The sequence below is a fragment of the Polypterus senegalus genome, chromosome 8 (genome assembly GCF_016835505.1).
Source record: "Polypterus senegalus isolate Bchr_013 chromosome 8, ASM1683550v1, whole genome shotgun sequence".
Lineage (NCBI taxonomy): Eukaryota > Metazoa > Chordata > Cladistia > Polypteriformes > Polypteridae > Polypterus > Polypterus senegalus.
In genome coordinates this window covers 151,630,221-151,766,736 of record NC_053161.1, presented here as the reverse complement: position 1 = coordinate 151,766,736, position 136,516 = coordinate 151,630,221, and the positions used below count along the sequence as shown (strand labels likewise).

The following is a 136,516-nucleotide window of genomic DNA, read 5'->3' as shown; positions in this document are numbered from 1 at the left end:
TATTTGCATTCATTCCCAATGTGAACACTCATAAAATTGTAAGGGCTGGGGACTTTAATTGTGTTTTAAATACAGACTTTGATAGGTCTCCTGCCACAAGGGTGATGACATCTAAAATTGCAAAAAATTTGTTTGTTAACTGATCACAACTTATCAGACCCCTGCAGATTTCTAAACCCAAACTCAAGAGCATATTCCTTCTACTCACCAGTGCATCATTGCTACTCAAGAACTGATTATTTCTTTGTATAGAACAATTTCTTGCCCAAGATTGAATCTTGTAAGTATGACACTATCTTTTTCTCTGACCACGCCCCTTTGATCATGGAGCTCAAATCATTATGCCCCACATACTCACCTTGCAGCTGGCATCTTAACCCACTTTTATTAGCAGTCAAGAACTGTACAGAATTTATATCCAAGCAACTGTTATTTTTTATTTATTTATTTTTTTTTTTTAGAGACAAATTGTCTTTGCAGGAATACTTTTGAAAACTCTGAACGCCGTCTTAAGAGGACAGATCATCTCGTATCTTTCCCACAAAAATAAATTGGAAACCAAGAAGGTATCAGAGCTAATCAGTGAAATTACCAAAATAGATCAAGAACATGCCAGGTGTCCAATTGAGGCACTTTATAGTAAAAGAAAGGGTTTGCATTCAGAACTCAACCTCTTGACAACTAAAGAAACGGAACAACTCGCTTTTAAATCATGAAATCATTACTATGAACACGGACAGAAAGCTAATAAGATCTTGACTCAATAAATCAACAAACAGGAAGTTTGCAATGCAATACCAGTAACTACCAACACAAACAAAGGACAAGATCATTAACCATAAAAATATGCACACATTAAAAGAATACTATAAGTTCTTATATTCTACTCAGTTTAAAGACAAGACAGAACCTAATGCATTTTTGGATGCATAACAGATACCACAACTAAATACTTTCAGGGCAGAGTACTTGAATAAATCTCTGGCACTATCAAAATTACTAGATGCTATAAATTCACGTCAGAGTGGGAAAGCAGCAGGCCCTAATGGCTACTGTGCCAAATTTTATAAAAAATTCTCAATTATGTTAGTACTCCAGATGAGGCCTCAGCAGTGCTTTATAAAGCTTGAGCAGAACCTCCTTGGACTTGCACTCCACACATCAGGGTGCTATATAACCTGACATTGGTAGCCTAACACTAGAATTACCAGAGCCTACGAAAAAACTCGTAAATCCGTCTCACCTTATATCGCATCTTAAATCCCTTCACACCTCTCCGCCAGCGTCCTTTGTCCTCTAAATGTGCTGATAAAGAGAAGGTAGAAGCAGCCGGCTATTCCATCCCCCCACCAATTTAGAACGTGCACGAACTTCTCTCAGCTCATGCCTTGATTGAGTATCTGGGAGTGAAGTGAAGTTTTAGAGTGGAAATAATAGATCGTTATTTGGAACACACGCATTTCATGTCTGTTCCGTTTCTACAGTAATCTGTGTAAACACATTGTTAAAACAGAAACGTTTTTTTATATTCTAGTAGTAGATGACAAAATGTAGGCATAATCTATATAATGTATGAAGCCTGAAGTCCAGATATCAAAGAAACATTTTCACAAAAGGTACAAATATAACACAACAGTTGCGCTTTTATTCAAAAATAAAACTGCAGAAACCAAAAGCCACCTTAACATGCAACATTGACACCCGTTTGTTATGATTGCCTCCGTGGCGCAATAGATTCAGCTGCCGACTGGGAACCAAAGGGTCGCTAGTTCGAACCTGCACTACTCCCTTTTGAGAAGTAAACTGCTCTTGGTCTTACTATTTTAGAATAAAAGCATACATTTGATTTCAGTCTGTAACAGCCGGTGTAATTTATGATCCTTATAAAGGTTAGCTTTGTTTTTTTTTTTTAATTCACTTTTCATTCTGTCAGTCGCGTTCAGAATCAATCCATACAACCCCATCTGACACAGCTGCTTTCACATAAAGACGCGCTATAGCTCTGCAGTGTACTTGTGACTGCATTCTCGTACCGATGTTTGCGAAATGAAGTGTCTGCGTGCACTTTTCGTGGCATTACACGCGTATTTCTTGAGCATGCTCAATCACAGGAACATATGTTGGTGTAAAAGTATAACAAAACAAGTGCACTTTTATTCAAGACTACCTGCATAACCGAAGAAAAAAGAAAGCAAGTTACAGTAGGCGACTGATACGACAGCTTGCATGGTGCAATGCCAAGAAGTGCCGATTTCAATTCCGTGCTATATAAAATCATCACATTCAAATATTAACAGTTCCCACACACCCAAGGACCATCCTTCCTATATTTATGACACGTGTACTTGTTGCAGTGCACACACCTCTCTGTGCTATGGTTCCTATTACACTGAATGAGCACCTGACACTGTACTTTCTTCCCTGGGGGAAGGTCCCACATCAGAGAATTTCCAGTTCCTGCATAAATTCACATGCGATCTGATGCTGTTCATTTTCAAATGATATTGCATTAGTGCGATGATGTTTTCACATATAATTGTCTCTTTCTTTCAGGTGTGTAATAGAAACCAGAGCATAGAGAGGTGTGTACATGTCATATCAGTCACCTACTGTAACTTGCTTTCTTTTTTCTTCAGTTATACAGGTAGTCTTGAATAAAAGTGCACTTGTTTTGTTATACTTTTACACCAGCATATGTTCCTGTGATTGAGCATGCTCAAGAAATACACGTGTAATGCCACGAAAAGTGCACACAGACACTTCATTTCGCAAACATTGGTACGAGAATGCAGTCACAAGTACACTGCAGAGCTATAGCGCGTCTTTATGTGAAAGCAGCTGTGTCAGATGGGGTTGTATGGATTGATTCTGAACGCGACAGAGAATGAAAAGTGAATTAAAAAAAAAAAAAAAGCTAACCTTTACAAGGATCATAAATTACACGGCTGTTACAGACTGAAATCAAATGTATGCTTTTATTCTAAAATAGTAAGACCAAGAGCAGTTTACTTCTCAAAAGGGAGTAGTGCAGGTTCAAACTCGCGACCCTTTGGTTCCCAGTCGGCAGCTGAATCTATTGCGCCACGGAGGCAATCATAACAAATGGGTGTCAATGTTGCATGTTAAGGCGGCTTTTGGTTTCTGCGGTTATATTTTTGAATAAAAGCGCAACTGTTGTGTTATATTTGTACCTTTTGTGAAAATGTTTCTTTGATATCTGGACTTCAGGCTTCATACATTATATAGTTTATGCCTACATTTTGTCATCTACTACTAGAATATAAAAAACGTTTGTTTTAACAATGTGTTTACACAGATTACTGTAGAAACGGAACAGACATGAAATGCGTGTGTTCCAAATAACGATCTATTATTTCCACTCTAAAACTTCACTTCACTCCCAGATACTCAATCAAGGCATGAGCTGAGAGAAGTTCGTGCACGTTCTAAATTGGTGTGGGGATGGAATAGCGGCTGCTTCTACCTTCTCTTTATCAGCACATTTAGAGGACAAAGGACGCTGGAGAGGTGTGAAGGATTTAGAAGCAATTTAAGGTGGGACGGATTTACGAGTTTTTTTGTAGGCTCTGGTAATTCTAGTGTTAATGGCTTCTGAACACAAGAACACAATAGGGAAGTTGATAGTATCAAGTCCACTACAACTCCTAAATCTTTCTCATAAGGTTTACTTTCAAATTTCACATCTTCGATTTTGTATTCAAATCGAACATTTTTACTTCCATTGTGTAAAACTTTACATTTACTATATTTTACTATCTATATATACACTATCTATATTTTATAGATAGATTTTTAGCCCCTGAAATTAAGCGATTGTGTTAAAAAAATGCTTTAGTTGCCTCACATTTTTATGCAATCTTTTTGTTCACCCCACTGAGTTAAAGCTGAAAGTCTGCACTTCAACTGCACTTGAGTTGTTTCATTTAAAAATTCATTGTGGTAATGTACAGAACCAAAATTAGAAAAGAATTGTCTCTGTCCAAATATTTATGGACCTAACTGTACAGATACATATACACACACACACATACATGACTTGTACTAAAAATAACAATACCCTTCTTTCTAGGAAGGCATAGTGGCGCAGTGGTTAAGGCTTTGAACCTGAAATCATGAGTTTATGGATCAAGATCCCACTATTTACACGGTGTTGTCATGAACAAGTCACTTTACCTGTCAGTGCACTAATTGGAAAAGCAAAAGAAATGTAAATAATTCTAACTCTTAAAATATTGTATCCCTTGGACAGAGGTGTCAGCCAAATAATCAGTAACAGCATTCATTCTTTGTGCTGATGCTTTAAAAGCTCCAGAACAGGAGGACGGGATGGATAACCATGGTTAATCCAAGGTGGTCATGAAGTGTTCATAGTTATGTATAAGAAAAAAAATGTCACATCTCTGCATTACCTTGGGTTTAGAGGTTTACAGACTTAGAACTGGCCCATTTCATAACTGACTTTAACATTAAAGAACATCTTTTCAAACCTATTTGTAGTACTATATCTTTGACAAACAAAGAGCAATGGGGATAGGTGGTGTAGTTATTTAAATCTGATATTAAATTCTCATTTTAAAATAGACAATATAGCTTTAAGATTTTGTCACTTTGTAATGAACATCAGATTCATTTAAACAACAGTGTAACTAAGAATGCAGCAACATTAGACATGCTAAACAAAAATCCCATCACTAAAAAAATAAGGTGATAAGGGATGACAGTTTAAATAGTTTATTTTCAATGGATAATTTAAGTTATAATATGTTTTACCATTTTGTAATGAACATGGAGGATTAATTTAAATGAAGTCAACAACAGATTTGTCTGTGGATGAATCTATGATAAAATACAAAGGATGCCTTTATTTCCGCCAGTATATGCCAGACAAGCCCACAAAGCATGGCATAAAGGATTTCGTAGTGGCAGAAGCAAACACGAGTTTCTGCCTGAAAGTAATCACATATACAGGAAAGTATTCCTTTCAAAGACAGAATTGCCCCTTGACAAGTTAGGTTGTGCTGGAGCTGCTTCAGGGCTATGAACATTTGGGTCATATTGTGTACATGGACAATTTTTATACATCACCAGAATTGTTCATGGAAATACAGAGCAGGGGAATTGGAGCCAATGGCACAGTGAGGGTGAACAGGAGACACAGGCCTTCACAGTTGAAGCCAGACAGGCTGAAGATGAAAAGTGGGGACAATCCGGTTTTCATGTGGGCAGAAAACTTGGTGGCAGTAGCATGGCACGATGTCAAATGGGTGACTTGTCTCTCTACAGTGCACACTAACAATACATGTGAGAAAATACAAACCTGACTGTGTTGTATGCAGCAACAGACAATTGAAAAGGAAGCACCAGTGCAACACATATTGTAAGCAGTGCAATGTGGCAATGAATGCAATTGGCTGCTTTGAGCGATATCATACTTTGCAGTTTTTTTAAGTTTTTAAAATGAAATTGTGGTAGCGCGGATGGGGTCTTAGTTTGTACTAACAAGTGTAAGTGTTCGTAGGACCTATTTGCAATTTTATTTATTTTTTTTTCTTAGTAGAGGTTTTGAATGTTTGTTTTTGATAACAGATTCTCCGATAGGTCTTTTAACTTTCCAAATCTCATCTGTATTTTGATCCCAATTCTTTCTGCTTCTCTCTGGCGTGTCCACCCTCTAGTCGACACCCGTCATGTCTGCTGACAGAAGCTCTTTGATTATTTTACTAGAGCACAAGAAGCTGAAAGACAATTCCAATGAGATATTAAACACCTACCTCCTTCGGAATGTTCAGATGCTTCCTCCATTTTCATCCTGTCAGACTGTAATGATTCTGACTTCACCTGTGTCAAATGATCCCATAAGATGTTCTGTTCAGAACCTGATGCATCCTCCATTTCCTTCCTGTCAGACTGTAATGATTCTGACTTCACCTGTGTCAAATGATCCCGTAAGATGTTCTGTTCAGAACCTGATGCATCTTCCATTTCCTTCCTGTCAGACTGTAATGATTCAGACTTCACAGGTGTCAAATGATCCTGTAAGGAGAAGTTCTTATCTGGAGTAAGACCTAGTCCAGTCACCTCTTCATTTGCACAGATATACTGCAAGTCCTGCTCGGATTTAAGGTCTTCTTTCTTGACACTGCTAATAATTTCATAGTGTTGTGTGTCAGTCTCTTTTTTAATGCCCGTTATCTCCCATTCACAATCCTCCTCCTTAACACTGGGCCTCTGCTGCTGTTGGTAAACAGTTTCCCATTCACAGACCTCTTGCTTAATGTTGATGTTTTTTTCCTCTGTGGGACTGGTGAAAAAATCCCCTGCAGGTAGTGTGGGAATCTCCTCTTTCTTGTCCTTACTTCCCTCTTCAGAAATCCCCCCTCCACTTGTATGCACCTTCTCCTCCATTTCATGCCTCTTTTGATTACTGGTATTGGCAGCTCTGTTTCTTGAGCTGTAGAGAGAAGAAGGCAGAATGCATTCAAAAGTACACCATGAAGAGGAAAACACATACAGTGGCACCTCGGTATACCTCTGCTTTGGAATAAGTCTAACTTGGTATATGTCCTGTTTGGACGTAAAACATTTTGTTTGGTATACGACCTTTGTTTGAAATACGACTCGCATGCTAGAACGCTGCGCGCTACCCTCGTTTACCTCTCTCGAGACAAATCCACAATTGCCCACGAGTGTCAGTACACCAGTTGCTAGCATTGAGCGAACAACCCCGTGCTATAACTCTATGTGAATTTTCACATGATTTTGTGTCTTTTCGTGTAAATTTGAATTGATTGTTGAAAAGTATGAAGGTGGCATGCATATCCAGGATACGGCTACTGCATACCGTATGCCGAGAATGACAGTATTTACGATTGTGAAAAACAAAGATGTTATTAAAAAGTAAAGTGAGGTTTTCATTTATTTCATCTAATTGCTTTTGTATTTATGTATTTCAGTATTAAGCAGTGTTTAAATTATTTTATACAACCCCATCAATGTATAATATGCCAATAACAATAGGATTTTTTTTCCATGGGAACGGATTAATCGTTTTCCCTTTATTTCTTATGGGAAAAATTTGTTTTGTATACGCCCTGTTTGGTATAAGTCAAAGAATCTGGAACGGATTAAGGACGTATACCGAGGTACCACTGTACATGTTTCACCTTTTCTTTCACTCACTTTAAATGAAATGGTGGACTCTTTTACATACGCTGCACTACACCATATGCACAAATAGCAGTTCTTACAACTCTGTGTGGTCAGTTATCACCATAAGGCAGGCATGATGCCTTGAACATGTGTTAAGCCCCAACACTTTAAACTTTGCTATGTATATCTTATTTATATATAATACGCTATTGTGGCTGTCTGTTTGTCTGTCCAGGATTTTAAATCACCTGTAGTTCGTAAACCGTTTGACTTATTGACCTGAAATTTGGTACACATATACTACATGACATCTACTATACACTTTCAGGGTAATGATAGACCTCCAAGATTATTCTTTTTATTTTATTAGGGGGCTTTGCCCCCTGCTCGCTACGCTCACCCACCCCTGGGTTTGGTTTACCGGATATATAACTTAAAGAGATTGTTATTTTCATGGGAATTATTACATATGCATTATTTTCACTTTTACTTTAAAACTATGGCAGCACGGTGGCGCAGTGGTAACGCTGCTGCCTCGCAGTAAGGAGACCTGGGTTTGCTTCCCACGTCCTCCCTGCATGGAGTTTGCATGTTCTCCCCATGTCTGCGTGGGTTTCCTCTGGGTGCTCCGGTTTCCACCCACCATTCAAAGACATGCAGGTTAGGTGCATTGGCAATCCTAAATTGTCCCTATTGTGTGCGCCCTGTGGTGGGCTGACGCCCTGCCCGGGGATTTGTTCCTGCCTTGCATCCTGTGCTGGCTGGGATTGGCTCCAGCTGACCCCCTTGTGACCCTGTAGTTAGGATATAGCTGGTTGGGTAATGATTGACTTTAAAACTTTTCTTAAAATAATATTTGGAATTAACTTTTCTTCAAGATCGCATTGAATTTTGTTTCTGTGTTTGGACTTACATTGTGACAATGCAATTTATAACTGCCTGTGAGTGAATATAGATATAGTTTTGAATGTTTGTCCCTGCTCTTTCTTCTTTGCTTTGTCGTTGACGTGTCATCTAGAATGTATAAAATTATTGTCCGGATAAAATTTATAAGAGCTGAGAGCACAGGAAGTGTGTCTCACAAAAGCATTTGCACGATTGAGGTTAGATGACCGTGGTCTTGTTTGAAAATAGTTGTAAGTATGGCGTGACTTGAAAGAATCTGATGTTAAAAGTCTCCGTCTCACAGGACTTCATACCGCAAAAATGTTTTTGGAATCTTTAAATTCTCGCTGGCAACACGAATTAGACAATCTACAAGTCTCACACTTAAAGTTTAATTCCGAACAATACAGGGTGGTCCAGATTTAATTATGCAGATCCAGATCGGCTGGATGACTTTGATTTATGCCGGGATAATTGCAAGTTCGGCTCAAAGATGATTCTTCATGTCGTCAGTTCGCACACTTCGATGGTCTGGTATTTTTCGGGTGATTTTCTATGTAATAAACTTAAGTTATAGCGTAATGAAAATTGCATAATTAGATCTGGACCACCCTATATATTCAATCTCTTTTCGCTGTTCCGCTATTTCACAGAGTAATAATTTCCGTTTCTTTGCGCTAATCTGATCTTTCCTATCCTTATTTTGAGACTTTGGAATTTTCGTACTTCCATTACCTCTAGCCTGCTCTGCATTTGTACTGCGCCAAAATTTTTGAATTCTTTACAACATTCTATTTTGTCATCTACTCTTTGTCCTTTATTTCCAGAGCCGGACGTGGTTAAATCTCTTTCCTGCGGGACGTATAATGCTGCTTGAGTAATGAAGTCGAGGGGGGCTGAACACACGCTAAGGAGATGCAGTCTGACCAGCTGCTGTCATGCTGCGTGTTCTGCTTGTCGCACTGCATGTCGATCATTTAAAAGCCTGTACAGCAGTTGTCCTTTTGCCTCACTACCTCATCTCGCATGACATCAAAGTGTCTTCCAAGAAGATCACGTCTCATTCCCTCCAGAGATTTTTTTTTTTTCTTTTCATAAGAGAGATTTTATTGTAGAATCAACTCTCAGCAGCATGCAGCAGGATGGCTGTGCGGCACATGTGTACGGGCGCCATTCTCCTCCCTACCACCTTCGCAGTTACTTCCCTTACCTCTTTATATCTTAAATCATTCTTAAGGCAGATTGAAGACTTAAGTACAAGCTAAAGTGAAAAATTAAGGAAAATGTACTAAGTAATTGCAACACAAAAACTGACTTAATCGGTTTTAACATGAAAAGATGACGACGGAAGAAGAGAATAAGCGGGCCTCTAGGGTGCAGAAAAGAAGAGCTGTTCAGGAAGCAGCAAGCATATCAACCTCCAAGCAAACGAATGCTAAACAGAGACAGAGAAAGACGATGAAAACTAGGAATGCTCAAGTCAAGTGGATTCACTGCACTTTATCGTGCAGTGCGGCATTACTGGAATTGTATTTTTAGCTGGTACCTTCACGTTGATTTACAAAAGTCCACATGTATCCTGGAGGAGATTAGTAATCCTTCACTTTTAACTCTTCCATTTATTTCCAAATATTTTATCTAAACAGATAATGAACACACAGGTATGTTTGAAGAGGTGATGGCTCCTTTGTGATTTGCATATCATAAGAAGCTACTTAATAAAACAAGGAGCAGTTAAAAAACAGAGAATGGAGCTGATTAAGACTGAGGATATGTCCAGACTACTACTGTTACAGAGGTGATGAATAATTAGACTTGACTTGTGACCTTACTGATTCTTCAGATGAAGTTCTGAACAACAAGTGCAATCGCCACAGGTAAGAACAATCAGAAGGAGATGTTGAAATAATTATTTATTAAAATACAAATCCATGCTACTCATATCTTAAAAGGTTCCTTATACTAGGGTTAGATAATGCTGAATATATAAATGATATGAATGTGTTTGTGTGTGAGGTTTTCTTTAACAGAGGGGAAAAAAAATAATTTAAAACTGCCAAAATAAATACAAATACTGTAACTAAGAATTTGACTTCGCTAAATACTGTAAAACAAACTGCAATGAACACCATGAGACTGTAAAGCAACTTTCCCAACCTGTGGCAAGCGGCGGACCGGTTGGGAGGTACGCGAAAATAATGTTGGTAATGGCGGAAATCACCAAAAAAAAGTTGTTAAAATAAAAACACAAGCAAAGTTAGAGAGTTTTGGTTTACAAAGAGAGCCTTATCTGAAAGTTATCACTAGAGCTGCCCACCACTAGTCATATCACTCGATGGCACAGGTGTCTAGGCCTCTTAGTGCACGTTCCTCACTTGACACCCAATCAACCACAAAATTGATGGACCGCTTTCAATCACAGTGACAGTTTATTTTTTTATGAGAGCTCAAATTGAAGTGTTTAGCTATTTATTTAGACTTTATTATTATTGTTTTGTGCCCCAAAATGGATAAGTGGTTGAAAAATGGAACACTTAAGAGAGCAGCAGTTAGCATTGAAATTAAACCTGCTGAATCGGCAGCTGCAAGTACTTTGAAACAAGAGCAAGGGGACCAGGGTGCAGCGTTCTAGCTGTTTTTATATTTGTTTTTACCTTATGTTAGGCTGCTATTATAAAAAATGAAATAAACTGTAAAAGGTAAAGTCAAAAAAGCCTATAAAATGTCAGTAAGTTAATTTGAGTGATTGGATTATAGCTAACCTAAGAAATTAAAAGAAAAAAAAATTGAGGGATGGGTGGGGGTAATAAAGATAAGGGGCTACTCAGCCTAATCAAGGGTTACGGGAGAGAAAAAAGGTTGGGAACCACTGCTATATAGGACAATGAATAAAATAATGTTTCCTATCTCAAATATGCACAGGGCACGGTCATTAAACAAGCTTGAAAGCATTGACTCGGTTTAAAACTATTCACGCTTTCATTTAAAAATAGAGTTTTTAAACAAAAACAAATTTCTGGTCACAAAACGATCCATTTCCACACTGGGATGAGAGGAACGCATATGATAGGGACGGAGCAAATCGGGGCAAACTGTGTGGTGAAACACTCGGAGCACCAGGGCAATCAAATTCCCTCTTCGCTTTATGCAAATTTAAAAGTACCAACGTACACAGGGTTCTGATAGTGCGTATACAGCTTAGAAAAGACATTATTTAAGGTGCGACAGCACCTTAATGCACTAATCACAGCTGTAAAACTAATACTTTATATATATTATAATTAAATTAAATAAAATGTATGCATTCATGTATCTGTCATGTATTCTTGGGAGATCGCCTGCATTCTGCACCCTTTGAGAAGCGTCTTAACACTAGAATTACCAGAGCCTACGAAAAAACTCGTAATTCCGTCCCACCTTAAACTGCTTCTTAAATCCCTTCACACCTCTCCGCCAGCCCTTTGTCTTCTAAATGTGCTGATAAAGAGCAGCCGGCTATTCCATCCCCCACCAATTTAGAACGTGCACGAACTTCTCTCAGCTCATGCCTTGATTGAGTATCTGGGAGTGAAGTGGAGTTTTAGAGTGAAATAATAGATCGTTGTTTGGAACACACGCATTTCATGTCTGTTCCGTTTCTACAGTAATCTGTGTCAACACATTGTTAAAACAGAAACTTTTTTATATTCTAGTAGTAGATGACAAAATGTAGGCATAAACTATATAATGTATGAAGCCTGAAGTCCAAATAGCAAAGAAACATTTTCACAAGAATAACACAATTGCACTTTTATTCAAACATATAACTGCAGAAACAAAAAGCCGCCTTAACATGCGACATTGACACCAGTTTACTATAACTGACTCCGTGGTTCAATAGATTCAGCCCCCGCTTGGGAATCAAAGGGTCACGGGTTCGATCTTGCGCCCCTCCGTTTTGAGAAGTAAACTGCTCTTAGTCTTACTGTTTTAGAATAAAAACATACATTTGATTTCAGTGTGTAACAGCCGGTGCAATTTATGATCTTTGTAAAGGTTAGCTTTTTTTTTTTTATTCACTTTTCACTCTCTCAGTCGCGTTCAGAATCAATCCATACAACCCCATCTGACACGGCTGTTTTCACTAAAGACGCTTTATAGCTCTGCAGTGTACCACGATGCATACTAACGCCCCCCACCTCCCCAGTTCTGACACACAACGCTGGCGAAGCTGCCTTCTTCGTATCTCACCGTCACTTGCTTTTCTTTTTATTCAGTTTTATTGAGTGTTCCTGCCAGTCCCCGCATGTTGCTGTATGCTTTTCTTTTGCACTCCAGGACATGCAGAGGAAAGAATGGTAAAGACCAACTTCGCGCTATATGCAATCATCAGACACTCCCCATCTGCCCGTGTCGCTCAAACACAGGAACATATATTGGTGTAAAAGTATAACAAAAGTGCACTTTTATTCAAGTGCACTTTTTCCATCGCCTTTTCCTGTAAGAAGCAGTGTACACACTTCTCTCTATGCTGTGGTTTCTATTACACACCTGAAAGAAAGAGACAATACATATGAACATATCCAGCATACAGCAACATGCGGGACTGGCAGGAACACTCAATAAAACTGAATAAAAAGAAAATCAAGTGACGGTGAGATACGAAGAAGGCAGCTTCGCCAGCGCCTGTGTGTCAGAACCGGGTGGGGGCGTTAGTATGCATCGTGGTACAGCACAGAGCTATAGCGCGTCTGTATTCTGTTTCTTTTGTACTCCAGGGCACGCAGAGGAGAGAATAGTAAAGAGCAGTAAGTTCGGCGCTATATGCAATCATCAGACACTCCCCATCTGCCCGTTGTTTTGTTATACTTTTCAATACTTTTTATACTGCTCAAAAAATACACGTGTAATGCCACGAAAAGTGCACGCAGACACTTCATTTCGCAAACAAAACAAGTGCACTTTTATTCAAAACTACCTGTATAACCGAAGAAAAAAGAAAGCAAGTTACAGTAGGCGATTGATACGACAGCTTGCATGGTGCAATGCTAAGAAGTGCAGATTTTCATTCCGTGCTATATAAAATCATCACATTCAAATATTAACAGTTCCCACACACCCAAGGACCGTCCTTCCTACATTTACGACACATGTACTTGTTGCCGTGTACACACCTCTCTGTGCTATGGTTTCTATTACACTGAATGAGCACCTGACACTGTACTTTCTTCCCTGGGGAAGGTCCGCGATCAGAGAATTTCCAGTTCCTGCATAAATTCACACCGATCTGACGCTGTTCGCTTTCAAATAATATTGCATTAGTGCGATTATATTTTCACATATATTGTCTCTTTCTTTCAGGTGTGTAATAGAAACCACAGCATAGAGAGAAGTGTGTACACTGCTTCTTACAGGAAAAGGCGATGGAAAAAGTGCACTTGAATAAAAGTGCACTTTTGTTATACTTTTACACCAATATATGTTCCTGAACTCCCTGTCTATCTACATAGTAATAACAGTAATTTTATTATTATATAGGAGCTTCCCTGTCTGCCTATCATATAGTGCCTTTCCTTCCTACCTATCTATATATCTATCCCCTTAGCTGTTTTTTATATATCTATTATACAGTGCCTTCCCTGTTAATTTATATATCTAGTGCCTTCTCTGCCTGTTTGTCTGTCTGACTGCATATTGCGCTGAACTTACTGCTCTGTACTATTCTGTCCTGGAGTACAAAAGAAACAGCACCATACAGCAACATGTGCGAACTGGCAAGATCGGGGAAAAAACACGCGGTCACTGATTACAAACCGCAAGATGAATGAAAGAGACAATATATGTAAAAACATCATCTAGTGCGATTATATTCAATATTATTTGAAAACGAACAGCGTCAGATCGGGTTTGAATATGCGCCCGATCTGACGCTGTTCGCTTTCAAATCATATTGCATGTACTTAACTATTTTAGAATAAAAACATACATTTGATTTCAGTCTTTTTTTTTTTTATTCAGTTCCATTCTCTCAGTCGCGTTCACGATCCAAACCCCCCCCCCCAAATCTGACAATGATGTTTTCACATAAAGACGCGCTATAACTCAAATGTGATTTATTTGGAGACGCGCTATACTCAAATGTGATTTATATAGGGAAGAAAGTACAATGTCAGGTGCTCATTCAGTGTAATAGGAACCAAAGCACAGAGAGATGTGTACACTGCAACAAGTACACGTGTCATAAATGTAGGAAGGGTGTGTGGAAATTGTTAATATTTGAATGTAATGATTTTATATAGCACGGATCGGAAATCAGCAGTTCTTAGCATTGCACCACGCAAGCTGTCGTATCAACCGCCTACTGTAACTTGCTTTATTTTTTCTTCACTTATAGTCTAGAATAAAAGTGCACTTGTTTTTTATTCTTGTACACCAACATATGTTCCTGTGTTTGAGCGACACGGGCATGCTCAAAAAAATAGACGTGTAATGCCACGAATAGTGCACGCAGGCACTTCAGTTCGCAAGCATTGGTACGAGAATGCAGTCACAAGTACGCTGCAGAGCTACAGCGCATCTTTATGTGAAAACAGCATTCTCAGATGGGGGGTAGGGATGGATCCTGAACACGACTGAGAATGAAAAGTGAATAAAAAAACTAACCTTTACAAGTATCATAAATTACTGGCTGTTACACACTGAAATCAAATGCGTGTTTTATTCTAAAATAGTAAGAATAAGAGCAGTTTATTTCTCAAAACTGAACCATGTGGGATCGAACTCATGACCTTTTGGATACTAGTCAGCGGCAGATACCATTACGCTATCGTGGCAGCTGTAGTACGTATGTGTCAATATGGCATGCTAAGGTGGCTTTTTTCTGCAGTTATATTTTTGAATAAGAGCATACTTGTTCTATTATATTTGTACCTTTTGTGGAAGTGTTTGATATTTGGACTTCAGGCTTCATACATTATATAGTTTATGCTTACATTTTGTCATTTACTACTACAATATGAAAAACGTTTCTGTTTTAAAAATGTGTTTACACGGATTACTGTAGAAACGGAACACACGTGAAATGCGTGTGTTCCAAATAATGATCTATTATTTCCACTCTAAAACTCCACTTCACTCCCAGATAATCAATCAAGGCATGAGCTGGGAGAAGTTTGTGCACGTTCTAAGTCGGTGGGGGATGGAATAGTCGGCTACTTGCAGCCTGATTTTTATCAGCACATTTAGATGACAAAAGACGCTGGTGGAGAGCTGTGAACGATTTTAAGAAGCGATTTAAGGTGGGACGGAATTACGAGTTTTTTCGTAGGCTCTGGTAATTCTAGTGTTAATTCTACTGCGGACAGCGCCCCTCCTTACTGAATGGCAACAGGATGTATTGCAACGTTGTAGCCACCAGTAAAATTATCTGCCTTTAGTGCATGTATACCGCATTCAAACTGTACAAAATACCATTTAGATGCATACCTGTAAGCAGCTCTACATGTGACAAGGAAAGTAACTCTTCTGGGCCCGCTATGTTGCAATATTTTTTTTCTTTCTTTCTTGAATCCCCATGAAGGGAAATCAGAGAATGAGACGTTGTAATGAGCTGGATCCAATCAGGGGAGGGATATATAAGAAGTACAAACCAAGCGGAGTGCGATGGGGTCAGCGTTTGTAAACAATTCGTTCCCCCCATATCTACATTGAAATGCCGAGCCTTTATTTTCAAAAGTCTTCAGTTCTGCAGAACGTTTATAAAATTGCTCATTTTCAGGGGTTAAAAACCCCAGAGAAGTGGGGACGAAAGGCGAAAATGTAGATAAATGTTTGTGTTTTTAAATGAAAACGCATTAGTGTGTATAGTGCCCACAAAAGCAAGCGGTCAGAAAACTGAACAAGCAAGGCATTGAAAGCGAAGCACAGGAATGTTGCTTGAGGAAGAATCGATTCGTAATTAATCAGGACAAACACCGGCAGCCACTGTGGCACTTCAGGACTAAACTTGAACCCTGGCCTGGCGTGTTATGTCCTGTGGGTTGTTAAATGTCATGTTACGAAGCTTACTATTTATTTATTCCTAGTCTGAAATCCCAGAACCAGCTTGTCAAGCATTGTTGCATGGCATTTTTAACAGTTTTCATCTTTAAGGCTGGCAGTGTTTACTTTCACTTTTTGAGTTTTGCATTGCCTTAACTTAACCTTTCAGGGTGGCCATGAAACAAACACTCCACACTGGGTTAGCAATTTCCTTTGTTTTCCTATTTTGGTTTATTTGCAAACCATTTGCTTGTAAGGCTGCAACACTTCAGGAAAGTCTAACATTACATCATATTTGATAACAGGCATCCTCTATATCAAAATTGAACTTTTAGAAATTGCAGTGTTATTTCACACCGACTCTTCTTGGTAAAAAGGCGACTGGACACAAGTTCACACCAAAGTGCAGCTAAGCTAAAAGCAGACGGATTTTAAGAAACAAATATTGCAGAACAATGCACTTCACAAGGTCTGTGTCGCCGTGTTACATCTTTCGCCTCTTCTATTATGCAGATGCGACAGTTTAACGTAAAGATGCTCAAAATGGTAACAACACATTTAACAAAAAGATAGGGTTTGAGATAATGGGGAAAAAATGCCAGGAGAAAAAAAAAAAGAGAAACTCGTTTGACATGTAAAATAAACGTGCTGGAATGAAAACATCTGACAAATAAAAAATACAGTAAGAACATGGGAAGCTTAATATATACTGAAAGTAACTACATCACACACTCAATACAAATATAAAAGATGTAGTAAAGCCCAATGCTCAATATAAAGATAAAAGTAGAGATTTAACATAACCATAAATATCAAAGACGTTGGAAATAACATCTACCAGATATACAGCCAACAACTCCATTAGTATTGTCTGCGACTACAATCTCGGAGCAACAAGCAAGAGACGCAACTGAAGTTCTGGAGCGGCCACGAGTGCCGGTACAGCTGCAGGGTGTCTGCCTTCTATGCGCACATTAGAGCCGAGCGGCGCCCTCTTTAGTGATGTCCTTCACAGATACTCCGACTGCCCTACCCGTTGAACGGCTTTCTAATGAACTCGGTCCAATCACCAAAACAAAAAAGAAATTCAAAACTCCTAAGATGGTCATGACTACAATATAAAATGTACAGTGCGGGCGGGCTGATTTTTTTTTTTTTTTGCTTAAAGCGCACTTAAAAATATTATATAATTATATATATATATATATACATATACACACACACACATTATATATATATATATATATATATATATATATATATATATATATATATATATATATATATATAAATTGATTGCACTTTATGGCACCATCTCAAATGGTAACGGATTATTTGCATACTATAAATGTAGTTGCTTTTTCGTGGTTTCAAAAACTTCCTAATATGTATAGGGGACTTTGGTGGGCTACCAAGTGCCCTACTAACAGATTAAGACAACGTGGACGTATCTTATGCTATTCTATACAACGAGTGTCTTTTAAAATTATGAGCCACGGTTATTTAACAAAATCTGTTACCATCTATTCATCGTTATTTACTGCCCGTTATGGTTCTAGATAAACAAAAGGTTCTTTCGAAATCTTCATGAATGGGAACCAAAAATGGTTCCCCTCCGACACCTTTATTTTGAAGTGTGCGCTTGTGTGGCTTGAAAAACAAAATTTCGTTTACTTAGAATTGACATAAATCACGTCCCATGCAGTACACGGTTTACACACACACACTTGAGTATTACTTAAATTTTATTCATAAATTTTTTGCAACGCTCAAAGCGCTTCACATATTCAAAATAATATAATTTATAGCAGCAAAGATCACACGAACAACAAAGTATACAAACGAATATCAAATAAGTGATCCATATGTAAAAAAGTTCTGAATTAAAACGAGAAAAAAAATGCATTAAAACACAATTTGTGTAAGCTTACGTAGAAATACAAACATATTATAATCAGCTACGACGACAAAGTACAATGAATAGGATCACATCGGATTTCGTTAGCAGTTTTGTAACCAAAGGGCAATTTAAAAGCTATTCGTTTGATATGCAGATCAGACCTAACAATTTCCGCCAGACCACCGCCCTGACCTGAACACTTCAAAGCGGGCACACCCAGCCAAGCCAGAGTCTCCTGACTTAGAGATACAAAGCCCCTCAGCTTTGTCCGTGTTCCAGTTAAGTGTTATCGATATATCGAGATCGCTTTCAGCAATGAATCAGACAGTTCAAAGGCGCTTTACCATTGGTGAGTGTTATAAAAACACGGGGATATTTCGTTGGGTACAAATCAATCTTCAGAGTTTATTTTAACACAGCGCTGATTTGGCACACCTTCACAGACCTGGAGCTAGATTCCGTACTTCACAACTAACAGCACTGAGGAGCTCCAAGGGACAACCCGATGACGTCACGATTCCTGTGACGAATACCGCAGTTTGCCTAATTTTTTAAAAGATTATTCCAGTCCGAAAATGTGCCATCTATAGCGCGTTTAACAAAGCTAAGCTTATCGCTAGAGTATTTCTGCATAGGCAATCCAATTCTTAACTCGGGATTTAGTAGAGCTGACAAAGAGACATAAAACAAACAGTCTAACGAAACATCCTATCCATCGAAATGATCTATTCACTGATACTACGCATGCGCAGACCAAAATTACGCAACTTAGCCTTACTACATTAATGCATTTATTACAGTTTACTGCATAGGTATTTACTGTCAATATTTTATAAGCTGCATATTTTGCATGTGTGACTTTTAATCTTGTACAGACCATTGTATCCATGCACGAGTAATGACCGTCTTGTGAAATCTTTGCATCAGGCTGTGTCTCTTTCGGGCATTAAATGATGCAAATAGAATAAATTGGGAAATATTAACATTTCCATAAATTTGATAGACGACTTCTAAATACAACATGTTAAATGATGACATGGTATAACGTTATAAGTTTAATGATACGACTTACAATAAACTACGGTAGGATACTTCGACAAAGTAGGACAAATCGTCAGAACACCGGGGTCAGTAAGCAGACAGATTGAGTCTCCAGAAAACGCACATACAACCTGATACTCCGGGAGATTTTTATACAGCAAAATGTGTAATAATGTTAAAAAAAATACACAGAAATTAAATACGAGAAAAATGCAGACTTGGTCGTAAAGAGGATTTAAACCACGGATCTTCTCAAAAAGCCTCTTTTCCACCTGCAGGTGACTTTTTTGAAACTTGAGAACTTTTGTAGCAAGAACTCGGGCCATTTGTAGTTCCTTGTACTTCATTCGTTCAACCAGAAGCTGTCATGGATGGGGCTCGTCCTTTGAATTATACCGGTTGGGTGACCACAAGCTCTGGCGCCATTTTACAAAAAGTAGTTTAGAGACTTATAGGTGACGACGGAGTGCCTCACTTTGGACCGCATCACACTTCATAGGCGCCTCCCCGGTGCGCCGCTCCATACACCGCATCGAAGTGATAATCTTCCCCGCAAAGTCGCAATAGTTTCAAAGCTATAACATGCGGACTCTGACGTGAACTACCAATAACGTCGCATGGTGACATAATGCGTGCGTTGGGAAAAGGCCTTTATTCTCCACAGGAAAGCCAACACCAGCGATCGACTGGAATGTCCAGATTAAATACGAGATGCACAAGAGCGGAGGCAGACGCGAATATCAAATATTTCCCATTTCGCAGCAGTGTCGATGCAATACCGTACTTAAAAGCTACACAAAACCTTTACCAGCAATAAAATGAACGAGAGGTCTTCACATCCAACGCAATTGACCGTTTTTACTTGCTAACGCTAGCATTTTATTTCTCTGTGAAGCACAATTTGACTTAGTCGGGGGACATTAGGCACAGCTCAGATAGCTGAGCTGCTTTCCCATCTGAAACACTCCTAACGTCTCACTCCCCACTCAATTTTTACTGGCTGTAGAGGCCAGTTTGCACACCTGTTTGCTCAATTTCGAAAGACTTTAAAACACCAACTTTTTAACAATGGAATAGTTTTTGACCACATTTAAAGCAATACCGTTTTACTCAACTCATAAGACACATTATTGGTAACCTCCGAATGGTGACTCGTCAATGCTAATAAAAACATCCCACGGCTTACCCATCGAGTCCCAATGCACACCTCACTGACACTTTCATTTATGAGCACATCGTTTGCCGTATATTATATACCAACAGGGTGCGTGTCGTGGTTTACAGTACTTTAAATTAATAATTACCAATCAGAATAAATAACATCTTCTAAAGAAGATACTTTGTAAATGTCTCTATAACTGCGATATTAACTCGTGCTGCTTCACCTGGGCTCTCGTTCGGACCAGGTGAAACAACGGCTGGAAAACACGCTCACTGCCTACAGTCTTTTTTTTGTTTGTTTGTTTTTTAAATGCGATCAACGAAATTGTTATTTTCATTTCATTCCACCTTGTCTCACATTGACTCTCTCATTTATCAAGTAGAACTGCGTACCTGTTTCTGCCTTGTCCTTATGAATTAAACACGCCGACTATATAGTCCTTCCCTCGATTTAAAAAGTTTACTGCTACTTCCTCTTCGTGTTGGTCTTATTTTAATAATGTGTTGCTGCCATCTGCTGGACGGAGGCTCTAGTGTTTTTTTTTTTTTTCTATTACAATTTCTTACTACTTCTGTAGTGCAGTACTAGGGTGTTGTACTTGTTAGCCATTATGAATGTAGTCAGAAGTCAAGCAAAATGACATCTTTTTATTAGATAACTAAAAAGATTACAATATGCAAACTTTCGAGGCAACTCAAGGCTTACATCTTTCCTGAAGAAGGGGCCTGAGAAGCCTCAAAAGTTTGCATATTGTAATCATAAATACATTTCTAACTCTTTGGCTCGAGGTCACCATTTATTCCTTACTGAAAGTTTGCATATTGTAATCATAAATACATTTCTAACTCTCTGGTTCGAGGTCACCATTTATTCCTATCCCTTACTATCTGTGGTGTGGTGATACCCCTCTACTTATACTTTAAAATTTGGCATAAAACTGTGTTCAATTATTCTTTTTGCACCAAATGAGGTCATTTGTTATATATTATTATATATTCTTAGAGCACTTATAAATTGTTCTGAGTTTGGGTGTAAACCAAATGCTGAACTTTTAATAAGTGCTGACAAGTCTTCAAAAGATTTTTCTTCTTTTGCAGCACATTCCAGTAGGTTTATCACTCCATTTTAATGCACAACATTCACGGACTCCATAAGAATTTCTTTATTAGATTCATCATCAAAGTATGAATTTTAATTAAACCCAAGGCAAACCTCTTTTTTGATCTGAATGTCAAACAGAAGTTTCTCTGTTCATATCAATAGGTTTTGAGGTACATTTAGCAACAGCAAAACTGTGAATTTCTGGTCATTTTTACATGTATTTTTACCAACCACAACTCCATTATAAACCTAATTAGTGACATGTAGAGTGCCCTGCAAAATGTCTGGGACAAAGATTCATTTTTCTTCAATTTACCCCTCTGTTACACAGTTTAAAATTTCAAACCAAGCAATTCAGATGTGATTAAAGTGCACATTATAGTCTTTCACTTAAGGAGATTTGCATATGTTTTGGTCACACCATGTTATATGTGGACCCTCACTTAAGGGCACCATAATATATGGGATAATTGGTGTCACAGATGTTTGGGATTCCTCAGGTGTGTTTCATTCTTCATAGGATACCTCAGTTTGCTTTCTACTCTTTGGAGTCTGCAGCTGTCAACATGAGGACAAGAGCTATGCCAGTGAAAGTCAAAGAAGTTATTATGTGGCTCAAAAAGAGGAATACGAGACATTGGTAAAACCTTAGAACTATCTAAGTCAACCATCTGGAATATCATTAAGAAGAAAGAATGCACTGGTGAGCTCAGTAATCACAGAAGAACTGGTAAGCTAAGGAGGACCTCCACTGCTGAGTACTATGTTAAAGGCGGAGCGTGGCTCTGAGGCTAGGGATCTGCACTGGCAATAGGGACTCTGCTCTGTTGGGCCCTTGAGCAAGGCCCTTAACCTGCAATTGCTGAGTGCTTTGAGTAGTGAGAAAAGCGCTATATAAATGCAAAGAAGTTTTATTAAGGAGACCCCCAAAAGCCTGTGTGACAGATCATACACAGTCTTCAGGTGTTTGTGTGTCAGAGACGACTATCAGCAGAAGACTTCATGAACAGAAATACAGAGGACACACTGCATGATACAAACCACTAGTTCGCCACAAAAACAGGATGGCCAGATTCAAGTTTGTGAAAAATGACTTAAATGAGCCTGCAGAATTCTTGGAAAAGGTCTTATGGACCAATAAGACAAAGATGAACCTGCAGCAGAGTGATGTCTTGTGCAGCTTAACCTTTCTAGTGGGTTCCCAGTGATTTGGACTTTCCGCTCACCTTCCCATCAGTATGCTATCTGAAAGGAAAAAAAACACAGTCCTTCAAATTAAGCAGTGCTGCCTGTATCATCTTTGTCCTCTCTTTTCACATGTGGGTTTTCCTGGCAGTTTTTGTGTGTGTTGTTTTAACAAACTGTTAATGTGCCCAAACTAGCCCTACCACCTGTGGATGATCATGCCTCTCACCTCTGCCTACCTCTGAACTTTCTGTCCAGTAAAATGAATACACTTATCCAGGCCTAATAAATCACAACATGTATTTGTAACAATCCATTTTTTTGGATTCTAAAAGAATGATCTAAAAATGCAAGGTTCAAGCTAGCACAAATACAGAGTGTGGTATATGGCCGGCTTGTCATCCCGGCCAATACCCCAAGGCTGCCAGATGGAGTCCTCCCTGCAGTATGGAGGTGCCCCGAAGACCAGCAGGGAGTCATGGACTATGTAGGTTTTATACAAGACCCTGCTGGATACCACAGGGGCCACAAGAGGGAGCTGCAGGGAGGACCGAAGAATCATTTGTGCCCTGCTTCCGGGGTGAGAAAAAGGACTTGTACCTGACCCGGAAGTGATAGAGAATCACATGGACTGGGGATTGGGAACACTTCCAGGTCAGGGTATATAAAAGGACTGTGGGAGCTCCCAGACGGCAAGCTGAGCTGGGTGGAAGGGTGGCAACGCGTCTGGGAGTTGGAGGATTGTATTTGTGATTAGTGTTTTGTGATTTATGAATATAGTGGAGGAGAGGGTGCTTTGTGCACTGTGGCTTATAAATAAAGTCAACATTTGGACCTTTTACTGGTGTCTGGAGTCTTGGACAAGGATTCAAGGGAGCGATACAGCCTTAATCTGTCACAAGAGTTTAAAATCAATGTATAGCAGCTATTTAAAAAGATACACAAGAGTCCGTTTGAGATGGGATGTAGAGTGCAGAGTTTAAAAGTTTAAGAAGGCTCTGTTGACAGAAGGTCCAGGTATTCTAAACACTGCCTGGTTACTCAGGTGTCCTAATTGTTAGTCGGTTTTAGCTCACACACTTCCAGTTTTGAGTTTCTTACAGCCTACATTCCTATTTTATACATTGTTTAACTCATGGTGCACAATTGTGAGTTTTGAACATTTATTCTTCATAAGGTATATGTCTATGTCCATACAGCACGGATCCACCATGTTGAAAACTTTAATTGCTGCCTTCCAGCACTACTATTCATGTTCATGTTCCATGAAAGTACTCTCCGTAACACTTTTTCATGTGTTAGGTAACAAATACAGTAATATTCATACAATTAAACAGATGATCGGCCCCAGTGCAAGATAAAATATTGCTGTTGTGTTATATTCTGCATTGGGCATGCCTAGGGTTACCAGACATCCGGCATGTCCTCCTTTTCAGTGTTGCGTCCTCCATCCAGCAGGCATTGCCTAAAAAGGTGAAAATGCCTGTCTTTCATCATTCACTGACTTGACCGTGTTATTGGCTTAAATTGTATGCTATCATCTCTATGTTTTACATAAATCATCTCTTTTTATCAAAACCATAACACAACTACGGGCCTACTCCCACTTTGCCATTTTGTGTCTTCCATACTTGTTATGCGAATATTCCGTAGGCTTTTATCTAAAAATGTTGTCCAGCAGTAACACTAACAAGTAGAAATGCAAATTCTCGGACCACGTGAAAACGAAGTATCCGTGATTGGTGAAGGACGTACCGAAAATGAAGAAATGTGTTTGGTTTGTGATTCTTACGTGTCCGTTGCAAACGAGGGCACCACTGATTTAGAATGACACGTTACCAGCGAAACTCACAGAAATGTGGTGTACTTTCAAAGTTCTGCAAGTGAAGCCAGTTACTCAGAGCTGCTTATAATCGTCAATTATTTTTTTTTTTTTGTTCCTGGGCATAATGCCAGCGTTGAAAGAACATTTTCCTTGATCAACATACAGTGGACAAAAGAAAGAAATAAACTGTCTGTTGACTCTCTCAGAGAAACTCTTCTTACAAAGTACAGTTTTAAGAACGTTTCTTGTTTGGAGTTCCATGCCTGTGTTGCCGGGAATGATGAACTGCTGTGAAAAGTCGCCTCATCTGAAAAATATGAAACTGCATAGTAGTACTATAACTTTTAATTTTGATGACCTGTCAAATTAGTTGTTTTTAAAGTTGTCATTGTAACGCACAGTTCACATGGTGTTTTGTGAACAGAATGGGACATGTTCTCCTTTGTCCTCCTTTATGACCTTCGGTATCCTTCTTTGGTTTCGCAGGTATCTGATAACCCTATGCATGCCCCTGATTTGTTAACCAGGTTTTCTCATAATATCACAGTGTGTTGTGGCTCAGCTCACTGTCCAGTCACTTCCATTGCTACCCAAGTAACTTTGTTTCAAAAACAGGAGTGAAACAGGAAATCTGAAAGCGTCCATAGGACCAATGAGCAGGAGCAGATTAACTAACTTGGGCCCAACTTGGGGGCCAGTTTTGGACCCCCCATGACCTTCCTGTTAATGCAAATACTCCACCACTTTATACCTTACCATCAGATAGTGTCCCCCAAGTATAAAATGCTAATCACCGTGTGCCACTTGATGCGCATGACATTGCTTTGAAAATACCAAGGTAGTAATATATTTTTGGCCATAGACATGTGCATTGTGAAACGCCACTCTGGCTTGAAGACCCATAATATAATATCAGCAGCAGTGACTGAAGGAGTATGTTGTGTAAACCTGTTGCAAACTACACAGTATGAGCAACAATGCCACTTCCACCGGTCTACACAGTGGCTTATTGCTGTCTGGACAATCAGACTACAACATCCACAAAACCTTGAGTGAATGCACAGAACAAAAGTCAAGGTGTGATCATGAAGCTCCTGACAGAACTCTTGATCCGACAAATCCCTGATGACATCTCATCCTGGATGATCTGAGCAGTATACAAAAATGGAAGAAAACCATAAGAATGACATTTTGCTTCTCTGTGCTCAGCAGTCCAAACACTTTGACTTTTAATAAATAAAAGGTTTGTAAACTAAGTGATCTTGTTTGTGTTTATTTTTTTAGGCTAAGATTGCTAGTTTTTTCTTTTTTCACTTGTGATGAATATAATGACAGTATTACTATTTAAAACAGTGTTATGTATAGCATATACCAGCAATAACCAATTTTTTCTCGGACTTATCAAGCACCATAATCCAAAAGCTAGGCAGGAAAACAATAACCATTTATGGTGGGTGGGCTGCTATCATATATATAACTAGCGGGCTTTTCCCCCTGCTTGGTTTGCTCACCAACCCCCAGGTCCATTGCTTGCATTGTGAAGAGGGGGGCTGAACGCACCCCAAGGAGACGCGTTCGCTCCTCTGAAACCCCCTCTTAAATGGTGATACAATGGGAAACAAATACAATTGTTTTTCTTACCTCCTCTTTGCTCAATCAGCTGCTGGCTTGCAGCTGCTGCTGCTGCTACTGTGCCATGTGATCGGCATCTTGCACAGCGCTTCGAACATTTAAAAGCCTTTACAGCAGCTGACCTTTGGTCTCACTGCCTTGTCTCTCCTCTCCTCCAGACATCCTCTGCTCCTGTTGGGGGTCCCGCTCCTGAGGTGCGCCCCTATGAAGAGGAAGATTTTCTATTCTTTTAATTGAGAGACAGAAGTGCCCCCTGCGACTACACATGGGGCTTGATTCACTCCTGAATGAGACTTATGTTTGTTTGAAGTGTTTGAATAACATTTCTTTCTCTTAAATCTCCTGTGTATCTGTGCAACTCTGTGAGCCAAGCGTGACAGCGTATGTGAATTTCACTTTCACCAAACAACAAATCTTTTAATTCTCGCAGATACGCCTCTTCATTGGGAAGAAACACCACTTTTTTCTCCCTGATGGCAACACAAATTAGACGATCTACAACTCTCCAGCTTAAAGTTTACAATCCAAACAATATATTTGATCTCTTTTCATGGTTCCATTATTTCACCGAGTAATAATTTCTTTTATTCGCACTAATGCGATCTTTACTATCATTTTTTTGAGTCTTTTGAATTTAGTACTTTCATTATCTCTAACCTGCTCTGCATGTGTATCGCGCCAATGATTTTGAATACTTTACAATGTTCTACTTTGTCATCTACTCTTTTTCTTTTATTTATGGCCCAAGGCATGGTTAAATCTCTTGGCACAAAGTCTGGTCTCGTGGGACGTGGAAGTGTCTCTCTCTGAAAAAGTTTCTCCCAAGATTTTTTTATTGTAATAGAGATGCTACACACACAAAAAAAGTCAGATATTTCAATCTTACTCCACCAGAGATGTAATGCCAAAAGCATTGTAAAAATGAGATTTTTTCTCAGCTTTGGAATGATGAGAGTGCATGAAGGAGTAGCCATTTTCATAATCAAAACATTTTTAAATGATTTTCATTTAATAAGCTATCCACAGTAAGCATAACAACTTTGCATTTCTTTTCTGTGATGCTTAAAAGAAATCAGAGTTATCAATTTTTAATGAGCTATAAAGAAAAGAATAGCAGGGAGCAGGATGGTTCTTCAGAGCAGTGCCATAGTTTTGGTTCCAAAAGACCCCATCCACATGAAGGTTCCAGAAAGAAATTTAATTTATTTAAATCTGTACCAGGGTCGACACAGTAAATAACCATGAAAAGATGGCAACAAATTTGTGAAATAATATTAAGTCCTGATTTTAAAACTGACTCTTCCTATATACAATAACACAGGCTAACTTCAGGATTTTCTTAACCTATCAATGTCCTGCTAGCTGGCCTACCATACATTAAAGATATGAGGATTTTTCTACATATTAGGAAGTTTTTCAAAGGACAAAGAACCTTCCTCAGAATAAAATGTGTGCTTTGTCAAGCAAAAGTTCTACAAGGAATCACACAACCCAATAAAAAAACATAAAATGTCATTAAAGACCCGGGATTTGTAAGAGTGTAGAGGAAAATTTGAGAATGGTTAAATAAATATACTTAGTGCACAAAATGGATGAAAGGATCAGGGGCTTGCAGTTTATGTTCAAGTACCTGCAATTGTCAAAATGGCTATTCCACATCTGAGAAGTTTTCAGACTTAAAAAGGCAGACCTCCACTCCCCTTTGCTCTCTAAAATAGTTGTGATTTGCCTGGTGTGAACCGCCATTGGATGCCCCAGCAGCCCCAACCCGACACAGACATGCAGAGACACAATTTCCAGACAGAGTACACGGTTAGTTACATGGGAAGCGCTTTTTGTTCACTCCCCACAACACAGCACAGTGCAAGCACCAACAGCACAGTCTTTGTCCTCTTTCTTTCTTTCTTTCTTTCTTTCTTTCTTTCTTTCTTTCTTTCTTTCTTTCTTTCTTTCTTTCTCCCTCTCTCCCTCTCCCTCTCCCTCCTCCTCTTCCTCTTGACTGGCTTATCTCTGTGAGGCAAATGGCTCCTTTTAAGCTGCACCCAGGAGTATTCCCTTCTGTAATTACTCCCAGGTGGGGCAGAATCCCAAAGTAAGGCTCTGCAAGCTCCCCTTGGTGGCATCGGCAAAACACAACAGGGCTGAGCTGATCAAGACCAAGTCCCATATAGTCCTGTGGCATCGTTGCACCCCAGGGGGGCTGCCAGATAGCAGCTCGGGGGAGATGGGACCCTTCATAAGTCATCTACAACCTGTACTTCCATTATGGAGGCGTCCTGGCTGGGCAATGGTGCCATACGTCATCCATCACACTGGAGGGACAAAGCTTGTATTGTTGAGACAGTGGTCTATAAAATAAATTGTAATGTGAATCTGTAGATAGCAATAACATTTCAATATGTAATTTTTTTGTGTACTTTGAGCTACATTGTTTCTATGAAAATGTGCTATATAGATAAATGTTGTTGTTGTTGTAGTTCAATATTTAGTAATTAAAATAATCTTACTTATATTTTAATTGAGAATTGTTCACAGTGCTTTGCGCCTGCACTCAGTGAAGAACACTATAAAAAATAAAGAAAAAGTTACTGGTTTGAGAGGGCTATGGCTCTGGGAAAGAAACTATTGAGGTGTCTGTTGGTTTTAGTTTTAATTGACTTGAAGTGTTTACAAAAGGGAAGTTTTTGGAATAAGTCAGCATTTCTCAACCTTTAAGTATTTGCGACCAGAGTTTTCATAACAGTTTTAATCGTGCTCCCCTAAGGTTTTTTTGAAAGGAGCCCACTAATACCAATTTGTTCTTTTTTAATTAATGATATATCATAGATGCATATTTTATTATACCTACTTAACTTTTATCGACATTTATCTAACTCAATATTTATGTTTCTAGTATCAGAATGTAGTTTAAGTTAATTTGTTTTGGTTTCAATAGATGTATTTTTCATATTTTCGATTCTTGTTTTTTTTTCACATCTTCACGCCCCCCTAGGGGGGCCAGCCCCACAGGTTGAGAACCACTGGAATAAGTGATGAGATGAGTCCATGGGAAAGGCAATTCAGAGAGAGACCACCTTCCATGTAGGCTGGGCGTGTAACGGGTGTCAAAAGACACAAAAGAGAACACAAGTAATCCTAATTACAGAGCTAGACAGCCAATCTATCATTGCCACTCCAGAAATACAATAATAAATGTTTCTTTTTGCCTAGCTTGAAATAAACAGCTGAAACGGATCACACTTTGTTAATATATGACATTGCCTGCTGCACTCTGATGGCTATTGAGTATAATTGTAAGCTTTGGCATTGCATACTCTGTCCCCCTCTCTTGAACACTCATAATCTCAGATAATTGTGTCTGTGGTTGTTACTGCTATCCTTTGCAGGTGGTACTTTGAATTGGTTTAGCACAGTTACAGATTTTGGGGTTGTTAAGACTGTATGTCTTGTGTAACATTTCTTACAGCCAGTCAAACAGGATAAAGGAGTTGTAAAATGGTAAAATTCCAATTTACAGCCACCCGGCAATTGAGTCATAAATAACTTGCAAGTCACAGGATAAGGATAATAAGTAACTAACAAAAGCGGGAATGCAGGACCAGTAAATGTATTTAAAAGAAACACGGTTATATCAATTAATACCTTAAAAACTCATGGCAGGAGGGATTCGTATCCAGGATATCTTATCTCATTCAGAAAATAATGCCACAAAACATGAACACTCAGAATTATATTAATTGCATTCCTATAACTGCTTATCCTGTTGAACCATTAAGCACAGCTCCCTGTTCTGCCACCACCCACGTCCCCTTCTATTTACAAAATCCTGTTTTTGTTTTATGTTGATTTCAAGTGGTTATTATTTTTGCATTATCTCTATTGTTGTTTATATTTATTAACAGTATTTGTTATTCTGCAGCTGATATACGTATATTTTCGTACCATTAAATTAGAAACTCTGTTCTGCCCCTATTATTTTTATTTCTGTCTTAGCATATATCTGATATCAAAATTCTCCTCATAAAGGACATTACTGCATACTTAACAGACCAAAGGGAGTTGTTTATGCATAGGTGCTTGTGTACAGTGGCGGTGCTAGGTGATTTTGCGCCCTAGGCCAAGATTATTAGTGCTCCCACGTGACTGTATAGCTAACCCGTACCGTCTGGGTCTAGCCAACATTTATGGTCTGCGCCCTAGGCGAATGCCTAATCCGCTTTAATGGTGGCGCCGGCCCTGTTTGTGTGTTGTAATTATATGAAGTTGAGTGTTTGAAGTTATTCAGACCTGTTGGATTGCGGAAACCCAAATTAAAATCCAGTTTAGCAATGCCTGCCTCCCCGGCCCAAAGACTAGGAGTGGCTCCTGCTTAACTCCATATAGATGACACCCCTAAGGATCATTATAAATCCGTAATCTCTGGTACATACTGTAACAGCGGTATCGGCGAATGTGGGTACAATGGCAAGCACAAATGCAGTAGCATCGGAGCCGGAACAATTATAGCGGTAATCGGGCAACCATTATGTAAATCAATAAAGCGAGTAATCAATAAAAGCGAGCGGATGCAGCCTATAAAAGAGGAAGAGTCTGTACGGCCGTCGTTCTTCAGTCCTACACTGACGGCTGGATGGGCGTGTCTTTTTCAGGAGCCTTGAAAAAGACCGCTAATCTGTATGAACCATGCGCTCTTGCACCCCGCTTTGCTCCATTACTGTACAGTAGTGGCCAAAAGTTTTGGCAGTGACACAAATGTTGTGTTTTGCAAACTTTGCTGCTTCAGCATTTTCAAATTATTTCTTACACATTTACACATAAAAATTTCATAAGTTTCAAAGGCTTTTGTTGGTAAATACATCAAATTTATGTAAAGAGTCAATACAGTATTAACCCTTCTTCTCTAAAACTTTTGCAATTCCCTCTAGCATACTGGACATCAGCTTCTGGGCCAAATCTTGACTGATGGTGATCCCTTCTTACCTTTTTATTTTATATATATATTTTTTTTTGTGGACTTTTGCTTGTCCACTCGCTTTTTGAGAATTGACTACAGGTTCTCAATGAGATTAAAATCTGGGGAGTTTCCTAACCACGGGTCCAAACTTTCAATGTTATGATTTCCGAGCCACTTCGTTATCACGTTTGCCTTAAGGTGCTCCATCATGCTGGAAAATACATAGATCATCACCAAATTGCACCTGGATTGTTGGGATTAGTTGTCCTTGGAGGACGTTTTACTGTAATGCCATACTTTATTCACGGCGGAGTTCTTGGGCAGAATTATGAGTGAGCCCACTCCCTTGGATTAGAAGTAACCCCACACATGAATCGTCTCAGGATGTCTCACTGTTGGCACGACACAGGACTCATGGTAGCATTCACCTTTTCCTTCTCAGGGCAATCGATTTTGAAGATGTCCCAAACAGTAAGAAAAAGGATTCATTCAAAAAATAACTCTGCACCAGTCTTCTGATGTCCAATCCTCTTCCTGCAGAGTTTCAGTCTGCCCTTGACATTTTTCTTGGAAAGACGTAGCATCTTTAGGTCGTTGTCCAAAAGTCTTCGCCTCACTGAGTGTGCAGATGCACTCACACCCACCTGCTGCCAGTACTGAGTAAGCTCTGCACTGGCGGGGACACGATATTGTAGCTGACGCCTCTGGAGGTGACGGTTCTGGCACTTGCTGAATACTTTCAGCTGATCTTTTCGTGCTAGTGCCAAAATAAGTGAAAGTGGGTTTTTGTGATAAAGTTAACTGTTTATGCTAATACAACTCATTGCAATGAATGCATCAGATCACTCTGCACAATAATAGAAAAACAATGTGAATTGCCACCACAAAAAAAAAGAAAACTGAAGCTGCAAATTTTGCAAAACAAAACCTTTGTATACTATTTTACATGATATATATATGGCTGATATCCTTTTAGAAATATTACAGCTTCATAATAATATTGGTTAGATGAGAATCGTTTATATATTTGGGTGGCCGGCGCTGCATGTAGAGGTGAAGGCAGATAATAGAGTAGATGTGGAACATACAATCATTCGCAACATAATGGGCTAGAGATGCAGAGAATTTAGGAGCGTGATTAAAAATCTGTAACGACAAAAACGAGGAAAAGACAGGATACGGGGGAATGCTTGTTTTAATTATTTAAGAATACTAATCCCTTAAGTATTGTTGTTCAAACAGATTCGAAATTATTTAAAGCAGAGAAAGTCTGGGTCATTGTAGTTTAAATTACTTTATTCGGGACAGCACTGAGCAATGTATGCAACCGGAGCCATTTAAGCATGGATTGCTACAGTGGTAAGGATTTTTTGAGACCTGAGAAGACTGTATGACTAATTACAAGCTGCTGTTAAAATACCATATATCAAAGAGTGCATACTACATTTGGGGAATACTGTAGTTGACGATAATCACGCGCACTTCACCCGCCATACGCCAGATGGCAGTAACACACCTTAGACGGGTTATTTTTTTCCACTGAACACAAGTACTGCAAACCTCTCTGCCCATAGACATAGAATTACTAGATGCCGCATGACCAGCAGCATCGTACGTCAACGTCGCCGCCATATTGCGAGTGGCACTGCCGTGTAGTGAAGTAATGGATAAAGATGCCACACGTATGTGCTGCTTGTGATTGTACAAACCGCTGTACGCTCCAAACCAGATCCCGGGGGATTACATTTCATAGGTAAGGCTGAACAATTCTTTTGGTTATATTTGGCCATTAGAAAATCCCGTTTTATAATCTTAGCACTCCAGGTCACCTTACAATAAAATTAAACAACATTAGTAAAATTTAAACAAGAGAATGATAAATCAAAATTAGCTAACAAACAAAGATAACTGGCAGTAACAATGCAAAATTCACAATTGGTATGCAAGTTTGAAAAGATAAGTTTTGAGGGCAGTTTTAAAATATGTTATTGAATCGAGCTAACGTACTGTATATGAGAGGGAAGAGAATTCCCGAGTTGAGCACAATGAGAGACGCTCGAGCTCCCATGGCACATAATCTGACGTGTGGTACAGAAAGTCGAGCTGTAGATGAGGATCTGAGTGAGCGAGAGGAGTGTAAGTCTGGAGATCAGTGAGGTGGGGGGAGCTTTAAATGTTCAGAGCGGTATTTTGTATTGCATTCTGTAGTTAACAGGGAGCCAGTGATGTTGAGAGAGAATCGGTGTAATATGTTCAGTGGATTTAGAACAGCAGGTTATTATCCTGGCAGCAGAATTTTGAATTAAGTTGTAAGCGATGGATACGTTTTTGTGGAATGCCAGATAGAATAGCATTACAGTAATCTATATGTTAGGTGACTCGGGCATTAACCAATACTTCACTACTGTGTTGCGTAAGAACAGGACGAAGTCTATTAATATTTCGGAGATGGAAGAAAGCTGTCCGAGAAATGTTACTTATATGGGAGGAATTATTTAATAATAATGATTATTATTTAATAATTGCCATTATTAGTGTATAAATGGATATAAGTAATTGCATTTAAACGATTCGCCAAAATCTGGTGTATGTAAACGATACTGTTTAAAACGTTATTGTTTTTTCATCAGAAAACCCGGTTTCCACGTCTACCTGTAATAGTTTAAATGGCACTTTTGCCACTCGCAATAGGGCGGACGCGCTAACGTATCGTGTCAACACAGTGAATGCGGCGTCTATCTATAGGGTGGCCAAGATCTAACTGTGTAATTTTCATTACGCTATAACGTATTAAGTTTATTACATAGAAAATCACCCGAAAAATCCCGGACCATCGAGAAGTGAGCGAACTGACGACATGAAGAATTGTCTTCGCGCCGAACTGGAATCGTCCCTGGCATAATTCAAAGTCATCCAGACGATCTGGATCTGTATAATTAGATCTGGACCACCCTGTATATGTATCTATGTCTCTGCCACCCGGAGACTCTGGCCAAGAGCTCCAAGTAGGTGGAGTTGACTCCAAACAGCGCTGATAGAGTCAGGCAGCGCAGGCCTTCAGAACTCCGTCCCGTTACACTATAGTTGCGGGAGGGTTATCTGACACAAAAAATGACAACTGATCAGTCACTTATTTGGAGCTGTATGGCGGAGGCTCAGGGCTTCAGAGATACCAATTTAATTCAAAGTGCCATTGGAAGAAGAAGAAGAAAAAAAAGATCAACAGTAAATGAAGTTGAGCTGCGCTTTGTGTTTCTCCTACCCTCTACCGTTTAACTGGAGACCGAAACCGAAAGACAGCCGCTCGCTGTGAGTGCTGCTTTGCGTCTGACAAGTGTAAGTTGTGGGCTGGGAGCCCGTGGCTTTAAACGAAATCGCATCACCGACAGACAGAGCAGGTAAATGGTCCGAGCCTGTGAACTTCACTTTATGGATGGCGGATTTTTCCATACTATGCAGGTAGACGTGCTTCACAGGACGCTTATCAGAACCCGTCTTTTTCGCTCTTTGTCTGTTGTCGTAGAGGTTGCGCTTGAGTTTTGGCATTGGTCTCTTATTTCGCTTCGTATTTGTCAAATCGTCGTGCGTGAAATGACCCGAACCCCCAGCCATTCCTCATGGCTACTCCATTCAAGCTGTAGTTGCTCAGTTCAAATCGCCGCATACTTTCAACCAGCACTTTTTAAAAATAGAACCAGAGTGCGTCTTTAGATTGATGCTATAGGGGAACCATTTTTAGCCCCCAAAAGATCTACCCACTTGGAGTTTCTATTGATTGATTGATTGATTGATTGATTTATTGATTGATTGATTTAAATCCGTAACAGACTCAATGGAGTAAATAACAACGAACAACAGATGGTAGCAGATTTGTAAAACCAATAGCTCATGATTTTAAACAAACTCTTGCTGCATACAATCACAGAGGTTAAGTTCAGGTTTTCTCAATCAGTTAGTGTCCTACTAGGTAGCCAATCATGCATTAAATATTTCAGTTTTTTTCCTCATATTAAGAAGTTTTTCAAAGCAGAAAGAAACAATTTAATATAAGAACCTTTCCCAGAATTAAATGGTGTTTTAAAGAACCTTTAGACTCTTCATACACAAGGAATACTGATTTCTTGGAGAACATTCTGCAGGCCATTTGGGCTACAGGTGGTCACTGAATCAGAACACTGTGGAGGTACCTTAATATTCTTTAGCACTGGAAAATGGAAGAGAGCTGAAACAACTGGAGTGTGTGTCACTCAATAAAAGCATTACCTGGAGACCTGTAGAAATGGAGAATGAAAACAATACTGCTTTTTGGAAGATTCAGTTAAATGTTAATTACTGATATGATTTCTTGATTTCATACATGTGTACCTTTTCAAATATCCAAAATCTGAGTTGTCTTTGGGGTGCTGTCCAAATAAGCAGTGTGTACAGTTGCAGCAAACAGCTGAGCCCATTTCAAGAGCGGTCACACACGCACTAGCACTCTCACACATTGTCCGATTCGCCAGTCTATAGCCTCTGACTGATAATGACTGATGTGCCATGACATGGGTGCTCAGGCTTTACGTGTACAGCATGGCCCAGAGGGACAGTTTTACTTATTGATGTTTTGCAATTAAAAAAAGACCACCAGCTTCTCAAAATGTCTCTTGCTCTACTGTTCTCTGGAACTTCAAAGAAAGCTAGACATGTGAATTGTTGGGAATGAGCAGACAACACAATCTGCTAATGTTACAGAGAAAACTGGAGGCCCAAAATGTAAGTAATTTACTGTGTATACAGTATTTCAGTCTCTTCCAGTAAATGCTTCCTTTTTTTTTTTTTTTGGTCAGTGGCCATTGAATGTGTGTGTTATATGATGGCTGGTTTTATGAAATCAAATAGGTTAAAATGAAGTCCACAACATCAGTACCAAGTGTAAACTGTCAAGTCACTATACTGTGACATATTGAAATACAATAACAATCATTCCTCACTGCCGTTATAATTGTTCTCTTCAAAAACAAATTTAATATGCCTTTTGGCCAACCTGTTATAGTGATTTTTCAGCATGGTGTTAATTTGTTTTCCTTTTGTAATACGGATGAATAATATAAAAGGAGCTCTTGACTTTGTGCACATGTGCTTATTGCAGTCACTGCAGAATGAATATCAGGAAATTTAATGGCGACATCAAAAAATCTGCTTGTGAAGCTGTGATACAAGACTTCTGACTGAAATTTCTGATATGACAGATTTTCTTCTGATCGTTCCCCACCAACTGTAAGATGTCATCAGCCGTCACAAGCCGTCTGATGCTGCATGTGAAATGATGGCCAATGCAGGTGAAATTCAGGCCATCTTAGAAAATTCATGTTTGGAAATGTGGAAGCAGAGATGCATACTACACAAAGGCAATGTGCAGGCATGGAACTCGAATCCAGTATGATCAAACTGCCCCGCCATGCCATCTAGTCTGAACTTCATCTTTTCCATGCGTACTGCTATACTAAGTTAAAGAAGTCATCGTCAAGCTGTCTTAATACAATGCAGGGTCATTCAGGCTAGATCTTGTTCTGGCAACAATAGATGCAAGGAAGTAACCACTGCAGGGCACTTTCACAAAATCATTTTTACTCCCTCATATTTAGTATTGCCAACTGTCGAAACACAGGGGTCCTCAAGATGTGGGGGGATAAACCTCACATGGACACCAAAAGATCACACAAACTCAATGTAATGAGTGGCTGAGCTGAGAATTCAATTTAGGATTCTGCAGCTGTAAAGTACCAGTGCTAATCATTAGTCCACCATGCTGTGCCCCAAATAACAACAATAACTGATTTTTTTTATTTTATATATATATATATATATATATATATATATATATATATATATATATATATATATATATACACTAATAAAAGGCAAAGCCCTCACTCACTCACTGACTCGCTCACTCACTCATCACTAATTCTCCAACTTCCCGTGCAGGTAGAAGGATGAAATTTGGCAGGCTCATTCCTTACAGCTTACTTACAAAAGTTGGGCAGGTTTCATTTCGAAATTTTACACGTAACGGTCATAACTGTCAACAACGTCAACCATTTTGAACTTTCTTATTTATGGCCCCATCTTCACAAAATTTGGTAGGCGGCTTCCCTGCGCTAACCAAAACCGATGTACATACTTATTTCGGTGGTATGACGCCACTGTCGGCCGCCATATTGAAAATTCCAACGTCACTAATTCTCCAATTTCCCGTGTAGGTAGAAGGCTGACATTTGGTAGGCTCATTCCTTACAGCTTACTTACAAAAGTTAAGCAGGTTTCATTTCGAAATTCTACGCGTAACGGTCATAACGGTTGACAACATCCGGCATGTTGAACTTTCTTATTTATTTGGTAGGCGGCTTTCCTGTGCTAACCGAAACCGATGTACGTACTTAAGTTATTTTGGTGCTATGATGCCACTGTCGGTCGCCATATTGAACTTTTCAACAGTCTTTCTTACTTATGGTCCCATCTTCAAGAAATTTGGTACGCGGGTTCCCAAAACTAACTGAATCCTACGTATGTACATATATACATCCATAGCCTGCAGCTCGGTCACCGTGTGAGGCGACGTTGGGTCCCCATCCCAACGCCTCCCACGTTGTTGGCTGCTTGCCTATATAAGGCCGTCCATCGCTCCAGTCTCTACATTCCCTTCCTTGCTTCACCACGGGATTCACATCTCCCTGCTGATAACTGCAGCCTTTTTATTTAATCCACAGCTTCTCCGCTGTTTTATTGTTCGTTTATTATGATTATAGTTATTATGTAGGTATTTTAGATTTACTTTACATTGTTCAGGTACCCATTTCCTTTATCATTCCAACCGTATCCAAATTAACATGTCTATCGAGGTGATCACCTTCGATCAAAGAACTGTTACTTACCGAGTGGTTTCCATGCCTGGAGATGGCACCTACCTTTTCTATTCTCTTTGTTACATATTGCACAGCCATATCAGGCTCACTCTTGATATCCGGAGGAACATTGTATCTTATGTATTGAATGACTGGGACAGGTTCAAGGTGTGGACTGATGACGGTACACGAGATAATTATACTACACAGGAGCACTAGAAGAGTGAAATGCTTAAGCCCTTCACCTATGGTTCTGCATGTGAGATGATGGCTGCCGCTGAATTGTTATTATTTTGCAACTTCTCTCATTGCACTTAGAATCATAGTTCACTTGCATAGTTCACTTGCAGGAGCGATATATTTGTGCTAATCCGAGACAGAGGCTTTGGGCCGAGGGGAGGGAGAAGGGTGATGTCAGGAGTAGAGAGCTGGGTAGTGCCCTCCTCACATGTCCTGTTTCACAACTAGGTGGGTGAAGCCGCAGGGGATGGCTAGTCTTATATATAAACGTCTACGCGTGGAATTGTGCGAGTCTGTCTGTCTGGCCTGGAAGTGAGAGGTGGAGTTGGGGTAAGGGCTCCACCTCCAAGGATACACAAGCAAGGCCACCACGTCGGCAAAATGAAACCTCTGAAGAAAGAGTCACTCGCTTAGCCACTAATATAGAAGCAAGGCGAGCACATCAGCAAAACAAAACCTTTGAAGAAAGTCAAAGTTGCATAGCCGCTTAATACACAAGTGAGGCAAGCACATCGGCAAAACGAAACCACTGAAGAAAGACAAAGTCATTTAGCTGCTAATGCACAAGCGATGCAAGCACGCTGGCAAAACAAAACCTTCGAAAAAAGACAAACAAAGTCGCTTAGCTGCTAATGCACAAGCAATGAGAGCACATCGGTAAAACATAGCCTCCTAGGAGAGAGATGCCCATAGTAGTTCCTTTCAATTTCCTGACATCTCTACATTTCGTTTTTTTTTTCTGACAATTTCAATAGTGTAGGACACCGGGCTTTTTACAGCACAGGCTTACACAGCTAGTAATAAATATGTGGCCAAAGCTTGTATTTCTGTATTAAGCCCAGTAACATTACCTGTTAATGAAAATTTTTAAAGCTTAATGGCAAACCAGTGAGTGTGTAAATGAGTGAATGGAATGCAAGAGTACTTAGTAATGGGTTTTCATGTTCTATAAAATTATGAATATTTTTCATAGTATATATTGACAAAAGAGCAAAAAAGAATTTTTTTACAGAGCAAATTTAAAAAGGAAGAAAATAAAATGATCAAGAATTTGGAATTTTCTGGATTGTTCCAGTTAGGTTCCTAAGTATTTGGACAGTGACACAATTTTCAGAATTATGGCTCTGTATGCCACCACAATGGATTTGAAACAAAGTAAATAATCATTTTGTTACTGAAGTGTTGACTTGCAGCGTTAATTTAAGGGGTTTGCCAAAAATATCATGTGAACCGTTTAGGAAAGACAGCCATTTCTTCTGCCTAGCTCCACCATTTCCAGGAGCTCATACAGTCATGTGAAAACATTAGGACACCCTTTGAAAGCATGTGGTTTTTTGTAACATTTTTAATAAATGGTTATTTCATCTCCGTTTCAACAATACAGAGAGATTAAAGTAATCCAACTAAACAAAGAAAACTGAAGAAAAGTCTTTTCAAGATCTTCTGTAAATGTCATTCTACAAAAATGCCTATTCTAACTGAGGAAAAAGATAGGACACCCTCACATGTATTCCCTCTTAAATTGGCTCAGATCTCACACAGGTATATCACACCAGGTGCACATAATTAGTAGATCGTTACTCTGCATGTTGAATGAGGCTTGCCCTATTTAAACCTCAGACATTTAGTTTGGTGTGCTCCTGACTGTTGAAGTGAGAGTGAGCACCATGGTGAGAACAAAAGAGCTGTCAGAGGACTTCAGAAAAAAGATTGTAGCAGCCTATGAGTCTGGGAAGGGATTTAAAAAGATCTCAAAAGATTTTGAAATCAGCCATTCCACTGTCCGGAAGATAGTCTACAAGTGGAGGGCTTTCAAAACAACTGCCAACATGCCCAGGACTGGTCGCCCCAGCAAGTTCACCCCAAGAGCAGACCGCAAGATGCTAAAAGAGGTCTCCAAAAACCCTAAAGTGTCATCTCGAGAACTACAGCAGGCTCTGGCTACTGTTGATGTAGAAGTACATGCCTCTACAATCAGAAAGAGACTGTACAAGTTTAACTTGCATGGGAGGTGTGCAAGGAGGAAACCTTTGCTTTCCAAGAGAAACATCGAGGCCAGACTGACATTTGCCAGAGATAAAGTTGACAAAGACCAGGACTTCTGGAATAATGTTCTTTGGACAGATGAGTCCAAAATTGAATTATTTGGACACAACAGCAGAGGACATGTTTGGCGTAAACCAAACACAGCATTCCAAGAAAAGAACCTCATACCAACTGTGAAGCATGGAGGTGGAAGTGTCATGGTTTGGGGCTGCTTTGCTGCAGCAGGACCTGGTCAGCTCACCATCATAGAATCCACGATGAATTCTACTGTGTATCAGAAGGTGCTTGAAGAACATGTGAGACCATCAGTTAGAAAATTAAAGCTGAAGCGGAACTGGACCATGCAACATGACAATGACCCAAAACATACTAGTAAATCAACCAAAGATTGGCTGAAAAGAAGAAATGGAGAGTCCTGGAATGGCCAAGTCAAAGTCCAGATTTGAATCCCATTGAGATGCTGTGGGGTGACTTGAAAAGGGCTGTACGTGCAAGAAACCCCTCAAACATCTCACAGCTGAAAAAGTTCTGCATTGAGGAGTGGGGTAAAATTTCCTCAGACCGATGTCGAAGACTGGTAGATGGCTACAAGAACCGTCTCACTGCAGTTATTTCAGCCAAAGGAGGTAACACTCGCTATTAGGGGCAAGGGTGTCCTATCTTTTTCCTCAGTTAGAATAGGCATTTTTGTAGAATGACATTTACAGAAGATCTTGAAAAGACTTTTCTTCAGTTTTCTTTGTTTAGTTGGATTACTTTAATCTCTCTGTATTGTTGAAACGGAGATGAAATAACCATTTATTAAAAATGTTACAAAAAACCACATGCTTTCAAAGGGTGTCCTAATGTTTTCACATGACTGTAAGTATTTGGACAAACTAATATAATAAAAAATTTCAATATTTGGCTGAAGATCCTTTGCAGTCAATGACTGCCTGATCTCTGAATCCCTGGCCTTCTCCAAGTGCTGAGTTTCCACCCTAGTGATGCTTTGCCAGGCCTTTACTGCTGCTGTCTTCAGGGGCTGCTCATTCGTTGGACTTTTTGCAATCGGTTTTGTCTTCAGCATGTGACATGAATGTCAGTTTGGGTTGAGGACAGCTGATTGATTTGGCCATTGAAGAATATTTCATTTCTTTCCCTTGAAAAGCACTTGGTTTACTGTCATAGTATGTTTTGGTTCATTGTCCATCTGTACTGTGAAGTGTCTTCCTATCAGTTTTGCAGCATTTTACTGAATCTGAGCAGACAGTGCAGCCCTGGACACTTCAGAGCTCATCCTGCTACTTCTGTCAGCAGTACTATCATCAGTAAACACCAGTGAGTGACTTTCATTTGCAGCCATGCATGATCAGGCCATAACACGGCCTACACCAAGTTTCACAGATGATGTGGTATTAATTGGATCATGAGCCATTTTTTCTCTTCTCCATACTTTTCTCTATCCAACATTTTGGTACATATTGATCTTCATTTCCTTTGTCCAAAGAAAATTGTTCCATAACTGGACAGGTGTTTAAAAAATATTTTGTGGCAAAGTGTAATTTGCCCTTTGTACGCTTGAGGCTCACCAGTGGTTTGCACCTTGTGGTAAACTCTCTGTCTTTACTTTCATGAAGTCTTCTCTTGATTGTAGACTTTGGCAGTGATAGCCCTACCTCCTGAAGAGTGGTCTTGGTTTGGCTAAATGTTGTGAATTGGTGCTTCTTCACTAAGGACAGAATCCTGTGATCATCCAGCACAGTTGTCTTCTGTGGTTGCCCAGACCTTCTGGTGTTGCTGAGCTCATCAGTTCCTTCTTTTTAAGAATGTACCAAATGGTTGAGTTGACCACTCCTGGTGTTTCTGCTGTCTCTCTAAAGGGTTTGTTTTGTTTGCTCAGCCTAATGATGGCCTGTTTTTACTTACACGGACAGCTTTTTGGACCTCATATTGAGAGTTCACAATGACAGCTTCCAAATGCAAATTCCACACTTAGAATCAATTCCAGACCTTCTACCTGATAAATAGTAAATGAAATAATGAGGGACCTGCTCACACCTGGATATAGAACAGCTTGTCGCTCAGATGTCCTGGAAAAGGGGTGATGGTCGAGGTGGGGGCCATGCAGAAAAATGGCTGATATTCCTGAATGGCTCATACAATATTTTTCTAAAACCTTTGAATTAAAGCTGTAAATCTACACTTAAATTTTGTAATTATATCTTCATTTCAAATCCATTGTGGTGGCATACAGAGGCAAAATTATAAAAATTGTGTCACTGTCCAAATATTTATGGACATAACTGCATATGAATGCTCCTAAATTAAATCTATTCTTCATTTAAATCTTAATAATGAATAGCATTGGGTTGTGGTTATTACTACAAAAAGATGTTTGACCAGTTAGGGGTTTGCATACTTACTCCTTCCGTGATCTTAGCTATTTACACGCTGAGTTCAGTAAAGATCTGTTCTGCTTTTATTTAATCAGACCATCTTTATTTATTAATTTGACTTTTATAAAGAACAATTACACCAGCGTTTCTCAACCTTTAAGTATTTGTGACCCGAGTTTTCATAACAGTTTTAATTGCTCCCCCTAACGTTTTTTTGAAACCCTAATAAAATGTATTCCTATATTTTTTTCTGACGATACACCGCTACAAGTTTTATTCCATGTACTGTAGATCCTGTTCTCTTAGGTAGCATCTCATCAGTGTGAAATCTGACTTTTTAATTTCTGACACCAAAAGAACTGAGGAAAGTTTATCACAGAGCACAACTGGAGATGAACTGTCACCAAGAAGTCATTCTGGCAAAAGTAAGTGTCAAATAAAAATGCACATTAGCCTTGGGGGTCTGTGTCATTTACCCTAAATGGAAGTTTTGTGCTTTCTGTTTTGTTCTAAATCCCCAGACACATCACAGAAGTAGAAATCTGCATTGAGAGAGTCACAAGCCAGCTGCCTTGATACTGTACTTTATTTGTTTTTCATCAAAGCAGTAGACACTGCTGCAGTTAGTTGAGTGAATACCTCATGTAGTTGGAATGATATAAAGTTCAGATTAGCAAAACACATTAGTCTGACTTGTACAAAATTTGTTGCTGCTTGCTAATAAAGTCATTAAAAGCTTTTTATTGCCATAACCACATCAGTTGCATGAAGTTTAATTTGGCAAAGCCAATTTATGTTTTTATTAGGTACAGAATGTTCAAGAAATTATTTCTTTATTACTGACAGGGTCTCTTTTAATTTATTAAACCAGTAAAGAGATAAATGAATATATCTGTCAGGGACTCCATTTGTGCATAAATATATAATGCAGGGAGTCCTAGGTATACAACTTTAGTGTGGATCATAAAAACATGATGTTTGGGGGGCTATTTGCTCTTAAGAAATAACAGAAAATGTTGTCTGTGGTGGTCCATGCATCATTAATTTTCAAGTAACTTCAATTTCTTTTTTCCAACTTCTTACGTACGGCACCACTAAGCCCCAAACCACAGACTTAATAATGCCCAAGCACAATTCCTGGTTCAAATAAAAGATTTTTATTTGCTTCCAACACCACCTTACTCAAACACCAGCCATGATGCACAATTATCGATTCTCTCTTTACACCTCCTGTAGAGTGTTGCCCACTGCCTTCCATCTCAGTTAAGTGAGCCAGTGGGCGCTCTTTTAACTCCAACCTGGAAACTGCTTCCTGTGTCACGTCCAGGTCATCGGGAGCATTTCTGGGTCGTACAAAAACCAGGTCAGTCCTTCCCCAGCAGCACCCTCTAGCAGTATCCAAAAACTGCAACTGGGCTGCATTTCCAGAATTCAACTCCCATGATGCAGTGTGGATTTCGTAATCAGGTTCAGGCCTGAAGAACACAGTGACAATGAATTGCTCTCAGTATGTCTAGTCCATATATTATAGCCTCCTGGCTGGCTGAGAATTCCTACTTTATCCCAGGCAGGTTGTCTGTCCTTCTTCCATGGCACCTTTAATACACACACTCAACCATGTTTACCCTAATACACCTTGTTGATGCCCAATAGTTATTACTTGCATTAAGTAAGAAACAGCAGACTTATACTTACCAGAAGAAGAAACAATGTCATAATTTAAACATCTAGGGTATTTTTTCCATTTTTTAGGAAATGCCAGGAGGTGCTCAATTTATTGCAGGTGCTTGGTATTGCCCAATATTTTAGAAATACAATAGTGGTCAAACTATATCAAGCCATTGATTAATTGTCCACAACCATTGCTTCAGTGAATAATATAATAATCCTCAAACAGTTTTTAAAAGCAAAAAGGTTCCAAAATAATGCTGAGATTCTGTGAGATAAAGTCTCAATGATAATGCACATTTTATTTTACCAACAATCTGGTTGTAAATTAGATTTTTATAGTAGTTTCAAACCTTCCTGGCTGTACTGGGTTCAGTTTATGTGGTGAGCAGTTGCAACACAGAAAATGGTGGAGAATGCAGAATTCAACAGGTTGGGTGGCTTATCATATACGGCTCTCTCCCTCTCCCTTTCTCCATCTCTAACTGCCATTTTGTGGGCTGACTTGATTTGGTTTGTTGCCTGTAATGGAGCAGAACATTTTACAGCCAGATAAGATTCCTAATGCGGCTTTCTTTAATCTTTCTGGACAGTGAACTCATCCTCACCCAAGGTCTTATCATAGACAAGTTAAGCATTTAAACTGAGCAGGCACAGACCGTGTGTATTCAGTAATATTTGAGCTGTATGATTATTGATTAAATGGAAATTGTGATATTTTGGGTTAGAATTGAGATCACAACTCTAGCTTACAATTCTTTGACACCTCAGTTTTTCAAGAACAATATGCATGCTTATTAACATAGACTGCACATTTTTTGCTTTGTGTGAAGTAACATCCACCCATTTTCTTAACTCACTTATCCAGGACAGTTATGAGAAAAACATCAACACAACTTTGGATAGATTCCTCCTTAAATAAAATCCAGCATAATGTCAGCATAATTAAAAATCAAAGTTTTAAAAATGGCTATTTTGTCACTTGGTAAACAGTGTGACGCTATAGCCTCACCGTAATGTTGATACATGGTGGTTTAAATGGATGGGGGCAAGACTATCAAGTTTTAAGTCTGAACAATATATCAGCAAGTTTACCACGGGGGAAGAGAGATTTTTTTTTCTTTTAAGATATTTGGGCTTACCCTACGGTTGTTTAGTTTATTTTCTCGATGTTTTACCGTATGTTTCGATTGCAAGTTTTGCGCGTGACATACCGTTGTTACCGATCGGGTTTTTTTTCATTTAACAAGGGCACAGACGCTAAATGTAGTCACAGGTTCCTGGGAAGATCAAATGACAGCTATAGGGGGAGTCCAAGTTGCGTTAGTTGTGTACATGTATCGTAATGTTTAAGTTTGGTTATTAGTAACCTCGAGGTTAGGTATAATTGTGGTGTTGTTGTGTTGTTTATTGTTTTATTATGTAGATGTTGTTGTTGGCTATTTTCATTTGTACTTGCAGTGTACGATTTCCCCGGCAAGACTTAAATGGTTTCTCCCTATGATTAGGTAAGCTGATCCTGGCAATGGAAAAGGCTTTATAAGTATTGTTGTGGCTGCAAGAAAGGAAGAAAAAGAAGTAAGAATGGGTCGCTTGGAGAGAATTAAGAGGAGTAGGTAGTGCGAGGCACGCCAGCCTAAGAGATGCCTAGTGACTGAGCTGTTGGTTGCTGTAAAGGAGTGGGTTCAGCTCCTGAGGACCAAAAAAAAAAAGACTCATGAGATTTTTTTTTTTTGGAGTTGTACTGGTGACCTGGACTGAAACAGAGTCTAGTTTTTGGTATTATTTTAAGGCTGCCCTGGACTTTTCATGGACGGGAATTGATTATATTAGAGTAAGAGCCTTGATGTTTCCCAATTTCTATTTTTTGCTTTTTTTCCTTTATAATTTGATTGTGTTTTTGTGTTTTTTTTTTGTTTTTTTTCCTCCAACAACTTAATTTTTTTTTTTTTTATTCCATCGTGGTATAAATAAATTACCTTCTGTTTTGAACATCTGCCTCTCTTGTGCCTCTCTTGTTACTCCCTCAGTCCTGGTCTGTCCCAAACTACTAGCAGGCCATCTGCTTTAGTAGACGGCTTGTGACATTTTGGTGGCAGCAGTGGTATCGACTGAGTGATTTGGAAGATCTAAGAGAGCAGAGATGGCACCCAAGAAGGTTTCTGTATCTGTGCCAGCTTCTTTGTCGGGTGAAAAACCACAGACACAGTCCCCAGAGTCATCGAATGCAATGTCTAAAGAGACAGACATTGGAAAGAATGTTCCATCAGTTTCTACATGTACAGGAGCAAAAGGAGAAACCACAAGAGCTGAGGTGGAAGTCGTTGCAGCATCAGTTTACATTACTGCAGGCGGAGGTACAGCGAAGACGTGAGGGAAGTCCTTCAAAGAACCCTGGAGTGGGTCGTTCACCACCTGTAAGTCCCAATCTAATGTATACGGAGGGTGTGGAGGCTAACATCATTAACTCTGCTGCAGGATCTACCAGGTGGGTGGAAGGTCTAAAGCTCCTCCCCTATAAGGAAGGTGAGGATGTTGAGATGTTTCTTTCCACCTTTGAAAGAATGGCTGTTTTCTCATGGCCTAAAACTGAATGGGCAATAAGATTAGTACCCCTATTGACTGGCAAGGCACGCACAGCTTTTGTGGCCATAGACCCTTCTGGATCATTAGACTATGAGTCACTTAAACAAGCCATATTGAATAAATTTGAGATTAGTATTGAGAATTATCGTCTGTGGTTTAGAACTGCAGAATGGAAGGAGGGTGAAACAGCATTAGAGCTGCAAGCTAGATTGAAGGATCTATGCATTCGTTGGCTTAAGCCCCAACAACATGATAGAGATAATAATTGACTCTTATTTTGGAGCAGTTTTTGCAGGTGGTGAAGCCTGAGCTGAAGACTTGGATTTTAGAACATCGGCCAAAGTCTTCACACCAAGCCGCTGAACTGGCAGAGGTCTTTCAAACTGCTCGAGGCTATCCCAAGTATCTACAAAGAGGGACCAAAGCTAATGGGGCTAAAATGACTTATCCGATCCTTCCTAGTGCATCTAAAGTCATGGTAGGTCATGGTTCTCTTACCTCTAAGAGCGGGAGGGATGGGGGTGTAGCCAGTGTAATGTTATCAGTGTGGACAGCGGGGTCATAAGAAAATACTGTGTCCTATGGCCAAGAGTAGAGCAGAGTGTGAGGAAAATAAATTTTGTTATGTACCATGCCCGATTCCTTGGAAATTAGGGCAGAAGAATCAAGAAAAAGTGGTTAAAGTAAAAATAGCAGGTCGAACCAGAACAGCATTGCTTGATACAGGAAGTACCCAAACCCTAGTAAGATAAGATATTCTTGATAACAAATTGCTGTCGACATCTAGGAAGGTTGTTCTGAGATGTGTCCACGGAGATGAGGTTTCTTATCCTCTGGTGAAGATGTGCATTGAAACAGGAGGTCAGATGTATGCAGTGTCAGTGGGAATAGTGGATGACCTGCCATATCCAGCCTTGCTTGGACTGGTTGTGCCAGATATTGATGGCTTACTGCAGCAGAGCCTGGTGCAGGAAGCCTGGGTCTTGACCAGAGCTCAAGCAGCTGCAGTCAAAGCAAGTGATCAGGTGGAATGGAGCATTTCCCCTTTTTCCTAGGGGAATGAGGTCTCAGTCCATAAGACCCGCAGGCAATGGAAATGGGCAAAAATTTTGGGCACGCTTGCCTTAGATACTGGCATTGCTCCTGCCTTAGGTGATCTTGATTGCCCACCTTTTCATTACAGGGGAGATGGGGGGGCCTTGCAACGTGGCAATCCCAGTCTGCAGTCCTGGTTTGTCAAAGCTGAGAAACATCAGTCGGTTACAGGAGAAACCTTTGTACTAGATCAGGATATTCTTTACCACCAAGATGGGCATGGCAAACAATTGGTACTACCTAAAGATTTTAGGGACAAGGTGTTAAATGGGGCATGATATCCCATGGGCCGGGCATTTAGGGCAAATTAAGACTAGTGATCGTATTGCTAAATTTTACTGGCCAGGTTAGTCCAAAGATGTAGCCAGTTATTGTAGGAGTTGTCCTGAATGTCAGCTTTTAGGACCTGTTAAAGGAGACAGAGCTCCGTTAGTGCCATTACCTGTGATGGAGAAGCCTTTTAGTAGAATGGCAATGGATATTGTAGGTCCTCTACCACGTAGTAGTAATGGTCATCGTTACATACTGGTTCTATGTGATTATGCAACGAGATATCCAGAGGCATTCCCATTGAAGAAGGTTAAGGCTACTCAGGTTGCTAACACCCTAGTTCAGTTGTTTCCCAGAGTTGGCATCCCTAGGGAAATGTTGACCGATCAGGGGGCTAATCTTACCGCTGGGCTAATTAAACAGGTATATGGGCTGTTAGGGATCCAGGGTTTGAGAACCACACCTTACCATCCACAGACGGATGGCCTAGTAGAACGCTTCAATGCCACTCTGAAGCAAATGCTAAAAAAATTTGTCTGACACTGGGGCCAACTGGGATCAATGGCTGCCATATTTGCTTTTTGCTTACAAAGAAATCCCTCCGGCTTCCACCGGATTTTCACCATTTGAACTGGTCTATGGGCGAAATGTTCGAGGCCCTTTAGCTGTGCTGAAAGAAGCATTACAAAATGGCAGTGGTCAAGAACACCTGAATATTCTAAGTTATGTTCTTATAATGAGAGATCGATTGTCCGAGTTGATTAAAAAGAACATGTTGCAGTCACAAAAGAAGCAGAAAGCCTGGTACGATCAAGCCTCATGTACTCTCAGTTTTCAACCCGGTCAGAAAGTCTTATTGTTGCCCCTATCGACTAATAGTTTGTTGGCAAAATGGCAAGGTCCATATGAGATTGTTTCACAAAAAGGCCCAGTAAATTATGAAATTTATATGCCAGACCAGTCTAGAAATATCAAGTCTTCCATATTAACCTGTTAAAAGCTGAACCTCAAAATTCGCTTTTTCCCTCCACTCTTTCGATTTGTAGAATTCAAGACGAAGAGGAATTACCAGAGCAGTTCCTGCCTGAAACATCTTCTGCCGATCTACCTGCGTTGGACCATCTTTCGGAGAAGCAACAGGAACAGTTAAAAGCAGTGATTCCGGAGCATCTGTTCAGCGAAATACCTGGTCAGACTAATTTAATGGAGCATACTATTTGCATCACCTCTCCAGGTCCCGTACGACAGACATGCTGCAGAGTTCCAGCTTGTCTGCAGGAGACGCTAAGGAAGGAGGTACAGTCTATGCTCCAATTAGGTATAGTAGAACCATCTACCAGTGAATGGTGTAGTACAGTCATACTGGTCCCAAAGAAGAATGGACAAATTCCCTTTTGTGTGGATTATTCTAAACTAAATTCAATTTCTGCATTTGATCCTTACCCTAGCCAAGGGTAGATCAACTGATAGAACTGGGTCCAACTATTTTTTTATCAACTTTAGACCTATGCAAGGGATACTGGCAGGTGCCATTAGCAGATGCAGCTAAACCCCTCACGACATTTAAAGTGCCTAGTGGATTGTATCAGTTCACCTTCATGCCTTTTGGATTACATGGAGCAGCAGCAAATTTCCAATGGTTTATGGATATTGTTTTGAGAGGAGCAGAATCTTATGCTTGAGCTTATATTGATGACATTGTAATATACAGTGAGTCTTAGCATGAGCATTTATCACATCTTGCTGATTTTCACAGGTTAAAGCAAGCCGGCCTGGTGGTAAATCCGGCTAAATGTGTATTAGCTAGATCTGAGGTACAATATCTGGGATACACCATCGGAGGAGGATTTGTAAAACCTCAGGTGGACAAGGTGAAAGCTGTTCAGGATCGTCCACTTCCTAACACCAAAAGACAAGTTTGGTCATTTCTAGGACTGGTTGGATGGTATAGGAGATACATTCCGCGCTTTTTGGAGATTGCCATCCCACTTACTAATCTCTTACAGAAGAGCCCAACCATGTGAAATGGACTGAAGAATGTGAAAAATCTTTTGCTAAATTAAAAAATGCAATATGTTGTAACCCTATTTTTAAATGTCCTGATTATAATCTACCTTTTTGTTTACAGACAGATGCTTTGGGAGAGGGTCTGGGTGCTGTATTGCTGCAGGGTGAGGGAGAAGAGAGACACCCTGTTGTCTATATAAGTCGCAAGTTGTTCCCTAGGGAAATGATAGATTCCACGGTTGAGAAGGAGGCACTGGCAGTTAAGTGGGCCGTGGACTCTTTGAAGTATTACCTGCTTGGTCATCCTTTTGTTGAGGAGTCTGACCATCGTGCGTCGCAATGGTTAGCGTGGATGCGTGACATTTAATGCACAAATTTCACGGTATTTGTCATTGCAACCATATAAGTTTACAGTGAAGTATATACAAGGGAAACAAAATAAATGTGCTGATTTTCTCTCTCGAATGCAAGATATCGAGGGTCTGAGTGAGTGGGTATGTGACGCTATAGCCTCACCGTAATGTTGATACATGGTGGTTTAAATGGATAGGGGGCAGGACTATCAAGTTTAAGTGTGAACAATATATCAGCAAGTTTACCACGGGGTTTTCTTAAGATTTTTGGGCTTTCCCTCCTGTTTAGTTTATTTTCTCAATGTTTTACCGTATGTTTAGATTGCAAGTTTTGCGCGTAACATACCATTATTACCGATTGGGGTGTGTGGGTTTTTTTTTTCCCCCCATTTAACAAGGACACAGACGCTAAATGCAGTCACAGGTGCCTGGGAAGATCAAATGACAGCTATAGGGGGAGTCCAAGTTGCGTTAGTAGTGTACGTGTATCGTAATAAAGTTGGTTTATTAGTAACCTTGAGGTTAGGTATAAATGTGGTGGTGGTTTGTTGTTTATTGTTTTATTATGTAGATGATGTTGTTGGCTATTTTGATTTGTACTTGCAGTGTACGATTTCCCCGGCAAGACTTAAATGGTTTCTCCCTATGATTAGGTAAGCTGATCCTGACAATGGAAAAGGCTTTATAAGTATTGTTTTGGCTGCAAGAAAGGAAGAAAAAGAAAAGGGAGTAAGAAAGGATCGCTTGGAGAGAATTAAGAGGAGTAGGTAGTGCAAGGCACGCCAGCCTAAGAGGTGCCTAGTGGCTGAGCTGTTGGTTGCTGTAAAGGAGTGGGTTAAGCTTCTGAGGACGAAAAGACTCCTCAGTTTTGTTTTTTTTTGAGGAGTTGTACTGGTGACCTGGATTGAAAGTCTAGTTTTTGGTATTTTAAGGCTGCCCTGGACTTTTCATGGACGGGAATTGATTATATTAGGGTAAGAGCCTTGGTGTTTCCCAATTTCTATTTTTTTTGCTTTTTTTCCTTTATAATTTGATTGTGTGTGTCCCTTTTTTTTTTTTTTTGTTTTATTCCATCGTGGTATAAATTGCCTTCTGTTTTGAACATCTGCCTCTTGTTACTCCCTCAGTCCTGGTCGGACCCAAACTACTAGCAGGCCATCTGCTTTAGTAGACGGCTTGTGACAAACAGTTTATTGGAAAACTAATCCTTTTAAATCGACTGTAGTCATTCATTCATTCTTTGTCACAAACATATATACACCCTGTCACACACGCATGTTTAGGAGACAACTAAAGGGCTTGAGTACATGTAATTCCACACCGGACCGGGGGTGGTGAAGTGCACTAACTCTCTCTCTCGAGATTCCTTACAGAGTATTCTCACTCATATTCTCTCATACTCTCATTTTCATTTACTCACATGAGTAAATTCCACCTGGCTCTGGGGCAGCCAACAATGTCACTTCCGTTTCTGGTCCTGATGACATCACTTCCCTTACTGGTCTTTAAAGCCGCCATCTTGTTTATCAGTTCTGTTTTGGACTCAGTTGTGTGAACATGTCTCTTCTTTTGAATCAGTTTTGCAGCTGGGAAAAATTATATGGGGGGCTGCCCCAAACCTTCTCGATGTCTTTTGGTCGTACTTGTGACAACCCTCAATAAGAATATGGAGTAAATGGCCAAACTACTGGTCTGTGCCCAAAACACATGAGTCTTTCCTTTCTGCTAAAGAATGGGCTTTTTACCTTTTTGTTATCCTGCTTGCTGTTGGTTTTTTTTTTTTTTTCCTCTTGGAAAATTAGAATATTAGAAAATTTGGAAACATTTTGACAAAAACAGGCTATTCAGCCCAGCAAAGCTCATCAATCAAAGTCAAGTTTTAATGTGTCTACCACATTACTTGGGAAAACATATTTCATGTGTCTGTGCCTGTTTGTGTGAAGAGAGATTTTAAACATTTGCCCTTAACAAGTTTTTAACTGTGTCCCTTTGCTCTAACTGTACTCATTTTCAAGTTACAGCCAGTACTAATTCTTTTCACAAAGTTAAACACTCTGATGTCAGCTCTTAACCTCGGCTTACTTAGCCTTTAAAAGGTTCAAGTCCTTTAATCATTCCTCTTAATTCAAGCCCTGTATAGTCCTTGAATTAGCCTAGTCACTTTTTTCTGGACTTTTTTTTTAGTGATGCTATGTCACTTTTATAGCCCAAGAGACTGTACTCCATTAGTATGTTATAGAATCCGAGGAGATGATGTTAAAGCTTTACATGTTGTAGTATATAACCTAACATCATGTTAGCCTCTTAATGGCTTCTGGATAGTACCTAGATTTTGATAGTGATGAGTCCACTACTGTTCCTAAGTTCTTTTCATAAGCATTGACATAAATTTTATGAAGCAACAGCTTCCTTTAACCGGCGTACCCACCAGGGAAAAATGCAGGTTGTAGACAATGGCTTCTCAGAGTAATGTCATTACTAACAAAATTACTGTAACTGTTAAGCTCAGGTGCAGTAAGGCTAGCTGGTTCTGCTGCACCATAAATCGCTTGTAGCTGCAAAAATATTCCATATTTAAGTCTCTTTCAATTGTCCCCTGACATTATGTGAATGGAGTGAGCAATGCAACTTCCAAAATATAGTTATGAGTTTGGATTACATAGAATCTTTAATTTATTTTAAAACCTCACTCACTAGAACAAAATCTTTTGCCAACTGATAAGCTATCATGTCTGTAATTTCCTATATCTTTTGGAACTTGATTCTTTAGAAATGTGCCCGCTATGATGATCTGTAAAGTTGTATGGTATGTGGGTTGTTATTTGATTGAGTTTTCTTAGATTTCCCCTTTATATTGTATTTCACGGTGATTCTGGCGACTGTATACTTTATTGGTGTTTCCTTGTGGTGCTACAACTGCAAAACACAGTTTCCACAGGATGTGCTTTGATTATTATTATAGTATTTAATCCCCACAACAGAAGAGTAGCCTTTCTACACTACCAATACACTATTGTCTTTATTTTCATGAGAACACAGTGCTTACACTAAAGATAGTAATTTCAAAAGTTGTTTCTCTTTTCTTTGTTCTACCCTCACATATCACAGGGAGTTTGAGGTTATGGACATTCATTGGTTAAAGCAAATAATAGGTGCTCAGTCACAGAGTCTCTGATACTGTCAGAGAAATTTCATGATGGATTGTTTGAATACAAATACTACACAGTGGACTGTGTTCTTGATTCAGAAGCATTGAGAATAGAATTGGGATTGATATTTTAATGCAATTAATTGTGCAGTCCAGATACTATTTCAACAGGGTTTCCCAAATTTCTTTTCCTTTGAATCTTGAGCTAACACTGAAAGCAATACACTGTGTAACATGTAGGAAACAGAAACTAGCCAACCATAAAATTAATGACAGAGTATAAAATTATATAAAGCTTTTTTCCTACAGTATTTTACACTTGTCACATCTTTTTCCAAACATGTAATATGTGTATATTTAACTGGAATTCCTGTCTTTCTGCAGGTATACAAAAGACTGAAAGCTTCTCCCAAACCTCATTTGCTCAAACTTGCCTAAAGTGCAACCCAGAGCCAACACTCCACCCTGAAAAGCAGGAAAAATCTGGAGCTGAGACTTCAACACCTAACATTTTACAATGTGACTGTCTCACTGATACAAAAATGAGTACAGAGATAATTAATATACAAGGAAAGATGAAAGTTTTTAAATGCAAAACTAAATACAAAAGTGATCAGTGGGGTCAAATAAAACATAAGCTATGATTTTATTCCCCATGTGGCAAAGTATTCTCCTGCAGTGGTAGTCTTCACACCCACCAAAGAATTAATACTGGAGAGAAGCTGTACTGAATGTGGCAAACGATTCTCTGAGAAAAGCAGTCTTTAGAACCACACACAAATTCATACAGGAGAAAAGCCATATTTCTGTTCTGAATGTGGAAAACGATTATCAGACCGCAACAATTTCCAGAAACATATAAGAGTCCACACTGGAGAGAAGCCATATCACTGTTCTGAATGTGACAAACAATTCTCCCGCAGTGATAGTCATCAGACCCACACCATAATTCACACTGGAGAGAATCCATATTGCTCCCTAGAATGTGGCAAACGCTTTTCTGATAATAGCAGTCTTTGGATCCCACAAAAATTCACACCGGAGACAAGCCATATCACTGCTCTGAATGTGGTAAATGCTTCTTTGACAGTAGCCACCTTCAAACCCACACGAGTTCACACAGGAGAGAAGCCACATTACTGTTGTGAGTGTGGCAAACGGTTCTCACACAGTAGCACTCTTCAAAAACATGCAAGTGTTCATACTGGGGAGAAACCATTTTGCTATTCTGAATGTGGTAGGCGTTTTTCAGAAATGAGCAGTCTTCAGGCCCAAAAAAGAATTCATACTGGAGTGAAGCCGTATTGCTGTTAATGTGGTAAAAAAATTTTCAGATAATAGCAGTCTTCAGGTGCATACAAGAATTCACACAGGAGGGAAACCTCATTGCTGTTCTGAATGTGGTAAACACTTCTCCACCAGTAGCCACTTTCAGATTCACAAAAGAAATCACACCAGAGAGAAGCCATATTCTTGTTCTGAATGTGGAAAATATTTCTCCATCTTCAGATACACACAAGAATTCATAGTGGGAAGAATATGTATTGCCTTGCTGAAAATGGCAAACAATTATTGGATAGTAGCAATCCTCAGAGCCATATCATAAGTGATGTAGGGGAAAATCTGCAATGTAGTTCAGAATATGACACATGATTACTCAGGAGACTTTTTCGGGCATATAAAAGAATGTTTGTTTACTCTCATTCACAAGACAAATCACTGTCATACCAGTTTCTGTCAGCCTCTTTCAGCTGCTGTTCACAGGGAGCAATTCTGGAGCTTCAATCAGTGTTACTGGTAAGAAATCACTCAAGGTTCTGTTCCTTTCCATTTCATGTCTACCCCATGAAGAGACTAGATGTGAACCTGGGGCCTCTGAGACAGTAGGAGGCACTTATCTAGTTGTGCTAATGGCTTGGTGCAGTTCAAAGAAGGCTGCTGACCAAACCTTTGGTCCAGACACTGATGAAATCTCAGGGAGGCTGTGAAGGATAAGCACAGTGAAGGCAGAGAGAGCACCTGTTGATAGGCAAAAGTCATTTTCAAAGTAAGAAATCATGATTGGCCATTGAGCTGATGGAGTAGTGCTGGAAAAGGCTACTATGACATCCAGCCACCCAAATGTGTGTCCTGCCACTGCCATCTCAGAGAAGTTAACAGCTATGAGTGAACCTGTCACCTTGAGCCTCAAAATCTAAACCCTCAGATCCAGTTGATGGGAATGACAAGAGCAGTAATAAAATAACATGTCACAACTAGTGAAGAATCAGCAATCGCAAGAAATTGAATTTTGCAGAGAGACGTACAGTTTCGATTGGCAGAATATATTACAAAATCATGTTGTTTGTGATTTGTGAAATTCACATTATTGACTCGGGAAGATTTTCTGAAAAAAAATTCTCTTTGTGCAAGTGTCTGTACTGGGGCAATTAGAAACAGTACAGATAAGAACTAGATATGAAAAGAAGAACTCCAGTGTGATGTCAAACCAGGATTAAAGTGGCTCCAGCACAACAAAAGAAGGACAACCACATTAACAGACACTTAATGAAGAAGCTAAGAGGACGGCAATTCAGAAGTCAACTGTGATTATGTTGTGCTACTTTGGTGTCACAATCCCAAATTTCCTTTTAAAGAATGAACCAAGAAGGTTTTTTGTTTTGTTTGTTTTGTTTTTTCTTTAAACAGGAATGTGAACAAGTACAAATTTTGCAGGGGTATGTGGCAGTTTATTGCTACCCCAAAGACATGCCCACACCTTAAAATAGGTGGCGAAGGAGTAAAAACCTTAAAGAAAATGCTTACTGAGCTTGACTTCAATGCTGGTCTCCACAAAGTTTCCACATAGCAGGATCCTGGCCATGTTTCTAATCTGTGAGTGAGGAATTGACTGTTCAGGCTTATCCAAGTGGCTTAGTTTACAGAGAAATGTCCAAAGGCTGAAAGACATGATGAGTTCCAATAAGATGGCACTCAGGTAATGAGCTACAAACAGAGCCAGTCAGCAGTCAGATGTGTTTGCTGCAGTTTTCTCATTCTTGGTAAAATATCGTTTTCAAGAATTAGTCCAATAAACAATACCATTCATACCCCTTTCTCCAGCTTCTTTCTGTAGAACATTCTAGCCTATATGATTTTATGCTTAAGATTCATTTCTGTCTTTTTTTTTTATTTGCATTTAGATTTTTCATAATTGGATTGATCTTTGTTTCACATCTTCTGTGTAATACAAGCTAAATTACTTTTATGTGTATCAGTAAATTCAAGTGTCTCCTCTATGGATAGACCAGGTTCAGTGCTGGCAAAGCACTGTGAAAAGGTCGTTCCAATTTCAATACTATAGTAAACCATAATTGCAGCAAAATAATAAAAACAAAAAACCATCATGAGACATAAAATAATGTTATACTTATCCATATTAAAGAATATGTCTGTCTACAAATCTACATTCAGGCTTCAGCATTAGACTCCAATAAAAGTCGAGAGAGACGAATGCAGCGGTTAGCCGAGGTGATCTTGATGCCTTGACTATTGTGGTCTCCACATGCGGTCAGCACCAGTAGCAGGTTTTATGTTACAAGAGGCACAATTCAAAAGTATTGGGGCTATGCAGGTTAGAACCTGTGGTTTTACAGGGGTCTGAAATATCAGGGTTTGGTAACACTTTTTATTATACGTTTAGGGCAGTTTTAGGAGCTTCAGCCCTGTCTAATAGGAGCAAAGACATTTCTCAGAGCAGAGCCCAGGAAATACTTTCTCGCAGACTGATAGAACATAATAAGGCAAGCAAACAGTAAGAGAATGTAATAAAATATACTGTATATATATAAAAAAACTTAAAAAAAAAAAAACACGCTTATATTAACTTAAAAAGTGTACTAAAAAGTAAAAAATAATTTCATATGGCAGTTAACATACTTTATAAATTGTATTTTTCTGAGATGCAATGAGATGCAAAAAGGATAGACCCTATGGTCTATTAGTGGACCTTACATTTTACAGTGCGATCCGAGAGCACTATGTCAATTGTGTCAAGTCAGTGAAGTGTCTATATCTTTATTATGTGCTATGACTTGTCTCTTTGTTGGATATATGCGCAGCGCTTTTTCTATGGAGAACTCTGCGGTGGCATCTGTACGGTGTTTTTACTATCAGTGTATTCATGTGTATTGGTCGGAGCTCACCGATTCTCAGTTCATTTCGTAGATCTATAAACGTTGTGTCTCCTTGCTGTCACATGTTCTGTGTTAATTCTACTACTGTGAATAGTCGCCATAGATGCATGACTGGTATCATTCGTTGTAGCTGTTCGAATACTTGATGTCCTCTGATTGGTGGTAGTTGCATTAGATCTCCGAAGAGTAGGACATTGATACCGCCGAAAGGCTCGTCATTATTCTTGAGCTGTTTTAGACGTGCGTCTATCATATAGAGCATCTCATAGGGAACCATTGATATTTCGTCTATCAAGAGGAACTCTATATCTTTCCATTGCAGTCTCATGGTGCGGAGGAAGTTACCAGTCAGAATTGGTAGGTTTGTGAGTTTTACTTCTGAACTGGCAATTTCAGTAGACTATGTATCGTTTGTTCTCCTACTAATCGTGCTGCAACTCCAGTTAACGCTGCCACTTCAACCGCCTGCTGCACATAGCATCTGCTGACTTGGTTCTTGGGTAGATTGAATACAAATGTCTTTCCAGTTCCGGCACCTCCGGTGATGAATAGTCTGCACTGCCAATCATTTGTTTTTGAATGTTGAGAGTGATGTGTACGAATATCTCTCTTTGTCCCATATTCATTGCTCTCTGTGCCTCTGCGAATTGATCATCTGTCATAGCATTCTCCACTAATACTTCTTCTTCATAGTCCTCAGCAATTGGTTGTGGCTGATCTAAGATTTCGAATGCATGGACCTGGTTGAATGCGTTCTCCAATTGCCGGTCTCTTTCTCTGTAGGGCTCCATGTGTCTGCTTATTTCCTTTAGTTGTTCTTCTCGTGATATGAATGCCACTCTTTCCGTATCAAAGTTTTCGATTAATTCCATTTCATCTCGATATGGCATACAGTATACTGAAGGAGGAGACTGTAGTAGTAGTGTTCAGGATGAATTGCTGCTATGAAGTGTGGGACTCTTACAACTGCTGGGATATTTCTGACTACCATCTTCGTGTTGTCCTTTAGCTTGATGAATTTCTTTCGAAACCCGCCTTCTTACCAACTTCACCACTGAGCTCAATTTAATTTGAAGTTTCATTTGGCAAAAGGCATATTTAAGTTGCAGGTATTCATTTGTTTTTTTACTACATTTGTTATTAGCACCATCTATAGGTGAAACTAAAAACTATTTTCCCATATGAAATTTATGTTAATTAATTATGGTAGATTTATTTATTAATTAGTAAATATGAAAATTGAATATTACATTGTCATCAAGAGCAAGTAAGTGTGCCAAATTTCAGCTCGATTGGACCTTGGGAAGTGGGTAAAATTTCGATTGCAAGATTTGTAGCATACATACAAACAGGTGAAGTTAATAAAAGCGTGGTATATAATAATAATAATTAATAATAATAAATAGAAACATAAGCAATGCAATATAATAAACTAATAAGTAGAATATAAGTAATAATATTCATAAGCAGGTTATAGTAGCTTACTGATTATACAGACCACAGTGACCCAATGAATGTTAGTTGTAGTTCATGGCTGAATATCCATCCATCCATCCATTGTCTAACCCGCTGAATCTGAATACAGGGTCACGGGGGTCTGCTGGAGCCAATCCCAGCCAACACAGGGCACAAGGCAGGAACCAATCCAGGGCAGGGTGCCAACCAACTGAATATACCAAACTAAACCTAAATGTAAATATACAGTAGAAAAAAAATCAGCTAAGTCAGCAACGCGTTAACTTTCAGTACACTGAAAAGCAATACTGATAACTGTACTAAGTAAAGTAACCTGGCTGGGTATTTAATTGGCAAAACTGAACAAAGGGATAAGGTGTGTCAATAAAAGAGTAAACAGCTTGATAAATAAGCACATGAAGGAGAAAAGGAGATCATAATCAAGGAAAACAAAAAAAGGGAAAGACTCTGGAGAATAAAATTGGGGCTGGGGGGGGCAAAACCTATCAAATGCAGCATGTATGCAGCCTCAACAATCAAATAATGAGGAAGGGAATAAGGAAATTGATTTTATAATCAGATCCAGGGGCAGCTTTAGCATTTTTGCTGCCCCAGATGAAGCTGTAAATGACAACCTCAAGCCAATTGTATGGTCCTTTCTATGACACAGGAGTTTCATAAATGTAGAATTATTGCTATTTTCTAGGTTTACCTACAGAACACGATGCTTGTAAGTTTAAATGGGTTATGATGCGATTTCTATATTGAAATTCGTGTAGACTTTAATGTGGACTATATGTACAAAACTCTGAGCACGCTGTCTGTTGCGTCATCACGCTCACAGGTTATGCGTGAGGGTGCGAACGTGTTATTACTGTATCTGATACGCGGAAAACGCTGCACTTCCATGCAGGAGTCTGCACGTACCCGCATTTATTTAGTTTTTTGTTGACTTTGTGTGCGTCTGTTTGATGTAAGTTACGCTTTGCTGTACTTGTTCTACAAGTAATGATAAAACTCGTAACGTAAAGCTCAAAACTGTATAAGTACATTCAGAAATGTTGCTTCTTTATTAATATATAAGAGCTTCAAGAAAACAGACTTGGTAATAGTTGCTTAAGTAGTGATTTGTCTGAGTCTGTACAGCGCTAACGTATTTGGTGAGTTTTATTTAGTGCCTCTTGTCAAAGACAGCACGTCAAAGCGCTCTGTTAATTTCTGCTGCCATCTACTGACCTTTTTGGGCATTACCTGTTTTAGCGTTCTCTGCGCCTTTATTTTTGTGAGTTATTTTATGTTATTGTATTTGTTCTGTTTCAGAACCCACATATAAATATTTGTCTGCAAATAAACATTTAGCTCTACAAAGCCATTGCAACGAATCCTTCCTTTGCAACGTTCGGCAGTTAACTGAGATCTTTCTACCTTAATTCAGGTCTGCTTCATCCTTCTTATCGGGGATTACGATTTGGTGCCACAGACACACACCAGTTTGACGTACGCACTGTTTAACACTTCAGTTATATATTATTTTAATGAATTTCACAATTCTTTGTAAATGATGCCAAACAAAACTAGCAGTTAATTACAAATATTAGGTAAATAAGTGTAAATTTGACGTTACAGTTTAGAAACAAGTATTTTTAGTTACAAAAATATAATGAAAAAAATAACATAATGATAAGTATAAGTTAAGGTAGTTTAGTTTTACAAACGGAGAACCAGTTTTAACTAAAACAAAAAGCTGATGTGGAATAAATCACAACATACAAAACAATAAAAATAAGTACAGAATATTACTTACAATATATTCATTAAATCTATTTAAATATAACATTGCAACATCTTAAAAAACTCATAAATGTATAAAATTGAATTATAAATAAAAAAAAAGCAGTGTCTGCCCCCAAGTGCATGACCGACCTTGAAAGCCAGGCTTTAATTTAGGGTAGGTTTCCTTTTAGCTGCATTCCTCTAGTGTTTCCAAAATTCGGCTGCTACCAGAAAGGTTCAAGCATTGAGTAAGAGTTTAAATAAATAAAAGTCCAAGTATCTTCATTACTTAGGTTTTAGTAAAACTCAAGGGAAAAACTGCAGTTCATACAAAATAAAGACAAAAATTAATAATACACAAACAAAAACATCTTGTTTGTGATGTTTCAGTTTCAGTATTATATATCTTGGTTATGCTGCTTTAAATTACTGTATATGTTAATCTTTAATTTTCTGTATACTGCATATTATTATATACATTCATATATATGGTCAAAAAACTGTATACGTCTATTTATTAGCAAGTGATAATACAACAATAACCGTAGGCCCCAGTGAAACAGCTCCCCCTGCCCTGCCCTTGTTATGCCACTGCATGTGCACTGCACTGCACTGCTTTCTTTCTCTTGAGCCCAGACAAATGCTTTATTTTTGAATGTGTGAATTGTTTGTGTACCGGGGCAAAACAATACAATAAATGTATTTTTTGTATAGTTCAAAATCACACAAGAAGTGCTGCAATGAGCTTTAACAGGCCTTGCCTTTTGACAGCCCCCCAGCCTTGACAATCTAAGAAGACAAGGAAAAACTCCCAAAAAAGAAACACCTTGTAGGGCAAAAATGGAAGAAACCTTGGCAAAGGCAGTTCAAAGAGAGACCCCTTTTCAGGTAGTTTGGGTGTGCAGTGGGTATCAAAATGAAGGGGGTCAATACAATACAGTACAATACACAGAACAGAACACAAGTAATCCTCAATACATTCTAAAAACAAAAATATTACAAGTATGGAGCAGAATTTAACAGTAGATGATATCATATCATATGATTTGGATTTGTTTAGAGTCCTGGAGACCTCGCCCATCAAACTGCCTCCCTCATTGGCCATTCCACAGCTGAGACAGTGCTGGGCCAGCCAATCTGATGAAAGGACCCTTCTACCCGACAATTCCTATGATCCTCCATCAGGGATGACTTTATCTTAGGCAGGCAAAACAACTTGGCAGGTGGGCCGTGGCACCAAGTGCCACATTTGAGTACCGAAAAGGGAAACAGAATGGGTGAGGGTTAGTAACAAATTATAACTATCATGTTACTTATGTTTTAGTGCTACTGACTGACAACAGAGATGCAATAGGAGGAATAAGTGCAGTGGTAATATTTTTAAAATTCTGTAATGCCTAATAATAATAATAATAATATTGGCTCCAGCAGACCCCCCGTGACCCTGTTTTATGATATAGTGGGTTGGATAATGGATGGATGGATGGCTAATAATAATAATAATAATGAGAGGCCAATAAAAATAATTACTGCTGTTTTTATTGTTATGAATAACCTCAGAAGCCCCTCTAGCAAGAGTTTGCCACTCCATTACCAGTGCAAGCCTATTGTATGTCTATTGTAGTGAATCATCATTAGGGATGGTTCAAAATGCATCAGCCTTCTGTCTGAAATGCCACACTTCCAGACATCTCAGAGTGAAAACCCTAGCACTACTGCAACTCTTTTTATAATTCTTGTTCTTGTTCAGCCAGTCTCACCATTCTACAAAATATACCCTGAGTTTGACAGGTTTGGCATCCTGTCAATAATGTATACTACTTTGTCACCCACAAGTATCAGAGGATCAATTTAGCTCCTGTCTGGAATTAAGTGAACAATGTTCCTTTTGTTTTCCGAGTGCTGTCGGCACAGTCCAAATATACATAGTAGACAGAAAGAAAGATAATAGAATCGCTAGTGCTGAATTAAAATGGGAAAATGTACTGATATATGCAACAACTCATAACGTGACAAAGTCTATCTATCTATCTATCTATCTATCTATCTATCTATCTATCTATCTATCTATCTATCTATCTATCTATCTATCTATCACAGTGGTTCTTTCCTTTCTTTTTTTTTTTCTTTTTTTTTCTCGAGACCCAATTTTGTCTTTATTATATCTTCGCGACCCACAATCGCCGCGGAGCATCCAGGGAATCCCTGCCGTTTGAAGAATCACGCCAGTCGTCGTCCTTCACCTTTGGAGAATCGCCGACGATTGACGTCCTGCAAGGGCTCGGGGGTGGGGCAGGTATTTTGGGTTCAGCTTTCCCAGGGCAACCTATCGCAAATCATTCCGCAAAATGTTCGCATCCCTTTCCCATTCAATACTAATGTGATTCACGACTCAAGACGACCCTGATGCGATATGAGTCGCGACCCATAGTTTAAGAAACATTGATCTAGAATTTAAATGGTTAAATTAACAGAGTAAAAAAAATGTGGGTTTTTTTTTTGTAAAGTGAAATGAATCGGCAAAACATTTTACTAAATGTATTACATGATGCATTTTGCTAAGTCTGTTGAGTTGCTTTAAAACGATGGCCTCACTGAATAATACAGATTTTCTTTATCAAAAAAAATGAACCTTACTTAACCCCAAACAATTCTCTTAGCCTATAAATTATGTAATAAAATTAAATAAAAAAGTACTGTATATGAAATAAATATATTAGATTCAGGAATGACAGTAACTTTAAAAATAAAAATGTGTTTGGAATTAACATATTATAAAAAATAGCTAATGATACAAGTGAAAAATGTATATCTATAGTTCCAAGTAAAGAATGATGTATAGTATGTGTGTGTGTCAAAAGCAGAAACAAGCTTTATTTTATATAATGGAATTATCAACATGTTCCGTTACGGGGAGGCACTGTTGCTTTAATGATCATGCAGTCAGTCTTCATATACAAGAAGAGTGCATATTCTCTCCATGTTCACTTGGGATTTTCTCAAATGTTCCCAAAGACACACATGGCAAGTTTACTGCCAACTCTAGGCTGTCCCTGCTTAATTGTAGGGGTGTGCATGAGAGGGTCCTAAGATGAGCTGGCACTTTTCCCAGCGCTGTTTTCTGCCAAAATTAGGCACCCAACAGCCGTGACGGATGGAGAATGTTATGTTACCATCACAAGAAGTGCCGGATTTAGACTTGATGAGGCTTTAAGGTATATAATGCTTGACGGCCTCTTATTAAAAAGTTATTTCAGAAGATCTCACAAAGGTGCGATTCAAAACAGTACATTGGGTCAACACAAAAAAAAAAAATGATAGCGTATATATATTTTTTTTATTTAATGTAATTCATTGTATTTTATAGCAAATCATTTAAAGTGAAAAATAATTATTTTCAAATGAATGCATTTACTGATTACATATTTAAAACTACAGTTCACATAAGCCACATACAATTTCAACAGAACCAACCCCCAAATTTTCTGAGGGCCAAGCGGATTGTGAAGCCCTCAGCTGTACTGTACTTTGTTCAGCTTGCGCTTAAAACCGGCCTAATCACACAGAGTTATAAAGAAGGAAACGAAATAACAGTATGGTGTCTAAAATAGAACTGGCCAGTACTATACACTTAACTACTTAAATATAAATAAATACTTAAATATAAATTAAAATTCAGCAACAGCTCACGTCAAAAGGCGCTTCGGAAAATACAAAGTACGAGCATGAAGTTAGCTGCTTACTCGCACCTATCTACTTACTTGCGAGCATCCATCTAATTACCCACATGTGTACTACTTTAACAAGACAAAATATTACAAAACATATGTATTAAGTCGCATAATAAGTTTGATCCGTTATTTGACAAATTTTGGACCTGAATGGCCACAAATAAGTTACATCATGTTGGGCCAATTTAATTTTCACAGTTTTGAGAAAAGACGGACTCCACGGTAAAAGTGTAGCTGAGTTGCAGATCAACACAGGTAGCCTACCTGGGTCAAAATGACTGGCAAAGCAAGCATATGTTTAATGGGCATTATAATGGGTTAAATGGCACTGTGCGACTCTAATTGAACTAGTTTTGATCAACGCCAATTTTTGACCAAAAGAATTTACAAGAGGGAATTTTAAATAATTTGCCATTTATACTGTTTAACACCTTCGTTATTATTTTTTATTAAAAATATAAAATGTGACCAGACTATGATTTAAAAAATGAAGATCCATAAGCATATTTCTTTGGAGCAGTCCCGGCACGCTTTGCACAGCCAGTGAAGGACACCGAAACTGACCAATCACACGTAATCCAGTCCTTGACTCCACAGTTATTCTTCCCCCCTTTATCCGCCCTCGATACGAGATGTAGGATGACTTCCGTTTCCGAGGATCTGCATGACATCATACAGTTTGGGGTGCCTGCTGAGAAAAAATATAAGTAAGTGATTTTTTTTTATTAACCTTAACAACAATTTGCTGTAGTGCCGGATGATGGACTTGGTTCATTCATCAGTTCAGAAAAGGAGTTTGCAATCGTAAGAAAACCTGGAAATTTTAAATAACTCACAGCGTCACAGAGTGAAACAATACTACCTCCGTCGAATCCCCCTAATCCAGGTCAGTATTGCAGAGGGGTGAAGTTTACACCCTGCAGCATCAGGCGCAGCTCAGAAGTCTTCGTTTTAGGAGGGCCAGAGCATTTCGGGGCACGTTCGTGTACACGCCGACAAAGGTCCAAACTAGCATCGCCAGTTTACTTGACTTAACCTTGCAGTCTTTGGGACGTGAGAGGAAATCTCAATAAGACACGGAGGGAATGTACCCACCCCACACAGACAGAGGCCGGGCGCGGGATTCGGACCTAGGGTGGTGAGCCTGCGAGACTGCAGTGTTAACTGGGTGACCTCCGTACGTGGGCTAAGCAAAAAAAAAAAAAAAGCGATTTATTGTAGACTTAATTTTCTAATTTGAGCAGCAGGTTTAACATATGCATACATACATAAATAAAATAAGCAGGTGTCAATAAAGTGAAAGTATAATAAAGACTAATCCAGAATAAAGAGCTGATTTAATGCAGTACAAAAAATAATAAAGAATACGTTTTAAAAAGTACTTACAAACTAAACAAGTGGACTAATTGTAATAAAAAATTAAAGTCTAAGGCAGAAATGTATGTAAAATAATCTAAAAAGAGCACTCATGTGGAGCGTAAATAGTACCAAAATCAAACGTGCAGTGAATTAACATACATATTGGAAGTATTTATAAACAAGTATTAGAAAAATGTTTTTCACTGCCTGAGACTAGCTTCTAAAAGGATAATCCATCCATCCATTATCCAACCCTATATCCTTAATAAAGGTCACAGGGGTCTGCTGGAGCCAATCCCAGCCAACACAGGGCACAAGACAGGAAACAAAACCCTGGGCAGGGCGCACACACCCCCACCCACACAACAAGCACACACTAGGGACAGTTTAGAATTACCATTGCACCTAACCTGCATGTCTTTGGACTGTGGGAGGAAACCCAAGCACCTGGAGAAAACCCATGCAGACACAGGGAGAACATGCAAACTCCACGTAGGGAGATCCCGGGATGCGAACCCGGATCTCCTTGCTGTGAGGCAGCATCAATCCATTAATATGGAAAATAGGAAAGTGCTGCTACTTCACAGATCCAGCATCCTGGACTCCACTTCAGCCCAGTTGTCATCCTTGTGGAGTAAATATAAAGTTATGTTTTATAGTTTTAAAGCTTAGAATTAAAAAATCAGGTTAAGTAATGTGATAGCAAACTTATATGTATTTTCCCCTATTGGCAGAACCATGTAGGTGGTCTTCTCATTTACCTTAAAAGCCCCTCCAACCTAAATACATACATAGATAAATAAATAGACACACACACCATGGTTTGAGCACACAGCAAAGTAACCAAAAAGAAAGAAAACTTCTGACGTCAGTCACAGTGAGGTAATATGCCTACGTAATGCCTCACTGTGGCTTCCAGGTAGGACATTTTCTTTTTCTTTTTTTATTATTTTTTTTTAGTCATTCTGGTTTGCATATATATATTGTAATGGTCGGCTGGGACCCTTTGCCTAGCCGCTACGCTGGGGAGACTAGAAGAACTGGGAGAGGAGCAGTATTTCCCCTGTAACACGAGAGGGCAGCCGCCCTGGTGGGTGTTGGGGGTCATAGGAACGGAGCTTGGAAGCTCAACCCTGTGGAGGCCCATGGCCACCACCAGGGGGCGCCTGGACATTTGCTAAGCCCTGTGCTGCTGCACTTCCGCCACACCTGGAAGTGCTTCAGGAAGGTCATCAACGAGTGCCTGGAGCTATTTGGAGCACACGCATTTCATGTCTGTTCCGTTTCTACAGTAATCTGTGTAAACACATTGTTAAAACAGAAACGTTTTTTATATTCTAGTAGTAGATGACAAAATGTAGGCATAAACTATATAATGTATGAAGCCTGAAGTCCAAATATCAATGAAACATTTTCACAAAAGATACTAATATAACACAACAATTGCGCTTTTATTAAAAAATATAACTGCAGAAACAAAAAGCCGCCTTAACATGCAACATTGACAGCCGTTTATTGTAACTGCCTCCGTGTTGCAATAGAATCAGTTCCTGCGTGGGAATCAAAAGGTTGCGAGTTCTATCCTGCACCACTCCGTTTTGAGTAGTAAACTTCTTTTAGTCTTACTATTTTTGAGTAAAAGAATACATTTGATTTCAGTCTGTAACAGCCGGTGTAATTTATGATCCTTGTAAAGGTTAGCTTTTTTTTATTTTTATTTTTATTAACTTTTCATTCTCTCAGTCGCGTTCAGAATCAATCCATACAACCCCATCTGACACGGCTGTTTTCACTAAAGACGCTCTGGCTCTGGTAATTCTAGTGTTAAAACATCTTTCATTTACACTTCTGTGAATCTGAATTGGCTCTTCAATATTAACTGGCAATATGCTAATACAATTTGTGTACTTCACACTTCAACACATAAATTTAGTGACAAGACTGAAGCCACAATTTCTTTGAAAAGTATCAGTTAATCAATACAAATATTCTCCAAAATGTGAAAGAAATTGTTAGAGTTGCTACTATTCAGTCCAGTTTGTTTCAGTTTATCACATTGATGCTCATTGTGTTCTGCATTCAATCGGTCAGTCAGTCAGTCATTTTCTAACCCTCCTAGTCCTGAATAGGTTTTTGAGGGTCTGCTGGAGCCTATCTCAGCCAGCATATGGTGCAACATGAGACCAAACCCTGGACAGGGCACAAGTCCATTTCAGGGTGACCACACACGCACACTCTGACCAATTTTAGGATCGCCAATTCTCCTAACCTGCAGAAAATGGCAATTTTGTCACTGGTGCGGATTCACTAAAGACACAAATTCATTTGTCCAGAAAGGTTTGTAAATTTGCAGAAATTGCAGGTATGTGATTACTTTCCGAATCCACTATACCAGGTGCTTTTGTGATGGCTTGAAACAGTCAGGCAGTGTGATGTAGTGGCTAAAGCAAGCGCTGGACCTTCAAACGCACTTTTAGCAGTTCAGTTCCCACTACTGCCTCAGTATGTAATCCTCAGCAAATCACGTAATGTGCTTTTACTATAACTGTACAAAATATCAGTAAACGGTTGCAATGTTTCCTGGTCTTGTAAAATGTATTGAATAAAGATGGAAGCCAAATATAGCAATAATAATAAAAAAAATAAATAAAAGTTAACAGCCTGAGCTATTGGCCTATTAACAATACCAAAGAGCATGCTTGCAAACTGCTAAGCACATACAGTTTTATTACTCTTCATGCTCATCAAGGAAAGTGTGTATACCTGGCCATCTGGTGGGCCTGCTGGCTGCAATATTAAAAACGAATGTAGAAGCTGCTAATACTGAGGTGGCACAGTGGTACAGAAGTCAGCACTACTGCCTTATAGATCCTTCATTCTGGATATAGTCTGGCTGCTGCTCTTTGTCTGTGTAGAGTTTGCACTTTCTCTTTAAGTCTTTCTGAGCTTTTCTCAAGGTGCTCCACTTTTACTTCCATGTCTCCAAAGATGTGCATGTTTAATGTTAGATTAAATGAAGAATCTAAATTGCCTGCAGTGTGGGTGTGAATGGGCCGTGCAGCAGATTTGGGTCCCGTCTGGTGCTTTTTATTGTTTTGCACCTGAAGTAACTGCACTGCTACAAAGCTGAATTGGATCAAGTAGATTTGTGAATGCTATGTCTATATGTTGTACCCCAATTTTGAGGAGTATCAGGGACATATTGATTTCGTCATTTCTTTTATAAGGATCTTTTAATGTAGTCTTGTGCTAAGGAGGGTGCTATATAAAGTAAACATTGAATTATCATTGAATTCTCGTCCTACAGGAGCGTGCTTCATTTTGCTTCTCAATATTTATTAACAGACTCCTTATTCAGTTGTTTGTTATTTTCAACCATATGCACTGCTGGATTTTTAAAAAAATAACTTAAATAATGGTAATTGTGGAGGGTGGACATTTCTGGTTTGTTTGGCTGTTTCAGTAATTTACTTCTTAGGTGTGCAACACTTAATGCTTTTCATTTTCAATAAAAAATGTATTCCTGTTTCTGCTTTCCACATTTACATTGTGACACATTTCATTTGAAAATTCAGTTTTATTGATAGACTGGCAGATTCAGTTTTTAAATTTCTAAGTGTAAGTCTTGACATTTTGAATATTTTTCCCCAAAGTGTGATTGCTCTGATATACTGCATTAGCTCTCATTTTGCTGTTCTGATAAATTCCAGCAAACATAGAACAGTGGATATTTTTTTTAATATAGTGAATCCTGGTAGGTTTAAACATATTGGGAAAATTTTCCTTTAGTCACGTAAACCAGTTTTAGTTAGGAGATGGAAAATCTGTGGTAGGTGCTATTGACTGGAATAACATGGTCATTAGCAAAGAAATACTGTATCACAAATTAAATGAATGAGATATATATATATGTATACTGCTCAAAAGAATTAAAGGAACACTTTTTAATCAGAGTATAACATAAAGTCAATGAAACTTATGGGATATTAATCTGGTCAGTTAAGTAGCAGAGGGGGTTGTTAATCAGTTTCAGCTGCTGTGGTGTTAATGAAATTAACAACAGGTGCACTAGAGGGGCAACAATGAGATGACCCCCAAAACAGGAATGGTTTAACAGGTGGAGGCCACTGACATTTTTCCCTCCTCATCTTTTCTGTTTCTTCACTAGTTTTGCATTTGGCTACAGTCAGTGTCACTACTGGTAGCATGAGGCGATACCTGGACCCTACAGAGGTTGCACAGGTAGTCCAACTTCTCCAGGATGGCACATCAATACGTGTCATTGCCAGAAGGTTTGCTGTGTCTCCCTGCACAGTCTCAAGGGCATGGAGGAGATTCTAGGAGACAAGCAGTTACTCTAGGAGAGCTGGAGAGGGCCATAGAAGGTCCATAACCCATCAGCAGGACCAGTATCTGCTCCTTTGGGCAAGGAGGAACAGGATGAGCACTGCCAGAGCCCTACAAAATGACCTCCAGCAGGCCACTGGTGTGAATGTCTCTGACCAAACAACCAGAAAGACTTCATGAGGGTGACCCAAGGGCCCCATGTCCTCTAATGGGCCCTGAGCTCACTGCCCAGCAGCATGCAGCTCGATTGGCATTCGCCATAGAATACCAGAATTGGCAGATGCACCACTGGTGCCCTGTGCTTTTTACAGATGAGAGCAGGTTCACCCTGAGCACGTGACAGAAGTGAAAGGGTCTGGAGAAGCCATGGAGAACATTATGCTGCCTGTAACATCATTCAGCATGAGCAGTTTGGTGGTGGGTTAATGATTATCTGGGGAGGCATATCCATGGAGGGTCACACAGACCGCTACAGGCTTGACAAAGGCACCTTGGCTGCCATTAGGTATCAGGATGAAATCCTTGGACCCATTGTCAGACCCTATGCTGGTACAGTGGCTCCTGGTGCACGACAATTCCTGGCCTCATGTGGTGAGAGTATGCAGGCAGTTCCTGGAGGATGAAGGAATTGATACCATTGACTGGCCACCACACTTTCCTGACCTAAATCCAATAGAACACCTCTGGGACATTATGTTTTGGTCCATCCAATGCCACCAGGTTGCACCTCAGACTGTCCAGGAGCTCAGTGATGCCCTGGTCCAGATCTGGGAGGAGATCCCCACAACACAATCTGTCATCTCATTAGAAGCATGCACCGATGTTGTCAGGCATGTATACAAGAACACAGGGGCCATACAAAGTGCTGCGTACAATTTTGAGTTGCTGCAATTAAATTTTGGCAAAATGGACTAGCCTGCCACATCATTTTTTCACTCTGATTTTTGGGGCGTCTTTGAATTCAGGGCTCTGTAGGTTGATCATTTTCATTTCCATCAAACCATGTGGCATCCTTTCGTTCGTAACACATTACCCAGTCTATATCAGTATAGATATCCAGGAGGATTTCTTTTTCCCATTGAGATCTGATGTGTTTTCAAAGTGTTCCTTTAATTTTTTTGAGCAGTTTATTTTAATTAATACATGATATACCTTGCTAAAGTTTTTCCTTGCACATAGATTTAATACTGAAACTGATGAAGTGTGTATTTTGTGAGAACAATCTAGAAATATTTTCTCATCAATACTTTTAACATATTTTGGATTGATTAACAACATTGTCCTGAATTCCTCTGTTAACCTTATAGTAATTCTGAATTATTTTGATATATTTGTGTTTCAAAAGAAATAATGTTAATCCTAATGTCATATACCTGATAAATCTTGCTAAATCAAGATCAGACCATATCTAACAGATTATGCAACACAACTCCTGGTCCATATTTTGGTTTTGTCACATCTGGACACTACAGCTGTGCTGTTAGAAGTACTGGCATCTGTCACCAAGACATTGCAGACAAATTAACAAGAATCCTGGTAATAAACACTTGTAATCAGAGCTCCTCATCGCATAAACTGAGTTATTTTAGGACAATGTTCAGAAAAATCCACACCCATTGTAATACAAAGGAACCAAAAAAGAATGAAAGATGCTATATTTTCCATCTGTTCACATCAGATGGCTACCCCAAGATATTTATCAAACAATGCTTACAAAAGAGATGCCCCTGATGTCAACAAACAATCGACTCCAACTTGAACACCCATTCCACCTGGCATATCCTTCCTTACTAGAAAGCGCAGTGTGCATCCTCTCCAAATCAGATATCAAACTAGCACGCATATAGATAGATAGATATAGATATACTGTATCTAATAGATAGATATAGATATATATAATATAAATATAAATTTTTGTGTGTGTTTGATTTAATTTTATCTATCAATCTATCTCAAATCCAACGAAGATGAGAACTGAAGGGTTTTTTTTTTTCTTTTACTTTGATACATTCAGTTGGACTTTGGAGCGGAAGTAGTTTTCAATGAGTGACTTTTAATTTGATACGTTTCTTTTGCTCTTGTGACCGGAAGTAGTAGTTGTTAGTTAGTTGGCAACTGTTGCTGCACGGTTGTGGCGGTGGCGTTGAACTGGAAGACAGAATGTCAAGTTGTAGTCGTCGAACTCATTAGTTTGTGTGGCCCTGTCGTTTTAGGCCACATTAAAGTAAGGCATAGCCCCGAGACAGAGGGCGAGCAAGGAAGGTACGTACCTACACAAAGACTATACGAGAGTAAGCGAGAAGGAGCAGCCGCTCCTGATTTCACCGTAGTTCTGCATGTCTGCACCGCTAATGGGCAACTAGATCGATCACTTGCTTTTCATTACCGAATCGCAGTTGTTCTTTGCAACACACTAACCCCATCTGCGGCCCTTCCGAAAATTCATAACGTTTTTGTACTTTCTGTCCGTCTGAAATGGCCGCCGCAATAATTCTTCCCAAACCTTGGATGAAGTATTATTATTTTATTTTTTTTTGTAATGAACTAATTTTGGATAATATTGTTGCAGAGATTCTGTGTTACTTGACAGGACTGCTATATTTGTAATATAGTTCTGCGTGTTTTCCTGGGATAGGTTGGAGGTTTTGGTAATTTGTCATGTAAAACATGCTTCTCTTCTATGTGATTTATCTTTATGGAGAGCTCCCCAGTAAGCCTCAGACCCTTCCATAATTTGCGAGATTTGTTTAGAATAAGCGTTCAAAATTAAAAATTTGGAGTACTTTTTGCGAAGTGTGGGAGAGTGGAGCTGTTCTCGGGTTGTTTCAAAGTGGACGCCAGTTCGTAGTTGTCACTGTCTTCGTTATTACGGTTATTAAACGTGGATTACTGTGATTTGGAACTGGGACTAAACGTCGTTATACTTTTAATTGTTTATGTAGTACTCCGCGATTAAACATCTGTTGAGGAATGAAGGTTTAGAAGAAAATAATGAGAATTTTTCACTGCATGAAAATGGAAGTAATTGGCAATGAAATCACAATTTATTAGAGTTGTAAGACGGAATGGTATACAATCACGTTTTGAAAGTGACATTGGCAAGAGGGATCTCTTATAATGTGGTGTTGCAAATTTTAAAAAATTTTAAATTGTTCCAGGTGTGGTAAACCAATTGAAGACTATTGTGTAGGTGTAGACATTTTAAAAAGTAAACGGAAGCTGTATGGCACAGATTATCAGTTTATGTAATTTTGATACAGACCCAACACCGGATTGTCTGCAAGTACTCTTAAAACCCTTTTGAATCATTAAGGCACGTAATTTTAACAGAGTTTAATGTTTGTGGTTTAAAATCAGGGTAGCTGCTAACATGGTTAAAAACTTTAATTGGAGTCACAAATCATAGCCAGCTGACTGACAATACTAATAGTTTTGGTTCTTCTAATCCTGGTTGTTTGCCATATTTAATATAACAGTGGACTCAGGTTAGTCATTCTAAAGAAATTGGAGGGGTAGAGTAACATGTTAAAGATAGCTATAGTATGTTTCAGAGATTTCAAAATGAATATTATCCACACCTTGGAAAAGTTAATTTTCCTTGAAACATTAACATTTTATGAAGTTCAGGGTTCAAGTCTACTCTCTTATTTTGACTGACAAAATTCATTCTGCATTGTCTTACACCTTTTTCCCCCCAAAGTGACCCACAATATCCAGGAAACCTTACCATTGTCATACGAGAAGGTTAGCTGACTTGCTCGGGGTCCCACAAAGAACCACAATCTGCTTAATTCAATTCAGTTTTGGGGGCTAATGTGCAAATCCCAGTCCATATAATCAGCATATTTTTGGGGTGTTCAAAGATAACCCTTGCATCCATTGGGATAGTGTGTTGGGTTTGAACCCTGGATGCTGAATCCATGAGGCAGAAACACTTATCCATCACAACAACATGAAAACCACCAGCCTTCTAATTTCAGTTGCAGTGTTTTACTCACCATACTTTATTATATCTTTATTATGTAAAGCACTTTGAGCTACTGTTTGTATGAAAATGTGCTATATAAATAAATGTTGTTATACTATGTAACTGAAGTGAATGACTTGTGCCTTTTCAAGGGGAGCATTTGTTCACTCTACTCTTTGCATTATGCATATTTTTTAGTACCGCAGATATATTTAAATTAAAGTCTGTTGCTTCTGCTGTCTTGGACTGAATATATTTATTCAGAAAGTGAAAATTGTTTCAGAACAAATTATTCACATTCAAGAGCTTAGTTTTATTTTTTTGTTTATTTAATTTGCTTATTAGTTGGCAACAGCTTAGTTTTAGTAATTTCCTACTTCTACATTTTCCCATCTTGAATGCTGCCTAGTCATTCTCCACATAGGTAACACAATGTATGCAAGTCATTGGCAACAGATGCACGGTGAATGCAGAGAGCTGTCATGTATATATATGTGCAGTCCTCCAGATTGGCGTTAAAGTAAAGTCATTTTGTTCTGCATGTGTTCATGCATATTCATGAATGTGATGAAATTAAATTTCCCTTCAGAATCTCAATTCTTCAATGCTAAGCAGTGTTGGGTTGGTATTGAAGTTTTAACTTAGTGTATCGGTAGACTTGTGACTTTCTAGACTGTTCTTTCTCTTTGCTGTAATAGTTTAAAAATGCTATTTTCTGCTTTTTCATTACATAGAAACAGATTGTCATGCTGCAAAAAAACACAAGCACCCTGATGCAATAGGCAATGTGGAGATCAGAAATACTTCATAGCAAAACCAAAATACGAGGCAATATTCATAGTCAGAAAAACTCTCTAAACTGGAGAAACAAAAAGAATATTGTAATCAAAACAAGCAACAGTGAAATGTTTATTGGGCATCCTTGTACTTGGATACAGAAACAACTTCGAGGGGGCTTTTATTCCGTGTCATTGAAATTGACAGTTCATGACCTCAGAGAACACAGGCTCAAAAATGAGGGCACTACCTCAACAATGGGAGCCCAAAATAGTGCTGCAGGAAATAAAAATCAAAACCAAGATCAGTAGAATTCCCATAAAAGACGAGCAAATTTCGGGGATCCTGACAGGCTAATCATTGTGTTTGTATTCTAGAGTGGATCATGTAAACTGTTCATGTTGGAATCCTCCTTTGCCCAAATCAGAATCCAAACATTAAAGACACATTTGTCTGCCATTTTTTTTTGATGCTCTCCTCATAATGTTTTATCCTGTTCTTTCTCCAGAGAAAAAGAGAAATCTTCCACTGCTAGTTACACCTAGATGTTTGAAATGAATGAGGTTTACCCAGCTGTTCAGAGGCCTCTACAAATGAAGTTTAAATGTGAAGACAGCAGTAATGTCAACGAAGGGGAGAGTCCCACTTTGCACAGTGGTCTCCATTTCCCATACACCATGGAGAAGAGAGGTCTGTACATTAAGGAAGAAGATTGCGAATGGGAATCCCTTGCCATTAAAGAAGACTCTGAGGAGATGTCTGACAGCACAGATTTGAAATTTGAAATTTTAAGTTGCGTCAAGGAAGAGGACATTAAAACAGAGTATATTTGTCCAGATGAAGATGTAACAGGATTAGACTCCTGCCTGAGTGGACATGGCTACCTACAGGATCATTCTGTCCCTATAAAGTTGGAATCTCTGGATTGTGAAATTAACGAGAAAGCATCATGTTCAACTTACTCTGGAGAAGGTAGGTACTAAACTTTTAAAATTTTTTTATTAGAAATGCACCAGTCTTGGTTATTATCAGTTTCAATTTTACATCTGTTTAAAAATTCTACAGATTCAGAATCCATTTTGCAAACTTCTGCCACTATACCCACCATGAGTACCTTGTGGATGTTCAGGTTCTCATTGATTATGAGAGAGAGGTTGGGAGTATGCATTGATAGTGTATTGCTGCACCCGCCACATAACAAACCACCTGGATTGGGACCCAAGGACAGCGGATGACTCCTCAGCACCACACTGAAACAGTTTAAAACATTTAAACGCCGGTAACGGTGGGCTGCATGAGAACGTGCAGTGAATACACGTGACGTGAGCATTCATAGCTTTCAGACTCTTTCTCTGTACGTTTAGCATTCGTTTGCTCAGACTGGTTGATGCGCTTGCTGCTTCCTGAGCAGATCTTCATTTCTCCACCCTAGCAGCCCGATTCTTCTCTTTTTCCGTTGGCATCTTTTCATGTTAAAACTGATTAAGTCAGTGTTTGTGTTGCAATTACTTAGTAAGTTTTTTCTTACTTTTTCACATAAGCTGACACTTAAATAATTCTTGAGGCAGACTGAACACTTAATCTATGAAGAGGTAGAGGAAGTGAAGGTGGTATGCATGATGCCTTCTAGCTATCTGCCTCACAAATGATTTGAGATATGGAAAGTAGCAGAAGTGACAGCGAAGGTGGTAGGGATGAGAACGGCGCCCATACACACGTGCGCACAGCCGCCCTGCTGCCTAGAGTTGATTCTACAATAAAATAAAAAGGAATTCAAAGCATCACCCCAAAAGCAGACAGTATAGGCACATAGTATATGTGTACCAAATTTCAGGTCAATAGGTGAAACAGAGCTACAGGTGATTTAAAATTATGGACAGACAAACGGACAGCCACGGTAGTGTATTATATAAGAAAATATTATGTACATTAAAGAATCGTCAATAACAAATCAAATTAAATTAATAATATATTGAACAATTATTATAAAAGTAAAGTTGAATAAATCAGAGACTGCAGCTGCATGAATAAAAGTACCACTTCCAGTTAGTGGAAATAGCCCAACAGTTGATGGAAATCTGAATTTTGTACCTATTACTTTTGTATGAAAAATGTGGCTGACCTAAGTGAAAGTGTACTCAAGTTATCGTATTCACAGACAGACAGACATAATTCCAAAAATGGTGTTTTCGAACTCGGAGAGGTCTAAAATGTTGACATTCATCAAAATCTCAAAATCGAATTTTTGTACGATTACAATACTTTCCCTACGAGAAAATAAATTGGACTCACAGAGGTCTAAAACGTTAAGATTCATCACTCCCTCCCCTTTCCACTTTCTTGCTTTTAGTTGAGTTTAGTTTATTGTTGCAGGTCATAATATTCATTGCAGCAGCGCTGAAAGTGATAGCACGGTACCTTTCCAAAAATATTTCATGTTAACTTAAAAGGCTTAAAATGCACGCCGGGGCTGCTTTCCTCAACATGTAGCATCAGATTACATTGCTTTGATCAGAGTATTGCTGCATTTGCAACTTCAACTTTTTACATTTTTGTTTTTATGCTCCCAAACAAACTTGTCTGTGTCTGCATGGGTTATGTCCTGAATCAATAGTACACTTTGGCCTCCGCTATGCTTTGAAATTCTAATGATCAGAGTGAAAATCTGTACGTATAAAACTTTTCGTTATCAAAATGCAGAAATTTTCTTTGGTTTACACAAAGTTTTTCTGACAATGCCCATATAGGAATCAAATATTTCACTAATTGCAATGTAATATCATTTACTAATAAGTACTAGCATTAATTCCTGGTTCTAAATATATGGATCCTTAAAAAATCACAACACTGCATGATAAAATGTCTTTTTTTTCTCATTAACATAAAGCTGGTTTCTGGGTTATCAGGGTAAAGTAATGCAGAAATATCTGTTTGGATTTGTACATCTTTAAGGCCTCACCTGTGACGGTTACCAGTAGCTTTGTTTATTAGTTTATTTGTTTCTCGGCTAGGAACGTATGAGAGGCAACACACACACACAGACCAGGGGCTTGCAGGCCTGTCCTTCATGTGCTGCCATTAATATTGTAGTTTGTAAGAATTAATTGAATGTTCATTGAGTATTATTACTGTTGTGACATTTTAAAATGCCTAAGCTAATTCTTAGTTTTAAAAGCAACATTTGTGTTCATGGCAGTAACAGTGAGCATTTTCATTTACTTTCATTCCTTCACTACTAAAAGTAGTTTCCACTTACAGATAACAGAAGTGAAACATACCACTTGCACAGACGTGGCCAAAAGTTTTAAGAATGACACAAGTATTGGTTTGCAAAACGTTTGCTGCTTCGATGTTTTTAGATCTTTTTGTCAGCTTTTTCTATGGTATGCTGAAGTATAATTACAAGCATTTCATAAGTTTCAGAGTTTTTTCACAGTAAATTTATGTGCAGAGTTAATATTTTCAGTGTTGGCCCTTCTTTTTCAAGACCTCTGCAATTCGCCCAGGCAACCTCTGGGCCAAATCCTGACTGATGGCAAACTCTCATGTTTCCCACAATACAGAGATACAAACCCCTAAAATCTGAAGAGTGGGCAGCTCAGTACGTGGTATGCTTACGTTTTATGTCTCCTTAAATAACCAAGCAAATTGATCAAACCTCACATGATTGTTTCTTTTGTGTCAATGTCACCATAAATAATTAAAACCATTCTGCCTTTGCTAACACATTACCCACAAGTTACACCCAGGAATTATGCAAGATGTTGACCTTTGAAGTTGCTGAGTCAACTTTCCTTGGATTATTCCCTGCTTTGTCCGCACATGCAGTTCATTTGACACCTTACCCATAAATTCCTGCATATGGTAAAGAAACTCATGCAAGGCTTCAGGATGTTATGATGTTATGCACCCTGTGCTAGCTGGGATGGGTTCCAACCAACCACCCACCTTAACAGTGACCAATTTAGATCGCCATCCATTCAATTGGATCTTCTCAATCTTCTGCTCTGAAAGCATTGTTTAATTTGCTTTACTGGCAGGAGTGGAAGCTTAGAAGTGCAAATACATATGCAAGAGTTTTCCATCACCCCACAGTAATAAAATTGGCTAGTGATCAATAAGGTATACAGTAATCCCTCCTCGATCGCGGGGGTTGCGTTCCAGAAACCCCCACGATAGGTGAAAATCCGCGAAGTAGAAACCATATGTTTGTATGGTTATTTTTATATATTTTAAGCCCTTATAAACTCTCCCACACTGTTAACATTATTAGAGCCCTCTAGACATGAAATAACATCCTTTAGCCAAAAGTTTAAACTGTGCTCCATGACAAGACAGAGATGGCAGTTCTTTCTCACAATTAAAAGAATGCAAACATATCTTCCTCTTCAAAGAATGCGTGTCAGGAGCAGAGAATGTCAGAGAGAGAGAGCGCACGACAGAAAAGCAAACAATCAAAAAATCAATACGTGCTTTTGGGCTTTTAAGTTTGCCGAAGCACCGCAACAAAGCAGCATTTTTTTAGAGGAGCGTCCATATCTTCAAATTAAACAGCCTCTGTGCAAACAGCCCCTCTGCTCACACCCCCTCCGTCAGGCAGAGAGAATGTCAGAGAGAGTGAGAGAGACAGAGAAAAGCAAACAATCAAGCATCGCGCGGGAAGCATATCTTTATATTATTGAGGAGTTTTAGTTTAATATGTAATACATGCTCTGATTGGGTAGCTTCTAAGCCATCTGCCAATAGCGTCCCTTGTATGAAATCAACTGAGCAAACCAACTGAGGAAGCATGTACCATAAATTAAAAGGCCCATTGTCCACAGAAATCCGCGAACCAGCGAAAAATCCGTGATATATATTTAGATATGCTTACATTTAAAATCTGCGATAGAGTGAAGCCGCGAAAGTCGAAGCGCGATATAACGAGGGATTACTGTATGCTTACTTGCCCATAGCATATTTTGAGCAAAAGCACACAGTTCTGGTCTGTTGCTGATAAACCAGTCCATTGCCGCTTCAAATGCATCCAAAAATCATACCTGGATGATTTACCTTTGCTGCAGGAATGGAGGTTTTTGGGTTGCTGGAATGTGGACTGATGTCCTGATGTTAAAAAAAACCCTTTTGTGGCTGTTTCTTATAAGAAGTCCCAAGTGCTCTATTAGTGACTTCTGGTGCAGCCGTGGTCAGTAGGATTTTCCCATGGGCTTACCAAAGTGAAATTTTCACTGCTAGGATCATCACCTCTAATTTGAACTGTTTGTTGATTTAATAGGAAAGCTTGTTTGGGTTCTTTATAGTGCTTTAGAATCTCCACTATTGTACATTAAGAAGAAGGCATGGATTCCATCTGATAATTAAATACTTTTCTAAAACACTTGAGTACAGGTTTATACACAGTGATTCTGATACATGATCCCTTCTTCAGTACATACTGGAAATCAGCAAGTGCTATTGATCATGCAAGTTACCATAGTTTGAAAAACCTAATTAGTACACTTAAAATATGAGGTGAGGCATAATTTATATGAAACAAATACAGTGGAACCTCGTTTTGTGAGCATAATTCGTTCCAGAAACGTGCTTGTAATCCAAAGCACTCGTATATCAAAGCAAATTTCCACGTAAGAAATAATGGAAAGTCAGATTCATTTCACAACTTACAAATATTTATAGAAAAATGATTAATACAAAATATAAAGTAAAAAAAAAGAAAAATTAACCTGCACCATTGAAAAGAATCTTGGCTGGTGTGCGGGAGATAATAGAGAGAGGAGGAGGAGAGTTATTGTGTAGGACGACATTCACTCTAACTAATAGCAATCAATACTATCTGTTGGCTCGCTGGAATCTTTCTCTTTTTTTGAGACTTTAACAAGGAAACCTCTCCAATGACAGTTGCTTTTGCCTAAAGAGTCACTATACAATACGATTAATTTTTGTATATCCCGAAAGCACATAAGAAATGCCGCAATGGGCTTTAACAGGCCCTGCCTCTTGACGGCCCCCAAGCCTTGACTCTCTAAGAAGACAAGGAAAAACTCCCAAAAAAAACCTTGTAGGGAAAAATGGAAGAAACCTTGGGAAAAGGCAGTTCAAAGAGAGACCCCTTTTCAGGTAGGTTGGGCATGCAATGGGTGTCAAAAAGAAGGGGGTCAATACAATACAATACACAGAACAGAACAAATGCTCAATACAGTATAAAAATGAAAATTGTACAAGTACGCAGCAGAATTTAACAGTAGATGATATCACATAATATGATTAGAGTCCTGGAGACCTCAGCCATCAAGCTGCCTCCCCCATTTGGCCATTCCACAGCTGAAACAGCGCTGGGCCAGCCAATCCAATGAAAGGACCCCTCTACCCCACGATTCCTGCGATCCTACATCAGGGATGCCTTTACCTTAGGCAGGCAAAACAACTTGGCAGGTGGGCCGTGGCCGTGCCACATTTGAGTACTGAGAAGAGAAACAGAATAGGTGAGGGTTAGTATCAAATTATAATTATCATGTTACTTATGTTTTAGTGCTAATGACTAACAACAGAGATGCAGTCTGTATTGTTAATCCAGGGGTGCCCAATGCATTGATCGCGATCAACCGGTAAATCGCAAAGGTAGTGCAGGTAGATCACGTTGCATTCAAAAAAAAATTTTTTTTTTTAAACGTTAGTCTATCATATATCCTCCCTATGGCATTTGCCACTTGATTGACATACAGGGCAGATAGTCTGAGATCTCCTTTCTTCTAAGACACTGGACATCCCGCACGCTTGATCAAACGAGTGAGGTACTGCAAAACTCCGGCTGTGATCTAGTTAGCCTTCCAATTTATATTGACTAAAGAAGGGATTTAAAAAAAATTGTTTGGGAAGGGTATGGGCTGGAAGTAGAATTGGAAGAGGATTTTTTCTCACAATGTCACAATCGAAGTGCATTTTTTTTGATCTGTCAATCTATCATTGCTATTCCAAAGAAGGAAAATGTGGACAGGCATTTTCGAACTGTTCATAAAAACTACGAAACTGACGTCCTTCCAAAAAGCGATCTGAGAAAGAGAAAGGAAAGGGAACTAAAATCGCAGTTAATCAGACAGCTGTCATTTTTCACTCGGCTGAATTCAAAAGCTCCTTGACTGCATTAGGCTCTACTTATTTATGTGAGTCAGCCTTTTCCCACATGACGATTATTAAATCCAAACACTGTAGTGACCATAAATGTATTGAATTGTTATTGTGCCATAAAGGTTATTCAGTTATGCAAGGTACGACAACATACATTTTATGTATAAAGTATATTCAGTATCTGTGTATATATTTATTTTTAATTTTTTTTATTTAATTTTTTTTTTTTTTTAAATGTAGGTAGATCATTTCAACCTGGTCATTTTAAAAGTAGCAAGCCGAAAAAATGTGGGCACCTCTGAGTTAATCAGCAGCTCTACTCCCACTGTTATTTTATTAATGCTTGGAGTCATAAGCAGACCGGCATCTTGAGATCTTAATGTATGCTCTGGTTTGTAAGCCATAAGTTCAGACAAGAGTACTGTCGGCACATTTCTGTACATATTGGAATCGATGTGATAAATAAGAACTAAACCAAGCGAGCACAGTGCCTGTAAGCCCAACATCATTTTCTAGCCTGTGCAGTAAAATAGAATAGTCAATGGTGTCAAATGCTACGCTTAAGTCTAACAGCATACAGTAATTACAGTGGAGTTTCCTTCATCCAAGGATATGAGAATGTCGTTTACAACCAGCGTCGCTGCCGTTTCTGTACTATGACCAGTGTGGAATCCAGACTGGAATTTCTCAAATAAATTGTAATGCGTAAGGTGTGACTGAAGCTGATTGGCGACTACTTTTTCTAGTGTTTTAGAGAGAGAGGGTAAATTTGAAATAGGCCTATAATTATTATGTGTGGGTCTAGGTCTGACTTTTTAAGTAATAATTTAGTGACTGACACTTTTAGTGCATCAGGTACTGATAATGTACTATTGATGTTTAGAATAGGTGCTGCAGTACACTTGGACACAAAATAAAAAAAAAAAAAAAATGCTTTATGCACTATAAGGTTTCTAAACTCTTTTGGGATTTCCCCAAACGGGATAACATGAGGAAGAGTATCCCAAAGCAACCGCAGGCTCCCAGCACTGTAGCAGTTCGCCGTAAAAGTGAATCAGAAAAGATTGCAGTCAAGCTATAAGCGCCTGCCATCAATGGGTGATGCAAGGAACATTATAAATGCAAGAGCACAGTATTACTTGGCCACTAACATGCTCATGACCCTGCCTGAGTGCTGTGTCTGTGTATAAGAGAGCGGTAGATCCCGCTACAATAAATAACCATGCTGTTCCTGTTTCACTCTGAATATGACTGATTTTGCTTAAGTACTGAGACTCAGTCGCGTGTTTTGCTGTGCATGACAGGGAGTCGCACGTTACAGCACACACACACACGTGATCACCATGCTATAGTAAACTGTATACGCTCCTATGGATGTTGACTATATGAGTGAGGCATATTGACTGAGAACGAGCATGGGAGACGATTACCCGCAGTCCCTACGTGCAGCTCGGGAGACAACATATACGTACTGCTTGTTTAACAAGTTAAACATTTATTTTAATTCGTCTTGCAAAACACTTGCAGACCAAATTACTCTCAATCCGAGGTTTCACTGTAAATGAAATTGAATGGTTTACTTGTACAGGGCACCTTGACTAACGTGCTTTACAGGGAAATGCCAAGATATCCAATGAATCAGCAGTGCAGCTAATTGCAGTAGATTTCCCTCTCATGACACTGCTTGACCCAAAAGTTTACCATCTGTTGGTGGTTTATGGTACTGTATATGAAAAGCAATGGCAGATTTTGGAACTAGAGTACATGGCTTTTATGGGACAAGGTTTACTTATGCCTGTCCTCCGCCAAGAAATGTATTGATGTGATTAAAAACACTAACATTTTTTGTGCAACTGTTTAGATATTTAAAGAATCCTAATTTTGCATGTGGTGGTTTCATTGTCCTGCAATGGGTAATTTTTGTACTTGGACAGTAGTTGTCTTTCCCACAAGATCACAAATATGAAGAGGGGAAATATCACCCTTCACACTCCATGTGGACTATGAGGCTTTATCATTTGTTTCTGTTTGTTAAGCATCAGTGTGTGTGTGTGTAGATTTTTTTACTTTCTCGTATAGGGAAAATATTGTAATCATCCAAAAATATGACCTTGAGATTTTGATTAATCTCGATGTTTTAGACCTCTGTGAGTCCAATATACTTTCTGTTAGGGAAAGTATTGTAATTGTACAAAAATTCGATTTTGATGAATGTCAACATTTTAGACCTCCTTGAGTCCGAAAGTACCATTTTTGGAATTATGTCTGTCTGTGTGTGAGAGAGTATGTAAACACGATAACTTGAGTACGCTTTCACTTAGGTCAGCCTAATTTTTCATACAAGTAATAGGTACAAAACGTAGATTTCTATCAACGTTTGGGCTATTTCCACTAACAGGAAGTGGTACTTTTTTTTTTTTCATGCAGCTGCAGAGTCTGATTTATTCAACTTTACTTTTATAATAATTGTTTCAATACATTATTAATTTAATTTGATTTGTTATTGATGATTCTTTAGTGTACATATCTTCCAATATAATAGGGTACTGTATCTATCCATTTGTCTGTCCAGGATTTTAAATCGCCTGTAGCTCTCAAACCGTTTGACCTGTTGACCTGAAATTTGGTACACATATACTAAGTGACATCTACTGTCTGCTTTCGGGGTGATGATTTTTATTCCTCATTTTATTTTTTATTTTATTGTAGAATCAACTTTAGGCAGCAGGGCTGCCATGCAACGCATGCGTACGGCTAAATCATCTTGAGTCCGATTGAAGGCTTAAGTGAAAAATTAAGAAAAATGTACTAAGTAATTGCAACACAAACTTTCTTAATCAGTTTTAACATGAAAAGATGCCAACGTTAGAAGAGAAGAAGCGGGCCGCTAGGGTGGAGAAAAGAAGAGCTGCTCAGGAAGCAGCAAGCGCATCAACCTCTAAGCAAACGGATGATAAATGTACAGAGAAATAAAATGAAAATTAAAAGTGTATTCACTGCACTTTATTGTGCAGTCTGCTATTACTGGTAAAAATATAATCATTGTCTTGCGGTTTACTCCTGAAATATCCATCCCCATATCTGAGTATACAAGAAAGTCTAGGGGAGACCACTCCTGATTTTCTTTTTTTAGATACAGTGGGGTTATTCACTCCCTATTTTCTTACTTGTTAAGAGCAACAGCTGCAGTTACCCAGTTCTCCCGGACTTTCATCTTTAATACTGTATTTCCCCCCCTAATGGGTATTCATGCTGTCGCATACTCTTTGGACATGTAAAATTTAAATTCACCATTTTGTTGTGCCTGTGCCATTGATATAGGATTGTGTCTTAAAGGGTAAATTTGATCTTTTTGCAGTCAGATATTTTTTTCACCATCCTAACTGTTTTTGCTCCAGAAATCAGTTTTGTTAAGTGAAATGTAATTTGAGTTAAAACAAAGCATCCTCTACCAGCAGCTTAGAATGTGACTTAACAAATATGTCTGTTATAAAACAGCAAAGGTTCAGATTTCAGCAAGTGTTTTCCTTGTTTTGGAGGTTGGTGTATGGCAACGAAATGATGTTTGATGTAATTATTCTAAATTCTTTTTATTATTTGTTCTCGGGAAGAATACATATTCTACTTTCTGTTGACAGCAACCTGTGGGTGTGTGTATGTGTAGCCGTCGTGAAGCTGCTGTTGTATATATGAGGTTTTGTTGTGTGCCCAGTAAGGAGCGCTTGCTCCTATAATAGAACAGGTTCATTGCTGGGAATCACACTGCTGAAAGGTCATTCTGCTTACAGTGTCATCTCAAAATAACTACATCACTTACACAAATCAGTCATGGCTAGACACTGGAGGATATCAAAGTTGTTATTATGTTAATTATAAAAACCACTAACACACATTGAAATCATTTCATCACATTTTGCATTGAAACAGAACATAAATTACAGTCATTCTCTCTCTCTCTCTCTCTCTCTCTCAATGTAAAAAGCAGGCTATTTGTGTGAATGCACAGTATGTTAAAATACACAAGTGATGTACTGAAATCATTAATCTTCATGGCAGTGTAAATTGGAAATGTCTGGTGGAAGATCATGAAGTAAACTGAGTCTATACAGGTGCTTACACCACTAACTTTCAGCTTAACTGTTTTGGAAATGATGTGAAAATAAAAGAAAAAGGTGATGTCTGTAATTTTAATCAGTAATCTTTAAGACTGGCTTGTAGTGCTTATTTGTGAGCTTTTATGCATCCGTGCTAAGCAATGTGCTACGGCTGCTAACTAAATAAATGCCCTTACTTTAATGAAATTGTTTCTGCGATGCAGTTCCAGTTGCTGCTTTCAGCAAGAAATAAACTCATCAGGATTTCTTTCTGTAATGCTCTTTATAGAATATATACTTGTGTTTGTGATTTTTTTTTTTTTTTCCCCCCCCCACAGATTTCCAGAAGTATGGAGGCTTCCCTCTGTCTTCATTTCCTCAGACCCCTTTACACCTGGCACCACATGATGAAAATGTAAAGGAATCAACCTCCGGATCAGAGAGTTCAATTGTGACATCTCTCCAGTATACTACTTTGCCTGTTGTGAATGCCCCATACTGCTGTTCAGAATGTGGCAAGCAATTTTCACTTAAAAGAAATTTAAAGAGGCACACAAAAATTCACACAGGAGAGAAATCTCACTGCTGTTCTGAATGTGGCAAACAATTCTCCAGTAATAGCAGTCTTCAGATACATACAAGAATTCACACTGGAGAGAAGCCATACTGCTGCACTGAATGTGGCAAACGATTCTCTGTGATGAGTAGTCTTCGGAAACATGAGAAAACTCACACTGGGGAGAAACCATACTGTTGTACAAAATGCGGAAATCGATTCTCACAAATTAGCAGCCTTCATAGCCACACAAGAATTCACACAGGAGAAAAGCCGTATTCCTGTTCTGAATGTGGCAAACGGTTCTCCCAAATGAGCAATCTTCATAGTCACAAAAGAGTTCACATTGTCGAGAAGCCCTGCTGCTGTTTTGAATGTGGCAAACGATTTGCCAGCAATAGCAGCCTTCAGCAACATGCGAGAATTCACACTGGGGAGAAATCCTATTGCTGCTCTGAATGTGGCAAGCGATTTTTTGAAAAGAGCAATCTTAGGTTGCATATAAGAATTCACACTGGAGAGAAACCATATGCATGTTCAGAATGTGGAAAACGATTCTCAGACAGTAGTACTCTTCAAAGACACATGAGAGTTCATACTGGAGAAAAGCCATATTGCTGTTCTGAATGTGGAAAGCAATTCTCACTTATAAGCAGTCTCTTGAGTCATACAAGAATTCATACCGGAGAGAAACCATATAGCTGTTCGGAATGTGATAAACGGTTTTCGCGTATAAGCAGTCTTCAAAGGCATACAAGGACACACACTGGAGAGAAGCCATATAGCTGTCCTGAATGTGGCAAACAGTTTTCTCAAAAAAGCCATCTTCATCTTCATACCAGAACTCATACTGGGGAGAAACCTCATTACTGTTCTGAATGTGGCAAACAGTTCTCACGGAAGAGTAGTCTTCGGAACCATGTAAAAGTTCACACTGGAGAAACCCAACAGTTAACAGATTCTAGTATAATACATCAAAGCCTCACACTTGAACAGTAACTGCTCAAAACAAAAAACACTAAAGCTAAATTCCACCTTAAATGAAATTTTGCTGTTATTTAAAACCAGTTGGTAAAGATGGAGTCGCACACAGTAGTTAGCACGATACATCAGCTAAAGTCACATTCCGGCATATGAAGACCAGGACTTCATAATGGTAAATATTAAATTTAACATACCTGCAGTATCATGGAATTAAAGATATACAGTAAACAGAAGCAGAGAGAATACACAAAATGGAAGGTTCAAGGACAACTCCAATATGGAGAGGAAACCTACAAGTAACTGTACCAGCAGATGAAACAGAACTTCTGAAGAAATATATACAGAGGCATCCAACAAGGCATTTTAGAAGCAGGCTGGATAGTCATTGTTAGATTATAGAGCAGTGCACAGACATGCACATGAAGTGGCCTAAGGCAACAACCAAAGAAATAGAAAGCAGGATGAAAATTGTCAATAACCAGAAGATATTAAGTCACAGATGTTGAATCCACTTGTTCCTTTAACAGCTTACATCTCCATACCAGAATGTGCCAAGATATTAATAAAAACAAACCACATAGATGACAACATAGTGTCTGACCACATTAGCCACTTTTACTTCCAAAACCTTTTAGTGTTTTGTGCTTAAATGTATCGTGTATTGTGCCCCTTGGGATTAGAGAGAAGGACTTAAAGTGAAGCTGTATTTTTATTGGGACCTTATTGAAGCATAAAGCACAAAACTTTTTAATGTACTCAAGTGTGTCATGTATTGCGCTCTTTGGAGTAGAGAAAGGACTTGCAATGAAGTTGTATTTTTATTGGGACATTATTTGAAATATGTACTGTATGCCTGAAGGTGGAGAGACCAACTTGTAAACACTCATCATCTGTTGTATTCTAAACTTTTTTTTATATATATTTAAACATGGATTCTCTAGTTGTTCTATAGTAAAATGCTAAATGTTTAGATTATGAATGATCTCTTATTTATTTTATTTCATTTAAGGATATTACAAATGAAAATTTAGTTTTATGTATTGCCAATAAACAAAAGCAAAGTTTTGTTATACATGGTATCTGCAGGTTGATCAGATCAAGTTTTGGAGCATGTGGTGGGATAGCAGTTTTCAGATAGTACTAGTAAATAATTTAGTTGGGTAAATGTTACTCCCTGAAGTTGGTATACATGGCTGGTCACAGGTATTGCTTGTGGAAAATTATTGACATTCAGCATATTTTAGGAAAAGTCTTAAATTCTCAGGTGAGTAACCCTAAACTTATAGATAACATTGTGAAAATTTGTAGATAATAATTATAAACTTAAGTTTATAATTAGGAATATTTCTTCTCTCAGGCTAATTATTTGATGCAGTACAGTATTAAAATCAATGCTCCAAATTGTGTTACTTCTCAGGGCTGGTAACTTGAGAAAGACAATCTAATTATTAAGTGGCACACTTGAGATAACAAAGATCTATTCAAAGAACATACTCTGTAGCCTGCTGGTTTTAATCAAGGTTGATTTCTTGGTTTTTCTTTTTTTTTTTAAACAAGGAGGAGATAAAAATTGTCTGTGTGACCTGAAAACCACAACACTAGTCCATTTTTATTTTTTTTTTTTATCGGATGAAAGAACAAATACGTAGTGGTAGCGTTCAACCTCCTTTGGCTGTGCCAATGAAGAATGATGCAGAGACTCAAGTACAGTGACTTGACTCGTTACTTCTGTACACAGTTCTGCAGATCAAAGATACTTCAAATCTTAGAACGGATACAAGGTAGTTGTGTAAGATCTGTTGACAAAAATCAAACAATTTGGTGTCGGTTGAACACACACTAACGAGATGCAGACGGATCAGCTGCTGGCTTGCTACTCCTGCTGCACTTCACTGCACCACTGTGAACCTCCTATTGCCCTGCCCCAGCAACAGACAAACAATCTTCCACAGATGACGCAATCGCACTTCAGGACGCACTTCAGCGTGTCGTTCCGGTTGGGTGGGGAGTGGGGGATCCCAAAAGTGTTCAAAAACCTCACAATATGAAGAAGAAGAAGAAAAGGATGATTTGGCTTCTGATTGATAACTGTGCTGCACACAACGTGTCCACATTTAAATAATGTTTTGCGTTGAATTCCTCCCACCCAATTGCACAGTGGTGCTTCAGCCATTGGATTTGGGCATCATTCACACCCTGAAAGTGTATTATGGCAAGGAAATGCCGAGAAAAATTCTCATCAGCATAACTTGTAGGCAGGAGGAGATTAAAGTTAATGTGAAAAAAGCTATATATATGTATGTATGTATGTATGTATGTATATGTATATATATGTATATATATATATATATATATATATATATATATATATATATATGTGTATGTATGTATATATATCAATTCTGCGAATGTTCTTGAGTGGCGCAGCAAAGCGCAGACCAGATAATAGCTGAGAGTCTCCATCCACCCTGCAAGTGCTTGAGAGGATCTGCAGAGAAGAAAGGCAGGAAATCATTAAATCAAGGGGTGTGATGTATGGTCTCTCTCTCTCTCTCTCTCTCTCTCTCTCTCTCTCTCTCTCTCTCTCTCTCAGTGGAATGCCTCCTAAAAACTACTAGTGAAACTTGAGGCTTTTGCTATATTTTTTTTAAACAAAAAATAAATAATATAAGAAGTAATACTGTACATCTCCCCCAAGTTAATCCGATTGAATCCCAGCATTCTCTTTTAAACGACTTAAATTCTTTCACTGCAATAGATCTCCCCGAATTACGAAAAATAATTTCTCTACTGAAACCCTACACCTGCATCTTTGACCCTGTACCAGCAAGCTTTTTTTAGAGAGGTTTGTCCTTCATGCTTGACATAGTAAACTCATCGTTAGATATGAGGGTCTTCCCTCACTGTCTTAAGACTGCAGTTGTTAAACCCCTGCTCATGAAAAATAATCTCAATCCCTCTGTTTTTGACAGTTTCAGACCATTTTCTAACCCACCTTTCTTAAGTAAAATTCTAGAAAAGGCCGTTTAAGCAGCTAAATAATTGCTTGATTCAACATTCTAGTCCTGATAAGTTTCCGTCAGGTTTTAGAACAAATAATAGGACAAAAACACTGGTTAAAGTAGTAAATGACTTGTGGGTTGATATGTATCTGGTCTTATTCTCTTAGACTTGTGTGCAACATTTGACCCCATAGAACACAGTATTCATATAAATAGTCTTTAGACAGTGGGTGGGCCTCTCTGGCAGCATCTTAAATTGGTTTCAGTCTTACTTAACAGGTAGAAAAGTCTTTGTTAGCTGTGGTGATTGTATTCTGGAGACCCATGCTACTATACAGTATATGGTGTACCACAAGGATGTATTCCGGGTCCACTGCTCTTTTCAATCTATGTGCTTCCATTAGGTCAGATTATCTCAAAGCACAAGGTGTGCTACCACAGTTACGCAGATGACACACAGCTTTTATTTATCTTTAGTGCTTGATGTCCCTGATGCTCTTAACTCTCTAATCCAATGACTTTCTTGTATTTCTGACTAGATGAGTAGTAACTTTTTTCAAACTAAATAAGAAGGACGACATTGGGAGCGTGCCGATTACCCACCACATGACGAAGCACCTGGATTGGGATTTGAGTGCAGCCATGCAACGGGTGACACCTTAGCACCACACTGAACAGAGTGAGGTTTTTTTATTGTAGCTGGAGTGCCAAACCTGCCAGGAAAAAAAAACAGAAATCTTGGTGATTGACAAACATGGATATAGTAAGAATATTAGAAATAAAGATGATCCCTTGGGTTTAAAAGTCAAGACGGAGGTTAAAAATGTAGTGGTAATGACTGACTCTGACCTGAACTTTAAGTCGCATATTAATCAGACTGCCAGGACTGCATTGTTTCACTTAAAGAATATAGCAAAACTTAGACCTCTTATAATTTTACAAGACACTGAAAAAAAAAAAATCATGCTTGTTTTTAGGTGACTACATAAGATAAGATTCCTTTATTGTCACTGCATAGCACATACAATGAGATTTCTGGTACACTACCTGAAATGATGCTCAAAATATACATTTAAAAACCACACATCTAATATTCTCACATGGAGAGCTCACACATTACACAATTGTTAGCATATGCAAAAAAAAAAAGTTTTTTTTTTTAAATATTGCACACATTAAGAAAATAATAAATAATAATATGATATTTCACATACAGGTGTGTGATTTCAGTACAGAATTTAATGTAGTAATGTCTTTGGGGTTGAAACTCTTCTCGTGGTCCCTGCTGTAATGGCCCCGTATCTCTTCCCTAAGGTGGACGCTTCAACAGTTTGTGTGCTCGCTGATTCAAGTCCTTCATGTTGCTGGATGTCTTCTGCAGACGTCGAGAGGTGTAGATGTCTTCCAAAGTAGTCAAAGGTGTGTTAGTAATTTTCTCTGCTGTTTTTATGATTCTCTGCAGAGCCTTTTTGTCATCTGCTGAGCTGTTGCAGTACCACACGAGTCAGGACACTCTTGATGGAACAAAGACAAATTGACAACAGAAGCGTTTGTGACATATCAACCTTCCTGAGATTTCTCAGGATGTAAAGTTGCTGTTGTGCTTTTTTTAACCAGTGACTTTGTGTGTGTGGTTCATGTGAAATCTTCTGAGATTTGGGTACCCAAGAACCTAAAACTAGAGACTCTGTCCCCTCTGTCACTGTTTATATATGTGGCTGGTGCCCATCCTGCTTCTCCCTGACATCAATGATCAGTTCTTTAGTTTTGTTGGTGTTAAGTATCAAGTTGTTCTCTAAGCACCAGTCTGTCAGTCTACATACCTCCTCCCTGTAGGCAGACTTTTCTCCATCAGTGATCAGCCCTGCTATTGTTGTATTGTCTGCAAATGTAGTAAAGGCATTGGTGGTGTGGTCTGCTATGCAGGCGTATGTATACAGAGAGTAAAGGGCTCCACACACAGCTTTGTGGCGGTCCTGTGCTGAGTGTCAGAGTTGGGGGAGTGGTGGGGGTCCATCCTGATTGGCTGTGGCTGGTTTGTTAACAAGTCCTGTATCCACTGGCAAATGTTATGCTACAGGCTCAGGTTGGACATCCAGAAAAACAGTCTGCTGGGTGTGATGGCATTAAAAGCAGAACTGTTATCCACAAACAACAGCCGTGTAGATGTTCCTGGTGGAGTAATAGTGTGAAGGACAGCAAAAATGTCTCTTGACCTATTGGATTTGTATGCATATTGTTGAGGGTCTAGAGTGAGTTGGGGAGCAGCCTTGATGTACTTGCGGACCAGTCTTTCCAGACATTTTACTGGTGTTGCTGCCACTGGCCCGTACTCATTGAGGCAGGTTACTGTAGTCTGCTTTGGAACTGGTACTATGGTGGATGTCTTCAGGTGGGTAGGGACAGTGCACTTGGATGGAGATCGATTGAAGATACTGTATTTGTAAATACCTCCACTAACTCTGCAGCACAGTAACTGAGAACCCATCCTGGGACACCATCTTGTCCAGCCGCTTTGTGTGCGTATAACAGCCGCAGACTGTCTAGTGAGTACTTAGCTGCTGGTATCTGGAGCTGGAATGGTGGTCATGACTGGTCCTGGTCTGTCCTCCCTATGATGTCTGAAGAAGTGGTTAAGCTGCTCTGTAGGTGAGGAACTGCTGCTCCTGGTAGCTGGGCTGGTATTACTGTTTCGTTTAGTGATGTGATGTATAACTTCTCATGCATGGCAGAGGTCTGAGTTGTCCAAATAACACTCAATTTACACTTGTAGGCTCCTTTGGCATCTCTGATGCCCCTCTTCAGCTTTGACCTGTCAACACTGTACTGCTGTTTGTCACCAGAGTGGAAAGCTTTATTACGAGTCTTTACCAAGAGTCGTACAACTTTAATCATCCACGGCTTATTGTTGGAGAAATTACTGTAATGTACACGTAACAGGACTACCTAAGAAAGACATCAATTGATTACAGTTAGTGCAGAATGCGGCTGCCAGAATCTTAACTAGGAAAACAAACTCTGAACACATCTCAGCAGTCTTAGCGTTGTTACATTAGTTACCTGTGTCATTCAAAATTGACTTTAAAATACTATTAATGGTTTACAAAGTCTTAGATAATCTCACTCCATCCTATATTTTGGAATGCCTGCCCCCTACAGTCCAAATTGTAACCTCAGATCTTCGCATAGAGGAGGAGGTTATGAGAATGTGCTGATACAGCGCACTGCCACCCCCACCACACGATGATCCATAGAGATCTGCTTATTATTCTTTTGCTGTTATGAACTCAATCTGGAAAACTTTACCGATTGAAACTGCCAGGCTAGTTACTGTGGAGCATTAAAAACAAATCTGCTAAAAACCCATTATTTTAATTTGGCTTGTCCGTAGCTAGATGTACCCAAACAGACTATATAGGTATAGAAGTATCTTATTTTTCAGGGTTCCACAATCTGTACTAATCTCTTCTAATCTTTGCTGTTTTTACTGGTTCTTCTGTGGTGGAGATCTGCACCACCACCACCTGATCAGGGCACCATGCAGCCCCCTGGGATAATGGGATGAAGGTGGGTGTCTCAGCTGTCCACAACAGCAACTTCATCAAATTCCTATCATTGGAGGCCTGAAACCTAGGAGGACTGAATTAAGAACATTTATGTTAGCTAGAATGCCTGTTTGGGGGTGGATGCTTTTTTCAGGTTCCTGAAGACTTTATTTTTTTCTCCAGTCTAACTGGAGTTTGTTTTTTCTGTCCTCCTGGTCCTCAAACCGTAATCTTTTTCCTTTGTTACTTATTCTGTAATATTATGCATGCAGGTTAGATGACTTGGCGATCCTAAATTGTCCCTAGTGTGTTTGTGCCCTGTGGTGGGTTGGCACCCTGCCCAGGGTTTGTTCCTGCCTTGTGCCTTGTGCTGGCTGAGATTGACTCCAGCAGACCCCCGTGACCCTGTGTTCAGATATAGTGGGTTGGACAGTGACTAACTGACTGACAACTTATTGCCTAACCTTTTTGGCTTTTAATTTCATATACTGTAACTATCTTTTTGTCATCATGTAAAGCACTTTGAACTACATTGCTTGCATGAATATGCATTATATTAATACATGTTGATACATACACACAAACACACATATACAGTATCTCACAACAGGTAGTACACCCCTCACATTTTTGTAAATATTTTATTATATCTTTTCATGGGACAACACTGAAGATATGATACTTTAAGACAATGTAAAGTAGTCCGCGTACAGCTTGTATAACAGCGTAAATTTGCTGCCCCCTTAAAATAACTCAACACAAAGCCATTAATGTCTGAACTGCTGTCAACAAAAGTGAGCACACCCCATAAGTGAAAAATGTTCAAATTGTGCCCAAAGTGTCAATATTTTGTGTGGCCTCCATTATTTTCCAGCACTGCCTTAACTCTCTTGGGCATGGAGTTCACTGGAGCTTCACAGGTTGCCACTGGAACAACATCACGGAGCTGGTGGATGTTAGAGACCTTGGGCTCCTCCACCTTTCGTTTCAGGATGCCCAACAGATGCTCAATAGGGTTTAGGTTTGGAAACATGCTTGGCCAGTCCAGCATCTTTACCCTCAGTTTCTTTAGCAAGGCAGTGGTCGTCTTGGAGGTGTGTTTGGGGTTGTTATCATGTTGGAATACTGCCCTGCGGCACAGTTTCTGCTTCACTATGTCACAGTAGATGTTGGCATTCATGGTTCCCTCAATGAACTATAGCTCCCCATTGCCAGCAGCATCCATGCAGCCCCAAACCATGACACTCTCACCAGCATGCTTCACTGTAGGCAAGACACACTTGTCTTTATATTCCTCACCTGGCTGCCACCGCACACGCTTGACACCATCTGAACCAAGTAAGTTTATCCTTGGTCTCATCAGACCACAGGACATGGTTCCAGTAATCCATGTCCTTAGTCTGCTTGTCTTCAGCAAACTGTTTGCGGTCTTTCTTGTACATCATCTTTATAAGAGGCTTCCTTCTTGGACAACAGCCATGCAGACCAATTTGATGCAGTGTGTGGCGGGCGTATGGTCTGAGCACTGACAGGCTGACCCCCTTCAACCTCTGCAGCAATGCTGGCAGCACTCGTACGTCTACTTTCAAAAGACAACCTCTGGATATGACACTGAGCACGTGAACTCCACTTCTTTGGTCAACCATGGTGAGGCCTGTTCTGAGTGGAACCTGTCCTGCTAAACCACTGTATGGTCTTGGCCACCGTGCTGCAGCTCAGTTTCAGGATGTTGGCAATCTTCTTATAGCCTATCTTCATGCATTGTTGTTTTATTGTTTATTTCTTGTGGCTTATTGTTCAAAAGAAGTTTGTGAAAACTGATGTGTGAGAATAAATATTTTTTATTTTATCAAAGTAACGTGCTGTATTCTTTTGTCTTGGGTGTGGGGCACTGGTGGCAACCCCTTGTGTTCACTACATATATATTTCGTGATGTTGAATTGGTGTCTTGCACCCCAAAGACAAGGCTGAGTGTCAGTACTTTAACAAAATCAGCTTTATTCAGCTCAAAACAGGAAGTGCACGGTTATTTATTGTAGTGGGATGTACCATTCTACTATACACAGACACAGCAAACGGGCAGGGTCGGGGCCAGGTCAGTGGCCAAGTTATTGTGTTCCCTGCATCACCCATCGGGCAACCGGTACTTTCCGCATGGCAGTGGTCGGCTTGTAGTTGTTTCTGTGGCACTGCGAGTCTGTGGTTGCCATGGTGACGGACAAGCAACCCTTAACAGACGCGTAAGTCGCACTTCCCCGTGTCGACCCGTTTGAGTTCAGAAGTCTCACAATATATACACACACACATATATATATACACACACATACATACGTGTGTTTGTATATAAATATGTGTATATGTAAGTGTACATATGTATACAGATATAGAAGGAATAGTCACACCATGGATAATCCTAAGGGGTTGCCTTTATGAGAAATCAGATTTTGAGCATCACATCTAATCAGAAAAAACAATGCAATTCACCAGTATGTGTACCAGACCGTAACTGCCAATATTTTTATGAATTTTTCTGTTTAACTGTAAGTTGCAAAACATTTTACATTTTGAATATCTCTGTGTTGCCATTAAACTTGTAATAAAAAAAAATGAATTTCCAAATGTACTATACTTGTGAAGGAAATTTTGTCTGGCTTGTATAACTGTTAAAAACCAGGTAACAGGATCAAGTTTCTGATAGTTAAGGACGGTCATTCTTGTCAACCATTGGTCGAGTTTTATTGTTTTAATTTGCACCTATGATCTGATATTATACCATAAATATTATGTTCCCTATTATATCTTAAGTGTACAAAGCTTTCTAATGGTCATGTTCTTGTTTGCTATTGTGCCATAGTCTCACCGCAATAATATTTCTGACAAATCAAACTGCCACAATGGAGCCATTAATTTGCCTGGCAGATAGGAAATGCTGATTTGTAACAGGGCTTTTGTGCACGGGTTCTTTTTTCTTTTTGCATAATATAACATTGTCAGATTGACTTTAATCCAAGTCTGGAGTGGGTCCAATCCCAGCAGCCTCGGTCAAAATTCAGGAACTTTGGCGGAGTGGTAACTCTGAGAATAATGATCTGCACGGGTATCTGGAAGTTTGGTGGAACTACCAGAAGGGATCCCACTCCATTGGACCCTTAATCAATGCACTTAACCTGAAAATTGCTCCGGGGGCACTGTACGATGGCTGACCCTGCACTCTGACCTCCAAAAGGACCAATTCCCCCGCGGATTAATAAAGTACAGTATGTTAAAAAAAAAAAAAAAATCACATAACGTCAATTTAGAGTTGAGCGTTACCTTCACCTGCATGCCTCGGGGGATTGAGGGAGGTACAAAGAGATGCTGCGAAAACGTGCCAACTGCGCAAAGCGAACAACGGTAAGGGATTCGTGAGACGGTACGGATTGGAAACGCACTGCCCAATGTTTTGAGAGAAGGAAAAAAGCTCTCGCGTTAAATTTCCAGTGTTTTATTCGAGGCAATCTGTGTAATAGATAACCAAAATGGATTACATTGGTGTGATAGGTGAGTAGGTTCAGAGCAACACAACTTGAAATTCAATTCAAATTTGACCTGCATTAACGTTTGTCTAAATTCTGCTTGCTCGCAACACAATGTGAAAAAGGATGTAGGCACCGCGCCGTTTTCGAAACTCACCATTGAATTAATCAGGACTAAGAATTGTCATGTAAGGTTCTATCAGCTCACGTTAACTGTAACTGAACGGGTACAAGTGTCGAATGGACTTTTATTTTGATACACTAACGCACACGCACGACCGGAAACAGCCCTTTTCTATTGTTATTTTTGAGCTCGTTTCAAATTGCGCGTCAGGCGTTGGATGCTCGGTCTGTATGCTGTTGTGAAAGCAGGTCACAAGAAAGGCAACTGGCATGGAATAACAATACCAGACACAACACCATATGAGAAGAGAAATGAGACGGCGGCAGCAACGCCAAAGACCGTAGACCTTGTGAGGCCCATTCCCCGCTCTGTTTTGTAGCACGGATGTGTCGCGAGTCTGAACTAAGTGCCCCACTTAGTCAGTTGTGTCCTTGTAGTCCCCTGGCAGATCCCGTGTCTCCTTATCATTGGTGAGTCCGTTTCTTTCCTTTACCACTCGAACCCGCAGTGTTCATACAAAGCTGAAGTGGACCTGTTAAGTTAATATGGGTTTATGTCAGTGTAGCTTTTGTCATTTCTTTTGTGTGTATAAAAGGACAACATTACAAGGAGCCGCAGATTATTTATCCGTGTAAACTGCTAATTCAGTGACCGTCAATGATCAGTTGGAAACATATAAGAAAATCTCTTGGCCATTTCCTTCTCATCCCTTTGGCGTCATTTATAGAAGAGGAAGGGGCTCCTGGATAAAAGCACGGATGTTACTGGCAGGGCTCCGTCCTGGGTTTGAATCATCGGTCTGGCCCCCACGTACAGTCGGAGTACCTGTGACATTATTAAGTATAAAGCTGATGGGTTACATGTGGTATTACGCTACATTTTGGAAACGTTTAGAGTTTATGTAGTTGTTACAGAATAAGAAGAATAAATACCAGAGAGAGCGGCTGTCTTTTCAGGATCTGAACATGGCGTGGCACCTGATCCGTAATAACACTCAAAGGAAACGGGGCTACTCCTAAGAAAGCGGGAGAGGCGGGATGGTCAATAGCTACCGATGTCTCTGCACATTATGGTTCTGAATTTGTATGTTACACAATTCAGTGGTATTGTCATTATTTTAAAAAAATCATTTGATTGTAAACATGGTATTTTGTCACACAACAAATCATTAAAATAGTTACGTATTCGGTAGCAAGTGGAGATCATATAAAAGAACACATATTACGTTTGCTAATTAATATAAATTGTGGCCATTCCGTATGTTGCGTATTTAGCAACCAAAATTAAAACTTGCGCTTTGCCCAACTTTTGAATGTCACTCTTGAATGAGTTTGCTCTCATCAGAATGACACAATCACATTCACGTCTCTGTTATGTGGACTTGCCTGTGCGGTGAAACTGTTGAATATTTTACATTTTACATAGACCGCCTCAATTGAGCTTGACGGTGTTGTGATTCGCACAGGAATACAATCTATGACGTTTGGGAAGCCCAAAGTACATTAGAAGTCGTTACTGATCAGACTTTAAAACCATACATTTTACATAATATCACTTACCAGCCAAAAAAAAATTAAAAAAAATAATGAAACGTTTGACTAGCCGATGCTTTTCCAAGATTCTGTGCGTCGCCAACAGTTCAAAATTTTCCAGATGCAAAGAAAAGCAAAACTTATGCAAGTCCTTTGTTCTGTGGTCAGATATTTGCAGCGGCACAATGTATGACTTACGCTTCGATTAATGAAAAGGTTGAAATCCATTAATTATTGAGCTGTGCAATTTAAGCTATTTAATATATTTTACTATTTATTATTATGCAGTTTATACTTACAGATATTATCATGGCATGTATCAAAAGTGTTATTCTTTCTAATTATTATTTGTGCTATTTGTTTAAAAGCTCAACGCAGTACCCGAGTTTCCATTTCTATAAGATTTTAAGCACGCAGTACCCGAGTTTCCATTTCTATAAGATTTTAAGCACTGGTCTCCATACGATGCGTTTGCTTGCACTTAAATAACCCGGTTATTCAGAAAAAGAAAAAAAAAACACATTTCTAAACCCTTATTCCGGTTAGAAACATTGGTGTTTTTGGAGTATGAGAAAGCTGATTAACAGAGGTAGATTTCTCTGTGAATAACCCAGTTACGTGGCCTTAACCAGGGTTACAGTTAAGGATTTTGTAGTTTGGCGCATGTCCGTTGAACTATGTTAGCTTCGCAATTGATTTCAGCAGCCACGGGTAGAAGAAACATCCACAAAATCAGCTTCCCGAGGCAAATGTTCCAGTGTCTGAATTCGTCCTTTCTCCTGGATGAAATAATCTCGCAGTATTTCAGAAATTACTAAATTTTTGTTGATGAGCTGAATGTATAGTGCTAAATGTAGTGACAAAATCTCCAGGGGCCTCATGTATAACGCCGTGCGTAGAACTCGCACTAAAACATGGCGTAAGCACAAAAGCCGAAATGTGCTTACGCACAGAAAAATCCAGATGCAGGAATCTGTGCGTACTCCAACTTCCACGTTCTTTCGTTACATAAATCCCGATCAGCGTGAAAACTAACGCTCGTGCACGCGCATCTTGTAACGCCCCAAATCCTCCCAGAATTACGCCTATTTGAATATGCAAATCAATATAAATCGCCCTTAAGCGCAGCCTTCTGTGAAAAGACAATGGGAAAAGCACGGGGAAAATATAAGAATTTCAGCGAATACCAAGTGGAGGCAAAGGAAAAACATACTATTTGTTCAAATAAGCCGTGGTATAATCAACAAAAGGAAGTTGATCGAGTGACATAGCGTGTTGGAGAAACATGAAAGCTCACATCCACAAAATCGCACAGTGCCGGAAATAAAAAAGAAGTCACATATCAAAGTCGCCGTGAAAAGAAGAGTTGTAGCCCACTGTCTGAGTGTCATATGAAAGCTTATTAGGGTACAGAGAAAAAAGCCACACGGTGGGGAAAAAGCACGAAATGTCAACTTCAATCTCGACATTTCCACTTTAATCACGTAGTTTATTTTGTCATTAAAGTAGAACATCATAAAATTCATCTTAAAATTGTTTAATTAACCAGTTTCTAAAATCACATCCTAATTAAAGTAGCACGTTAAATGCTTTGTTTTGTATTTGATCTTCTTCTATGTGCTCTATGTGTGTGAATCACTACTTGCTTCTTAAACAGGCTCTCTTCCTCCAACTGGACACAGAGTCCATTACATTCGTGATATTACAGCTCTCTGAATAACTAAAATACTGAGATGTATACGTGATGTCATTTTCATGATGATAGGAGTTAAAGCACGTTATTAAACATGTTTCACTTCGATGAAATAATTTATTGCAGCAGTACTCAGGGGCGGCTCTAGGCTTGTAGTGGCACCGGGCAGAGGAAGAATCGGTGGCTGGCTCTATCGCCCACCAATGTCAGTAAAGTAGCTTATGCACGGTGGATGGCCACGTATGTTGCAGACACTAGCCGCCTCGTGCTCATGACACAAGCATTTAACTTTTGCCGAAATTTGTCGCTGCGTTTTTAGCTGTGTTGTTATTTTCTCTTTCTGTTTTATATTCAATATATATTGGCGTAGCCGTCACTGCAGTCAGTGCTTTTCTTTCCCCAAGTAACCGATCGCCATACAATCAGCTCTGTAATAGAAGTTAAGCCATCTGTAAGCTTAGCGCCGATTCTTCAAAACGTTTAAAGAACATTGAAATATCTTCGTAGTACATGTTTAATTATTCTATCCTTAAAGACACTCCCAGTGAAGAATATAGATTATTTAAATGAAGTTAAAGTTTTATCTGTATAATTTAACAAACATATTTTGCTGCATTTCACCTTAAAAATGATATCGTCATCATATGTAAATACGCTTTATAAAGTGGCTCAGGTTGTGCGATATTATAACTGTAGTGCAAGTTTACAGTGTGGTGATTGTACTTATAAGTACAAACAGTTCTACAAGGAGCACTTGATTGGCTGCATTTAAAGTTTTTGGGATTAAACTGTTTCTGAACCGCGAGGTCCGTTCAGGAAAGGCTTTGAAACGTTTTGCCGTGGCAGAGACAGCGTGTGCTTAATGCCGTATACCGATAATTCTCTTTCCGATCAGCTGCTGCTGTGATTCACACTCAGATACAGTGATATAAATACTTCGAGTGGTGCAGTGAGAGAAATATGGAAAAAGATGATCCGCTGTGGCAACTCCTAACGGGAGGAGCTGAAAGAAGAAGTGAGAGTAACAACGCTAAAGCAGTTATGGTATTTGGAATACTATGGCTATTCCCTCTACCATTATATTGTTACGAGTTAATTACAATCAGATGCATTACACTAACAAACAATATGCGGTTAGTTTCTGTGTATTTATAAAGCCGCGTCATGAAAATAATGAGTAATCACACAAGAACAGTAGCACTGCTTTGACGCTGGGTGCCGCCAGTTTGCAAAACCGAGAGGAGAACTTGCGTACGACAAGACATGAGGTACCGTGGAAAAGTGCGTGGCTTTACGCCAAGTGTAGGTTTTATACATCGCGATTTGAACGTGGAAAAGTTCTTACGCAACATTTCTGTGCGTACGCACCGTTTATACATGAGGCCCCAGAGCTGTAGGCTATCACGTTAAAAGTAATGTTTGTTATGTAGTCCGATTACCTTTTTTAAAAATAATAAATAGCCTATTGATATGTTAACGCGGGTAATTTTACTTTAATATTTTTATTCCATCAGCACTCGGTGTAAGGCAAGAAGCACACGTAACGGGTCCAGTGCAGGACTCGATTGAACAGACAAGCACAGATATATATATATATATATATATATATATATATATATATATATATATATATATATATATATATATATATATATATTTTTAAAACCACGCATATATTTAGTTAAAAAGTGTACTAAAAAGTAAAAAAAAAAAAAAAAAGTCTCTCATACATCACACCTAAAAAAAAAATAAAAACGTGGGTGCTTTTTTGAATGTTGATTGATGAAAAGCGCCCACGCTTTTATTTTACGAGTAATGTATGAGACTTATTTTTTTACTTTTTAGTACACTTTTTAACTTTATGTTAGCGTGGTTTTTAAAAAAGTGTTATATATATATATATTCAACTTTTTAGTCTTGGGTTTATTTTAGTATAATTTTGTAATCAACATTTTAACACTTCCTTTGACGTTTATATACACACATCTTCATACAAGATTCAGATACTAGCGCCATCTATTGGTGAAATCTTGAACTATTCTTCATATAAAAATTTTATTTCTTAATTAACATGGATTAATTGATCGATTAGTGAAATTGATTATTAATTCATGTATTGTCATCGGAAGTGAGTAAGTGTGCAAAATTTCAAGTCATTTGGACAATAGGAAGTGGGGTAAGTGTCGATTACAAGATTTGTACCAGACAACAAACAGGCGAAGCTAATATAAGCGTGGTAAAAATAATAAAAAAGGTGTGTTCTGCATGAACTCTGGTTACAGAAAACTATAAAGCATCAATTTGAATTTGGTATGTAAACGAACTCACAGACTCCCATTCTATCAGTAACTTTGTCTCCGTTCTTGAAAATGTGTGATAAAACATTTTTCTCTGCTGTAAAGACAAACCACATGGGGTATGTAACATATAAGAAAATAAATATTTTTTGTGTGGACAGTGACACCATTCTACAATTAAGGTGTTCTTTTCAGCCACTAATTCAATGCATTTTGCTAGTAAGAAAAACACACAATTTATATTTTTTAAATCCATTTTAATGAACATCTGCAAAAAGCAGTGACCCAATCCTGAATCCACCAAACCGGACACCTTCAACACCCTGGCTGCGACTAGAAATTCTGTCTATAAAAGTTATGAACAGAATCGGTGACAAAGGGCAGCCCTGGCGGAGTCCAACTCTCACTGGAAACGGGCTCGACTTACTGCCGGCAATGCGGACCAGTCTCTGACACCGGTTGTACAGGGACCGAACAACTCTTATCAGGGGGTCCGGTACCCCATACTCCCGGAGCACCCCTCACAGGATTCCCCGAGGGACACGGTCGAACGCCTTTTCCAAGTCCACAAAACACATGTAGAGTGGTTGGGCAAACTCCCATTTTGCATATGATGTTGTCCTGTTTGCTTCATCAGGCCGTGATCTTCAGCTCTCTCTGGATCGGTTCGCAGCTGAGATGAGAATCAGCACCTCCAAATCCGAGACCATGGTCCTCAGCCGGAAAAGGGTGAAGTGCCCTCTCAGGGTTGGGGGAGAGATCCTGCCCCAAGTGGAGGAGTTCAAGTATCTCGGGGTTTTGTTCATAAGTGAGGGAAGAATGGAGCGTGAGATCGACAGGTGGATCGGTGCAGCATCCGCAGTGATGCGGGCTCTGCATTGGTCTGTCGTGGTGAAAAAGGAGCTGAGCCGTAAGGCAAAGCTCTCAATTTACCAGTCGATCTACGCTCCTACCCTCACCTATGGTCATGAGCTATGGGTAGTGACCGAAAGAACGAGATCGCGAATACAAGCGGCTGAAATGAGTTTCCTTCGCAGGGTGTCTGGGCTTTCCCTTAAGGATAGGGTGAGAAGCTCAGTCATCCGGGATGGGCTCAGAGTAGAGCATCGAGAGGAGTCAGATGAGGTGGCTCTGGCATCTGATCAGGATGCCTCCTGGACGCCTCCCTAGCGAGGTGTTACGGGCACGTCCAACCGGGAGGAGGCCCCAGGGAAGACCCAGGACACGCTGGAGGGACTATGTCTCCCGGCTGGCCTGGGAACGCCTTTGGGATTATCCCGGAAGAGCTGGAAGAAGTGGCCGGGGAAAGGGAAGTCTGGGCCTCTCTGCTTAAGCTGCTACTCCCGCAACCCAACCTCGGATAAGCGGAAGATGATGGATGGATTTGAATGAACTCATAGTTAGTGCATGGACCAGAACTTTCTTGTGCTTGCCAGTCAGTATGTTGTTCCTTCACTACACACTAAGATTGAAGCATTAAGAATTGCTGTGGATGGACTTACTCTACTACTGTGGTTTTTGTGAAATGTCTAAATTGACATAAACCTTGTTACATTTATTTGGCTGATGCCTTTATCCGAGGCAACTTACAACATTTATGTTACAATTGGTTCTGTTTCTTTTGTTTTTACAATAGGTCAAGTGACTTGCTCATGGTCACAGTGTCAGTAACAGGATTTGAACCCACAACCTTAACCACTACACCACCCTGCCTGTTCATGTAGGTACTTAAAAAAAAAAAAAAAAGTATATATATATTTGTGTGTGTGCGCAGATCATTTTAGTCTAATTATGATAGAATTAAAACCCTTTCTTTCCACAGATAGAAACTGCCATTTTATGTAAGACAGAGATCTATGCAACAATGGAGGCATTCCAGGCCGACAGATACGCTATGGAAGAAAATACTTTGCATATTAAAGAGGAGGACTCTGAATGGGAGTCTGTCCACTATAACCAGACAAGACTTCACCTTAAGGAGGAGGCACATGAGTGGGAGTTGACAGATATTACGGAAAGTTCTGAGAATAAATGTCTCATTATGGGCATCCAGAAACATGAAATTATTAATAACATCAAGCAAAGCGACCTCGGCTTAGAGTTTGCCTTTGAGCATGGATGTCAAGATGGAGTGGCAATCGGGGTCTCCACTTGGAGTGAGAATTCCGTCAGTGTGAAGTCTGAATCAGTAATGTCCGATGTAAAAAGGACTGTGAAGATTTCATCCCAGCGAACTCTGAAAGAGGAACCAACATCTACAAGTCCTTCAGAAGAAAGTAAGTGTAAAAGAAATCCATGTCTGTTCTGGGACCCAAAGTTATTTATCTAAAAGCTTGACTTCTGGTAAACTTTAAAATATATTGATGTTTACTCATTTTTATTTAAATTATTGACTTTATAAATGCCATGGCCCTTAATTGGAATAACTGACTTGAAATGGATGAACTGACAAGTGTAATTTAAACATTTGAACTGAATTGGCAGTTAAAAGGCATATGCACTCCATAGTTTATTATGTTTTGGTTTTTTTTTATATTCATTTAGAAAGAAACCATTGAGTTAAGTGTAAATAAATCAATGCAACAATTTCAACATTTTCTGGGTATTTTACAGTCAAGTTTTCCATCATTTGAACAAATGAAAATTATGAGTTTTAAAGCAGTCTGAAATAGTGCAGGGGGAGTTCTGGGGGAATAGAAGATATGTGAGACACACTTGCTATTCCAGAATTTAGTCAAACAGATAAATTCTAGCAAATCTTGCCTAACTTATCAAAGCACGTTGAAAATGCATGACACACATATATACTGTACTAGCAAAATACCCGCGCTTCGCAGCGGAGAAGTAGTGTGTTAAAGAAGTAATGAAAAAGAAAAGGAAACATTTTGAAAATAACATGATTGTCAATGTAATTGTTTTGTCATTGTGATGAGTGTTGCTGTCATATATATATATATATATATATATATACATACAGTATATATACACACATATAAACATATATATATATATATATATATATACATATCCTTACATATATACACACACACACACATATATACAAATAATTCAATGGGCAGGCTATTTCGTATCAGTGCAATACGCTGCTTGTTAAAACAGATGATTCCCGCTCTTACGTGCAAGTCTGCCTGGATATTATGAACTATCATATCTGTTCAAGTTCTAATTAAATTTTAAATGGAAGGAATTTTTATTTAGTTGACAAAATATTATTCTGGAATAAATCAACTCAAACCTTAAATATTTTTATGGAGAGCAAAATATTATATCGTGTCTAAATTATACAAGTTAAAAATAAAGTAAACGTTAAAAGAACAAACATTCAAATTTCTTTACTCTTATGTAATTTTATATAAAAATAAACTTAAATTTTAAATATCCCAAAAGATTTTGCTCTCCATAAAATATATCCTGTCAAAATTATACAAATTCAAATATGAACATGGTGCATAACAAAACCTGGAAATATAAATAAAATGTGTTCTTTTCAGCAATAACAAATCAAATCATTCAGTTGTCTTTGCTCTTATGTCATTTTATCAGATTTGGACGCCTGGCATCTTTTTTTGGCAACAAGTTCGTTTCTGTTTGGTGTGAGGTTCTGTGTTGTGGAGATTCTCAGGATGGACTGCAGGTGCTCATCAGTGAGGCGACTCCTGTGTGCTGTTTTGTTAGTCTTCATCACTGAGAAGAGCTTCTCACACAGATATGTGCTACCAAACATGCACAAGGTTCGAGCCGCATGTAGACGCAGCTGGAGCATTTCTGCGGGAATGGAGTGAATAAACTGTGAGGGCCGTGCAGTATGTACTTTGCCTTCAGTGTGCCATTACACTGCAGCTCAATCACCTCCATCTGAATCTGCACAGGTGCAGTTTCCACATCGACGGCAAATGGGTTGCGAAACAACTCAAAATTCTTTTTTTGTTCTTCAAAGTCACCAAAGCGCCGTGTGAACTCAGTGCGCAGTGCGCTCAGTTTATCAGCAAAGTGCGATTTGGGAACACCGTTGTGCTGACTTGGTTCAACATTACTTGGCAACAGGGAAAGTGGGGCAAGTTGCACTGGTGCATTTGTGTCTCCCATAAAAGTAGCTTCACTTGAAATCACTTTGTGATTTTGCACGGTAAAAGCGTCTGCTGAAGTGTCAGATTCTTCTTTAACTCTTCTGCTTTCTGTATCTTGTGCATTGCATTCAGGTCTTTCAGGTTATCTTGATGTTTTGTCTCATAGTGCCGTCTTAGATTAAATTCTGTAATTACAGCCACATTAGCTCCACAAATGAGACACACGGGTTTACCGGCAATGTCAGTAAACATATACTCAGCCTCCCATCGGTTTTTAAAGGCTCTATGTTCAGAATCACCTTTTCTCTTTGGCATCGTGTGGGCTAGCTTCGCAATAACTTGCAGCATCATAAGCTAGACTTGATTAACGCGGTAAGTGTTCGGCAAGGCAGCTGAAGCGCTGCATTATGGGATCTGTAGTTTATTGTGTTACCAGCGCTTCATATCCCCGGGCCATTAATAACAATAATATATAAAATGATCTCGCGGGCTGGATATAATTACACGCTGGGCCGGATGTGGCCTGTGGGCCTTGAGTTTGACACATATGGACTAAATAGAACTTGAAAAGAAATATTTTTTCAAATGTGATGGCGCAATTCAGATCGAGTTGACGCGCACTACAGTACATCGAGCCGCGTGCTATTGTGGTTTTGCCTGCGTGCCTCAATAAGTTACCCTCCCCTCGCTCTTACTTTTTTACCGTTCATCTAATGAATACACTGAGTATGGCTTTACCAAAACAATCATTGATCGCGAATAAAGTATCCATTATTCATAAAGCTTCAATTGGTGATCTGTCTTTCTGCGTTAACCGCATATTTTTTTCATACGTCTCAAACCAAGGGGATGCGAAGTTAAAATGAATAAAAATGTGTGCGTACATACTTAGTGCATCCCCTCTTGGGAATCGAACCTCGGATGTCGGCGCTAGAGGCGAAGCCTCTACTATTGCGCCACGGCGTATGGTTTATCTATTTGAGCGTAGCAGTGTAATTCAGTTTTTGTTCAGCACTCTTTGGAACTGTTGCTTTTGTCTGCGCACTGCGCCAGTTCACGTGAGCCACTGAATATGGTTTTATATGTCACTCGCTCGCTTCTAATTGTTTCGCTGCCTTCTTAATTATATAATGCATGTTTTCTTAAGCGCTTTTTGGAGCTCTTCCTGGTTTTCTACGTACTGTGTAATTACGTGGGAGGCGTGATGATGTCACACGAAACTCCGCCCCCACGGCTTTCGAGCTCAACTCCATTACAGTAAATGGAGAAAAATAGCTTCTAGTTATGACCATTATGCGTAGAATTTCGAAATGAAACCTGCCCAACTTTTGTAAGGAAGCTGTAAGGAATGAGCCTGCCAAATTTCAGCCTTCTAACTACACGGCAAGTTGGAGAATTAGTGATGAGTCAGTCAGTGAGGGCTTTGCCTTTTATTAGTGTATGTATATATATATATATATATATATATATATATATATATATATATATATATATATATATATATATATATATATATATATATATATATATATTAGGGGTGGGATTGGATTAAAAAAATTAATCTAATTAATTAGAGGCTTTGTAATTAATTAATCTTGATTAATCGTATGTAATTGCGTATGTAATCGCAGAAAAAAATTTGCCCAAAAGCGCAAATTTTTTTTTTAATTTAAAAGGGTTTTACTGGGCGACAGAATGAAATAATAGACATGGAGATGAATATTGTAAACTCAAGCTCTTTTAATTTCTGGGGGGAAAAAAATGCATTTAAACTGCATTTCAATTCAAAACAGAAACAAAAATATCATCCCTGGCTAAAATTGGGTAGACTTAAAAAATAGTGGTATTTTAAGTACTTTAAGTACATTTTCAGAATGGTATTGTCTTTAAATAATAATAACAAAAAATTCAACATAAAGTGCAGTTTTTCTTCTTTAAAAAATAAGGCAGAAACATAAAAGGTAATTTGACCAGCATAATCTTTAAACTCTGTGTATCCTTAGCCAAAATTATTTTGTACATTAGACTAAAACAGTGTGATCATTGAACATTTTGTAATTAGATGTAATTAGAATTACTAACGGTCACGGAAGTCCAATGATCCCCAGTAAGAGCCACAAAGTCCGCTCTCTGTAATGCATCTAATTTTGCTTGCTTTTCAGTATCATAAAGCTGTTGAATTTTACTTGAAATAGTCTCTTGGCACGGCAGTTGAAAAGTTGGATCACCTGAAGGTAACTGTAGCACATTTTCTAACCCCCTATCTTCTACCACTGTTAGTGGTCTACAGTCCAAAGCAATCCATTTTGCGAGAGAATTTGTAAGTTTGACCGATGTTGACTTACTAATTTTGGTCCTGAAGCCAGTCATTTCATCAGTTTTGGGCTGCCGACACCTTTTGTTGGTAACTCACACTCGTACTGCTAGTGCTAACAGCATACACAGTTTCTATGCTTGCTGTAACATGTTTTGCATTTAGATGGTACCGTAAGGTTGAAGTGCCTCAGTGGTATGCAAACTCCTTTTTGCACAGTTTGCACAAAACCGCGCTTTTATCAAGGCTTCCGCCGGGTAGTCTTTTGAAATGAAATTTGCCTCCGATCAGTCCTGGCAACGTGCTTTCTTCCGACTCTGTGTGTGTGTGCATCAATGTAATCGGTGTACCAGGAAATCATGCATTGACAAAAGTTCCCCTTTGCTTGGAATACAAAGTGTGATTAAATGCATTATTTTTTTTAACACGTTATGGAGTACATGCATCAAAGCTTCTCAGCTGTGCTTGTGCTAAGAAAAGGAAACATTTTAAACATAACGTAACATGATTGTCAATGTAATAGTCTTGTGACCGTTATGAGTGTTGCTGTCATCAAGGATTTGATTATCATTATTTCTTTCAATCAGGTTTGTATTTGGAGGTTGTGTTGTGTTCATGTTATATTCCGTGTTTGTCAACTGTTGTAAAGATAACAGCTTTCATTCATCGAAGTGTTCACCACCCAAATCGGCACTCGTGAATCTAAGATGTTCAACATGCATTCCCGGTATTAATTTGTTGATTTTCCTGCGAATATGTAGCGGTAGCGTGTGTATGAACTTAATTTAATCTTTTCCAGTCCTGCAAAGTCAGTTGACGTGAACTGCTCGGAGTACATGCATTGAAGCTTCTCAGCTGTGCTCGTGCGATTTCGCGATGTCCACGGTTTTATTTAATGTTAGCTAAGACCCGGCACTTAAAAGTTTCTTGCTACAGCAATTTTAACTCTGTTACAATGTGATCCAAAGTCTCGTTTATACCCTGCGTTCTTCTCATTAAACTTGTATCTCGCGAATATCGTATGTGTCGTGGGCATGACAAACGCCAGCTGCAGCGTGTCTATGAACTTAATTTAAACTTACGGTTCACACTGAGCTTTGCTTCCGCAGTAGCTGCACTTATGAATATGTTTGTATGCGTCACTCGCTTGATAATCTTTTGCTGCCTTCTCAATTGTGAAATGCGTTTTTTGTTCAGAGCTCTTTGGAGCTCTTCCTTGTTCTCTACGTACTTGCGTCCCACATCATCACGCCGCCCACGTAACTACGCCTCACACGGCGACCGAGCCGCTGGCCATGGCCATATATATGGTCGAAAGTAGGTTCCAGGTATGACCGTTTCGCGTAGAAATTCGAAATTCGAATTCAAACCAGTCCGTGTTCACTCATCCACACAGCCACACTAAGCTGGCATTTTCAAAAATACACAGCTCTGGAGGTCATTTTCGGAAGTCTTCATCTTTGGGAGTCATAAATGCAGGAGTCGTGTGGATGACAGACAAAAACTGAAGCTAATGTCTACATTTTTAAACGTAGTGTATCCCAGCTTATTCCTGGTATTATCAAGTTGGAGTTTAAAGGTCCCCATAATACCTTACATAAGTAGGTTCGTTTAATGCAGGAATCTGTGGCTTTCCGTGTTTATAAAACTGCAGTTTCACCGTGACATTTTCCCTTAACCAGGTTTCACTTGTTTGTGCCCCCGTTCTCCTTAAAGAAGTCATCTAAATGAATGGGCAAGCATAACGTCGGCATACTGCACATACACGTGGTTCAGTTTAATTTGTTTGTTTTGCTATTTAAAGTACAGTAATATAAGAGGGTGAGCCAAAACGTTTCTACACTATGGTTATATTAAAACGTCTGTTGGCAGCGCTGTCTTTCCATATGAGGTCCCTGTCTCCCTAATCACTGCTGTGCAGGTGTGAAAGCGTTATGTCAGATCATTTGTAACTGCAGTGTGGTACCCCACTTGTGATTTGCATGAAAGAAGAGAAATGTGCAGTGATTCATTTTTTTTTATTATCTGAGGTTGTGCCTGGTGCCGATTATTTCTAGAAGACTTTTTCACAAAGTGTTTTGTCTTGAAGAAATGTTTATAAATGGATAGAGAAGTTCAAGGAAGGTTGCAGAAGTTTCATCCATGAAGAAAGAGCTGGACACACGTCCACGACTAATGACAGCATTGAGCGTGCACGTGAAATGATACTGTTGAAGTAGATGAGTGACAGTAGATGATATGCCAAATCAGCCATGGCTCTGCCTATGCGATAATCCACAACAGAAGCGTTTGGATATCTGCAAATAAAGTTTGGATCGATACTCTACTCTGAAGAAGGTGAAAGATTCTTAAAAAAAAATCGTTACTGGTGACGAGATGTGGATTCATCACTACGAGCCGCAGAGTATGGAATGAAAACATCCTCAATCGCTGACCAAGAAAAAGTTCAGTAGTCGAGCATCTGCTGGAAAATTGATGCTTACGGTTTTCTGGGATTCTCAAAGGCCAATATTGGAACATTATCAGGAAAAAGGTTCAATAATCAACCACACTCATTACAGTGAGATGCTCACTGAAGGGCTAAAGTCTGAATTTCGAACAAAACGAACAAGGACATTGTGTTCTTGCATGACCATGCACATCGCCTACACTGTTGACTCGTTTGGAGGTGTTGCAGCATCCTCCCTATAGTCCTGATTTTGCCCCATCGGACTATCACCTGTTTGGTCCCCTGAAAGAAGCCCTACAAGGACGAAGATTCACATCTGATGAAGAGGTGAAGACCGTGATGCATTTGTGGCTCGCAGCGCAACCATTTTTTTTTAATGAAGGAGTACGAAAGCTTATTGACAAATGGACAAAGTGCATTGAAAAGCAGGGAGATGATGTTGAAAAATGATGTCTTTGTCTTTTCTGAAAGTTGATTCAAATTCTACAGCCGGAGTGTGGATAATTTTTGACTCACTCTTGTATTTTGACTGTAATGTGTGTGCTTTCTAGAAATGCACTAACCAGTACTGGGCTAAAGTTAGTAGCAGTGGAAAGGATTTTAACTGTGACTGGGCTGTAAAGTTCCTCTCAAATCTGTTTCCTCGGGGTGCTCATGTTTTCCTCCTGCATCACCAAAGGCATGCAGGTTACGCTGACTGGCAATTCCAAGCTAACCCTGTGTGGGTTGTGATAGATGTGTGCCCTGTTTGCTTTTTTTTTTTTTTCCTGCATTGCATCCAGTGCTACTGGAAGGCAAATGGGCATTGCCCATTCTGCTGGGCTTTTGTGGTACACCAGGGCCTGTCAAACAAGCTGATTTAACAGGGAGGCAGGCATCCAACTGCACCTCCCTCCACTTGCATTACAAAGTAAGTGATGATTTGCATATATTCAAAAAGAATCATAAGCGTATATGAAAAGAAATATTATATCCTAATGCATGCTAGTATAGTAAGGGTTAAAATATAAAAAGCCCTCGCCTGCATATTTTAGTATTTTCCTGTTTGCAGCTATAAACCACCTATACCTTGCTGCTAAAACTTCACTCAAGGACACTGTGTACTTTTAGAGGGCTAAATAGGCCGTTGTTTAAAGAAATGCAGCCATTGAGACTGGCCATGAGAGGAAACCAGACAGGCCATTTGCTTTATTTGCAGCGGCTGGGCCTCTGGCTCCCTGTCTGCCTGCCTGCCAGGACAGGTGATGACAAGTCAAGGAAAATGTAGTTTATAAGAAACAGCGTTACTCTTTAGGGGCGCAGCTGCCCCAACCTCTAGCCCAATATCTTGTGTGGATCCGCCTGATTCCAACTTACTGGTGGGAATCGATTGATAAATCAGTTTCAGACATCTGAACAGGGTATGAAGTAATGATGACAGTTTCGGTCAAGTGATGGACATTAGGTAATGACGGGAAGAACCAGAAGGAGGAGAGTATTTTGAATAAGTGATAAGAATTGTAATAAATGTAAGCTCGCTGAATTTGCTAAGGGCTGATTTAATTTGAACTGAGACCATGTATGCATCACACAATAAAACTGGATTCTGCCTTCCTGAAACTCTGTGTGCCTTCTTTCAGGAGCGTGTTTCTGCCACAATAGTGACTGAGCTCCAGTTTGTACGAAGATCTGCCTGGACTTCATCTGATGACAGGTGTAAATCAGAGGTGACTTGTCCTCTCTCCGGTGGTCCCCCTGCAGACCTCTTGAGCTAGAAGTGCACAATGGACTCCAGCAAGAACAAAGACTTGCAATTCAAGGGATGACAACTAAAATGGACAGAAGAACCCACCCCTTAGAAGACCTTGATTTTTGTAACTGGAAGTGACTCTAATCCAATAAGGCAAAGGTTCAGCCTTCCTTCCAAACCACATACAACCCATGAAGCAGAGAATGAGAAGAAGCGAAGAGAAACTTGGAGAACTGTGAATTGAACACACTCACTGAAATTTTCTGGGGAATACTAGAGAAAATTCTTCTCAGGGATGTTCTCCAAAATGACTTTCTAAAATCTCTCAAATTAAAAGTTAGGAGCCACTCTTCTCGAATCCGACAAACTCTTCTCTTTGTGAATGTGATTCAGTGCTTAGATAAGTAGAATTCTAAATACCAGTTAAGAGCCAGCCTGTTGTATGTTTCTGTGTCCAAACTTGTATGTCAACAGATATATGCAGTTATCATATTTCAATACTCCTCATGTTTATCAATAAATTGTATTATTCTGTTCCTTATAACAAGTGGGCTTCAGTTACCTTAATATACACTATTGCCAAAAGTATTGGGACACCTGCCTTTACAAACACATGAACTTTAATGACATCCCATTCTTAATACATAGGCTTTAGTATGGAGTTGGCCCACCCTTTGAAGCTCTAACAGCTTCAACTCTTCTGGGAAGACTTTCCACAAGATATAGGAGTGTGTTTAGGAGAATTTGTGACCATTCAGAGCATTTGTGAGGGTTAGGGTTAGAGAAAGCCTGGCTCATTCGCAGTCTCTATTCTAATTCATCCCAAAGGTGTTCTATCAGGTTGAGCTCAGGGCTCTTTGCAGGTCTGTCAAGTTCCTCCACATCAAACTTGCTCATTCATTTCTTTACAGGCCTTGCTTTGTGCACTGGTGTGTGCACAGTCATGTTGGAACAGGTGACAGGGCAGATCCAAGCAACTACAGGCCAGTAAGCTTAACAAGCATCACAGGAAAATTAATGGAAGGAATTATTAAGGATAAGATTGAGCAACACATGGCAAGGACAGGAGTTATTCTGAACAGTCAGCATGGGTTCAGAAGAGGGAGGTCGTGTTTTACTAACATGATGGAATTCTATGATGTTGCAACAAAAGCATACGATCAAAGTGGAGCTGATGATATTATTTATCTGGACTTTCAGAAAGCATTTGATAAGGTGCCACATGAGAGGTTGGGCATCAAGTTAAAAGAAGTGGGAGTTCAGGGTGATGTTTTTAGATGGGTGCAGAATTGGCTCAAACAGGTTGATGGTGCGAGGAACCTCATCAGAACTGGCCGATGTTATGAGTGGTGTTCCACAAGGGTAGGTGCTAGGGCTGCAGCTATTTTTAATATATATAAATGATTTAGATAGAAAGTAACAAGCTGGTTAAGTTTGCAGATGATACCAAGATAGCTGGACTGGCAAATAATCTGGAATCCATTGAAACATCACAGAAGGGACTTGGACAGCATTCAGGCTTGGGCAGATTTGTGGCAGATGAAATTTAATGTCAGTAAATGTAAAAAAGTATTAGACTTAAGAAGTAAAAATGTTAGGTTTGAATGCACAATGGGCGGACGGAAAATCAAGAGTACACCTTATGAGAAGGATTGCAGTGGACTCTTAAGCTATCAACTTCCTAACAGTGTTCAGAAGCCGTTAAGAAGGCTAAATGTATGTCAGGTTATATAGCACCCTGATGGGTTATATCATTACAGAAGGACTTGGATAGCATACAGGCTTGGGCAGATTTGTGGCAGATGAAATATAATGTCAGTAAATGTAAAGTATTACACATAGGAAGTATAAATATTAGGTTTGAATACACAATGGGCGGTCGGAAAATCGAGAGTACACCTTATGAGAAGGATTTAGGAGTCATAGTGGACTCCAAGCTATCAACTTCCAAACAGTGTTCAGAAGCCATTAAGAAGGCTAACAGAATGTTAGGTTATATAGCACGATCTGTGGAGTACAAGTCCAAGGAGGTTATGCTCAACCTTTATAACACAGTGGTGAGGCCTCATCTGGAGTACTGTGTGCAGTTTTGGTCTCCAGGCTACAAAAAGGACATAGCAGTGCTAGAAAAGGTCCAGAGAAGAGCGACTAGGCTGATTCCAGGTCTACAGGGGTTGAATTATGAGGAAAGATTAAAAGAGTTGAGCCTTTACAGTTTAAGCAAAAGAAGATTAAGAGGTGACATGATTGAAGTGTTTAAAATTATGAAGGGAATTAGTACAGTGGATCGAGACTTGTATTTTAAAATGAGCTCATCAAGAACACGGGGACACAGTTGGAAACTTGTTAAGGGTAAATTTTGCACAAACATTAGGAAGTTTTTCTTTACACAAAGAATGATAGACACTTGGAATAAGCTACCAAGTAGTGTGGTAGACAGTAAGACGTTAGGGACTTTCAAAACTCGACTTGATGTTTTCTTGGAGGAAACAAGTGGATAGGACTGGCGAGCTTTGTTGGGCTGAATGGCCTGTTCTCGTCTAGATTGTTCTAATGTTCTAACGTACTGTAACACAAGGAAGGGGCCATCCCACAAAGTTGGAAGCATGAAATTGTCCGAAATAGCTTTGTATGCTGAAGCTTTAAGAGTTCCTTTCACTGGAACTAAGGGGGCCAAACCCAACACACGAAAAACAACACCGCACCATAATCCCCCTCCACGCAACTTTACACTTAGCACAATGCAGTCAGTCAAGTACCGCTCTCCTGGCCACCACCAAACCCAGACTCGCCCATCAGATTGTGTGATCTGTCACTCCAGAGGATTCGTCTGCACTGCTCTAGAGTCCAATGGCGGTGGGCTTTACACCATTGCATCCAACGCTTTGCATTGCACTTGGTGATGTAAGGCTTGGCTGCAGTGGTTCGGCCATGAAAACCCACTCCATAAAGCTCTCTAGTTGTTGAGCTTTTGGAGGTTTGTAGCTATCGACTCTGCAGAAAGTTGGCGACTTCTGCACACCTCAGCATGCACAGTCCCCTCTCTGTGATTTTACGTGGCCTACCACTCCGTGGCTGTGTTGCTGTCATTCCCAATTGCTTCCACTTTCTTATAATACCACTAACAGTTGACCGTGGAATATTTAGTAGCGAGGAAATTTCACGCATGAACGTATTGCACAGGTGGCATCCTCTCACGGTACCACGCTTGAATTCACTGAGCTCCTGTGTTTGTAGAAGCCGTCTGCATGCCGAGGTGCTTGATGTTATACACCTGTGGCCATGGATTGAATGCCGGAATTCAATGATTTGGAGGGGGGTCCCAGTACCTTTGGCAATATCGTGTAAGTCTAAAGGCTAGAGACCTGCCTTTTACAACAGAGAAAGAAACATAAAGTAGGAGCCTTGCCAAGTTATTTAGTCAATTACTGGCATCGCTGAAGGCAAAGCTAATAAGTAAATAACCAAGGTGAAATTTATTTTTTTAAATCCAACATCATTATGGTATCATCCTGGATGGGTTTCTTCTTGATTACTAATCATCAGATTCCTATACTGCCTAGATACATTCTGGCCTAAGCAGTTTCAATATTGATACATTGTTTATGTTTTTATCTTTATTGTGATGAATTTAATTTACTCCCATCCTGTTTAAAGACAACTTTCAAATGCTCTCTCTACAGGTAATGTGAGTGCTTCCCCAGTCTGAACGTGATTGAACTCTTTTACCTAGTGTGTTATTCGGTCTTCATCTCGCTTTTCCTGTTTCATATTCCTTTGTCTTTTACTTTCACTGAAAAAGAATTGAATTGTCTTCTGTCTTTCCAGCCACCAGTACCTTAAGCATGCGTTGAGCATTTACTGTACATGCATCTTCAGTTGCTTTTGTTTACTCATTCAGGGTTGCTCTTAAGCAGATAAAGAAGCAATATTAGAATAAATAAATAAATAAATACAGGTGTTTAAAATGGCTGCACCTCATTAAACAAAATGTTTAATAATGAAGTTAAGTACATTTGGAAAATGGCTGTACACTGGTTGTCTGAGAATATTTTTATAAGACATTTTCATACTCTTGTCAATGTGGACCTTTCTGTATAATCTAGATAAATAAATAGCACCCCAATTGGCCCAATGGGCAAATTTTAGTTTTTAACTGAAGCTCAAGAAATATAATGAGCAATAACAAACCCCTACAAACACAAAAGTTACAAAAAAAAAGAAAAAAATGTCTTTTTATTTATGTCTTTGTGCAGAGTTTCAAGAGAGTGACCGCTTCTCCCCATCTTCATTTATTCAGAGCAGTCCACAACTGGCAATGCATGATGAAAATATGAAGAAATCTGAATCGGAGAGTTTGCTACCAGCCTCTTTGAATAATGGTTCAATGCCTGGTATGAAACTGATATGGACAGATGCCTCTGGCAGCCATCAACGGGAGAAGAACACAAGTCTGGTGTCTTTGTATATCTGCCAGGAGCAGGGGAAAAGTTTTAAAGGTATATCTAATTATGAAGACCATCAGTGGAATCATGAGAAGCAAAGGCCATATTGCTGTTCTGAATGTGGCAAAAGATTCACTCACAGTAGCAGCCTGCGGGTACACACAAGAATTCACACTGGCGAAAGACCATACTGCTGCTCCGAATGCGGCAAACGATTCCCAGACAGTAGCCGCTTTCAGAGACACAATAGAATTCACACTGGGGAGAAGCCATATTGCTGCTCTGAGTGTGGTAAAAGATTCATTAGCAGCAGCAATCTTCAGGCGCACTTAAGAATTCACACTGGGGAGAAACCATATGGCTGTCCTGAATGTGGGAAACTATTTTCCACCTTTCGGCATCTTCAGACCCACACGAGAATCCACACGGGAGAGAAGCCGTACTGCTGCCCGGAATGTTCCAAGCGATTTTCTGACCATACCAGTCTTCGGAGACACAGCAGAATTCACACTGGCGAGAAACCCTATTGCTGTCCAGAATGTGGCAAACTCTTCTCACAGTTGAGTACTTTGCAGACCCACAAAAAAATTCACACTGTAGAGAAGCCGTATTGTTGTTCTGAATGTGGAAAACACTTCTCTGACCAAAACAGACTTCAGAAACACACAAAGATTCACCTGGTTGAGGAAGTTTAAGAGGATGATGTGTTTGGGGGTATGTGCAGTGCTTCAATGGCACTTTTCATTCTTGATGAGTGTTTACAAGTGGTGGGCTTTGTTAAAATACTAGGCAAATTTGTTCCATACTATGCTCAAACCCCCCTACTGGCCTGCACTTAAGCTGTGCATAATGTTCTGGGCCTGCTTTCTTCATGACCATGTAACTTTGTGTAAAGCCAAAACACGATCTGAGCACAGAGTGACAGCATGCATTTCACAATGATTTTATTTATTTTGTGGTTGTTTTGGAGTAGTGTAGGGTAGGATAACGCTCTACCCTGTTACAGATTTATTGAGTGTGCAGCACAGTATTTTGCTGTTAATCGTGCTGCACATCCTAGAAGATTTTTATGCAGACAAATGATGTTAAGGGAGGAATTTGCTTGAACTTTTCTTGCCCACTGCAATGAATGTTCTTCTGTAAGATGACAATAAAAACCTGTATTTAACTCAAATAGTATCAAATGAAATGAGAATTGGACTGTGTAACTTATCACACCAGTGACGTCATGTCTGTTTTCTGTGCTCAAGCACATTTACCAATAACACTGTTCCTGAATCCTATTGAAGAGGTGGGCCCTGGGTACAGTATGGTTGGCCTGGCATTGAGCGATCACACTAGTCAAACAAACTAGACTTTGGGGGGTTTTGGTTGGGTTAGGGCAGTGAAGACAAACCTTTTAGAGACCAAGTGCCCAAACCGCAACCCAAAACCCACTCATTTATCGCAAAGTGCCAACACGGCAATTTAACCTGAATACTGAGATTTTAGTTTAGAAAAAACAACTCCATACATTAACATTGTTTGTCTTAAAAGAAAAACACAATAACAGAGCTTTCAATGATACAAACAACTTTTTATTGAAAAGTTTGCATTTGGCATACATTTGAACAACTAATGTGATTTTTGCTGTTGTATGCATGGTGATAATTTGCCCAACCTTGGCTCATACTTTGTAAGTTTGAGAGCAACACATGCAGCCCTCAGGTTATCTGTTAGTCTGTTTCTGGTGTCAAATGTGATATAATTCAAAGCTGAAAACAGCTGCTCACAAGCATAAGATGATCCAAACAAAGTAAGGAAAGCAATCCCAAGTGCTTTCATTCACTTAAAATTATTTGGCAGAGAATTCCACACTTTAAGGATTTCATTTTCAGAACTAACTGTGCTGTCCTTTGTCATCCCTTCTGTCTTCTCAAGTGTTTTATTCAGGTCTTCCCCATTAACCTCCGTTTCTGTTCTGTCTCTCTTTTTTCCTCTTTCCATCCGCCTCCCACTTCTATTATATATTATGGGGACGTGGATCAGGTGTGGCAATTAGCAGCTCTCGGCAACAATTACGGATGCGGACGACTCCTCACCTGTGCACTTAAGCGATGACTGCCCGCATCACGAAGCTCCCGGAAACCACACCAGCCACATGACCATGCCCCCCACTAAGCCTCGAGTGCGTTGATTATCTATTAAAACTGGCCTTTTCAATTTTGAGCTGTGGACCCGCTATACCAGATCCTCACCAAACCCACCAAAGGATTCACCTTAGCCACAGACTCAATAGGCTGCCATCCGCAGAAACAGCAAAAGAGAACAAGAACATCCAATTTGATATGATGACCTGAGCCCTGAACCTTCAAATCAATCAGCTGCCGAGAGCCCCGTCTGTTCTGTTGATGAAGAGGTAGGACCTCCTGTAATGTCAGACTTTGCTGGACCTTTCAGAAGGTGATTGAGACTCGGTTCGAGGTTTTAGTCTAGACCATTCCTTCAAAGGTTCACAAGCAGAAATTACAAAGAACATGAAAGTCAGAAAAATAAAATTAAGGTGGTGCAAAACTAATCCCAAAATATGTAAGTGGGTTTCGTTTTCATTAGGTCTGCACCTAATGAAAACGAAACCCACTTACATATTTTGGGATTAGTTTTGCACCACCTTAATTTTATTAAGGTATTTGGAGAAACAAACCTGAAGTGAGATCAAGCCAGGGAGCCATGAGTGTAGTGTATTCCACTGAATTGCTGGCAGATCTAAAACTGATTGCCATGTCAAGCATTTCAATTGGGACAGGACCGTCCTAGGGAGGACTCTGTCACCTTAGTTTAGTTGTCTCGTACCTTCAACATGGGAACACGTTTCTGTGAATGAGAGATCATCTGTCGGATTTAGCACAGTTATAGTGTGCACTTGAGCCGCAGGCTAGCAATTGATCAAGATGAGCTGTGGACTAAGACTAAGTGCCATTGAGCTGCGGACTAAGACTAGCTGCCATTGAGCTGATGACTAAGACTCAGATACTCTGATCCTGTATATTTAAATGTATCCACTCTTTCCAATAGCTCTCCCTGTAGGCTAACTTCTAAATTCTGATCATCGTTAAACATCAGACATTCTGTCTCAACTTTCTTATCTTCTAAAGCCCTTCTCCATTCTTCCAACTTTTCTGGTGCAACACAACACAAAGTCATCAGCAGAAAGCCTGCACCAGGGGGACTGGTCTGTTATCCACTGACTTGACACCTCCATAACCAGAGGTAAGGACTGCTGCAGAACTACTCTAACTGGCATCTTATTTGTTACGCCAGCACTGCTTTTAACACGAGTCCTCACCCCCCCATACACATCCTGGACAGTCCTCACATGCTTCTCTGCTACTCCTTTCTCTCTCATGCACCTCCAGACCTCTTGATGTGGTACTCTACCACACACCCTCTCCAAATCAATAAATGCCATAAGTAAACCATTCTGTTTTTCTCGATGCTTCTCTATGAGCTGTCTCAATGCAAAGACTACATCAGCTGTCTCTCTCACTTCTATAAAACCAAACTGCTCCTTCCCATCGGTGGTCTCTTCTCTAAGACTTCTATCTGTAACCCTTTCCTCAATTTTCATTATGTATGACATCAGCTTTATCCCTCTATAGAACATTAGAACAATCGAGACAAGAACAGGCCTTTCAGCCCAACAAAGCTTGCCAGTCCTATCTCCTTATTTCTTCCTAAAAAACATCAAGTTGAGTTTTAAAAGTCCCTTAAGTTCTACTGTATACTACACTACTTGGTAGTTTATTACAAGTGTCTTTGTGCAAAGAAAAACGTCCTAATGTTTGTGCGAAATTTACCCTTAACAAGTTTCCAACTGTGTCCACGTGTTCTTGATGAGCTCATTTTAAAATAACAGTCTTGATCCACTGGACTAACTCACTTCATAATTGTAAACACTTCAATCATGTCACCTCTTAATCTTCTTTATCTTAAACCGTAAAGGCTTTCAATCTTTCCTCCTAATTCATCCCCTGTAGCCCTGGAATCAGCCTAGTCGCTCTTCGCTGGACCTTTTCTATTCCTGCTATGTCCTTTTTGTAGCCTGGAGACCCAAACTGCACACAATACTCAAGATGAGGCCTCACCAGTGTGTTATAAAGCTTGAGCAGAACCTCCTGTGACTTGTTTGTACTCCACCCATCAGGGTGCTATATAACCTGACATACATTTAGCCTTCTTAACGGCTTCTGAACACTGTTAGGAAGTTGATAGCTTAGAGTCCACTGCAATCCTTCTCATAAGGTGTACTCTTGATTTTCCGTCCGCCCATTGTGCATTCAAACCTAACATTTTTACTTCCTAAGTCTAATACTTTTTTACATTTACTGACATTAAATTTCATCTGCCACAAATCTGCCCAAGCCTGAATGCTGTCCAAGTCCCTTCTGTGATGTTTCAATGGATTCCAGATTATTTGCCAGTCCAGCTATTTTGGTATCATCTGCAAACTTAACCAGCTTGTTACTTATATTCCTATCTAAACCATTTATATATATTAAAAATTGCTGCAGCACTAGCACTGACCCCTGCTGGTCACCACTCTTAACATCAGCCAGTTCTGATGAGGTTCCTCTCACCATCACCCTCTGCTTCCTGTGTCTCAGCCAATTCTGCACCCATCTACAAACATCACCCTGAACTCCCACTACTTTTAGTTTGATGCCCAACCTTTCATGTTGCACCTTATCAAATGCTTTCTGAAAGTCCAGATAAATAATATCATAAGCTTCACTTTGATCATAACCTTTTGTTGTTGCTTCCTCATAGAATTCTAGTGTGTTAGTAAAACACGACCTCCCTCTTCTGACCCTTGCTGCCTGATGATTAAAACTCCTGTCCTTGCCATGTGCTGCTCAATCTTATCTTTAATAATTCCTTCCATTCATTTTCCTGTGATGCATGTTAGGCCAGAAAGCTTATCATACTTGGCATGCTTAACAAGCTTAACTTCCTAGTTTGCACAATATTGAATATCGCTGTTGTCCTTTTAAATCGGTTCAATCACACTGTTCCTCCACTTCTCTGGTATTCTCTCCTGTTCATAGATCTTCTGCATTTGATCCCACAACACATCTACTCCTTCTTCTCCTAAACTCTTCCACACTTCTGCTAGAATTTCATTCAGTCCTGTTGCCATTCCAATCTTCGTTTCTTTTCAGTCTCTCCTTTACTTCTTCCCTCCTTATTCTTAGTTCTAGCCCTTCATTTGAGTCTTATTCCCCAAATACTACCCTTGGGGTTTCTTCATTCAACAACAGCTTTTCAAAGTCCCTCTTCTGTCTCTTCTTGATCCTGTCGTGCTCATTTAAGACCACACTTTGCTCCACTCTTACCTTTAACTTACCCTTTTTTTCTTCTGCTTCTTCTGGAGTAACTTCTGTAGCTAAGCCCACCCTTGTGGCCCAGCAGTCCTCGCTCACATCCCACAGGTGTCAGGCGAGGCCTACGGGGTACGCTCTTGTGTTTTCTGAAGCGGATTGGATTGATTCCATTATTACGGCTTTGGTTAAAGTTTTCCAGCCCTCACCCTTCCTGACACTAACCCTTTTTATTTATTTGGGCTCGGGACTGGCACCAAGTTAGGTTGGTTGGCCCAATTCCCCTCATGTCTAAATTGCAATGAGTACACAACATCCATCCATCCATCCATTATCCAACCCACTATATCCTAACTACAGGGTCATGGGGGTCTGCTGGAGCCAATCCCAGCCAACACAGGGTGCAAGGCAGGAAACAAACCCTGGGCAGGGCGCCAGCCCACCGCAGAGTACACAACATAACATTTAAATATTAACATCATCTAGAATATACCAAAATAGAAATCTACAAATGCGTATGTGTAGTGGTTTTAAGCGTCGATTCCAACTGTTGTAGATTAGCCACATTTGCATTGGTCCCAAAATATTTAAATAGACTACACTTGAGAGCAAGTTGATTATTTCATGGTCATCAACTGATTTACAAAAGGGGTCCCCAGGGTTGGCAAGGCCTTTTGGGGGGAAAAAAATGGCTGCAATTTTCAAAATGAACAAAAAGCAGCAAAATAAATTTTAAAATTGTAAGCCAGATTAAAAGTATCCTTTCAGTTTCTGGGAACATTTGTAAAATTTCATTCGAGTTCTTCAAAATTACAAGGCGTAGATCATAAAGTGGCATTAATGTTACACCACATTCTTATCTTATAATCTGACTTTTCACGAATATAGCTTTGATTTGCAGGTTTTGCTGTAGTCGCAAACTCGTTTAATCCAATTGAGGATTGCAGGAAGCTGGAGCCTCTTTTGGCAGCACAGGATGCAAGGCAGGAAAACTGCTTAAGGGGAAGATGTTGGGTAACTCCCGCCTTCTTCTGGGTTTTGTCTCTCCTCTGTTCGATGCTTTTTGGCTATCAGAGTCGTATTTGCTTTGACTGCCTCAGTCCACACTTTCATAGATCTTTATGATTTTTCTATTCCTTAAGTCAGCCTAAGCCCCTTTTTCATCTTGAAAACAATGTGAGAATGTGTTTCTGTGCTAAATATGTGGGACAAATTGCGTAACATTTCATTTTTGTGATGGTTTACTGCACTCCGAGGGGCTGAAGCAATGTGCAAGGTGGTCTGGTTGCATCAGCTCTTTGACAGGCATGCGAAGACCAGAGATATGCTGAGCTAGGAAGATCTGGTTGAGCCATTGGGGGAGCAAGCATGTCCAATTTAATAATAATAAAAAAAAAAATTAAAAAGTTTTTGGAAAAATCGAAGAGTGAATCTAAAAAGGAGGCCTGGGACCATCCAAAGAAAGAAAAGTGAATACAGCAATGAAATCCTGAAGGAGCAAATGCAGAACCAGAATACAAAAAGGAAAATAAAACAGGAGAACAAAACTGACAGGCAAAAATGATATGCGCTTCATAATTGCATAAAAATGGGGGAAAAAATCAGTCTTGTGACATTATTATTTTTGAAAATGTTGAATAAAAGGAGAAACTTGACGTTCAAACTTTCAAACACAGCTGTCGTCACTCTGGATGCCCCTTAGTTTATGGCATTGCCTACAAGAGACTATCGAAGCCACATTCATAACATCTCTCTAAGTCTACCAAGCACCAAGACGGACCTACACACATGGAACCTTCTGGGTTCATCTCAAGGTATTTCTTGGGATTCTCTCTTAACTCTCATGTATTTGGGTGAGCTGGTCCCTTCCCAGGTTTATAGTAATCACAGGTGAAGGTTTTATCTTCGACAAGCAGGAAAGTACAGGAGGTCTGCCACCACCCACATAGGTTTTTTTTTTTTTCCTAAAGAATATATAGTCAGACTTTATTATGTTGTGTATTTCATGTCCTTCCACTGGGTCAGTCTCCACTGCGTCTCACTCATTTACTCGGTTTGGTGCACCAGTGTCTCCATATTTCAAGATTGGGTAAACTGGTTTGCTGTATCATCATCTTCAGAAAGGTTTTAAAAACTGGCAGTCTACTGCAAAATGTACTATGAGGAAAAAAGACGACTGATAGCAAATATTATTAATAATAAAATACACTTATCTAACATTTTATTTTTTTAGTGCGATTGATACAATATTAATCAAGAGTGGAACACTTTTAGAGTCGCTAATGTTCAATAACTTTCATCTTTCAATAAAAAAATAAACACAGGAAAAGGAAGAAGGCAGAAGCAGAACTGGGGGATATTTTTTGGTACGTGGATTACTCGTTTAGCCGGATGTAATTGTTGACGATTTTGCATGATCCTGGATCTGTAGGTTTTTCGAAACTCTTGATGGATGTGTTGTCATATAGCAGTACATCCAAATCCTCAAACCTGCTTGGAGCAGGTTTGTTCTATGTAAACAAGAATTAGCTAACACACTTAATCAGTGTCCGTGCATGGAATTCATTCAGTCATGGACTCACCGTTCATGAATGAGCAACCAATTGATATCGGTGCGCAAATTATAAGAAGAGACTTTTGCGCGATCGGCAAGATCCTTTATTGCTCCCGGAGGAAATTCTTTTTGAAAGATACAGCTACCGCTTTAGTTGAGGGGAAATATTGTACCTCAGAGATTTATTAACACCTTATATTCAAAGTCAAACTAGTCGAAGTCGGGCTCTCACAACCACATAGACAGTATGCATTGCTTTGAGTTTTTTTGCAAGCGGCACTTTTTTTTGTATATACTGTAGGCGATCCGGAAAATCTAACTAAAAGTGCAGTTTGCCAGGAAATTCGTAAAGTCTGTTTGGCTCATAGTGTTTCCTGGACATTTGCGTGTGCAGACAATAAAAGAAGTGTTTCCTGCCATTATATATGATTCTTTATGTAAACAATTCTTTAAATAGTTATATACCAATATTTACCAGTTTGAAGTATATTCTTGTACTTCACTTTAACCTGTTCCCATGTTCTCCTTGTGCTCACGTTTGATCTGGAATTATGACATATTAAATAATAATTAATCTGACACATAGGAAATGAAACGCTGCATTCAGTAAGTACAATAGCGTTTAATTTGTCAACCACTTTTTTGACAGCTGTCTTTTCTGGTTTGGGCTGCTTTTGCTGTGTTACCCTTTGTGCATAATAAATATTGAAATTCTTCATATCCTTCGAATAAAAGGTCCTGCTCTGCTTGTGTGAGAAAAATAAATGCGTCCGTTCTTTCGTCATTTTGTTACAGCCTATCAAAGACTTGCTGATCATGTTTTCTAGACTCAATATATATGGGCTCTCCAATCAATGCGGGCGCGCGCATTCATCTTGCATGATTAGATCCAGCTAGACTAATCTACTATACGGCTGCATTTGAAAAACTGACTTATCCCGGATGAGTTTCACCGACATTAACTCATCAAAAAATGAGGCATCTAATCTCGAATGATTTAAGTGATGTACGGAAAATACCCCCCCTGGACAGCCATGAAGCAGGCTCAGCGTTTACACTGACGTTTGTGAGTTTTCTTTCTTTTTTCTTTCTTGTATACAAAGTACAGGAAAAGTATTGTAAACGTCGAAATATTTGATGTCGCGGTTTTGATGAATCTCAATATTTTAGACCTCCCTGAGTCCAAAAATACCATTTTTGGAATTACCGTATACACTCGCGTATAAGTCGGGTCTTGAAACCAGAAGAATCGATCATAAAATCAGACCCAGACTTATATGCCCGTTCAAAAATACGACACTTCATTTTAATTTTTTTTTTTTACCTCTTTTTGCTTCCTACAATCTCACATCAGTTTCTCAGACACATCGAATTGTGTTGCAGCAGTGCAGTTACCAATTTCTTTCGCTACTTCGACAACGTTTCATTTAAAACCAGCTTCATATTTTCTTCTGATCGAACGCTCCATCATAGATAAGGGATGCTCTTACAATAAAGGTGTATGATGGTTTGAGATACTAAAAACACAAAAGAGTGAAAATGTCATTTCTGAATAGTTCGGGTATCACCCTGTGGTCATGTAGGCACAATAGAGAGAGAGAGAGAGAGGGGGGGTGGTTAGGAGAGCATGTGCTGATACAGCGCATTGCCATACCCACATAGAAATAAAAGGGCCGTGTGCACAGTGGTTACTCTCTCAGGTGGGCATTAGCATATCATAATCTCTTGGACCAATAGCGTGAGTTTTCCACATTCGACTTATATGACCGACATTATAAAATACCAGACATTATAAAGGTAAAATCAAGTCCCGACTTATCCACGGGAGAACTTAAACACGAGTATATACAGTATGTCTGTGTATGTAAACACGATAACTGGAGTACACTTTCACTCAGGCCAACCAAATTTTGCATCCAAGTATTAGATAGAAAACATAGATTTCTATCAACTTTTGGGATATTTCCGTTAACCAAACTGGTACTTTACCTATTTATGCAGCTACAGAGTCCGATTTATTCAACTTTACTTTTAGAATAATTGTTATTAATTTGATTTGATTTGTTGTTGATGGGTCTTTAATGTACATAATTTAAAAATATAATCATTGTCTTGTGGTTTCCTCCTCAAATATCCATCCCCATATCTGAGTATACGTGAAAGTGAAGGGGCGACCACACCCAATTTTTTATTTCCTATTTTTCTTTTTTTTTACCATGTAATTTGTGATTTGCTTTTCTCCTGACTTTGATCTGGTTAAACTGTAACTGGATACTTTTTGTAAATGTAAAGTATTGAAAGGCCTTTTGTATTCCATATTGAATCATTAAAAGTAATTCATTAAACAAGCATTTGGCAAATACATTGAAAATAAACAAGTGCAGACCACACAAAAGCTATCATTAATCCTTTGTTATGAAATAATACACAACATCTATTAAGGCTTCAAGAAATATAAGGTGCAGTTGTGCCAGTTCAGTGTTTTCAGTACTTAACAATGTGAGATTAAACAATGGCGGCACTTGAACACCTTTCAGTTCCTGGAGTGCAAAGATAAGCGCGTCTGAGTGCCCGTGCCCAGCTCCACCAGGTGGTATCTGATGAATATTCACCAACAGGCTGCTGGGTTTAAGCTTCGGCTCTGATTAACACGTCTGCTGCTGTCCAAAGGCATGCGGTGGGACTGCTGAAGGCCCAAACTGAGACTTAGTGAACTAATACTCAGCGTCACAGCATCAGCTTTGTAGTAGTGGGGTGCACTGGCCAGGCGGTACAATACTATGGGGGGCCTTGGAACCCCCTGGTCTATGTGATATCACAGAGGGTCTTCATATTAAACATTTAAACCAAACCAAGTGTGTGTCACATGCATAGGTGGGTTGGTAGCCCTATGGGGGCTGACTTGGAGGGGACACTGTGCCTGTATTTTACAGCTGGTAGAACTTCAAGCCAGAGGAGCTCCTTTGAGCCCACCAGTAATACTGGCCCTTCCAGTCTTTAGGGTATTTCACCCAAAAGGACCATCAAAATAGCATCAGTAAAACGTGTTGCAGACACAACAAATCTGCAAACTCATCTGTTTCTCTTCTTCCACCATTTTTCTTGCCTGTGCTATTACACAGGAACGTCCAGAATAGACCCTCAACTACTTTTCTACTCACTTTTTTTGCTCACTTTAGAATGGAAATGTCAGGGGAAAAATGTGAATGTCTGGGCAGGAGGTGGACGTGACAAAAATCAACATCAAAAAAGTACGAACCAAAGAAACTAAAACATAATCAGAGTAAAGCAAGAAAGTCACTAAAATAAACAAAGAGATTTTTGTTTGAATCCAGAATCTCGGATAATAGGAAAGTGTGCAATACCCACCATTACAGAGATGACCCCGTGACAACAGAACTTCCTGTCCTTAATGTGGTGACAACCAACTTGGCAACAATAAACAGAGAACCGTATAATGGTGGCACCGATTTAAAAAATGAACACGTTACAAATGGAACTGAATGCAAAGACAAATATTAAATCTGAATTCCTCGTCTTTCAAACCCCCTAATAAAAATAAAAGGGGAAAAAATGAACCACATAGAACTGGGATAAAACAATAGCAGTTAACTTTGACTTTCCAATGGCTCTCTTTACAAATTGACAGACCCCCCTGAAGTTCCACGTTCTTTGTTGAGTTGTCCAAGATGGCTCTCAGTCACCATGAAGTTGTGTTATTAGGTAGAGGGTCCCCCTCAGCTCCAGGTTCTCACCCATGATGGTTTCTGTTTGGTTCCTACAACCTGTGGCAGACTCCACACACACACACATGAAATCCGATTTTGACTTTGTTTTCACCCTGAATGTAGATCTTCATATTATACAAACAGTTGAGAGTGTTTCAATTACCTTTGATCAACTCTTTTTTGTGCCGTGTTTGAGTGCCAGCAGTTATTAATGCCACCATTTCCATCATTCCTGAAATTCTTAGTACTCAAATGTGAGGTCACAGATTAAATATAAATGGAGTGTGGTAGATCCTCAGGACCTCATGACATTCTCAGATGAAAACTGTTAACCTCAGACCAAAGGTCAGCCATTTTTGTTGCTCAGATTATCTCAGCATTACTCCATGTGGAGTAATCTCTTGGCACTGATACTTCTACACGCCGGGCGCTCTGGGTTTGATTTTGGATCTAGAAGAGCTGTTAGAGGAAATCTGATTTTCAATTATGTTTGCTTCTTCCTCGTTTGTTTAAATTTGACTAGTGACGTTTTCATAGCCGCCCCAAACTAGTACAACTACTACTACCTTTACCTTCCCAAATCCTTTGGAGTCTTTCCCATTCTTCTGTTTCTATTGATTCCCTTACTTAAGCAGACAGTTAGCTGGTATTGCTCTGCTGGACTCCATAGCTGTCATGGCACCTCCCTTAGCTGTAAATTGAGGCCAGCAGTTTGAGAGAGATTCCACCTGGCCCTCTTGAAGTCATTGCCAGGTCTGAGCCTATGGAAGAAGACCTTGCCGGCTCCAGCCCCTGTGATGTCATGTCCGGGATCGAGCCTATGGCTGAAGACCCTTATGAGCCCAACCCCTTTGACCTCACTTCCTGTCTTTCCCTTTAAAAGCCTCCGCCTTTTCTCTATTCCCTCAGTTCTGTTTTGGACTTGGTTTTGTGCACAACAGTGCTCTCATTTATTTGCAATTTGCAGCCAGGAAACCAAATATACGGGTGGCTATCCCAAACCTTTAGCTCTTTGTGGAGTTTGTGACAATATATTGAAACTTAGATAAAGTAACCAGTGTGTGTGTGTATGCTTGTAAGAATATGTAAAATGGAGGCTTGGGACTTTAAGATGAACATGTTTCGTGTTTAGCCACAAGTAACTTAATCAGTAATGAAGCAGACCATAGGAACTTTTCAGTTGTCTCAAACTTTGACTGATGCAATACCTTACATAAGACAGGGTTTTATTGTGAAAAGAGGCAGTCAGCAAGACCCTATAAATTTAAGGTATTTTCAAAAGGCACTTCCAGAGAGACCTCAAAACTGCCAAGACTAGAAGAAGAGAGAGAAACAACTGCCAAAGAGAAGACAACGCTGTCCGACTTTGCCACCTACAGACTGCCTCTTCGCTCCCAAGCATCATGCCTGGTTTCAGATTGTATGTTTACATATTTAACATTTACACCTGGTTTCTCTTTCAAATAAACATAATTAATGATTCATATAGTTTGAATATTGCTTTGCTAAAGTTGTCCTGTTGTTTACTGATATTTAGCAGTGGCCAATGATCTATACTAATAAAAGGCAAAGCACTCACTCACTCACTCACTCACTCACTCACTCACTCACTCATTCACTCACTCACTCACTCACTCACTCACTCATCACTAATTCTCCAACTTCCCGTGTAGGTAGAGGGCTGAAATTTGGCAGGCTCATTCCTTACAGCTTACTTACAAAAGTTGGGCAGGTTTCATTTCGAAATTCTACGCCTAATGGTCATAACTGGAAGCTATTTTTCTCCATTAACTGTAATGGAGTTGAGCTGGAATGACGTGGGGGGGCGGAGTTTCGTGTGACATCATCACGCCTCCCACGTAATCACGTGAACTGATTGTCAACGCAGTGCGTAGAAAACCAGGATGACCTCCAAAAAGCGCTTAAGAAAACATGCATTATATAATTGAGAAGGCAGCGAAACAATAAGAAGCGAGCGAGTGACATATACTACCATATTCATGAGTGCTGCTACCTCGGAAAGAAAGCAAGGTGTAAACCTAAACTTTAAATTAAGTTCATAGACAGGCTACTGCTGGCATTTCACATGCCCACATGTAATGCAGGATACAAGTTTAATGAGAGGACGCAGGATATAAACGAGAGTTTTGATCACTTTGTAACTAAGTTAAAATTGTAGGTGAAGGGGTGTGCTTATGCAAATTCCGAGAGACTGTGTTTGTGGGGGATTGACAGTTAAGGCGGGTGGGGGAGTCACGTCATCATCTCCCTCCCATTCATCTAATTTCGGTCTGAGCTGAGCTCCGCGGCTAATGCCGTCTTTCGAAGCAACTTCGTCAGACTGCCACCAAATACTCACAGAAAAATCCACAAGTTAATACACACGCTATCTCTCGAGTTTCTTCACACTGAATCCTCCAGGCACTACTTACAAAAGGTCACATTGACAATCGTGTTACGTTATTTTTAAAATCTTTCCTTTTCTTAGCACAAGCACAGCTGAGAAGCTTCGATGCATGTGCTCCATAATGCGTTAAAAAATAATGCATTTAATCACACTTTGCATTACAAGCACAGGGGAGCTTTTGTCAATGCATGATTTCCTGGTACACCGATTACATTGATCAGCATCCCGATTCATTTTACCCTCGCACCACCTTAGTTTGAGAAGAAGTCTGAAAAAATATGAGGTTAACACAGAAAAACATCACCAATTCAAGCTTTATGAATAATCGATTCGCCATCAATAATTGTTTTGGTAAAGCCATCCTCCTTCCATTTTATAATTTTTCCACCAATAGCCATGATTAAATGAACGGTAAATAAAGTAAGAGCAAAGCGAGGGTGACTTATTTAGGCAGGCATATATATGACAGCAACACTCATGACAATGTCAATCATCCATCCATCCATTCTCTAACCCGCTGAATCCGGATACAGGGTCACGGGGGTCTGCTGGAGCCAACCCAGCCAACACAGGGCACAAGGCAGGAACCAATCCTGGGCAGGGTGCCAACCCACCGCAGGACACACACAAACACACCTACACACCAAGGCCAATTTAGAATCGCCAATCCACCTAACCTGCATGTCTTTGGATTGTGGGAGGAAACCGGAGTACCGGAGGAAACCCACGCAGACACGGGGAGAACATGCAAACTCCACGCAGGGAGGACCCGGGAAGCGAACCTGGGTCTCCTAACTGCGAGGCAGCAGCACTACCACTGCGCCACCGTGCCGCCCACAATGTCAATCATGTTACGTTATTATTAAAATGTTTCCTTTTCTTTTTCATTACTTCTTTAACACACTACTTCTCCGCTGCGAGGTGCGGGTATTTTGCTATATATATAATATATGAATGACCTCCAAAGAGCGTTGAGACTTTTGATATCATGAACGTGTCTGCAAAAACTGTGGTCTCCTGCCCAGCAAAGTCGAGCAGCCAGCCAGCAAGCATAGCTGTGCCGGCCTTTGAGACGCTGACTGCGCTTCTGCCTTAAGTCAAAGTGAGCACTTTTAATTTTTTTCATCCTCCCCCTGCGCTATAGCCCAGACAAGTGCAAACACGGGACCCCTTTTCTACACCACGGCAAAATAATATTAAGGCGATTCACACTTTCTTTTGCACGTATACGATTATGAGGTCCTAAACTCGGATTATGAACACACGCATACAGTGGAGGACTCACAGTGCCATCACAGCCGATTAATGGCAGGGACGTCTCACCAGTCTACACAAGACCCACCGTGACTGTCGTCAAAAGGCGATCATAACGTCCGCGAACACATCTCTCTATACTATATAAAAGAAAAAGGCAACTTTCCTTTCTTTACACCTTTTATCCTAAACCAAAGCCTTTCTCTCTTAACAGTGCAGAGGACACAAAACTAATTTTCTTTAAATGCCGGTAAGGCACATTACCAGAGGCACAAATTTAAACGTTCACATAGAAAATGTAATTTCTATACCACAGCCGTCGTGTAGCGCCTTTCAAAAGGGATCTACTACCGAGAGATGATCCATATATATTTTAGCTGCTGTTAGTTACTTACCTGTTGTGTTACACAGTCTTTAAAATGTAGTTTACCTGCAACCACTCCAGTAGTGCTCAATGTACCTGTACTTCTTAAAACGTTAATGTTTTACTGTTTAATAACTTATAGACTATATTTTATTATTTTTCCCTTGCACTCAGTGACCAAAGCTATACACACACATATATAAAAGCTATACACACAAGTATATATATGTGTATATATATGTATGTATGTATATATATATATATATACACACACACACACACACATACATACATACATACACACATATATATAATTTGTGTGTGTGTATGTATGTATGTGTGTATATATGATGTAGATAGGTATGTATATATATATGTGTATATGTAGATATGTATATATAGATATGTAGATATGAAGATATGTATGTGTATATATATGTGTATATATATATATATATATATATATATATGTATGTATGTGTGTGTGTGTGTGTGTGTGTGTGTGTGTATATGACAGCAGCAATCCAAGCTGTGAGAAAACAGTAAAAAGGAGGCGTGTCAGACGTCGTGGTACATTTTCTGATGCAGCTACCAAAAACAACTTTGTGACGCTGCCGCCAAATACACAAAACAATTACTTTGACAATCATGTTACATTATTTTTAAAATGTTTCCTTTTCTTTTTCATAACTTCTTAAACACATGACATCGCTTGAAGCTGGTATTTTGCTATATATATATATATATATATATATCACAGCGACACTCATAACAGTGACAAAACAATTACATTAACAATCATGTTACGTTATTTTCAAAATGTTTCCTTTTCTTTCTCTTTTCTTCTTTAACACACTACTTCTCGCTGCCAAGCGAGTATATATATATATATATAGATAGATAGAGATATATATATATAGATAGATATGAGAACAACATATATATATATATATATATATATATATATATATATCTATATATATATATATATAGATACTGTAGATATATATATATATATATATATAGATAGATATGAGAACAACACTCATATCAATGACAAAACAATTACATTAACAATCATGTTACGTTATTTTAAAAATTTTTCCTTTTTTTTTTCGTACCTTCTTTAACACACCACTTCTCCGCTGCGAAGCGCGGGTATTCTGCTAGTTGTTAATAAAACGAACTGCGTCCATTTAGGTATTGTGCTGTCAGAGGTAGTGATTAGTCCTTTGCTTCTGTTAGACTGTGTCACCCTTTCAAAGGTAGCCATCCGCATACGAAAGCCTGACAGGAGCAGCCATCACTGGGTTTTGCTTAGGTATTCTGAAGTTTAGCCCTTTCAGAAGAAGCAATCTGAAGGCATATCAACACGTAACTGAATCCCAGCAGGGGCGCCTTGTGAGTAGAATGGCTTGTAGCCCCCTGGTAAGGTATCAAAGTTGAGGTAGAAAGCCTGGGCCTCGGTTGAGATATTCTTGATTTGTATTGGAGCTGGTCACAATCCTCTCTATTGCCTTTTAACAATCGTATTTGGGTCATTGATAGAGATGGCATTTAATGATGAGACTGACAGACTTTAGGGGAAAGCAACAAGAAACTTCTATAAATGGAATCCATTTGTGAGGGAACTTAGCACTCACTCAAAGAGATGTGAAGTAGTGTTTATATTGGGAGATACATGAATGTGAATTCTCAGTATTGTGAATAAAAGGAAAAAATGAGTATTGTGATAAATTTGGAGAAAAAAAGACTTGATAAATCTGTATAGGATTTTAAATATAATAATTACATATAAGGGCGGCACGGTGGCACAGTGGTAGCGCTGCTGCCTCGCAGTAAGGAGACCTGTGTTTGCTTCCAGGGTCCTCTCTGCATGGAGTTTGCATGTTCTCCCTGTGTCTGCGAGGGTTTCCTCCCACAGTTCAAAAACATGCAGGTTAGGTGCATTGGCGATCCTAACTTGTCCGTAGTATGTGCTTGGTGTGCGTGTGTGCCCTGCGGAGAGCTGGCGCAATGCCGGGGGATTTGTTCCTGCCTTGCACCCTGTGCTGGCTGGGATAGGCTGCAGCACACCCCTGTGACCCTGTATTAGGATATAGCAGGTTGGAGAATGACTGACTAATTACATATATAGGTTATTAATTTTGCATTTAAATGATAGAGGGAATTGTAGCAATTGCGAAAGAAATGCATAAGTAAACAAATATGAGCTTTAAGAGAA

General features: G+C 39.4%; 3 protein-coding genes and 1 long non-coding RNA gene across 5 annotated transcripts in view; 2 read left to right on the top strand and 2 right to left on the bottom strand.

Moving 5' to 3' along the window:
* Positions 1 to 20,226, bottom strand: part of LOC120534387 (gastrula zinc finger protein XlCGF26.1-like) — a 32,078-nt gene extending 11,852 nt beyond the window's left edge. The window contains exons 1-2 of the mRNA XM_039761937.1: positions 20,202 to 20,226; positions 5,793 to 6,472 (exon numbers count right to left, since the gene is read on the bottom strand). Coding sequence (XP_039617871.1) covers positions 5,793 to 6,426 — 634 coding nt within the window. The 5' untranslated portion in view covers positions 6,427 to 6,472; positions 20,202 to 20,226. The remainder of the gene's footprint in view (positions 1 to 5,792; positions 6,473 to 20,201) is intronic.
* A 32,631-nt stretch (positions 20,227 to 52,857) lies between these two features.
* LOC120534617 (gastrula zinc finger protein XlCGF7.1-like) lies at positions 52,858 to 54,866 on the top strand. The gene is made up of 2 exons (XM_039762207.1): positions 52,858 to 52,918; positions 54,343 to 54,866. Exons 1-2 carry the CDS (start codon positions 52,858 to 52,860, stop codon positions 54,864 to 54,866), a joined length of 585 nt encoding a protein of 194 aa, XP_039618141.1.
* Positions 54,867 to 65,282: 10,416 nt separating this feature from the next.
* LOC120534398 lies at positions 65,283 to 66,287 on the bottom strand. Its single transcript, XR_005634734.1, has 3 exons — positions 66,073 to 66,287; positions 65,523 to 65,872; positions 65,283 to 65,374 (listed from the first exon to the last, which is right to left on the bottom strand). It is a non-coding gene; the product is annotated as an uncharacterized LOC120534398 (long non-coding RNA).
* LOC120534391 (gastrula zinc finger protein XlCGF57.1-like) lies at positions 65,312 to 119,795 on the top strand. 2 transcript variants are annotated; one of them, XM_039761943.1, is made up of 4 exons: positions 65,312 to 65,393; positions 75,645 to 76,108; positions 86,694 to 87,861; positions 118,729 to 119,795. In XM_039761943.1, the coding sequence occupies exons 2-4, from the start codon at positions 75,682 to 75,684 to the stop codon at positions 119,321 to 119,323; spliced, it is 2,190 nt and encodes a 729-aa protein (XP_039617877.1). In that variant the 5' UTR covers positions 65,312 to 65,393; positions 75,645 to 75,681; the 3' UTR covers positions 119,324 to 119,795. The 2 variants fall into 2 exon arrangements, with proteins under 2 accessions (XP_039617877.1, XP_039617876.1); XM_039761942.1 differs by lacking the exons at positions 65,312 to 65,393; positions 118,729 to 119,795 and adding an exon at positions 72,506 to 72,654 and having other exon boundaries at positions 86,694 to 88,865.
* Positions 119,796 to 136,516: the final 16,721 nt, after the last annotated feature.

Bases quoted from the DNA above. Each gene is read 5' to 3' on its own strand.
- LOC120534617 (XM_039762207.1), top strand. From the start codon at position 52,858: ATGGCTTCTCAGAGTAATGTCATTACTAACAAAATTACTGTAACTGTT. The intron at 52,919-54,342 runs GTAAGGCTAGCT...AAATTCATACAG, and splicing joins AACTGTTAAGCTCAGGTGCA to GAGAAAAGCCATATTTCTGT.
- LOC120534391 (XM_039761943.1), top strand. From the start codon at position 75,682: ATGTTTGAAATGAATGAGGTTTACCCAGCTGTTCAGAGGCCTCTACAA. The intron at 76,109-86,693 runs GTAGGTACTAAA...CCCCCCCCACAG, and splicing joins TTCAACTTACTCTGGAGAAG to ATTTCCAGAAGTATGGAGGC. The intron at 87,862-118,728 runs GTTAACAGATTC...TGAGAAGCAAAG, and splicing joins CACACTGGAGAAACCCAACA to GCCATATTGCTGTTCTGAAT.